Source organism: Amblyomma mixtum, chromosome 2, assembly GCF_055824585.1.
Source record: "Amblyomma mixtum isolate Tamu chromosome 2, ASM5582458v1, whole genome shotgun sequence".
NCBI lineage: Eukaryota > Metazoa > Arthropoda > Arachnida > Ixodida > Ixodidae > Amblyomma > Amblyomma mixtum.
This window is the reverse complement of record NC_143013.1, coordinates 80845101-80967096: the sequence shown is the minus strand read 5'-3', so window position 1 is coordinate 80967096 and position 121996 is coordinate 80845101. Positions and strand designations below refer to the sequence as shown.

At 47.9% G+C, this 121996-nt stretch overlaps 8 protein-coding genes and 1 non-coding gene across 14 annotated transcripts in view; 4 read left to right on the top strand and 5 right to left on the bottom strand.

The window, feature by feature from the left end:
• Positions 1-406: 406 nt before the first annotated feature.
• LOC149359873 (pre-mRNA splicing factor CWF19L1) lies at positions 407-2207 on the bottom strand. The gene has a single exon (XM_089571979.1). The coding sequence runs from the start codon at positions 1990-1992 to the stop codon at positions 451-453; it is 1542 nt and encodes a 513-aa protein (XP_089428105.1). The 5' UTR covers positions 1993-2207; the 3' UTR covers positions 407-450.
• Positions 2208-2829: 622 nt separating this feature from the next.
• On the top strand, positions 2830-13320 carry LOC149359872 (ADP-ribosylation factor-like protein 13B). 2 transcript variants are annotated; one of them, XM_089571981.1, is made up of 6 exons: positions 2830-2895; positions 5704-5956; positions 7203-7308; positions 7392-7600; positions 8711-8813; positions 10942-13320. In XM_089571981.1, the coding sequence occupies exons 1-6, from the start codon at positions 2841-2843 to the stop codon at positions 11233-11235; spliced, it is 1020 nt and encodes a 339-aa protein (XP_089428107.1). In that variant the 5' UTR covers positions 2830-2840; the 3' UTR covers positions 11236-13320. The 2 variants fall into 2 exon arrangements, with proteins under 2 accessions (XP_089428107.1, XP_089428106.1); XM_089571980.1 differs by having other exon boundaries at positions 8711-8837.
• On the bottom strand, positions 8429-14552 carry LOC149359871 (uncharacterized). 2 transcript variants are annotated; one of them, XM_089571986.1, is made up of 4 exons: positions 14283-14552; positions 14036-14193; positions 13583-13688; positions 8429-12293 (listed from the first exon to the last, which is right to left on the bottom strand). In XM_089571986.1, the coding sequence occupies exons 1-3, from the start codon at positions 14438-14440 to the stop codon at positions 13585-13587; spliced, it is 420 nt and encodes a 139-aa protein (XP_089428112.1). In that variant the 5' UTR covers positions 14441-14552; the 3' UTR covers positions 8429-12293; positions 13583-13584. The 2 variants fall into 2 exon arrangements, with proteins under 2 accessions (XP_089428112.1, XP_089428111.1); XM_089571985.1 differs by lacking the exon at positions 8429-12293 and having other exon boundaries at positions 12379-13688.
• A 234-nt stretch (positions 14553-14786) lies between these two features.
• IscU (Iron-sulfur cluster assembly enzyme) lies at positions 14787-20578 on the top strand. Its single transcript, XM_089571978.1, has 5 exons — positions 14787-14987; positions 15525-15638; positions 17463-17573; positions 17958-18036; positions 20344-20578. The coding sequence occupies exons 1-5, from the start codon at positions 14901-14903 to the stop codon at positions 20451-20453; spliced, it is 501 nt and encodes a 166-aa protein (XP_089428104.1). The 5' UTR covers positions 14787-14900; the 3' UTR covers positions 20454-20578.
• A 3616-nt stretch (positions 20579-24194) lies between these two features.
• Positions 24195-24267, bottom strand: TRNAR-ACG (transfer RNA arginine (anticodon ACG)). The gene has a single exon. It is a non-coding gene; the product is annotated as a tRNA-Arg (tRNA).
• An 18970-nt stretch (positions 24268-43237) lies between these two features.
• LOC149359867 (uncharacterized) lies at positions 43238-54439 on the top strand. The gene is made up of 6 exons (XM_089569155.1): positions 43238-43453; positions 45039-45157; positions 45732-45876; positions 48478-48645; positions 52198-52317; positions 54116-54439. The coding sequence occupies exons 1-6, from the start codon at positions 43238-43240 to the stop codon at positions 54275-54277; spliced, it is 930 nt and encodes a 309-aa protein (XP_089425281.1). The 3' UTR covers positions 54278-54439.
• Positions 49743-50973, bottom strand: LOC149359868 (uncharacterized). Its single transcript, XM_089575295.1, has one exon. The coding sequence runs from the start codon at positions 50971-50973 to the stop codon at positions 49762-49764; it is 1212 nt and encodes a 403-aa protein (XP_089431421.1). The 3' UTR covers positions 49743-49761.
• Positions 54440-57762: 3323 nt separating the features above from the next.
• Positions 57763-58737, top strand: LOC149359866 (testicular acid phosphatase-like). The gene has a single exon (XM_089567753.1). It carries the CDS (start codon positions 57763-57765, stop codon positions 58735-58737), a length of 975 nt encoding a protein of 324 aa, XP_089423879.1.
• Positions 58738-107106: 48369 nt separating this feature from the next.
• LOC149359864 (metabotropic glutamate receptor 5-like) overlaps positions 107107-121996 on the bottom strand; it is a 469646-nt gene continuing 454756 nt past the window's right edge. For all 4 annotated transcript variants that reach the window (XM_089571977.1, XM_089571976.1, XM_089571974.1 and 1 more), the window contains one exon: positions 107107-113969. In XM_089571977.1, coding sequence (XP_089428103.1) covers positions 113009-113969 — 961 coding nt within the window. In that variant the 3' untranslated portion in view covers positions 107107-113008. The remainder of the gene's footprint in view (positions 113970-121996) is intronic.

Here is a 121996-nt window from a genome sequence, read left to right as displayed (position 1 = left end):
GCACAATACGATGAAGGGGTGCGATGATCTCACTTCCTTTTTGCTCGGATTTCTTGCACTGCATACTGCACCTTGTTCAACCAACAAGCCCAAAATCTTGTTTTAATAATTGGCACTTGGATTGTATTTTTTCAAAACCAGTTGGACACTGGAAGTTTTACCGTGTGGTTACATGCTACTGCAATGACTCATCCGAGAAGGCAATGAAAAAAGAAGGGGCACTTAGGGGGGCCCACTCCCAGCGGTGGGCCTTGTACTTGTCCCGTGTGTTTCTTCTGCTTCTAAGCAGTAAGTGCCGTTATTTTTAGATTGGATTTAAAGGCTACTATGAGTACTACTGTATGCATGTAGCATCATTCAAAGTATATATTTGTCAGCACTGAAGGGTTTAAACAGAGCACGTAAAGAAACAGCACTTCATTGGTGTGTATTTGCATGATGGACAATGCGTTACAATGTGAAGTCGTAAGGTTCAAACTGCTTTCTAAATTGAGCCACCATAGACACTTCCTCCTCCCGAGACAGTTTGCAGTCCTTCCAGTCTGCCTTGTCAGGCACATTGAGAACTTCCTCACAGGCAAGCACCTCCCTCCCAAATTGAAGAGGGAAGTTTCTGTTAATCCTGTGCAGCAATTTAGTGTCGTCAAATTCCATATAGAAGTACGGTCGTCCAGGGTCCACAATCTGCCGCAGGTTCGAGTTACGGGGAATTTCGTCGAGGTCGACACCAACTGACTGCCCATAGTCAACCAGCACCGACTGAAGACCTGGCATCAGTGACTCGGGTACAGGCACAACCTGGATCTGGAGGTGAGAACTCTTGTAGTTTCTTTCAAAGTAGACAGGTCGCTTTCCTTTATCTTTGAAGAGCCGTTTAAGGCTTTCCTTGAATTTGACCACGTCCTCGAGGGTTTCTTCGTCCAGTTCTACGGTGCTCTGATGATGACCAATTGGCAGGATCAACACATGGTCAGGTGTGAGAGCGCCCTTGGCCAGTGCCAGGTAACAAGTGTCGCCAACGCTGATGACAAGGTGCTTCTCCACCTCAGGGCTCGCTAGACAGAACCAGCAGGGACCCTTAGGGGCCGGTGGAGGGCGCTTCTTGCGTTGCTGCTCGCCGGCGTCGTCGCGGTTTCGTTTCTTGCTCTTCTCCGCAGCTGGCGTGAGATCGTAGAAAAACTGTTGCGACTTCGACAACGTGTCTTTCAAGTCCGCCTCCGTGAACTCGTAGGGGCACTCAGTCACGTCGGTTGGCTGCTTCACGAGTTCCGCATTCGGCAGGTCCGACATGGGCACAATAGAGAACGCGTACAACCACTTTGCTTTCGCCGAGTTGCCGACAGAGGCCAGTGAAATGAATCGTGTGGCGTGGCGAGCTTGTTCACGGAGCACCTTGTGGTTTCTGTACGGCGTCCTCTCGTAATAGCAGTCGCCGGAGGATGTGAAGTGATACCTGGGCCGCAAAAAGTAGGCGAGAAGTGAGATGATGTCCGAGCCCTTGTCCTCTTCCGCGGACGCAGTGTGGGCATATTTGCAGACATTCTTCGGCCACTGGGAAGTGATGAACAGATCTACGCCCTTGTGGCTCGTGCTCTCGGCGATTGGGGACAGGAACTCCAGAGCTTGCTTTTTGGCAAACTCGCCTCGCGAAAGTTTCTCACTACTGGCCTCGTTTCCGCAGAAGTAGGCAATCTTGAGTCCCGAAGCACCGGTGAACATGCCCCGGGAACCTAAGTGCACGACGTTGTCGGTGAGATCCGACTCCGAAAACGAGTCCGGAGTGACACCCACAGCATAGGTCTGCAGCGGTACCTTGCGATTGCTTAGTTTGTACTCCAACCATCGCGAAGTGTCGGGTCCGAAGAAGTCGCCCACACAAAGCAGCATCTCGAAAGGACCATTCTTTTTGTTGACGGTGGACACGCGATCGAAGAGTTTGTCAAACTGGCCCTTTACATCCCCGCACACGAGGAGTTTCAAGGGGGACGCCATCACAAGTGGCGGCAAGCGCTCACGTCGGTAAGCCGAAACAGTGCGAACGCTCAAATTATGGTGCACACTGAACACTCAGCTATGAAAGAGGTGTGGCACCTGAAACGCAGGTATGCACCGCAACGACACGAAGACGAAAATATTGGCGCCTATCGCACATTTTCAACGTGCTATAAAAACAAAACAAAGACGAGCTATGTTGCCTGGCTGAGATGCGTTTGTGCCGCGACTCGCTATTAGGCACAACCCATACAGCCCAATTAGGCGTAAGTTTTTCGCTTACGCTTACTTGTCTTGCATGAAATAATATAAGTTTGAAATAACCAAAATTCGCGGAACTACAATTCAAATAATACAAAAGCTTGAAAGTGTTCGTGCTACCAGTTTCGGTTTCGGAACGTTTGCCGTTCGGTCTCAGCGCAGTTTCCTTGGTAACGCGTGTTTCAGCTGGCTTTCTCCTTTTCAAAGGAAAGACAGTAATGAGATGGGGGCATGTGTTTCCAGGAAGAACAAGCGGTGAGCTCTATGCACTTCTTGGTATATAGCAATTACAAAATTGTCGAGATTTTGTTACTTCACTTCACATTCTTGAACCCGCTTTTTACGCATCTCATATAGTCCGCATATTTCACTCTCTATACATCACAACAGAGTAACCAGTAGTGGCACTTTGCCTCCAGCTGACATGTTAATGTCACGTGTTTTATTCTGCATATTCTTCCAACAGCGTGCAAAGCGTACTGAGCACTGCATATAGCACAGATTTGACACATTGGATTCCTTGTTAATGTTTTACCGACCAGAGAAAAACGTTACACATGCGTTGTCGCAGGCATATCACACTTCTCATGATTGGCCTTGACAACGCTGGAAAGACATCGACAACAAAGCATCTTTTAAAAGGTATGTACCAGATGCGTTTCATATATCCTGGCGCGAATGGGAATTACTGTAATTAATGTACTTGTCATGTTGACAGAAGTACATATTAATTCTGGGCACGAAATTGCGAAATGGCTGGTGCTGTGTCTTAATGTTGCTTTGGCAAAGCTTTATGAATGGCATTTGGCGTGAACAGGTGCTGGCAATTGACTACCCTGAAAACCTTTTCGCATGTGGCCTTTCTAAAATTAAGGAAGGATGGAATACATATAGTTCAAGATTAAGGAAGTATGGAATGCATGTAGTTTGAGAAAGCATGACCAACCAACGCGACGTGGTCGCACGGTGAGAAGGCAGTCGCGGACACAGGCGAAATAACTTGTATATTTTTAAAGTTTACAGCTGCTGTGGGAAATTCAAGCGACCGTAAGCTGCACGAAGTGTATCTGGTTTATTGGTTTGGTTTATTAGGGTTTAACGTCCCGAAGCAACTCAGGCTATGAGGGACGCCGTAGTGAAGGGCTCCGGAAATTTCGGCCACCTGGGGTTCTTTAACGTGCACTGACATCGCACAGCACACGGGCCTCTAGAATTTCGCCTTCATCGAAATTCAGCCGCAGCGGCTGGGATCGAACCCACGTCTTTTGGGTCAGCAGCCGAGCGCCATAACCACTGAGCCACCACGGCGGGGCCTGGTTTATTGGTGCAGCTTGATATGCGACTTGATGTGAAACAGCAGTGCGCTGCGCGCGGATAGCCACGTCCGCTCAGTCTCTAGCTAACTGCAGTCGAACCTCGTTATAACGAAACGGTTTATAGCAAAATAACAGATATAACGAAGGAACGACAATTCCCCTTGGAAGCTCGGTCAACACACTTCGTTATGACGAGGTTCTACTGTATTTGGACTAATGCTAACCCTAATGCTGAGAGGGAGAGTGCTGCAGCCTACCCACTCCTTCTGGATTCCAGGCCGGAGCGTCTGCGCTGTATGGTTAATTTTGTGCCTCGTGCTGACTATAGTCGGATACAACTCAAGAGCGAAGCGGCAAATGCCCCTCAAAAGAGGCCCTCCAGCCAATGGTGTCGACCGATTGTCATGACGTTGTGGTTAATAAGGTTAATGCATGGTTAATCCCTTTCCACTTCCCGGCCCCGTGCGATGCTGCGCTAGCAGGTGCAAATAGATGGCCAACACTTTTCTTTGCTCTGTCGCTCTCAAAAATAGCTGCCACGCAGTTGGCGACGTCTCCTTTTCCTTGCACGAAGCGGCGCAAGCAACGGTTGCCAGGTGGAGAGCGGCAAATCCCCCTAAAAACCGCTTTGAAGGTGAAAGCCTCGGACAGACGCCTACGCCGCCGGACAGTTTTTGCCTTCATGGCCCTCCTAAAGCTATGGCATTAAATGAGCATAGACACCTAATTTCTGGGTGACTGTGCATAGGGCATTAGAATACATGGGATTACCACGTGCTATTCGCCCACGACTGCTAAATAATTTATAATTGAATTTCTTCATCATGTTGTTTCAGTTTAAACAGCCGAACGATGGCTGTGACGTCAAAGTTGCGTATAAGTCACGAGAAAGCATGAAAGAACTGTGATATAATCTGTGTTTGGCCATTTTAATACATTACAACGCTAAAGCCAGCCTGCCTCAAGAGTTGTTGTTGTTATCCTCAAAATAATGGCGCGTACCCACTGCGGGGGATTGGCCATGACGCAGGCGGCGACTGACAGGTGTTGTGACAGGTGACTGTGATATCGGTGACTGAAAGAGAGAACGGGGAGAGAAAGGGGCTAAACTTGCCATGTTTAGATAAATTTTGAAAATGAGAAAGAGCTTAGGACGGCAGCCGTTTCGTGTCCGAAAGGAGAGTTTGAATGGCGGAGAGCACATTCCAGTTACTGCGCCCAAGGGAGGAAGCACCAAGAGACAGTATACAACCCCAGTTGATAGACCAAGCTGTAGTAACGGGTGCTCTAGCAAGCGCCGCCGTAAAGAGGAGTAACGGCGACAGGTCAAGAAGAAGTGATCTATAGTTTCGGGTTCAGCGCAGAGCGGGCACAATGGGGAGACCGCCAGACCAGATCTATGAAGGTAGAAGTTTAATTGAGGCACGTGACAACGTAGACGCGTGAAGGAAACCTCAAGCTTGCGCGATCGCCATCCTTTACCGCATCGCGGATAGAGGAGATACCGGAAGTCGGGAGAGGACGTCATTGCTGATGCTGCAAATTCTTTCAAGAAACTAGCTGGCCTCAGTAATAGTTGGAATGACAACAAATGAAGAAGCAGCAAAAGAGGTCACCTTATGTGACCTCTGCGTCTCTCGGGACAACATTCCCCTATGCTTTCTTTGGTTTCGATGACTGCTGGCTTCCTTCACATGTATTTTTAGGAATGTTTAAAAAAGTGTTCGCTGAAACGCCCGGTATATCGCGCCGTCCCCATGATTCCATAAGTGCACAAACTAGGGCTACCCAGATCGCATGAACACAAATGGCACCATCTCCATAGAAATATTCTTCTGCCTTAAATTAATGGCACAGAAAGTTACTCGATCCTATGTCTCCCTTTTACCTTTCTGCGTTTTTTTTAAACTTTTTTTCTCTCTTTTTGGCCCCTTAGAGTAACAAAACCGGGCCTCATTCCGGTTGACATCTTGTCACGATTAACGTAATGCGCGCATTATACGTCCTACACTCAGTGTCACGGTACTAAGCAACCTTTTATCTATTTTTCTTTATCTACGCGGTATCTTGCATGGGAGAACCGCATTCGCCGAAGAAAGGTCACGATACATTCATGATGAAAACTGTTCCGCAGACGGCGACCCCGCGGACGTGGTTCCGACTGTGGGTTACTCCAGCGTCGAGACGGAGCGCTGCGGTTTCCGCGTGACGTTGTGTGACCTGGGCGGTGGCTCCCGGATCCGCGCCATCTGGGAGCGCTACTACGCACTCGCCCACGGCCTGGTGCTCGTCGTGGACGCCTCGGCGGCGCACCGCGCTCCGGAGTGCCGAAGGACCATCGCGCAAGTGCTGGCCGATCCGCGCGTAAGCGGAAAGCCATTGCTCGTGTGAGTACACATGTAATGGGTGTACGAATAAGCTTTGGCCACCAGTGGAGTCTCGTTAATTCGAACTTCCGGTTTATTCGAACTTACGCTTTGGTCCTGACAACAGCGAGTGTATTTTAGAGCCCCATTCCTGGCTTGCGCGACGTCGGCGTAACCGGCATAGCTATAGCAAAGCGAAGGGTGAAAGTAGGGCGATAACGAAGGGAGGAAGAAAATGAAAAGGCGGAGGAGAGAGAAGCGGTGGAAAAGAGAAAGGCGGAAGCGTAAGGTGGAAAGTGTAGGAGAAGGAAGGTACGGCGGAGGTCATGCTCACTTTACGCCGGCTGTTGCGTAACGGCTTCTTAAAAGCGTTTACAGATAGCCATATCTAGTGAAGCAGCGCAACGGCACAAGGCCAAGGGAAGAAGAGGACAAACACAGCGCTGAACTGACAACAAATGTTTATTCCGGATGCAATCAGCATATATATACTTCAGCACCTTCGAAAAAAACAAAAGAAAGAGAGGGGGAGGGGGAGCGGATGTTTTTTTCGAAGGTGCTGAAGTATATATATGCTGATTGCATCCGGAATAAACATTTGTTGTCAGTTCAGCGCTGTGTTTGTCCTCTTCTTCCCTTGGCCTTGTGCCGTTGCGCTGCTTCACTAGATATGTCAGACCAACTTGCCCACCAGTTCATGTTGTACAGATAGCCAACCCGTAGTTATGCTCCTTACAGCTGCACCCCAGCTTTCTGCACTTCCGAATCATTTTGGACACAGATGGAAGACATATTTTAAGCTCATTTTGTAGCCTGTAGGCCGTAGCCAGCAGAGTTTACAGAGCACTCAATTGGAATAATAAAACCTGGTCGCAGTCTAATCCGTTATATAATAGCTTTCAAAAGCGTTTCATTTGTTCACTGAACCTCATGCCCTCGGCTCAGCAATGTGTTTGCGCAGAGATGAAGCTAGATCTGATCTTGTTATTCTCCGTCAATAATCCAGCCTAGCCACGAAGCCCGTTTTTGCTCTTGCGCCACTGCCCATGCAGAGACGACGAGACGTCTGCGCGCACGAGCTTTTGCGTTCCTACGGGGCCCGTACTCGGACCGAATTATCGGTGCGTGATAAACTCTCCAATAACTCTCTAAATATCGTGTCCCATTCACGCCTCTGCCGTCTAGATTTTAGCACTTTTCTCTATCGGCGCATTCCCGCAGAGCCACGAACTGCAAATATTTTTTTTTCCCGCCTCCACTCACGCAGGCTGCTCAACAAGCAGGATCTCGAAACAGCCGTTGATGAAACAGAGATGTGCTCCCTGCTGGACCTGGAGAATGTGGTCAACCAATACAAGTGCCCCACGAGGGTGGTACGCGGCAGAACCTTGCTCTCTTTCCCCAAGCCTTTTTACTCCCCGCAAAAAGGAGTAAAGAAAGGAGTTTTTTGGCGCAGGAGAACTGCTGCGCCATCCGTTTCGGCGGTCGCAAGCGGAAGAGAGACCCGGGCATCGACGGGGGCTTCCAGTGGCTCCTGGGCCACATTTCCAGCAATCTGGACGAGCTCAGGGACAGGGTGGAGCGCGACACGGCGCTACAGCACGCGCAGGAGGAGCGGGACAAAGAAGAGCGCCTGGCCAGGGTCCAGAAGGCGCGGGAACAAAGGTATTTATGAGCGCATTTCCCTCGCTCTACACAGGTCCTGGACAGGGCTTCAAGCCAAGAAAGAGACTCACAAACTTTAGACCACGGAGGACATACATATTTACATTATGTGGGCAATTAAACTGGCGGCCCTAGTTACAGGCTGAGAAGGAGGTAGCCCATGGTCACTGTGGGTAGCATTGGAGCCTCTTCATTCCAACTCACTCAATTCGAATGCGGTTCCGAGCGCGCCGATCTTATGTAGACTAGTTCGCGGCGTCGCCACATCATTGCATCGATTTCGTGAAAATTGCCAGTTCGTCTCTTAAGCACGGTAGTCACGGAGAACGCCCAGGGCAGCCTATGTAATACGTTAGGTACAACAATTATGACTTATAATAATGTGCAGAACCGACAAACGGTAACCTATATGCTGTGTGTAAGTGGATGCCTAGGGAAGAAAAATGCAGTAGGGGGCAGACAGCAATCACCTGGACTCTTGCGAAATTCGCTGCAGTGACGTGGCCGCAGGTGGCACAGAACAGGTCACTGGTAGAAGCTGTGGATTTGCAGAGCTAGCTCACCTTGGCTGATGATGATGATGATGCATTTATAATGCGACAGCATAACTTCCTAGCTTGCGATTTCGCGTCCTGCGTCCGTCGAAAAAGTCGCTGATTGATTGATAAAGGTCACGTGACCTTGTGATGCAACCACAAAGTCCCCCCCCCCTTTTTGGAAGGTGGAAATCAAATTTAATTAAATCAAACTGCCACCTTCCCACAGTAGCACTGCACATCATGCATTTTCGCGTCCTGCGTTAGTCACAAATGTCGCTGATTGGCCGCTAGGGCGATGACGTCACAATGTCTCGTGACCACGGCGCGAGAAGTCAAAACTGAAACACAAGGGGGAACCGCACAACCGGGAAAGGGAGGGAGAGACAAGCGAATTGGAACAGGTTCCTGGCGGGCTCGCTCAGCGCATGACTGTGTGTGTGCAAATAAAGATACGATGACAGCGACAACATTGTGTATGTGGTGCAAGAACTTACGCAGACACATAAACATGTTGCAGCAACGTTACATTCCTGTTAAATATATATTTCTTGCTTTCCCTCTGTTCGGACAGGGCAAAGGCACGCAAACAAGTCGACAGCATACCTGAAGATGAAGGCGACAAGAACGGAAACAAAATCACCAGTTTCGAGTGCGAGCCGGAAAAAGTCGTCACGGTGAGGCAGGGCTCATGCTCACTGGTGAGCGCGCTTCACAAATTTGTCATTAGCGGGGTGCACAAGCGTGCTTCGCTCTTCTTTTCAACGGCTGTTTTCTCGTGCAGCGCCAAGGTCGCAGGTTCGATGTCACACGCAGCGGCCGTATTTCTGTGCATGAGAAATACAAAAACGCCCGTGTGCTGCGTATGACGTCCGCATAGCCCGTATGTTCCGCTTTGGGACGCTTAAACCCACAATTTACAATTATCGTGCAGCGATCGCACCTGATGCATATCATAAACGACGAACTAGTGTTCTTTCACAATTAATAACGTGGTAAAGAAAATTGTTATGTCTCATTTTGGTGGTTCATTTTTACTTGCATCTCTAAAAATGTCGCATGTTGTAATGCCGGGTGTTTCGCCTAAGACTGTTAGTAATTTTTAAAAACAGACTTGAATTAGAAGAGTTCTCTTTCTTCGGCGGTAGAGGTGTGCATCAGAACACAGCTAAGACGTGTTAAGTACCTGACTGGTTAACTAATATTAAACAGTTAACTTTTTAAATATTACAGTTAGGCTCCTCACTTATTGAGAGGCTTGTAGTTCACCGTAAGAACATCCACATCAGTTTCTATATTTTAGAAAATGCCATTCTTGTAGCCGCTTAAGTGCAAGTAATTTTGGGGCCGTACACGGGCGAAACCGAAACCACGCGACCGGAAAGAGTGCTATCCACGCCTAGCTACGAGCGCGCGATATTACGTACTGTGCTTACTGTGGGCTACGAGCCTCTCAACAGATGAGTATAACTGTAACAGCTAAAAGTTCATTATTACTTAACCAGCTTGTAAGTTAAAGGGACCCTGCAATGACTGATGGTCATATTTTAAAGCAACCAATCTGCGAGTATTCGAGCCAAATTCGACAGCGCTGCGTGGACCCTACAATTTACAAATAAGTTTTTGACTTCTTGCAACAGATTACGGCGACACCTCGCCGCATGTTTTCAGCCGCCCCTACACAGATGACGTAAAGTTGGCAGTCTGGGCGAAATTGGCCGACCCAAATAACACATGTGAGATGGGGCGCGGCGGGGTGCAGTCCCGAACTTTTTTTTTTTTCTCTGGCGTGTACAAGTTGAGGAGGGAGTAGAGAAGCGTCATTTTTAATCGCCGATATATTCCGTGGTTATGAAGCTATAGTAGGATACAACTTAAAAAAAAAACAGCAGCTGCTAACACTGGGCCACGGCGTTCTGTATTACTCCGCTGGCCAATCGCAACAGTAAGCGAAATGAGCTTCTTAATGTTTAACTATATCAAACAATCCAGGTGTCAAAATTGTAGAGCTGATAATCTTTTTCTTGTGGTAAGCTTCTTATTTACGTGACAAGAAACGTTTAACCAGCGGACTATTTTTTCGTTGTGGAGGAATTCTGTGCACGGAGGCTGAATGTGGGAGGAGCTTCACTGCAGACTTAAGTTGTACTACAGTGCTGTAGAACAGGGGTTCTCAAACTGGGTTCCGCGGGCTGTCTTCTTGTGTTCCGCGAGAACCCTCACCGGCCCTGACCCGGCAGCTGATATGAGACTGGCTCTGAGTGCTACTGAGCCACGCTTTGACTTGTCTCAAAAAGGAAGCAGTACCACCCATCACATTAGTATTTGTATTAATCTGTGCAATAAACATTTAACTTTTGCAACTCTCTCTTTGCAAAAATGCACTCGACAACATTGCTGGTAAGTGAAAGCAGGGGGGGGGGTTCCCTGGAACTTATTGAAGGCTTTTGGGGTTCCTCCAAGCAAAAAAGTTTGAGAACCCCTGCTGTAGAATATCCCAATATTCTAGGGCACTGTAGTTGTACCACGGCCGGTCTCGACACGCGCGCTTTCTCCGAGCGAGCACGTCGAGACCGGCTGTGGTTGTACCCGAATATAGCTTAAAAATTTTTTTCCGCGCGGTCATCAGTGATGGAATACTGATCACTCAAGTGCTTTTCCTAACCTCAGAAAATATCATTTCAAGGTCCCTTGAAAATACCTCAGTTGTATTCTGATGCACATATCTGCTGAGAATGATATGCCAAAGAGAGCGCTTTTCAATTAAACACGGCCACTGCTTTAACAGCACGCTCAACTTTCCAGGCGGAAGGCCGCAGCGGAGAGCAACCGTCCGATGAAAGAGAGATGCAGACGCCCGACGGAGCACGCGTGATTGTTGTTAGTCCTGTACGGCGCACACCGGTGGATGAAGACGGCTATGAACTGTGCGACAATGCATCCGGCGAGCAGCCCTCAAATGACCACGAGCAAGCATCAAGAGAGCACGAGCACCGGTCACGTGACAAGCGGCCGGCCACGCCCACCAACAAGACACTGGGACTGTCTCTCTACATGCCGCAGGCGTCCTGCCCACCCCTTACTGAAATAGAAATGTGACACTGTCAAAGATGTACAGGGCATGCTACACATACAAGAAACACCAGAACGGGTGGGTATGCAAGCGACGATGACTATCACATTTCAGCTGATCTCTTGAGCAAAAGTTCAGCCTACAGGTTTTCGTATGCAACCTGATCTGTACTGGAACACTTGAGTTCCCTCTAAATGTAACACACCCCATTTAAGGGTCACTTTTATACTTTGAACTTTCATGTACGCACACTCTATTTGTATGCATAAATGGTTGGTTGGTTTATTGGGGTTTAACGTCCCAAAGCGACTCAGGCTATGAAGGACGCCGTAGTGAAGGGCTCTGGAAATTTCGACCCCCTGGGGTTCTTTAACGTGCACTGACATCGCACAGAAGGGAAGATAGTAAGACTTTTTTTCAGGAACTAGTGCGCATATTTGGTGTGAATTTACTCACACTTAATATTACAGTGAAAGCAAAATGACAGTGATGGGCACAAACAGATTCTTGAAAAATTTAAATTTTTATCCCCATAAGATTTGTGAGCTCCCGCGGTGGCTCAGTAGTTATGGTGCTGGCTGCATACCCGAAAGACACATGTTCGATCCTGGCCACAGTGGTCACACTTTGATGGAGACGAAATGCTAGAGGCCTGTGTACAGTGCGACGTCAGTGCATGTTAAAAAACCCCATGTGGTCAAAACTATCCAGAGCCCTCCACTACAGAGTCCCTGACAGCCTGAGTCGCTTTGGGACTTTAAACTCCATAAAACCATCTTTCCAAAAGCTTATTCCCCCAGGACTGCTGGGCCTTTGAAGGCGTACAAAACTGATATACAGACTATATTCTACCCAAAGCTATCACACATATCACTCTATGTAGCCAGTGTCACTCATCAGTTCTGTTTGTCTTAGTGCTCCAATAGCTGTTACAGCTGAAGTTTTGATGTGTTTAGGTTGCAGAGGAAATTCAAGCCAGCAAAGTTATCCTTTTGGAAACTTTTGTCTTTTTCAAGGGGATATCTTGTTTTCTTGGGGTGCAAGTCAAGGTTCTGCTCTTGTCATGGGTAGGATTTCAATCCAGCTGTTTATAATAAAAATATTCCAATGATAACACTACTACACTGAAATGCAGCAGGTTGCAGCATATCTGTGCAGCAGATGCCAAAAAAAAAAAAAAAGCCTTTATGCACTGTCATATACAGTATCATCAATACACCACAAGCTCTATGCAAAACTTGTATTTTTGAAAATCTTTTTCTACCCTTCCTTACACATCTAAAAAGTAAGCAACTTTCACTAGATTGTGCAGTATGCAACTGAGTGTGCAAGGGTCTCTAAAGACTATGCTCATATAGCATTCAGGTAGAATTTCTGGTAGAAATGCTCGCTCTTATAGAGCATCTCGGCACAAATCACAGCCAGTTTTTAAAGTTTTCATCGAATTCCTTTTTCCAGATTATGCAATATAGTGCATTGATTATGCTCACTCATATTTATCAGTGTAACAGACAATAGTCTGTTATTTTTTGGGCCACAGTTGTAGGCACATTAAAAGAAAGGCTAAGCTTACAATCACACATGAGAAGCTTGTTCTTGTTCCACACTGGGAAAGTATACATAAACTCATCGCAAAAAATAGCATCTGCTACATCATTTGAATGGTTTCTCTTTCAACTTTCCAAGTGTTTATGGCATATGCTGCTCCTGTGTTTCAACACTACATGAATTTGATCAGAACAAGGGGATCAGGGTTAGTGTGTATAAAAACTGCTTTTCACATGTGCATGGAAGCAAAACAAAATCAACTCCCTAGTATGCAAAACAATCTCGTCACAACTTGTAAGAGTGTACAAGAGAGAGAAGCAAGTGCGTGCTTTCCTCATGTGTTGTTTTGCTTGAAGGTTTTTGTCTTGCTATCTCATTATTGTCTTAAGCTACAACCAAGGCTTTCTCATCTTCTACGAATTCACAATTGTGCAGAAAAGCAAGAAAAAGAAAATAAATCACCTCCACTTCTGACTGAAATGAGATGAAGTATAATTTTTTCAATGTGACATGAACAGTAACTGCACAGGGGCACAGTGTAAGAGGTCAACCTGAAGCTCACACACACATTGTATTCCCAGCAAAAGTTTGAACAAAACACAGAGGAAATGCATATTACAAGGTTGTTACATCACAACTGGTGTATGTTTGCAATCACGTACAACGTGCAAAATTTTGCATTCCAGTAAAAAAGAAATTCATGTTCAACATTTCGAATGCTGGTCCCTTTGCATATAGGTCGAGGCAGATGTAGTTCTTTGACTAGCACAAACACACTGTCGTCATGCATGTTGTTGGATGTGTCCTTTCATTAACGGAACTCACAGTCACAGCTGTGCCTTAGTCTCTTGAAGACCGAGCTGGAACTCCTTGTTGTCTGGTTCCATGGAAACAGCCTTTTCCATGTCGGGTAAAGCAACATCAAAGCAACCTGGAAAAGACGCATGTAAAGCTAATTAACATATGACAATGAAGCATGCAGCTTTAAAGGCTATTGTGTAGGCAAAGTAACTAGTATTTATGAAATACAGTGGAAAAACAACAAAAAAGAAGTGATTGTGACAACCGGTTTACATGCGAATGATACTGAGGCATATAGAAGTACTGCTATTCCTGATGTCCCCAAGTGTAGGGTAGCCTACCATCGCCTAGTTAACCTCCCTGCCTTTCCGGCCATGTCTCTCTCTCTCTGACGTCAAGTAAAGGTTACTTGTATCGGACCATATTCCACAGTATAAGCACTCGCGACAAGTTGTTAAACACGACAAGATGTTTTACCCATTCTGTAACGTATTGTCCCACGGTTGAAGTAGGCTGCAGCCAGCTTGTCGCAGTAGTGGATAGCTTCAGTGTAGTCTTCCACGGCTTTGTCGAATTCTATCATCCGGTAGTGCATTTGACCACGCTCGTTGTATGCTAGCGCTAGTTCGTATTTCCTGAAACAGTCAATGAACGAAGTATGTGCAATTTGGTAATCACTCGACCCTACACTGGAAATTTTCAAGGGCCATCCGTAGTCATTCACCTGTTGTCAAGGTTTTCTGCGTTTCCTGACTCGGTTTCCTGGCTCCTTTGCTCATTTTGGAGGAGGCGCAAATACTCACTCTTCTTCTTTTCGATCAGATTGTCAAGCTCGACCTTCTTCTCGAGTTTCGTAGGAACATCTCCTGTCTCAGGACCCATACCGACTGCTGTGAGATGGCTCCGTGCGAAAGCACGCAGGAATTGCGACACGAAATGCCCACCTAACTTCAGTAACCGCAGCGCATCAGCTGTCAGGAGAGACGTGCTCGTGCCGGCTGCTACAAACAACGGCTTGAATTTGGATTGGATTAGGTGCAAAAAAAATAGCCATGAATGCGTGTTAAAATTGTTTAAACATTTACTATCTTTTATTACTCACTAGAACTCAAAAATAAAATTATTGCACACTTTTGAAGGTATTGAAGGTTGAATTTTAGTTTTGAAATCGAAACATGAAATCAGCGTGCCATCATCATCATGAAGCACGCATGCGCGCTTTGCTCGTTTTGGGTGTGCGTCTTGGATCGTGTGTACGACGACGGAGCCGTAAGGAAGTATTGGGTACATTTGGAGTAAGGGAAATAAAAATTACCGTTAAGACGATCGCGGTCTGAGCCGCATGATGCTTCTGCGAACGCTTCATAGGTCCCTGTCGCCGGCAAGGAAGACTTTAGCCGTTGTCCCCTCCGCAAGCTACCACGAGAAGGCAAGTACCCGTACATACGCGTACCCGTGTGCATTCCTTAACTACGCATTCCGGTGTAAATTTTGTATTTTAACTGTCCGAGCAGATACCACTGCTTGTGAATGGCCGCATCAATGTTGGAAGCTAAACGCAACCCTTTTTCAGTCTTTTGAGAGCTAGGTTGTCAAGCAAATTCGCACACTTTCACCAGAGAAATATCGCATACACGATCAGGCTAGAAGGTTGTTGAGACCATGACCGACTTTGATCTGCTTGTCTAGTTAAACATAAAAGACGCAGATGATCGGTCGACTTCCAACGACAGAGGTGCGCGTGTGTTGTCGGGCGGACGTTTACTAATATTTCTTGTTGCTTTGATTCGCTGACTGCCGAATAAACTGCGCCGATATGAGCCGGTGAAGTTCCTTTACTTAGTACCAGTATGTGCGCGTGTGGTCCCTTTGCCAGAATAAAAGAATGACATTGATTCCCTCGACCTATTGTTGCGCTCGTGATACCTTACGGCGCTCCGACTCATCAGCTGTCTTTGGTTGACAGGTTATCGACCACTATGAAAATCCCCGCAACGTTGGTTCGCTGAATAAGGACGATAAGAACGTCGGCACTGGTCTTGTCGGCGCTCCGGCCTGCGGCGACGTCATGAAATTGCAGGTGAGCTGCTGGCACGTTTGTACTTTCTGGGCGAAAAATATGCTAAAGCATTTGCGTGTGATTTTTTTTTTGTTGTGTTGTGGGCGGTTTGTGACGCGTTTAGAGAATTTACATGTATTAGAAGGATCTGAGCTTTTGGTGACATGTCATGTGTTTCATTACATGACATGTTAATGTCACGTGGTAGGGACATTGAACACATTTTTATTAACTCAATGTGAACATGAAAAAAAAGAAAATCTAGCTCAGCTGAAGACAAAAGACTAAGGTGAAAGGTAAAGTGACATGAACATTGGGAAAGTTCTTCAACAATTCAGTATTATAAGCATTTGAAGTCTGATAAATTTCATCAAGATGGAGCGCATAAACTACACTACCTATGGGAATGCCCCCAACCCATGGCAGTTCCCCCCATACCCAACCCATCCCCCTCCTCATGGGAGGCCGCTCTGTGGGCTGCTCAACCAGCTGGCTGAATGAACATAGCTAGTGGACAGCGCTCTCCATGAGGTGTAGACCCCATAGACTCTTGGACAAGTAGAGGCCACCCTTGAAGACATTTTTTTTTCTTTTTAAATTAAGTTGTTCCTCCTCCTCCTCCTTTTGAGCACAGGTTATGATCCAATGGAGGGACAATTTTCATAACTTCAGATTTTGTAAGGAGCATGCCAGGATTATGCAAAAAAAAAAAAAAAAATTCCAGCCTTCCTCAGTCATTAATCATGCAGTATCTGTTGGGTCCTCTCATATCCAAATCGTAACTCGACACGATTTTCGAAGTCTCATTCGATGCAAAGTCTCATTCAACACCACAAATTAAATAAATAAATAAATAAATAAAAAAATCCCCTGTGCCCCTTGGTTTCTGTGGCTGTTGGCTTCTGTCGTATTTATAACGAGCCCCTCATTCCCCTTCCCTTGTTTGCTTAATTGCTTAGCGAGGGTCTCGGTTCTGGCAGCCTTGACGCCATAGGAAGCATAAGAGGGTTCTCACGCAGCTTCCATCCTCTTCGTTCGATGACGTTCTACGTCACACCTGCGGTAACTCAGGACGTTCCACGTCCGCCGCCTATGAACGTGGGTGGCGCTGATGAACACTCTCAAGGTTAGGTTACTTGTAAACATAAATACCCCCGAAAGCAGAAGATTTGACAGCCGTCGCCGTAGCTCAGAGGTAGAGCACCGGACGCGTAATTCGGAGGCCGTGGGTTCGGATCCCACCGGCGGCATGTGGTTGTTTTTTCTTCTGCTTTTCTAATCAATTAGCATTAAGCGATAACATGTTCAGTAATATTCTAAATTGATCAACACCACAAATTAAATAAATAAATTAAAAAAAAAATCCCCTGTGCCCCTTGGTTTCTGTGGCTGTTGGCTTCTGTCGTATTCGATGTAATAGGTAGTTATGTAAACAAATCAACACATCTTAGGCACTTTTGAGGCATTTATGTGGGAAAAACAGTCTAATGAAAATTGACACTTTCTGGAGCCATACCAGGCCTATCGTAAAACAGAACCATTCATTTAAGAAAGGAAAAGGATCTCTGCATTTGTTTTGGATGCCTGACTCAGTGTCTTTCTTGAGACTTCAGCATTTTATTTTGTCTACATTTGTGAAAATTGTGGCTTGTATAGGCAAGGTTTGATAATTTCCAGGTCATATCCACACATGCGGACATAGTGCCGGAAAGGGTTATACACAATTAAAAGGTAATGACACTAGCTTAAAAATTGTTGAAGAAAATTTAGCAAACATGTTGAATCCTTTGGCTTTCATAAGCTGTCTAAATTTACATGTGTGCATCACTTTCTAATTTGCTCTAGATCAAGGTGGATGAAAGTGGCAAAATTGTTGATGCCAAGTTCAAGACATTTGGCTGTGGGTCAGCCATTGCATCCAGCTCCCTTGCGACGGAATGGATAAAGGGGAAGAATGTAAGTGATTTATTTATTTATTTATTTATTGGTTGATTGATTGATTGGTTGATTGATTGATAGTCATTCTTTTGCCGGGTTCTTGACAGTGTTGTGTTAGCGTTGTACTGTTGAATGATTAGCAGCACAGCAAGGTCTAAAGTCTTTGTATCTGGGCTATGAATTTGTCCACAATAAAATGAAGAGTGGGATTAGTGGTTTAATCATGCTATTATATTATTAAAAGGTGAGCAAGGCACTGTCGATGTTATTCATACTTTGTCACGTTCCTCACAGTACTCACAAATTTTATGCTACACTTCGAGTTACCGAGCACAGTGCGACGGTTCTGTGTAGGAATTTGGCCGTTACATTGCCTTATTGTGCTCGTGTTGTTTATTCCAGGTGAGTGAGGCAATGAAGATAAAGAATACAGATATTGCCAAAGAGCTGAGCCTCCCGCCTGTCAAGCTGCACTGCTCAAGTAAGTAAAAAGAGTTTGTTTTTTGTGTGCAGCACACATTCTCACTCTGTTGCACCCTAGATCCTGACACAGCCATATTTTAACATTTTTAAAGGGGCAGTGAGGTTCAAAAATTGGTCATGCTAGAGGAGCACTTGTCTGTTTCCACATTGGCAGCAAGTTGAGGGGCATGAAAAGATTGCCTGAAGTGAGAGTCATTTTGCACTGAAATGGGAATTGTATTTGACAGTTGCTCTTATTAGTCCGTAAACACTAATCTGATGGCTACCACCTTGAGCAAAATCGTCCATTCTCTGTTCGCATTGGCACTGCCCGCTCTTCGTCGTTTTCTGCGTGGCACTAAGCTGGTCGTTCTGACCCGAGCAAAATTGTTTCCTGCGTGCCTGCAGCTGGCCTAGCGAGAGCGCTTCGTCTTGTGGCTCTGCCCACTCGTCGTATTCTACTTATCAAAAATCCATGCTTTCGCACTGATTTTAATCTAGTAAACATTCTCTGCAATTATTTTTCAGTTTTGTGTTTATGAGCATATCGTTGAAATGTTTACAGAGGCCCACATTGCTACAAGACAGGCAAGTTTAGTTTGTTGTATGTTGGCGATGCACCATGCCCTGAAAGTCAACCAGATCTGTCAGCATTTGTCGTCTGTTTGCTTTACACTGATACGGATATGATATGATATATGATATGATGATATGAACAAAAAGATATGATATTTTAGTTTAAGTTTTTAGTGCACTGATACTTATGTGTGTTCTATATATGGGAACAAAATATAAGATATTTTAAATGGTAGAAACAAATATTAATTAACGCTTTAACCGGCAATAAGAGTAAATTTATTGAAAATATGATTTCAGTAGAGCATCAAGTCATCGATGATAATCAGGGGTTTCATCGTATAAAAGAATGACGGTTGGTAGTGCCTGAACACAGCACTTTGTATCGATGACTGCTTGACAGCAGCAAGACATAAATTCCAAATAGCTGTCGATGACCCTCCGGACTATGTTTGCCAACACTTGGAGAAGGTTGTCGAATTTCTCACCGATGCTGTAGGCCTTTACGTGCCTCAGACAACAGGCCTGGTGCTGTCAAACATGTTGAATTGAATTAAAGTGGGGAGTCTGTTTCAGACACTCCAGAAGGTCTGTGGTCCTGATGTTGAATAATTTTTTTCTCAAGTGTAGAAGAATGCTTCATGTCATAGTCCTGCTGAAACATACAGCCGAACCCAAAATTGTAGCATGCTGACGGACGCAAAACCTTCTGGGCACCTCGCTTATAAACTTGTTTGTCGTGGTACCTTGAATTTGGCGTCAGGGATCAATTCCATGAGTGGAGAAACACCCTCTTAACCTTTAAGTTTCTGCCTTTAATTTTTAAAGTGGAAAGTTCGTAACAAGAATCATGTCTAGTGCATCTCATCTCCTCTGAATCTCGTTGCTTTCAAACAACATAAGCTTGGATTCGTCTGATTAAATCACTCTTATAAGTTGGACACCTGTCCACCCTACGTATTTGTTTGCCCACGTCATCTTGGCAGCCTCATTCTTCTTACTAGTACATGGCTTTTGGGCTGTCCTCTTGGCTTTTAGTCCAGCAGATCTGAGACAACCTCTCAGAGCCACTGGCGCCACTTTATAACAGGATACCAGGGCCAGATCCTCAGAAATATTGACAGCATACAGTCGAGGGTTCTCTTGGTCTGCACAAACAATGGCAATAAAGGATCCACCAACCATGTTTTCAACAACTTGCTTGATCGATTTGGAGCAACCATGCCTCCCGTGAATCATTATCTATTCAAACCTACTGTGAACTGTGTGAAAGGCTGCTGCTGTTCCATCTTAGACTGATGGCCATGGACGATTGCTATTTGAACAGTCTGCTAAGTTATGTCCGCATTGTGCTGTGCCCATTGCTTATAAAAATATGCAGTAATGCAGATCATTGCACCATACGTCCGTGAAAAATGACAAGCAGTCGAAAATGGCTATGAAAGGATGAATGTGTAAAACTGGCTGAAAACATGCAGTTGTGCCCCTGATAATGCCTGGTGGAAGAAAAGTGTATTGTTAGGCCAAAATATATTAAGTCAAATGGAATTGATAGTTATTTGCTGTGTGCTTTGAATTTAGCCAAAAGAAACTAAAAATGTCATATCTCTTTGACCTCTGCTGTATATGTGCAGGTTATTTATTCATAAATTACAGCATCACTTTACAGGCGATGTGTTTCGCTTCTTGGGTGACCTTGTTGTGGAGCAAACATTAAAACTCTGAGGGATCGTGTGTGCTGTCTTTTCAGTGCTTGCTGAAGATGCCATTAAAGCGGCTCTCAATGACTACAAGCGGAAGCGCGGTGAGCAAGAGGCACCCAAGGCAACTGCAGAAGTCTCTACAAGTAGCAATGGCTGAAGGTCCTCACTTTTGCTTAGCTTGTAGAAAAATCCAGTCTTGTCAGATGTACCGGCTGCATGTAGCTGTATATGTGATAAAATAGAATAAAGGCCTATTTGCTGAGGTGAACTTCGCTCCTGAAATCTGTTGTGTGTGTGTTTCACTGAGCAGCAAAATATGGTTATGTACAGCAGTTTCACAACAGTTATGTACAGCAGTTTCAAAGTGCAGGTGAGATTTAGGTTGAATGAGGAGCTTGGGAAATTTGGTGGAATAATATAGCCACAATTTAGACGAAAAAGTTAATAATTTATTTGTTTATTTATTCGTTGTGTTAGTACCCTTGATGCTATGGCATTAGAGAGGACAGTGGGAAAAATCACAAAAGTGACAAAATTGCATTGTAATGAACAATAGCGGCTTTAGAAAGAAGACAAATCTGAAGAGAGGGAGGTAAATAACAAGAACAATGCAAGCAAAAAGTACAAAATAAACTTCATTAAAGCTTTGCGCAGACATTACCACGACAGATTTGCTGCCTAGGACATCGAAAAATTGGGGAAGAAAGCAGTAAGGTATCGATATTATTGCAGCATATTTAGAAGCCACTCTAGAAAGGCTGTGTAGTTAGGTGTACAAGCTATGGCTATGGGAGAGGTCACTGAAGGTCATTGGGAGAGGACTTTGTCCTGTGGTAGGCTCAGTTTGCCTGACAATGACAATTTACGTAGCATGTTTCAGTTTAGTAACAAAGTACCAGAAATTGGGATAATCTGGTACTGTAAGTCTACCTTTATAGGTCACCATTTGCAGTGTAGAACTTGTGCTGGCATAGTAAACAAATGGTTGCTTCTGTGTGAAATGGGCTTGCAAATATCAACATTATAGTGCTGTATTTTATGCAGCAGAGCAATGAATGCATTTACCTTTTTCTGGCTCAGCAAAAGTTGCCAGAGTGCTTTAATGATGGCCTGAACTAGGTAGCTTCATAGGAAAATTTTAAAGGTACTTTGAAGCATTGCTTGCATGTCTTGCTTTATTTTTTTTTTTCCAGAATGAAATGGTAAGCACCTCTTCATAGTCCCATCTTCTTTTGCATGTCGTGCAATGAGTACTGCATGCAATAGAGTGGATTTTGCAGAGCCAGCTTGTTGGATCAAATGAGGTCAGGCCTTCACATAAGTGCCAGAAATTGCATATACCTGCAGCTGTAGATGTACTTCATATGACAACTGCAGAATTTGTTAGAAGTAAGTGTACTATAGCAGCAAAACATTGGGTAAGGCTGTTCACTGCTGATAGAAGTTGATAATAACATTCTTAGCTAGTTCATTCGAAGCAAAGTGTGCGGAATGAGTACTCAGATTTTGCAAGTGCTGAACCTTTAGTGTGTACGTGTGACTAATATATAAGTATTCTTGCATAGTGATTGGTGGCAGCCTCCAAATTTAATTTCTTGGCTTTAACTATAAATGGGCTTTCTGTATCATTTCTTGCGAAAGTTTCATTTCTTTGCTGGTTCAAGCACGATGCCACAATTGCTTTCTGTTTGCTCATTTTGTTCAAATGTACCATCACCCGTGCACCTTTGTTGCTCTTTCACACTAGTAGTTATGACCTTGGCAGTGAACATTCAACCATTTATTTTAGTTGCTGACCTGGTACTTATTTAGGTGCTTTTTGACACAACACAGTTCTTACAGTGGTGCATGTGGCATAAGGAGGGGTGGATGCAAAGATGATGCTGTCTCTAGTGCCTGGAATCCTTTGTTTTCATCATCACTGTATTTTGGAAGAATGACGCTCTTATGAGTTGTCATGGCATTGCATTGGCATCTTGATACAGTTTGCAACCACGGTATATTTTCAGTGCAAAAAAAAGCTACAAATGATTGGTCAGATGTTTAGGGGAATCCCTCAAGGTGGAGTAGATTTGTTATAAGGGAGCGATTACTCATTGGCATCCACCCAAGTGCAGCCATATGGCTACAAAGGAAAGCTATACAGCTTTCTCAGAAACATCGTAGTTAAAGAAAAATTTGTCCTGGTCCGGTATTCGGACTCAGGACCACCGCTTCACTGGAGTAGTCGCTCTACCAATTGAGCTAACTGAGACGGCAAGCTTATGGTAGGGCGAGAGTGAATTGATCAGTGACTCGGAGTGAGAATAGTGTTGGTCAAATATTTAGGGGAATCCCCCAAGTGCCACGTGGCTGCACTTGGGTGGATGTCAATGAGTAATTACTGCCTTAGCTACAAATGATACATGCTGCTGCCAACCACGAGCTTCTTGGGCTTGCACTTAAAAAATTCCATTTATTACGCTCAAGAGTGCACGTTACTGGGCAAGTTGGCCGTGCATTGTTAAGCAAAGGACTGTGCAACACAAACATCTACGTGAAGGGCACAAGGACAGGCCACCTTGTGCTTTTCTGATCTATGTTTTTGTCGCTTAACAATCCATTTACTACTTTGTTCCACTGCATTCAGTCTACTAATTATTTGCAGTGTGAGCTGTGCCATCACATAGCAAGTGAGAACAATGGCTTCCAACAGGAGTAATAATCATTGCGCGTTCAGTAGGCCTGTTCTGCTGTTTTGTGAAGAAACCAATTAAACCTCATTGCTTTCTCTGATGTCATCATTAGTCGGGCGACCTCAATTACTTGACTGGTCATGTAAAAAAATCACTCGCTTACATGTTTTAACTAGAATAAATGATGTAACAAATAGAAGTTGCATAGGAAGAAGACAGTCACATCTTTTCCACCAAGAAAAGGCTCTGAATATCTGTGATATTGCATGTGACCTTCTAACGAATGGAGGATTTACATTCACTCGACTTGTTTAGCTCCATTACTTAAAGAGATATGATAGCATTTTTGTTTGACCTTCCCTTTCTCATCAAGTCTGTGAATCCAAGTTGGCACCTGCCGGTGAATGTGTCGACTTTGCAAATAAAGCCTTTCAATGCTGAAAGTACCCACACGATCCTTTCTTGCCACCTGTCCTGTAGGCTTTTTAACAGCGACAATAATTACATCTGAACAGGGTTTTTAACACAATATGCCCATGATTGTTGCATGCAGTGTTGAATGCCAGTACAACGGAGGATGTTTTGCAAAACTTTACCTGCAGTGAATATATCTTTCCCCTCTATGTCAGTGTCGTCTACTGCTTATAGGATATTGCAAAACTAAGATTTTTTAAATCGCTTCTAAATTTTCGTGCAGGGTTGACACATTCACAGCTGTTTGTTTTCATTAGTGCTCTTCTATGGGCACTGGCGTGGCTCTGGAACGTATGAGTTTCGGTTTGTTTCTTTTACATGCATCAGTTTTTTCAGAAGTTCTAAAAAAGGCCGAATTGTTTACATAATGACTACTTGTACAAATGAGTCTAGTGCAATTCAACTGACATCCTGAAACAGTGTATAGCCACAACGTGGAGATTTAAAAACCCGATAAAAATCGCCTATATAGTCGGGCAAGGTTGAATTTTTATGTGTGCTATATGAATGCATATTGCTTGCAAAAATGTGAAAATCTGAAAGCTTTCCTCTGACAGGATCATGATTAGTGACTGCAGGGGTTACTAAACACCAAATTACATCTTTAGAGTTGTTGCGCTTGGAGTGTAGCGTTGTTGCGGCTTATGCTCTGAGCCTACATTCATTTGCCACGATCTTGGATGTCCGCACAACACGTGGCCAGCCCTGCATGCAGCCGTATGGGAGAAAAAAGAAGCAAAAAAAAAAGACGAGCCTGCCAGGATTCGAACCTGGAATCTTCTGATCCGTAGTCAGACGCGTTATCCGTTGCGCCACAGGCCCAGACGCACACTGCCGTGCAAGTTTACACCATGCTATCTAATGCGGGAAACAGCTACCCTGTGCGCGCTGGTGGCTCTTAGTTTATGGATTTTAACGTCCCAAAGCGACTCAGGCTATGAGAGGCGCCGTTGTGAAGGGCTCCGAAAATTTCGACCACCTGAGGTTCTTCAACGTGAACTGACGTCGCACAGTACATGGGCATCTAGGATTTCGCCTCCATCGAAATTCGACCGGCGCGGCCGGGATTGAACCCTCGTCTTTCGGGTCAGCAGCCGAGCACCATAAACACTGAGCCACCGCGGCGGCTGGTGACACTTCACACTTGATTCAAAGCATAGCATGAATCACGTGAACAACTCAGGAACGAAGCGGCAGACGGTAATCAAAGGAGGCCCTCCAGCCAATGGCGTCGACCGATTCTCATGGCGTTGTGGTAGGGTCCCTTGTGGTTAATCCATCGCAGGGGATGGTGGATGGAAGGGCATTGACCACAGCTTAATCTGATTAACCTCGCCGATAAGATAATCTCTCGGCGTTATTGGCTGGAGGACCTCCTTTGGGGGGTATTCGCTGCTTCCTTCTTGAATTGTATCCAATTGAGCGGCGCGCCTATGCAGGCAACCATGGCGCGCAACAAGATGGCGGTCGCATCGCGTTGCGGCCGCACTGCAGTAGCCACACAAGTAGAGTGTAAGACCCTTCTAGGACACTCTAACACAAGCGAGACAGCCCTGTTGTCCGGCATATCCGATAATGACCCCCCACCCCAAGACGTGGCCGGAGGTAACATGTCAGCGCCCTTTGACGCACCTTTCAAATAAGCTGGGTGCGCTCAGGTGCGCTGCCTCCTCCCCACCTCCCACTGACTGGGCAGCGTCTTTTGGGCCCTCAGTTGGAGATCTGAGTTTCGAACTTCGCAACAATATGGCGGTTGGGGGATTCAGGGTACAAGGGGGGGGGGGGGGGGGGGGTTACAATATTTTGGGTGCCGTGCAAGTTGCTGTCCATTGCCCAAATCTGGTGGTGACCCTTTACACCAAAAGGAACAACGGAAAGCGCGGTGCGATACGCTGCCCGGTATGAGCAGAATGCGCGGCATGTCCAACGCAAAGCCTGTACGTCCTGCATGCCAGCTTGCTGGATGTAATCCGACGGAAGCCTGACACTGTCACGCAAGTGCTGGCTGATGACTGCATAGACCGGCAGAAGAGACTTGCAGTCTGCTGTATCCCCGAAATTGCTGCAAGAGAGGGAGAAGTTTGCGCTGCCGCCATCCCTGCCAGTGCCATGTTAAAGCGATGGTGCAAGAAAAACCGGCACCGGTTGATCTGAGCAAAGGGTGGAGCCCTGGGATGCTGGACAGGGATGGACGGCATTACAGCCTCGAAGGTGCCCGCTTTGTGGCGGAAAAAAAGTCAGGCCACTGAGCCTTTTTTAGACCAGGCACCCCGACAACAGCTCCAGGGGAGGATACAGAAGCCAGTGCAGCCGCCAGTAACCGTCGCTGTCTGCACGTCAGGCAGGACAGCACCCACGCACGGGAGACACAGCGAACATGAATCCGCGCAACAGCACACGAGTGGCCAACCAAACCCGATTCCGCCAGCCCCCTCGTCTACCTTGTCGTCGGTGGCCCCGCTGTGGTCAAACCCAAGGCTCGGATCAGTACAGCCCCTGAGTGCGCCGCAGCAGCAGGCCACACCCTAGCTTATTATGTACCCGACGCAGCCACCGGGTCTGCAAAGGCCAGGTGCCGGCCAAAACCTGTACCACTTTGTGGGCGACCTTCTTCTCCAGTTATTGGCTCCAACGGAGCCCCAGTGAGGTGAGCAGAGGCCAGAGGCCGGGTGGGCAGCGCTCGGAGCTACGCGATGCCAGCTGCTGGGGGCGTCGCCTTCAGCTGGTGCAGACGGTGCCGGACAGCATACAGAACGCCATTACCACGGCCCATCTCGTCGCCGCCATGCCCAAAGCAACCTGAGGTGAATGTTGGGTTCATAAATATGCAGGGCGCCAGAAAGCAGATCCAGTGGGAAGAACTGTACAGGCTCCTAGTCGCCGAGAAGGTCTCACTTTTCGCTGTTACTGAGAAACCTACGCGGCCTAAAGACGTGGAGTGGACGTGGAGTGCCTAAATCGAGCGTAAGCATGCTATGCAAGCAATTGCCTAGCGCAAGATCGCCCAGTACGACCACGAACAGCTCAGGGCCATCCCGACCTCAGGTCGCAGTAGTGCCAAAAAGTTGTGGTCGTATGTGGCAACGCTTGACAAAAGGGACCCCTCCTGGGAGATTCGAAATGAAAGCACCGGAGAACCGGTCAGGGACACGTCGCAACGCCTTACACTGCACATGTCACAGGTATAGAGCTCCCCGCTTACGGAAACTGAGGTGACCACCCGTATCCACGTCCCATCGCGCTTCCGGTCCTCGGGAGGATCTCAATGCGAATGGCAAATCTCACGAAGATCTCTGAACTGCGCTTTACGCCTGCTTTTCAACCGCATGTCTGACCTTGAAATGCCGTCAGAGTGGATAGACTTGCTGTATCGACTCTACAGTGACAGCACAGTTGCCGCCTGCTTTAGTGGCGCCTGCTCAGAGCCCGCGTTCGCGGACAGAGGCTTCAAACAGGCCACCTGCTCTCTCCACTGCTCTATGCGGTGCTGACCGTCTGGGGCTCCAATTCAACGCCAAGAAGTCCGCCGTGCTGCAGATCTCGGGCCCACACGACTGTATTCAGGTGACCACATCTAAAGGTGACGCCATACCTCAGGCTACCGATTGCCGGTACTTTGATGTCATCGCTGCCTATGTGGCTGGAACGGGTACATGCCAGTCCACGAAATCTAGAAACCCGTACATGTGCCTGTCTTAACGTTCACAAACATCGTGCTCTGCTTATCGCCCAAAACACGATCCTGGTAAACGCACCCAGCGGGAAGTGGACAGAGTGGCTCTGGGCTGCCATGGACGAGTGGCCGTCGAAGCCATATAAAGTGACCTTGGCTGGCCCTCGCGAGACGCACTCGAGACACGCAGCAAACTGGCCTTCGAAGGTCGCCTGGGGACATGTGAACGACAAAATTTAAATTTGAAGAAAAGAAAATGCATCACCAACTAGCACCCACAACGTGTTTTACGAAGACAACAGATGGACTTGCCTAGATTATCGGTGCCTGTGCCTCAAAGGTATTAGGACGACGTGAATCTCGCGCCTACACATGTTGAGTCGCAACTTCGGCCTGTTCGAGCAGCCACTGCAGGAGGACAGCCAGAAGAAGTGGTCCAAAGCTGTGCAGAAGCGGGTGCGGGACGCGAAGAATCATTCGTAAGCGAAGAACCTGATTACGCCAACGGAAACTGGCTCCATTAAGGTCGTAGCATCCTTGAGCTCGACACACAAGTCCTCTTGTCAGTTTCTGTAAGGCAGATAAAAGAAAGCAAAGAAGAATAAAAATGGTTCATTGTGTTAAGTTTGTCTTAGGATAAGATTTGCTGGGGAGAGGGGGTGAAGAAGCAAAATCTACAAGAGGGTGATTGAGTAAACGTTTACTGAGAGCACGGTGGCTGGAGCGCATGTGGGTGGGCCCTCAGTCAGTCCGGGGCTCTGGAGGCTTCTGTCGATCTGGCGATTAAAAGGAGCGCTGGCTGGTCGTTGAGGCGTACACTGGTTAGCTTCACGTCCCACAGCTCCAGGGCCGCATTATGCGGCTTTAGATGGCGGGGTTTTTGGGGACATGTCCATGTGATATGTGTTAGGGTTGGTGGCTCACCGCACCATGGACGTTTGTCTTCGTTAGGTGTTGGGTGTAGGCGATGTAAGTTGTGCATTTTGCGGTAGGTGTTTGTATGAAGACACCGTAGGAGGCAGGAGTCTTCAGAGGAGAGGGAGGGATGAGGGAGAGGGTAGAGGCCTCTACTAAGGCGTTTGGTTTCGAGCCGGGGTGGCGAAGTGGGAGGATAGCGGCTACAGGGCAGAAGGGGATGGTCCCGCTGTGAGAAATTTTCTAAGAGAAAACCGCTTTTACTTCAATTTTTTTTCCAGGAAGAAAGTTCAAGACATGCATTGAGCAAATACCCCCACCCCCCCCCCATCTCACACACACACGCACATAGCTAAGAGCTGCCCACAAATTTGTCCCTGTCTGACGTCAATGAATGGCACAGGGGCGCAGCAGCAGGTTTCAGAGCTCTTCACTGAATAAAATGTTTATCATCGTCACCATCTTACATACAAGGCCGGGCAGAATTAGAGTAGTTTAGCTTAGAATTCGCATATGCCTTTCTGTTGTGTCCCCTTATTGCTTTTGTGTGTGTGCGCCCCCTCCTAACGACCACTCGCATTCCCCTCCTAACGACAGTTCGCATCCTCCTCCTAACGACCACTCAATCCTCCTCCTAACGACCGCTTGCCCTTCGTCGCACGCTGTCGCCAGAGGCCCCCCCACGGTGCGCCCCCGCACCCTCCTCCTGTTCTGGGAAGCCACTCCCTCCCGTGGACGCTTCTCCACTCCCTCCTTTCTTCGGGCGGCCAGTTCGGCTCCTGCCTCGGTCGACGCTGGTCGCACCCTCATCGGCTTTAAATAAACGAAGTCTTAAAGTACCGTGTGCGTCTTTCGCTGCATTCAACACAGCGACCGGCCACGACAGTGGCGACGAGAAAGTGGATTCGACCCGCGCTACGCAACGCTATTGACAAGCCATGGCTACGCAAGGGTTTCCCAATCAGATACCAGAGTTCAACGGCTCATCGTGGTCATCGTGGGTTGGACGCCTTCAGTTCTACTTTGAAGCTAACAACATCACAGACCCAGCCTTGAAGAGGGCCAACCTGCTGACGCTGTGCGGGGAGCAGACCTACGATACTGTCTGCGCCCTTATTCAGCCAAGCACACCAGCGGCAGTGTCTTACGACGACATCGTAAAAGCGCTGCAAAAGCACTTCGACCCAAGGCCATCCGAGGTCTACAGCCGGGCTCGCTTCCAACGACGAGATCAACTGGGAGGAGAAACTGTGAGCGCCTACGTAGCCGCGCTCAAGAAGCTCGCTGCCGACTGCAATTTTGGAACGCTGTCGACAACAGCTACCGGGCAGGAGGGAGACGCAGCTTCTTCTGCTAACACCACCATGCTTCCCTTGGACGTGATGTTACGCGACAGATTTGTGTGCGGACTGAGTGACGAGTCACTGCAGCAGCGCCTGTTCGCTGAGAAGGACCTCACATTCAGCAAAGCTTACGACATCGCCGTTCGAGCGGAGAGCGCCGGTCACCAGCAGAGAGGGATTCGCCGGAACACCGAGCCGGTACACCAGACAAGCAACCAGGTGCGCAAGCCTTCTGTTGTTGTAAAATCGGTCAAAAAGGCACAACGCTGCTGGCGGTGTGACGACCAACACAACCCCCAGGGATGTCGATTCCAGTCAGCCACGTGTAATTTTTGCCACAAGCGAGGGCATATCGAAAGAGCATGCATTACGAAACGGAGACTTGCCAAGATAAAGTCACCTTCCCAGCCTAATCACAGCGTCAACGCCTCAGAGAATACGCCGCTATCTGATCTCCATGGAACAACATCAGCAACACCATCTGTGTTGTACGACCTGAACACCATGAATCTCGGCACGCGACCGAAGATTTTTACAGAAGTAAGCGTACATCACCAGCTGATTAAGTTCGAGGTAGACTCCGGCGCAGCCTGTACTCTGATCAGTGAGGACACGTTCCGAACTTCATGGCCATCTGACGCACCCGCCCTGCAACAAGACGACACGCACCTGCGAACGTGGTCAGGACAGAATCTGCCACTATTGGGCTCTGCCAACGTGCAGGTTAACTACAACGGCCAGACCCATACGCTACCTCTGCTTGTTGTGAAGGGCACAGGATCAAGCCTTCTAGGGAGAAACTGGTTTTCTCCACTAGGCGTGATGATATGCGGCATACACCAGACGCCGAGCCAGAACATGGTTGAGCAACTGCAAGAGAAATACGAAAGAGTATTCTCGGAAGAGATTCCAGGAAACGAAGGGCCCCCGGTCACACTGGAGTTGTTGGACAACGCGCAACCCAAATTTCTGAAGGCCAGGCCGGTGCCGTTTGCTCTCCGAGATTCAGTTGAAAAAGAGTTGGACAAACTGGAGCAGCAAGGTGTCATCGAGCCGACGCAGCATTCAGAATGGGCCACACCACTTGTCGTAGTTCGCAAGAAGAACGGAACCATACGCCTCTGCGGAGACTACCGGAGCACCGTCAATCTTGCGACTAAAGCGTCCTCTTACCCGCTACCGACACCTGAAGAAGTATTCAGTGTACTACGTGGCGCAAGAGTCTTCAGCACATTGGACCTCACCCAGGCGTATCAGCAGCTGAAGGTGAGCGAGTTAACTGCTGAATTATTGGCAATTAACACACTGAAAGTCAAGCGACTGCCTTTTGGCGTAGCTGCAGCCCCGGCCATATTTCAAAAATTCATGGAGACAGTGCTTCAGGGCATCCCAGGAGTTTGTGTCTACCTTGACGATGTCATCATCAGTGGCACTTCCACTGAAGAGCATGCAGTGCGCCTAGAGCTCGTTCTCGAAAGGCTAGCAAACGCTAATTTGTGCATAAGCAAATCGAAGTGCTGTTTTGCGGTGCCAGAGGTGCAATTTCTGGGACACCGAATTGATGCGGAAGGCATTCACCCTACCGAGGACAAAGTGCGAGCGATCACAGAAGCACGAGCTCCAACAAACAAGCAGGAGCTACAGGCTTTTCTCGGACTCTTGACGTTCTACGACCGGTTCTTGGAACAAAGAGCTACCGTGGCCAACGACTTATACCAACTCCTTCGGAAAGATGTGACATGGACATGGTCGCCACGCCATCAGCAGTCATTCGATGCCCTGAAAGACCTGATTCGAAGATGTACAGTCCTCCGCCACTACGACGAAAGGAAGCCTCTGCTTTTGGCTTGCGACGCATCACCGTACGGAGTCGGCGCGGTTCTATCGCAAACTGACGAGCAAGGAAGGGAAGCTCCCATCGCCTTCGCCTCACGTACGTTGTCGCAAGCAGAACGCAACTACGCGCAACTTGACAAAGAAGGGCTAGCCATCGTCTACGCGGCGACACATTTTCACCAGTACATTGCCGGCCGGAAGGTGACCTTTATAACCGATCACCGACCGCTATTGGGCATTCTGGGACCACAAAGGCCTATGCCACCAACTTTGTCTCCGCGAATGACACGTTGGTGCATCAAACTCTCAGCGTACGACTACGCTCTTGTCTACCGCAATGGGAGTAAACATCAAAACGCCGATGCGCTAAGCCGTCTGCCACTAGACGCAACTGTTGACGAACCATTTCCACCAGGAGACGTTCTGATGTTCGAAGCACTGCCAGAACCTCCGCTTACAGCAGGCACAGTTGCAGCATCTACGCAGAAGTGCGCAGCTCTCCGGCTAGTTTACACAGCTGTTCAACAAGGCAACGTGCACAAACTCAAAGGGGACAACTTCGACGCTTACCGCAGGCGAGCTACAGAGTTGAGCACCCATCGCGGCTGTATCATATTTGGGTCCCGAGTTGTGATTCCGAGAGAACTACGCGCACAAGCTATGTCTCTCATCCACGCCGGACATCGGGGCATCGTTGCAATGAAAAAGTGTGCCAGAAGCTACATGTGGTGGCCTGGCATTGACAACGACATCGAAACAGTGGTGCGAGAATGCAAGCCTTGCCAGAGCAGCCGGAGCGCCCCGCCGAAAGCTCCTGTCCCAGAATGGGAAAAGCCAGACACACCATGGCACACACTGCACATTGATTTTGCAGGACCAATTGAGGGCTGCACTTTCCTTGTGGTCGTAGATGCCTACACAAAGTGGCTTGAGATAAGGCAAATGGGACAGACGACTTCGGCAGCAGTCATTGACAACCTCCGATCACTATTTGCAACGTTCGGCCTGCCGCGCAAGGTAGTGTCGGACAACGGAACACCGTTTGTGTCTGCGGAGATCCTCAAGTTTTATCGCGACAACGGGATCTCATCAGTTACATCGGCCCCCTACCACCCAGCGACAAACGGACAAGCCGAGCGCTACGTAGCCGAGCTAAAACGCGCCCTTGAAAGAGATCAGACCGGCTCGCTGCAGCGCCGCCTTGCGCGCTTTCTCTTCAAGCAGCACACGACGGTTCAGAGCACAACAGGCGAGACCCCCTCGAAAATGATGTTCGAGCGTGAAATGCGAACCCAGCTCACAGCCATCCTCCCCGAGCCAAAGGCAGAGACGTTCCGGGAAGAAAAAGCAATTCCGCGCTGCGGCACGCTTAATGAGGGGCAGCGCGTCCTCGCCCGACAGTTTCTGAAAAAGCCACGCTGGGAGGAAGCTACAATTGTCAGACGCATAGGCCTGCGCTCTTGGCTCGTCAACATACATGGCACAGTAGCACGCCGACATCTCAACCAGCTGCGTAGATTTACGACGCCGTCTGAGAGCTGTCAGCCAGCGGAGAGAACACGTGCACCATCTTCCCACATAGCCTGGCACCTCTTCCCGGAAGAAGAGACTTCGCCCAGGACAGACCTAGGAGACACAGCGAACAACAGCCAGCCTACAAGTGTTTCTCCCCCGAGCGCACAAAGCCAGCGCGCCTCCACGCGTGAGCGCCGACCCCCTGCACGATACCAGGCAACTTTCTAAGGGGGAAGGAAGTGTTGTGTCCCCTTATTGCTTTTGTGTGTGTGCGCCCCCTCCTAACGACCACTCGCATTCCCCTCCTAACGACAGTTCGCATCCTCCTCCTAACGACCACTCAATCCTCCTCCTAACGACCGCTTGCCCTTCGTCGCACGCTGTCGCCAGAGGCCCCCCCACGGTGCGCCCCCGCACCCTCCTCCTGTTCTGGGAAGCCACTCCCTCCCGTGGACGCTTCTCCACTCCCTCCTTTCTTCGGGCGGCCAGTTCGGCTCCTGCCTCGGTCGACGCTGGTCGCACCCTCATCGGCTTTAAATAAACGAAGTCTTAAAGTACCGTGTGCGTCTTTCGCTGCATTCAACACAGCGACCGGACACGACACTTTCTTACTATATAGCACTAATAATTAAGTTACCTTTGACACGTACAACTAACTTGGCCGGATACGAAACTGCATTTCAGGCAGATTATTTCATCCATGTAAGACGCGCGCGGAGATCCAAGAAGAAGTTGAAGTTCCGGCCAACTAGGCAGTCATGGAAGGTTGGTCTGCATTTAATCTTTTTTTTCGCTGCTGTAATCGCTCACGCAGTGTGCACGTATGTTGCGTTGGGTTGAGAGATAAGGATCATATACGCCGTAGACACCATATATAAAAATAACAGAATGGAAGACTCACTAGCTTTGCTTGATGTACAGCCGGCCAACATCCACCACTCGCTTAGAGGTCATCAAGTCATAACATAACCAGCAAAGTAAACCTTCGTTTTTGTGCAGGAGACACAGAAGCCTGTTAAGTCGAAGGTTCATATTTTGTATTTCTTGTACTGGTCAGCGTTGTGCTCGTTTCTTACACCTAAGGGTATGAGCGGTAAGGCAGACTTTACGTAGAAGGCATGCTACATCATTGCATGTTTTCAGGCCGACACTGACTCCTGGGAGAAAAAGGCCCTCAGTATTCTTTAAGAACGTCGTTACATATGCGAAGACTGGATACACAGGCTCATTGTTGTGACGCGCGTGCAGACGTGCTCATTCCCCGCTCCTCGCCAGCCTTCGAGTGTCGCCAACACAGGGCCCGCCACAAAAGGCACCACTTTTCGGACGATGACCCCGGTAAGCGGAACCGCGTGTTCCCGTTCTGACTTTGTGGGCGTGTTTTGTTAAGGTTGCAGGGTGAAAGGTTGTTGTGTGGAAACTTAGTTCGTTTTGTGTGCTACAGTGACTCCGAATGTCAGACGAGACCATCAGGTGATAACGCTTGTGGTCGCTTGATTAGGCTGCGAGGGAGGCAAAATTAGCCATTTTTGTGCATGGGAGCTCAAGAATACAGTGGATGTAACATCCGCTGTATAAATAATAAATAAATATTAGAGAAAACAATAATTTCATTTCCGTTGAGTGCTTTGAAATTAAAAATATTTGACATTGTCGCCTTCCATGAACTTTTGACAGCGGTTGTACTGTTCTTATATAAAGGCGAAGCATTTATGCGGCCAACCTTAGCACTCTTCTGATGTCCGCTGCAGCCTCGATAGGATACAATGTTTGCCAGATGAGCATGGAAGACGTAGAATATGCCTTTCGTCTGGGACTGGAAGAACAATAGGAAAATATGGGATATGACGTTATTCAGGTGGACCTCGGTGAAGTAGACAAATAAGAATTGGGAGTTACAAGTTCTTCAAGAGGAAAAATGAGTTGATGGAGTAGAAGATAGCGATGAACTATACAGAATTCATAGACTTCTGCAGAAGATCTCGTTATAACTTACGTATAGGATCGTGTATATGGCCATAATACGTATATTTTTGTGGGTTAATTTCCATCCAACGGCTGCCCTTATGGGTGCAGCTCTCGGGCGCCCTGTAAATGTTAAGCGCATAGATCGCATTTCGAACATTCCTTGAGGACAGCCAGTGTTTTTTACTTTGTTTGCTATTGGTAGATGCGTTTGGTTCTCTGTAATATTTTTTTTTATGCCGGTGAGACGCGCTGCTACACGTAGCGCAGCTTGTAAGAAACTGTGTCTGTGATTAGAGCTGTATTAAGAAATATTGGCACTGAAGGAAAAGCATGGGGCAGGCAAGAAACATCTGATTAGCTTCCCGATTAATGCTGAAGCTGGAGTTTTGTTTTTCTAAACTATCTCATATAGGGCTAACTTGATTTCACTTTGATTAAATGAGATAATAAAAAAGGGAGGAGGGTGGGAGAGGGGCTTCCTTAGCGCGAAAGCGTGCCTCTCACCGTCTCCTATGTCAGCTTTCGCCAGATATCTGATATGTGCCGCTGAACAAGTCGTGTTTTTTATGTATTGTTAAACCTCACAGAAAACGTGGCTGCAATTTTGTGTATGCATTTTGCGCATGTGATTTTCTCCATCTTTTCCTCCTTCTATCGTCTGCCATTTAAGAAAAGTAAGTAGAAGCGACCTCGAGGCTATTTTGTTTTCTTTTCCTTGCTGGTCTTCCGCAAACTATTTGCTGCTCTTCTGCTCCTACTTATCAAACAATAATCAGAAGTTCAATTAACTGGTTATACATTTTTTTTCGAATTCTGATCCGCATAGTAAGGATGCTTTTTACCATACGTGTGACCCTACAGCCTGTTGTATACTTCATAATTAATAAAGCCTGTATAATTAATAAAGCCTGTTGTATACTTCTGTGCGCCAGAATCCCGAAAAGCTTATGTATGTGCCGTATTACGAAATAATTAGTGGAATTCCTGGTTCTTACTTCGTATATGCGTAGGTAATAAGGATAAAAGATGAATCTAATGAAGAATCGCAATGCGTACAGGGCTATAGTCAGCAGGTTCCGCAACACACGGAATCTTGGTATCATTTCCTTGTTTGTTTGCGTATTTTCTGCTTGTGTTTTTTCTTGATGCAGCGCTATTTAGTTCCGCTCGAATAATGCCAGTTTTAGTGTTCAGCGCTTGTCTTGTCGTTTCTTGTCTCCTTCTGCCGCGCTGTTTGATTCTCAAATACAAATCTGAATGGTCAGCCAGAAAGTGGGCTTTGCCCCACAAACGAACTGCTGTTGGTGAAGGCAGCTTTCAGTTTTCTCGTGCTTAAAGGGAAGCTGAAACGGTTTTTTGAGAATTCGAGGTTATTCAAGAATTAGAATTTATGAAGCCTCTAGATAAAGCATGCAAAGTATTTTTGCACTGGCATTCGAAATGGTGTCATAATCGTCGATTAAAACCACGACGATGTTCAGGCTTCTCCTCACTACGTTGGAGGAGTGCGAGGAAACTCGGCGGTGACGTCATTATCGCCGAAACTTCAGATGTCCACTGCTTACGCCTACATGCTACTGTGCGTCGTCAGATGGCGCCAAACAATGCATTGTGAGCTTCACCTTCGATGACGTCGGTTTTCTTCCATGGAATAACCCTTTCTTCGCTGGAAACGTAGTGCCGTCATACGTGACGTCATTATCGGGGCCTCTGCGCGTCGCTGTGCACTTCAGAGAAGCCTGAACGCCGATGACGACTTTATTCGGCGATTACGCCATCATTTCAAATGCTAGAGCAAAACGATTTCGCAGGCTTTACCAGCACATTTCGCACATTCGGCAACCTTAAACTCACGGAATTCTAAAACCGCTTCAGTTGCCCTTTAAGCTTTACAGGGGAAAGAAATAACTAAAAATAGATTACGTGCCCTAAACTTAATCATACTGAAAGGTTCTAGATAAACTTTCGGCCACATCCGGATTTTTAAGTAGGCTGTATGTAGTAAGGATTTTACATTTCGTCCGGAACGAAATTCGGTTGCCGCAGCCCAGGATTGAGCGGGCGACCTTGTATATTGCCATAAACGCTGAACCACTAGATTTTGAACAAGATAATTTCTTGACGTTATTTAGTTTAGTGTACGCTGTGATCTGAATTAATATTAATTTGCATGTTACAAGGTGGTGCTTTTCCTGTTCATATATGTATATTCGCAGGTCTCGGTGGCTGTGGTTAATCTTCATGACATTTGTTATTCTGATTGTTGGCTTCCTCCTGCTGTTCTTCTTTAACAACGGGAGATCAGGCAAGTTGCTATAGTCTTTTAATAATGTGACTTGCGCAGTGACCTTATCGTATGCTTATCTTATTCACAATGCGGGAACAACGCGTTTCTGTCCGCAAGTTATTCGCGGCTGGGTATTTTATTTGGTCCCGCCATGTACTACGTACTGGGGCGCTTTTAAATATGACCGGAAGCCTGTCACTGTAACTGATGATTGGTAACCGCATTGGTTCCTCAGAGCTGTATAACACTGAATGCCATCGGTTACGATTATAATTTCTTGAGCTACAAACAGGCACCGCTTTTCTGTTGTTTTTTATTTATTTAATTTACTTGATATTCCAGACATATGGTCCAAGCAGGACGGGGGAGAAATGATTGGCGTTGTTTCACCTTTATGTTGCACAAATGCATAACCAGGGAGATTTTTGATGGGAACAGTTCCCCATATTTTACTCCTTTTATGATTTGTTGTTATAGAGTACCGCTTTAGCCGAAACTGAAACAGTCTTTAAGAACAAGCTATTTGGAGTGTATATATTAAGCGTATTCTTTTTTGTTTCTGCTTTTTACAACTTATAATAGGGTGGTAGACGGTCCGGTGGGTGATACGATTAAGCTGGCAGGATAGGTTCAATTCAATTCAATTCAATTTATTCACCAGGCATTTCTGGATGGTTTCCTGGATAAAAGCTACTAAAGCAGCTTGAGGAGGTCCAGGAAACCAATTCAAGGCAAAGCGTTCAGCATGCGACAACTAATTTGAAACCACCAGTAACTATAAAGCATATTATAACAATAAATGGTAAAAACACAAAGTATATAACAGACGCAGTGATACAGTACAAAAGTCATAAAATCCCTAGCTGTACAGAGAGAGAAAAAAAAAGAATAAAGAGAGAACTAAAGATGACACGCTTTCAAACAACGAAGCAAACGCAAGTGGGACATTGAGCTAAACAACACAGCAAATAATAATAGCAAGGATATTAAAAGTATACAAGTATTCACAGTGTTACAAAGTAGTTCCGTAGTTCCTTTCTTTTATAGCCAGTAGTGTTTTGAAATGCGCTTGAGGTCTGACCCATACATCCTGATTTCATGTGGGCATTAAAGCCTGGCGTAACTCTAAGGAGGCCAAAGTTGATAATTTTTGACGCAGAACGAAGTTAACTGGTTTAAATTTGTCGTGTAGTTGGCGTATACTGGCTGCTGATTATGATGATGATGGCTGGAAGGAAAATCACTGCTGCGTATCTTTGATTCAAGGCCGGCTGACTCTGTTCACTTATCCTATCTTTCATTTTTTTTCTCACTTTCAATAGACAGATACGGTAAGTCTACTTAGATTTGCTGGTCTACGTTTGCGCGTATGGAGCCGACTTCCTTCAACAGGACTCAGACGCAAGCCCAAGTATTTGTATATTATTTGTTTAGTTTGGTCCTTAAGGGTAACGGAGTGGATTCCAAGAGAAAGCAAACGTAGCAGGGGACAGCAGAAAGTTAGGTGGGCGGATGAGATTAAGAAGTTTGCGGGGATACTGTGGCGGCAACTGACAAAGGACAGGGTTAATTGGAGAGATATGGGAGAGGCCTCTGCCCTGCAGTGGGTGTAGTCAGGCTGATGATGATGATGATGATGATTTGTTTAGTTATTTATTTATTTTTATTTCTATGTTTATTTATTGAAATACCCTCAGGGCCAGAGGCATTATAGAGGGGAGTGGTTAAAATATACAACAATGAACAAGAAATGCAAGTAAATGTTATATAAAAAGTATCTCCTAATCATACAGTGTTAGCTAAACAGTTTCGAAACAGTTCGTAATTATTGATAGACACAATTTCAGCATGAAGGTGGTCCCATTCGAAAAATGTACGTGGAATACGACTGAAAAAAGTTTGTGTTACAACGACCCAGACCAGCTTTGTGAATGGGATCAGTGCGATGGGAGCGACATAGAGGTTCAAGAATCAGTTCAGTATGCATTATGAGATGGTGGAAAAGTTTATGAAATAATGCTAAGCGAGAAGTTTTACTGCAAGACGTTAAAGACGATAGCTCAACGCTACTTTTCATGGTTGATGTGCCGGCTGTTCGATTGTAATTAGAAAGGAAGAAGTGAGTAGAATTATTTTGAACAAATTGAAGAGAATGGGTTCTCGTGATTACGTCAGGATAAAACAGAGGAAAATGCTAACGTTGAACGGTATTTCTCCTTGCAGTTTAATTGCGGAAAGAAGACAGATAACTGGAGCCAAGGTTACAAGTGTCCAGTGTACTCGCATAACTGTTCACTGTGATTTACTTTTTTTTTGTCTTTAATGCCTACACGAAGACTTGTTACTTTCAAAGCCGTTAGTGTACCAACCAAGCTACCTTGCAGCTTGGTTCATGTGCCTGAAGAAAGCTTCTGCTGTGATTCGTTCATGTCAACTGTTTTCTGTCTATTTCAGTCGTTTTTGAACATGTATCTGAAGTCCGTGGGCTCACCATGGCATCTCTTCGCGGTACTTTCTTCTCTATAATTGAGCATTACTCTTTGCGTCATCTGAGAGAACACCACTGTCAATAGTTCAAAATCTAAGCCAAATTACTGAGGGGCTGTTGAAAAGCGCTTTCAGTATTTCGCTTGTTGTTCTGCGATGCCGTTATCTTTCCCCTGTCTTTGTAGTTAAGTAGCGTCGTTTACCTTCTCTTTGCGCACTTGACCACTGAGCCGCCAGGCACTAAATCGGCATCGCCATCTTTCATACCGTAGACAAATGGCACCACTCCTTTTCTTCCTCTGTTTCTTTTCTCCTCATGAAAAGGAGTCTACCGCGAGCTAATTATCATCAACGCCTCCGAAACGAAGGCTCCGCCGTCTCAGCTTACCTCTAAATTGACGAAGCGTGCGGATACCACTAGCACCAGCCAAGCTGCAGAAGTGACAACCACGCAGGAAAGGTCTGCTGACGGTGAGAAAATTTATTACACGACTTTGCAGCTTGTTTGCTTTGAAGTCACTTTTTGGGTGGCAGTGTGCAGTCTTTCGCTTCCTGCGTCTTCGCATGACAGCAGTGAACGAAGTGAACGAAGCTGACAGAATGCCTGACGTTCCTTTTGAAGTTTTTTGAAGTTTTATTAGATGATAACTTCAACAATTACGAAAAAAGTAAGTACTCCCAGCGTGCTTGGTAGCATTATCGCACTTTTACAGTTAGCTTGGTGGAACCCTCGGCTTCGAATTCTGTTGGCTTGAGCAGCAGTGGTTCGCAATTTTTTTTGGCACTCTGATTGGCGGCTTTTTTGTTATGTTTGCTGAGATTCCTGCTTTTCTTTATATCACGACAACTTAGATTAGAAAACGAGAGGCGTCCTTGTTTTTTATAAAAATGTCGGTGCTCCTCGTTGCAGCCGAGGAGAAGAGGAAGATTATGAGCACAACAACAACAACAACGACAAAGGCAGCAATAGCGACTGCGACGACCGGCTCCGGACAGAAGGACTCGCCGGCCCCGGCCGATTTAACGCGGCATAATGACAGTACGTTCATCCCCCCCCCTCAAATTTTTTCCCATTAACTTCATCTGTCGTTGCGCTGCTTCGGCGGAAACTCCAAGCGCAAAGCACGCAGCGACTGGAATATACTTTCAAGTTTGTTCAACGTGCAGGTTTCCTCAATGCTTAAGCCTGTAATGGGCTTCCGCCACTTATTCCTCTCAATTCTCTCTTTTTCGTATTGATGCTGACACTACCCTGTACGCTCCAATTAAGGTGTGCTTCGCTTTTAACCCTGTAATGCGTAAGCAATGAAAACAACAGGAAAAAGTGGTTAATTTACAAAACTTCACCCTTGATGGCTTTTGCGCTAAATAAATATAAAAAACCTGAAGGTTTTTAAAGGATAATTATGCACTGCATAATTAAAATAGAAAATTGACGTCTAAGCATTTGGGAGCAATGGTACAGAGCGAACATATTTAGACGAATGCAATATATCAATGGAAGAATTCGGCCTGCTCCTTCACCTGCTGCTGTAGCACTACGCTTGTTGCAATTTATGGTATTTCTTTAAGTAGGGTTAGGATTTTTCCATGAGTGACGTTACTGCAAGTCGGCCTGCGTTTCTTGCAGTTCGTTACTTCAACTTTTCTATGATAAATGCATTGTAAATGCAGTTTCATTAATGACTTGAATATTTGACATACTTTTTGGAGCGTAAGCGAAAAGTATTCTTGTGTTTATAATCTGTATCGTAGGCGATGTGCCGCACATTACAGGATTAAAGACGTGAACACATAATTACTATGTCCTTTTCTTTCTTGGCAGGGGCTCTTTTTCGAAGCGTGTCGTGCTTTTTGTGCTAAGCACTGCGATGATCGCACACGCAGTGGGCTGAGTATTTAATACCGCGCAAAATTTCTACCTCGGCCCATTACAGGGCATCGCGGCGTTACCCGTTGCTGGGAGTACTCGTTGTTCACACTGAAACACATTCACACGTAGAGCGCGCAAGTGTGTCTTCTCCTTGTCCACCCCCCCCCCCCCCCCCCCTTTTTTTTTGTCGCTCGCGGCATCCCTTATTACTGACAGCAGATTAACATGGGACAATTCCGGTTTCAACATTATACGGCAACACCCGGTAACCTCGGAGAAAGTCCCCTGCACAACCATCATTGTTGAAGGCATAGACTGATGGATATAACGCACTTTACAACGGCTGTTTTCGACGTTGGCTGCCGAGGAAATGACGACGTTGTTTCATGCTCCTGTTGGTCAGTTCGTATCTAGCTCTCGGGAGATGCACGTGCACCTCAGCAAGCGTGTATTATGTATATTTCTTAAGTACAAATAACAGTCACAAAGCTACCAAACGCCTGTTCTATTTCCTGCCGTTTTGCTCCTCTGAATTCACAGAGCTGTTCTGCGTGTTTGCGGGTGGACGCAAGAGCGAGATCGTTCTTCCTGATGACGGCGTCTGCAAATACGTCGTTTTCGACAGCGTCATCCCAGTCAAGTATACGGCGAAGTTCACCTCCCTGAACAGCGGCAAGTATTCGTGGCCTGGTGCCGTTCTCTTGCCGACGCTCGGCCGATCCAGGAAAAGCAGCCACGTTTAGAAGCATCTTCGAAGAAGTCATGCACCGTCATCAACTTGTGAATAACGTTGCAGATATCGTAGATACTATTTTTGGAATGGGTTCTGTATACTGCACTCTAGTTTTATCAAAATTTTGGTCTCACTTTCATTCTGCATTCACAGAGGCGTGAATTCACCGTTCAGGCCTGTGGCAGGAGCTCTTTGACCTTAATTGCCCTGGCGCCGTAAAAACAGATAACGGTCATCAACACCATACTCAGGCCATTTTTATTACAGAAAACAGTTGGGAAAAGTGAACCATTTATAGTAAGCAAGGTGGAGTGGGATGGAGCGCCTGATACACGCTCTTTTTATGAATGAATTAGGAGAGGAGTTATAAGGAATGCGGCGGTGTTAGGTCTATTTATGGCAGGCACTGCACAAATCAGCTTGTCCCCTCTGAACGCGGCATCCATTTTTGCATCCTTAAGGTCCTGACCATAATATCTTTAGCTGCAAAACTCATGTTTATACTCATCAAGGCCCCAGATTCTGATGAACGAGCACTGTCAGTTTTGCAAGAACCTCGTCCATAGACTGTGTGTCAAAGTGTTACAGAGATGCCAGAACGATGCTGTAAAAAGTTGGCTGGACACTGACATACTCAACTTGTTTAGATGTTTAATTTTTTTCCCGTGAGGTTAATGCCGAATCATTTTTTTTCTGCTGTTCGAATACTAAAAAAATGCTTTATTACCAAGAACCACTTGAAGAGGGCTGAGTGGGTGAAGGAACAAACACGGGTAAATGACATCCTAGTCGAAATCAGGAGGAAGAAATTGGCTTGGGCAGGGCATGTAATGCGAAGGGAAGATGAACTGGTGGTCCTTAAGGGTAACGGAGTGGATTCCAAGCGAAAGCAAACGTAGCAGGGGACGGCAGAAAGTTAGGTGGGTGAGTGAGACTAAGAAGTTTGTGGGGATACTGTGGCCGCAACTGGCAAATGACAGGGTCAATTGGAGAGACATGGGAGAGGCCTTTGCCCTGCAGTGGGCGTAGTGAGACTGATGATGATGAGGATGACTATTTTATTTTATTATGCTCTTTACCTGCTGCATTTATACAGGCCCATTGAATATACGTGCGCACCTCTTTTCCCCGCGCACCTGCAGGGGATTCCTTCGACGTCTTCATGCGCGACATTGGCAAGTTCCAGAGAAGCGTGCCACTGCTCTCCATCGCCAAGCACGCGTGGGACGAGATGGCCTCGAAGGATGAGCGCGACGCCAACTCTAGCGTCTTGGAGGCGTACGCGAGACGGGGAATCGTCGGCTTCGGCTGCGCCCTCTACTACCACACTATCCGCTACGTGCCCGACAGCGGGACGCACTTGGCGCTGCTCAGTGAGGTGCGGTGCACTTTGCAACAGCTTCAGGGCTCTAGAGAGAGAGAGAGACAGAAAGAGAGAGAGGGGGGCAGCAAGCAGAGGAGGAGAGATAAGCACTTCACAAGGTGTAGAAAGAATTGCTGCTGGTATAGCCTGTACAGTTACGGACAAAAGTTTGCTAGATGTGGGTTCGTGGAAAAAAAAAATAAATTGGTAGTGTGGTTTAACATAGTTAAACCGAGTAGACGTGCGAAAGTAGGCGTTTGTTCTTCAATTGGAGGGGCTTTTAAGCTCCGCCTTAAGGGTATGACGTCATGCATTTAGGGGGTTATTGCCCATATATGCAGAATTGTTCTTTCTCTACGTAACATTCGTAGATGGCGGCGAGTCCTCGGACCACTACCAGCACAGTGGGGCAGCGGTTAAGAGATGCACTACTGCACTGCCAGGTGGCTGTTTCTATCACAGCCACCGGTAGGGATTGTGCGACCCATGCTGCTCTTCACGATCAACCTCCCGTGCAGCTGGGGCGACGCTCTTTCTTACTTACCTGAGCTTATCCGAGTAACTCGGGTTTCTAGGCAACGGTACAAGATCGTACGTACGTACAGTTCCTGTCAAAAGCATACAGCCCAAGGGGTTCGCTTCTAAGCTCTTTAGCAGGGCTCCCTAGAACATCTAGCAATACAGAGCTTGAGAAGATTGAGGACGCAAAGACATTTATTGAATACAGCCCCTAGGGCTGTATACTTTTGACGGGGGTTGCACGTACGGTGACAAGATTCTTCGTCAGTGTTGGTGAACGTAGGATAGCTTTCGCGCTAAAATTTATTTCCATACGATCGAGTAAAGGAGGTCAACAAAAAGCAATGGAGAACAAGGGGTCAAGTCGGCTCCATGGAAACACATATATAATCCCCCCCCCCCCCCCCCATAAATCCGCATCCTGCAAACTTTTGTCCATGACTGTACGTGCTTGTCTCGACAATATGCGCTCATAAAAACGTCGCAGAAAAAGACGTCTTTCTATTTGCGTCTTGTGTGCAGGAATCATTTAGCAGAACTTAGCAGTGTTTCGTGCCTGGCTTGTCGGGCAGCTACCGAGTGGTTTCTGGGAAGTTGCGTCAGGTGACATGACAGGTGTTATTGCGTGCGGTAAAGTCTGTAGAGCGTTTCAGGGCCCTTACTTTGGAGAGTTAAAGGAGACGTAGTAGCGGGTCGCTGCGATCCAGCTTTGTCAACGCGAATGTGGCGCTCTGGAACGTAGACAGCTGGACTAGTTGGTAATGTTTCATGGCGTTATTATACGGCGGCAAAATGGACACAGGGAAAAAAGAAGGCAACACAAACACGGTGGCCTGCACCGCGTTTGCGTCGCCTTTATTTTGCCCTTGATTGGTCCTTTTTGCGCAGTACACCAGTGTGTATTGTGCTGCTATCACTGATGGATTTTACAGAACCGGGCAAGTAATCCGTTCTAATTTCGCTACACAGTATGGCTATGAGTATTGTGTAGCTCCGACAGCGTTGGCTGCCATGACGTATCGCAGACCCCGCATCTGATTCCTGTGGTCGTCGCTTCATCGTCGGTCTTCGTGCTGCGCAGAATTTCCGCAAGATGGTGCGTCCTCCGCTGCTGTCTTTTCTCGGCCTGGCCGTGGTGAGCTCGGGCCGCAGGGAGAGAACCCGCAGAGCCATTCTCGAGCTGTCCAGGAACGTCGTCGAGTCAGTATTGTTTAGACTTTTGTGCGTAGTATGTGTATTGTTTTTATATAGAGTGTGTACCCGCCGAATTGTTTTGTCTATGACGTACGGCTGTCGAGTTCTATAGGTCGCGGGATGGAATCCCGGCCGCGTCGGCCGCATTTCGATGGAGGTGAAGTGCAAAACAGCTCTTATGCTGTGCGATCACAGGGCACGCTGAAGAACCCCACGGGGCATAAGTCAATCCGGAGCCTTCCATTACGGCGTCCCTTTTAACCCGGATGTAGCTTCGGAACGTCAAACCCCGAATATCACGCCTTATTAATACGTATCTCAACACGACTGCGTCGAAGTACCAATAATCGGATTCAACTCAAGTAGATGCATCTCAAAGGAGGCCCTCTAGCTAGTGGCGTCGGCGCAGCTGCCTCCGTACTGTTGATAAAAGCTCCATTTTTTTTTTACCTTCTCAGGATATGTTGAATGAATGAATATTCAACACACCCCGCATGTGCTCTCCCGCCATCCAGGAACCGTGCCGATTTTCTACAGAGTGTGAACTGGTGGCAGTGTGTCTTCCTTTCCTTTCGGGCAGGCATGTGGATCTTTTGGTGGTGGTCAGCCACGTTCCGGCCGACCAGGACTTCCTGCAAGAGACCGAGGGCCTGCGCCAGTGCCTGGTCACAGCCGCGTCTGCGTGGAGCGCTGACCAGCTGGGCAACAAGGACCTGATATCCATCGTGAGCTGATCTGCTCACTCTGTCGTGTTCAGGCTTCACCACTTCACAGAGAAAGATCTGTTACTACTAACCGATTTAGCCGCTCTTGCTGATAATGACGACGACTTCTTTCTGGCGTCTTTGTCCAGTAGTTCTCCCAGCCCCACGTCTTTGTTGTCGTGGTATGCCAGAACAGATGACACACTCTTGCCGGTTTCGTTCTTAGCGAACGCGCTGGAAGACGTTTCTACAGGTTTATTTCTTTTGCTTTCGTTGTCTCGGAAAAATGAGTGAAGTTGAGAGAAAGAGAGGAAATCTCTAACGGGAAACCAAGTGCGTCTTTAAGAATCCGGTATTGCTCTGACGTGCCTATTAGAGCTTCGTATTTTCTCCTTCACCTGTGGAAGCTATCATGGAAAGCGAAGGCAATGGGGAGCACGACACAGCGACAAACGACGCGCCTCCTTTCATAAGTGTTTCCCCCAGTCACCACTGCTGCTACCGCCGCAGCCATTAGCAGAGCATTATGACATGAGCGCCTGGGAACCGCATGCTCCCATGCTTCTAACGCGCTAGCGTTAACGGTCCCGCTCAGCTGAAAACCTGGCGTCGTCGGCGGCGGCGTGAGCGAGAAATCCCCAGAGAAGCAACCTAGGTGGGTGTTCCAGGTCACGTGACCTTGTGACGTCATCGCTACCTGCCCATCAGCTTGTGAGAAAACAGCCCACCATGGGAGGTGGCAATTAATGATTGGTCGCGAGAGGTTGCTCGGGAAGAGCAACATGGGTCTCACAAACCCTACCGCCACCTGCCGGGGAGGCGCTTCGCTTAACCGCTGCACCACTGCGCCAGGAATGGTATATGAGGACTCCGTGCGGCGATCTGTGAATGTAAACTTGAGAATGAACAATTACGCATATATGGGCAATATAACCCATTAACGCTATTGCGTCATACTCTTAAGGCGGAGCTCAAGTGTGTCCTCCACTTTTCGCTTGAGCGCAGCCTTTTGTCCGCAGAAAGAAAGCATTCAGCCCATCGAAATCTGTGTGGCCTGAGGAGGAACTCGTACTAATGCATTCCTCGAAACAATAGCATCGCCTGCAAACTGCAGGTCAATCAATCCATATACTAAACCACAGACAGACTGGAACGGCCTTGGTGAAGCGGAAGCTCGCGCCGCCGCAGCTTCCAGTTCGGCCGTGACCAAATAAGCGAATACTAGTAATAGCTAAGAGTAAGTAAATAGTACTAAGCTGATAATAGTAATACACTAACAGTAGGTTAATGCTCGTCGAGGGTGACGCGTGGACGAATTGATCGGCATCTCGAAGCAGAACCGGTGCTTTTTTAATTCATTTAACTGGAAGTAGTACATGCTAACGTATTTAATCGATTCTGTATAAGCACCGCTTTTTTTTTTCACGATCGTAATGCACGAAGTTCGGGGAATGCTTCGATTTGGAAAATGTAAGCCATCGAAGATCGAAATGATCGTAGCTTTCGGCCGCGCTCTCTTTAACGGTGACTAAGAACTTTTAGATAAGGAGCCCAGAACACCGAGAACAGTCGTGGACATTGTAGATGCTGTCCCATGGGATCTTGATAGTCCCAGAGGAATCTTGTCACGTCTCGCGTAACAAACTAAGTCATAAAGCCGCCTGTCAGCGGCGATAAAGCACATAGAAAAGAAAGATAACAAAGCTCTTTGCGGCGATGTGTTTCGCTCTTGCGTTGTTAAGTTTATTTTTTTTTTCTGTCGATCTGATTAGTGTAAGCTGTTAAAAAGAGGGATTCAGCAACTAGTCTCGTTCCCGTGGGTGGCCATTATTTACGCCGTTACGCGATTATTTACTAGCTCAAGCCACTGCCCACAGACGACGCATGCATCTTCGATGGCTCCTAAAAACGGACCGCAGGAGTTGGCTGGGTCTTGTCGGACTCGTATAGATTAAAGAACCTTGGTACTGAGAATAGAGGCAGCCCAAATCACGGCCAGAGTAAAGAAGAGAGCGTCTGGTTCGCCATCGCGTCTATCATCATCATCATCATCACCATCATCATCACCACCACCACCATCACCATCACCACCACCACTACCACCATCATCATCATCAGCCTGACTACACCCACTGCAGGGCAAAGGTCTCTCCCATGTCTCTCCAATTAACCCTGTCCTTTGCCAGTTGCGGCCACTGTATCCCCGAAAACTTCTTAATCTCATCCGCCCAAATATTCTGCCCGAGCAAAGTGACGCTGGCAGTCGACGCTTTCTGCTTCGCCCCTCTAAGCCTTCCCTGTTGCAGAGTGCTGGCGCCACGCATTTTTCCTATCTTGTAAAATAATGCAAAATTCACACCGTATCATGCTAATCGCTTTTTGCAAATCCATATATCGCAACGCATTTGCAGTATTAGTTGCCGCACGAACGAAATGCAAGGCAAAATACATGCTGCGAGACTCTTTACTGACGCTTTTCTCTTGCAGCTAAACAACCCACAATTTCGATAAGTGACTTCTGAATCTGTAGATGGCGGAACAATTCTGGTATTTGACGTCAGTTTTTACCAAGTTATGTGAAGTTTATACCGGTGCCGTAAGTTTTATTTTCACGTCTTCCAGCAAGAAGCTGTCGCGATCATCGTGAATATGGAGGACGCCAAGGCCCGCTTGTTCATGTCGACGACGCTGGGAGTCTGGAAGTATGCGGTGTCAGCGCACAGCGCCCAGTTTATACCGACTCTGCACAACATGACCTGCGACTTCCGAGAGCTGGTGCCTTACGCAGAGGTCAGATCATCAGGTTGCTTTTTTTTTTAGAGTGCTTCAGACGACATTGGAGCAGATTTTTGGCATTCGTATGGCCGCGATTGACGGCGAAAGCTCGGGTGCGATATGGAGGCTTTTTTTGTAATTGCAGGGCAATCTTGGACTTGACTGCCACACATGCGCAATTTACAGGTTTCCCGTCGAAGGGATGCTTTTCACACAATAAAATAACATGCGTGTACCTCCCAACTTGTGCATCAACTCCTAGCCGGAGCAGGAAACGCAATCACAATAGACTGACAGGACGTGTCAGAGTTGATCGCATAACAATGACCACCTTCGCAACAGCGTGATTCCTACAGCGTGAGCTTGTAGTTCGCTGTTCACCAAGAAGTTCGAGGGGGTAGAAGTTAATTTTTTGTCATAGGGTTAAACGTCCCAAAGCGACTTGGGCTATGAGGGATGCCGTAGTGGAGGGCTCCGGATTATTTCGACTACCTAGGGTTCTTAAATGTGCACCGACATCGCGAGGCATACACGGGCCTCCAGCATTTCCCTATTGAAACGCGACCGCCGCGGCCGGAATAGAACCCGCGCCTTTCGGGTCAGCAGCCGAGCATAATAACCACCGAGACACCGCGATGGCGGGTGAAAGTGAATCCGGAGCCGTCCACTACGGCGCAACTACACTGTACAGCTGCAGCGTGTGAAATTTCTTTAGATGTAGACAAAGCTCAGGCAAGATTGGAAGCATGCTGCTGCAAACGACATGTCCTGGGGAAGGAAATACAAAACACCTCAAGCAGCTCCGTTCAATGTTAAAGTGTATTTTAATGTCTGCTAAAAAAAGTAAAAGAAACGAAAGTCACTGAAATATCGTTGCCCATCTTCGGCTCGCATTTACAGCGGTGCGAAATGTGTGCCGCTGCTGATGCGCATTTTCATGTCTACACATTCATTATCTGATGTCCTCGTAAGGTAACCGTCTAAAAGAAGTGTCCTGTCTGAGGCGTGTGCTGCGACAGCAGCACGTGCTTAGGAAAGAGCCCTTATCCACAGCAAAGCACACACGATCTCGAAACACGCTTGGTAGCAGCGCGGCAACGACGTCTGTGTAGATAACGCGCACTTCAGGTCTTAGATGCTTTCAAGCTGCTGCAAGACACCCATGTAGTCCTGTTCATTAAGAAAGACGACAGACTGGGATACGCAGAGCTTCTTGGTGGCTTGGTCGTACCTCCAGAAGTGGATGGCGTGCCCGCTCTTAGCGCCGATGTAGTGGCCCTTGCCGTCGGCCAGGAAGAACTGGCCGCTTTCGAAGCTGAGCTGGTCGACGCGCAGTGCGTTGATCATCACGTCGGTGGTTAACGGCAGGTACAGGGTGCTTCCTCGGGGCTTCCACTCCTCGGTCTGGTACACGGAAGTGCTGTGCCGAATGGCCAGGAAACCGCGACCATACCGTGGGCAACGCTGCGTCTCCGGCGGGCACGTCCTTCCGGCCGGGACAAGTGTCGGTCCCAGGAGGCCTACGTAGCGCTGGAGCATCTCAGCGGAGTGAGGCGTCGGCGGTGCTGGGACGGCCTGTTCCGACAGCTTGCCTCCCTGCCCGGCCTGTGGACTTTTGTTGAGGGCGGCGTCGCAGACCTCGGCGACGGGGGCGCGAGTTTGTTGGACACCGTCCGCTGCTTGATTGCCCGCACCAATCTTGACGGTGGTGCATTGCGCCTTACGGGTATCCTTGTCGACGCTCATTAGGACAGCGTCCGGCGTAGCCGCCTGGTTGTCGATTGCCTTTGCCTTGCGAGCGTTCGCAGTCCTGGAGTTGGCTGCGACGCGGGACGATGTCTGGTGCCTCAGGAAGTACCGCTCCAGTGGGAACCTGGCAGCCAGGAAAGGAAGGAATACGACCCCCATGGCGTCCAGGGGATTCTTGGTCGAACCTCGGTACGAGGCTGCCGCGAGCAAACGTTTGCAATGTTCGAAGAACACCGAGAACCCGTAGTCCCCGGTGCGCCTCCTGGTTCCGCCGCTGTTCAGCGGTCTGGCCACCGCCAGTCTTGAGGACGGACCGAAACTGTGGCCGGCCGGTTTCCGCATATGATGAGGTTGCTGGCGGTGCCTAACGGTCGTCTTCGTTGCCTTCTTCTTGGGGGCGTCGCCTTCGTCTTCTCTGGCGGCGCCTTTGGCAACGGGAGGTTGCTTCTCAGCATCCTTCGCACTCGGTTTGCTGTCGTTCGCCAGCTGGCCTTCCTGACAAGCGGCTCCTCCGGCCTGCATCTTCGCAGGTTCAGCGGTGGTCTCGACAGCAGCTTCTGCGTTAGGAGATACAACTTCGTGCGGTTCGGGCATTGCTTTAGTCGGCCTGCAACAAGGCACAGTGGGCGCTATGCAAACGTATCACGGCCTGCAAGAAACAGAGAGCAGAGCTGTAGTTACTACCAACCTTTCGCAAATGATGTCCCGCTCCCGGTCCCAGACTTAAGCAGGTTCGCCGGGATGAGTAGCTAACAGCCCGCAGGGACAGTTGTCTGCAGACCTTGAAAAATCGCCCTCAGCAATACAAAAAGCTCGTCGCAAGCATTGGTTTTACACCCGGCATATCGTCTCTGGTCTGAGCATGTGACAAAAAAAGAGGCGGATATAACGGAGAGAATTTCTGCTGACGTATGTTGTCTATGGCATATTTCATCTTTTAGCGGATAAGAGTACTCTCTGCAGATAAGTAGAAAAATACAAGACACTCGGAAAGATAAAAATAAAAAAAATATGAGGTGATCACACGTTTTGAGGCGAGAAATGTGGGTTAGCATAACTGGTTGCACATTTCGCTTTTGCACTGATCGCCTTCCCGGTGAACTTGATTTGTGGTCGCTTTTTCTTTCCACTGCTGCGAGTGGGTGGGGGCTTCTGGAGGGCTCGTGTGGGTGATCTCCGCTGTTTCTGGAGCGGGTGTGTGGCAGGCAGGAGGTTCGTAGGTACAAGATGCATTTTTAGCAAGGGTGCACCGGAGGTTGCTCCGGAGGAAAAGGGGGGCTAGGACTTCTCTCCCTGTCTTTTACATACACGCACGTACGCGCATGCACGCACACGTCCGTCCCGAAAAAAAAAAAAACAGCGGAAAAGTCCGCCGAATTTGGAAAATATACAAACCGAAAAATCCAATTCCTGAAAGCAGTCCACGTTCATGGACTACAAATAACGAATATCTAGCGGTGCAGACCGCATTTAGTATTTATTTTGCAGTTCTCTAACCGAAGGGCTTCCTCCAGGGTTAGGCACAGAGGTGTTAGAAACCCAATATGCAGAGAACTGCACTTTTTTTTTTAAATTTAAAAGATGGGCGATGAGGAATAAATATAAAGCGCACGGTTGGTTTAACTTGTGCCACTACTCAGTTCATGCACATGTATGGCGACAGCTGTGTCTAGCAAAATCTAGCTAGAAAAATGCAGGTTTCATCTACAGACGACAAGCAGCGCCGTCTCTTCTTCCCTAATGAAAACAAATGTCGCTGCCCGACGTTTCGTGTTCATACCGGACGTTTGTGCTGGAAACTGTATCGTTCTCTCGCAGGTGTGTCGGACGAATCTCATTCGTGGTGATGGAGACAGGAAAACGGGGGTCGCCTACGACTACGATTCTCAGAAATCTTTGTGGCGCTCGTATGAGACGCCAGAAACCATATATTTCAAGGTGGGCGAAGTATATGAAGTATACGCGCGGTTTTGTTTCAACCTTCATGTGCGAGCATTTCTCAAGCTTCTAGCCGTGCCTTGTCCGCCTTGCAGTAGTTTGTCTGAATCAACGATAGATGGCACCACAAGTACTGTCGGAGAAAAGCGGGAGTAGAACGAAATGTTGAGCGGCGTTACTAGAACTAGTAGTAACGTAGCTCGACGACGGCCTTGTGCTGGAGCGTCAGCCTCGCATTCGGGACGTGCTAGGTTCTATCCCCCGTGTCCAGTATCCCCGTGTACCCACCAGTTTTTTAATTACAAGATTTCCCCCTGCCTGGTGCTTGGCTTTTCTGGGGAGAAATGCTTGGGAAAAGGGGCTTAGTCCGAACATTTTCTAGTAACTAGTAACGTTGACGTCGGGTCAAAATTTGACCATCACGAGTGGCCAGCATCCGGAGGTTAGTGCGTTAGCGCCGCCTATCAGCTGCGCGGGCAACTATAATATACGCCCTGCAACTTATTTTTATCCGTTTTAGAGAGGCGCTGAGCAGTTCCTCTGAATTCCGCAGGTGTCGCGACAGGCGCGTATCGACGCCTGCGCGCGAAATGTGAATCCAGAACACGGCCAGATTGTGGCCTACGCATTCGCTGCGCGCAGCATAATGAACTGTTTCGTTGCTCATTCCATTTGTTTGCTGAAACACGAGAGGTTGATATTTTTACTTCATTCTATGCTAACTTTGTGTCAGTTGGTGTTTGCTCGGTCAGCACAGCTCGACACCCACCACTACATGGTACAGTCGCGGGTAAAAAAGATTAGCACACATGACGGTGCACCAGAGCGCCGGAATGACAACACGTGGCGCTGCGAGTGGCGAAGAGGCTGATAACGAGAGTGCCGGGCCGTTCCCATTCCACAGTATTAGGGGGGTTCAGTGGACCACCACGGACAGCAAAATTATTGGCTAAAAGCAGCGCTATAATCTATTGTTCCCGCGAGTTCCTTTTGAGAAACCATCGCGGACATAAAAAACAGTAATAAAAAGAGGCCATCTTTGCTCATGATAAATAAATGCCGCAAGCACAATCACGTAGGAACGTTCGGGTGGTGCACGCTTGATAAAGCTTACTTCATGCCCCCCCCCCACACGCTGCAAACATGGAAATGGCCCGTTAGGCAGATCTGCGTACCGCAGCGCCGCGTGGTGAGATATACAAATTCTGATCACCAATGATCTGTGCTAATATTTTTTGCTCGCGACTCTACTCAGCTTACGGAACGTTACCGTTCTGCGGCACGAGGTAACCAATGGACACCTTTAGTATACCGTTTATCGTTAGCGGAGTACCGGGAGCGTGCGCGTCGTTAGTGCGTATCCGCAGATCGCTGTGAAGGCACCAGATGGCGCGAGGTACCTGGCAGCTGCGCGCGCGCCCTCTGCATCGGGACCAATGAGCGCGTGAGCATTACCGGTGGACGGGCTGCCGATATTCCGGTAACACGGTGCACTGCACGCTTAACGTGTCTAATACCGCAACTGTAGTTTACCATGCGATCACAGCGTTTTTTCTATGCTGTGATGCAGAACAGAATGCGGACCAGAGCATGTCTTTGCTGTAATCGTTCTTTAACGCTCTAAACACTAGAGGCTCTTATTAACTCGACAAAATGTCTTAGCAAACACACGCTAGGATCACAGTTTATGCAATGTTTACCACCAAACAAACACTCCACTAAACAGCAGCGCAAGGATAAGAATAAGGCTCGCTGTAACGCTAAATTTGGTGACCGTGATCTACGTCAACCATTGCAGGTTCAGCGTGCATTCCAGGCCCTACACGATGCGCATGCGACAGACAGAGCGGGGCTCTGGGCTGTTTACGACGTCGAAATGGACGACTGGGACGGCGACTGTCGCAGCGGCCCCAAGCGAAAGCCTGCGAGACTGTATAGATTTTCGGACCTTACGAAATAATCCTGTCTATGAATGCAGTTTGATCCGAGACGTACAAGAGGACCTGCTGATGTCCGATGTAATGAGCTTGAACGTTGGCGAAGAACCATTTTCCGGTCCTATCTTTCTATCGCTGTCCTTTTTCTTTTCCCCTCCCTGTAATCTTCGTTTTAATTCCGCTAGCCGCAGGCTTCTGGTGCATTTTCCCTCCGTTTTTTTTTTGCATTGAATAAAACGACTAACAACGGAACAAACTTGGGGCCTTGTGCAAGCATTCTCGCTCGGACAATTTGTGATAAGAATTGCAAGAATTGCTTTAGTGTTGTAAAAACCAATCAGTGAAGGCGGAGCATGTTGCGCTGACTTGTGGCGAATGTCCTGTATGCGCGAGCTTGCCTGTTTATTAAAAGGAACAGGCTGAGTCTGCTATTTACAGCTGCACTTGTGCTCATTCACATCATTCACCAACTTTCTTTTCCCTATAGCCTTTATTTTACTTCCTTATCTTCTAGCAGGCGAGGCGTACATGAATCAGGCTGTCCTCTACAATTTTCGTTATATTTTTTTTTCCAAAATGACGCGACGCTACAATCTAGGACTTCACGAGCGGAATCGACAGCTGTCGGGAACCTCGAGAGGTGGCGCTAGTGCGCTGTACCGAAGGGTATGGCCTCAAGTATCTGTCTAAACGCGAGTCAGGGCACCCCGATGAGGACAGAGGCGGAGTCAAGGAGTGGCCGCGGTTGTTTGCTGTCTCTTCTCAGCCTTTTGACATCTGTGTGAGACTTTTTTGTTGAAGGAGTATCTTTTGGCGTCCCCAAAAAGTAGTGTTCAAGTGACGTGCAGTAGATCTCAGTTTATGAACAGGCTGCATGTCTGTTACTTAGCAGGTTGGCGTCTGCGGGGTAATGTTACCAGAGAAGCCAGTAAAGAAGTAACTGAAAATAAACAACATTCGTTAGGTTAGAGACATTTATTGAGCATCGGCGGATGTACTACTACTGCACTGACAAAAAAAAATTACGCACGACTTGCGTAGTTAGGCCAAATGCGAATAAGGTGCGCTAGCACAGTGTGGCCACTGTTTTGCATGGTTTAGCGTGGTTATGCTTTGTTATGCATGATATTGCAATGTGATTAAAGATGTATATTGAGTGTACTCTGTGCGTTGTGTGTGTGCGCATAGCATGGATGGAGCACACAATAGATACATAATACGATGTTTACTGCAGTCGTTCTGTGCATGCATATCCGTCACGGTCACACTAAAAGTTACACATAGAAACGCCGGCGTGCGCGGCAGCGTGGGTAGCGCCAGACACGCTCAAGGTGCTAGGATCGTCCGAGCTCTTTCCAAACGGTGAAGCCGGGGATAGCATGAAACGTGATAAATTGGGCCCCATGGTAGGCAGCATGGTTGTGCCATTATTTGATATTGTAAGAGAGGGCCGTCTTGCCGCCGGTACAAGCGGGTTTGTTTCTTTGATCGTTTCCTTTGATTCGGTGGAGGGAGGTACACCGCCCGCTTTTTGAGGAAATCCGAAACGTAATAGCGATTTCCTCAGCAGCGGATTTCCTCAGCAGCGCACTCACCTTTTCGCTTTGGAATGTCTAAGGGCTCCCGAAGCATAATCTGTCATTCTAGCGTAGCTTCTTTTTGTGCGATGTCACAAGGAGCCCGTTGAGAGGCGTTTTTCCGACGCTGCTGTGTCGCTGTAGCAGTCGGTGAGGCGGCGGTTTCTAAGGAAAAGATTGTGACCCCCCCCAATGCGTTCGAATTGATTGATTGCGTGCGGGATTGATTGCGTTCGAATCTGTGTGAGATGTAGAACAGAACTGCTACTCGCAACGCGCCGGCCATTGTTCAGGAGTCTAAAGGCCAACCAGCACATGCAAGAGAGAGAGGGAGACTTTAATGAATAAAGGAAAGGTCTGCCTGGTTATGCACATGCAAGGGTGTCTATGGGACGGGTCACACTGTGGGTGTCTATGTTGTTTTTGTTGTTGTTGTGACTGAGAGAAGGATGAAAAGGAAATTGCACGGGCCTGCTACTGGCTCGAGCCAAGCCACCACCGCTGCCACGTGCAGATAGAGGAGAGTTAAAAGATCAGAGGAATGAGAGAGAGGAAAGGAAAGACGCGCGTCGCAGCAACAACTGCGTCCGCCGGAGCGGACGCTGCTCAAAAAACAGATAAGCGGCCGAAGCCGCCCTCGCCGAAGCGAGAACAGATACTCCCAGTCTATGGGGAGCAGCTATGCTATTACTTTGTTGCGTGTAATCAGCGATTAAATGACCCTCTTTAAAGGTGATTTTTCGGCTATAGTGCCCTGTAGTGCCGGTATGCGACTGATTATTCCCAAGAAAGCAAATGGTAAAAAACAGCCGAGGTTCTGAGATTTCAGTGCACGTTGAAAAACTGGATGGTCAAAGCTAATCAGAGCTTCCTTGCTCAGAGCACGGCTTTGGCGAGCAAAAAATCATTTATTTAAGAGGCATTTTAGTTATAAATGCCTGAAGATTACGAATATCTTACTTCTGCCAAGCATTATTAGCACATGCACTAACAGTTCTGACAGACATTCTAAATAAAAAAATTAAACAAAGCGATTTTCACTGAGGCTCTTTTAATGAGCTTTGCAGCTGTCGCATAGTAAGATGAAAAACGAACTGTGAGGAAACATCCCACTTGCCGTCCTACAGCTGTACCCCTGTCGTTTGTCAGATTCGTTCTTATCAGAGTTTCCCTTGCCTGTCTCCCCCTTTCCATTTGATTCTCGCCGGCAGCAGCTAGGGAGACAGTGAACGGCAATTGTCGCGACGGTTACCATCTTTACCTTCTGTTTTATTTTATTTCCTTCCTCTATTAAACTTCTACTACTACTATCAGTGCTATTACTACAACTACCGCTACCAACACATAAGGGCCGCCGCGGTGGCTCAGTGGTTATGGTGCTCAGCTGCTGACCCGAAAGACGCGGGTTCGATCCCGGCCGCGGTGGTTGAATTTCTTTGGAGGAGAAATTCTAGAGGCCCGTGTATTGTGCGATGTCAGTGCACGTTAAAGAACTCCACGTGGTCGAAATTTCCGGAGCCCTCCACTACGGCGTCTCTCATAGCCTTAGTCGCTTTGGGACGTTAAACCCCGTAAACCAACCAACCAAACATAAGGGACAGCTGGAGACCGAGACTGAAGAAAGGCACGATACGAGAACAGAAGGCTTGGTAGCTCTTTTTTCGTTATCCTTTAAGCAAATGACAAAGCGGAGAGGAACGTGACAAATAGAAGCGAGGATGGAAGAAAATCAAGTGGCACAAATGAAACGTCTTTGTTAGTAAGGCTTTAGCCGTGCCCAGCTGGCAGCAAAAATCATAGGAGCAAAAACCACAGGACACCTTCTTTTGAGCTAATAATTATTTTTCACCCCCACCGCTAGAACGATTAACTACTAGGCCAAGAAGAAAACGAAGATCACGAATTTCGTGACTGTTGATTCGGGCGAGCAGATGGCGTCGGTTCTGAACTCTCCCGCGTCCAAAGGCTTGCAACCGCCTGACAAGCTGCTGTACGCCTTCGTTATAAGCCGACATGGCCAGCGGACTTCCATCTTGTGCTGCAAAAACCTGCCAAAGAACGTCCCGGAGGACCACGGTCAGCTCACCAAGGCAGGCCACGAGCAGACTTTCAAGCTGGGCCAGTTCCTGCGACGTCGGTACCAGGGCTTTCTAGAGGCCGACAAACCAGGGCAACTACTGGCCACCCACGCCCGCTTAGACCGCTGTCGCGAGAGCCTGGCCGAAACCATACAAGGTCTGGGCATCCCTGGAAGTCCCGAGGTCGATCCCAAGCGGTACGACCTGCTATTTCATGCCAGCCTGATCGAAAACTTCGATGATCTTCAGCGAGAACCGGGTCCAGGCCAGTTCATGACCATCGGGAATCTGCTCGCCTTCGTTATAGAGAAGACCGAGGCGCCCTCGCGGGATAAGAGAGAGAAGTTCCTCGCTATGGACAGCCTGACGACGTACGTGAACAACGGGAACCCGGTCCCCAGCTGGGCTCAGCCGTACTGGGACGACTTCATCTGGGCCGATCACAAGATGTTCGGGTTGGCGCTTTCGGGCCACGAGCTCTGGTACGCCAGCAACGTGCTGAGGCGGGTAATGGAGACCCTTTCGCTTAAGTTTGAGGAGGGAGTCCAGCGGCCTGACAGGATCCACCTCTTCTCGATGTCCGACTCGAGCCTGTATTCGGTGCTAAAGCTCTTCAGCCAGTCCTACGGCAATCACCCGCCCTTCGGCTGCAGCGTGCTCATCGAGGTGTTCGAGGATAACTCGAAGAAGTACGTGCAGATTCTCATCTTGGTAGATGATGATCCACGGTTGCCACCCCTAGACAGTCTGAAGAACCCGTGCGAACTGAACGATTTCTTGGACTTCTTGCGCGGTGTCCTGAAAGATGAGAAGCTCGTGCCGAGTTGAGAGTGATCGACGTCGCGGAGTGGATGACAAGCTTTCCTTGGATGAGAAGCTTTCTCATAATATCTCTACTAAAAAATAAAGTATTCCTCTCACGTCAAAACAAGTAACAGTTATCAAAAGCAGGTGGGTACCCGGGGGCACTGGACACAGGGGATCGAACCCAGCACGTCCCGAATGCGAGGCTGATGTTCTAGCACAAGGGCCATCGTCGAGCAACGTTACTAACGTTACTAGTTCTAGTAACGTTGCTCGACGTTTCGTTCTACTCCCGCTTTTCTCCGACATAACTCCGACAGTACTAGTGGCGTCATCTATCGTTGATTCAGACAAACTACCGCAAGGGGGACAAGGCACGGCTAGAAGCTTGAGAAATGCTCGCGCATGAAGGCTGTAACAAAACCACGCATATACTTTATATATTTTGCCCACCTTGAAATATATGGTTTCTGGCGTCTCATACGAGCGCCACAAAAATTTCTTACAAGAAACAAGCAACAAGCAACAGAAACATGCAAAGTTTACTTTAATGAGCACATATTGCCACAGTTAACTACCGGGCTCTGATGGGCAGTTTCATACCTTATTTTGCCCAATACTTTTACCTATCCTCATTTCTCTGTACCTTGGACGCGAGAGCAAATTTTTTAATGGGAAATTGTTTATGACCGCAGTTTTTTGCGCATATCGTAAAAGTGCGCCATACCATTTAATATATACGTAGATCTCTGCTCGGGATGCTTGTAGTTTCTGCTATTTTCGCAAACGCACCCCGCTGGCATTTTAAGGGGGTGCTGAAAACATTTATTAGGCTATACGTATATTTATTATATTTCCGCGAATCTTTGTAGTGTTTGTTTGTTCATTCTTCAAAGCTGCTGGCACGCCGCTTTATCGCTTTGTTTGCGATGCGAGACGCGACCAGATTTATTTTGATTGACCGCATCCAGGCGAAGCCAATTATACGTTGTTCCACAATCTTCTAGTAACTTTGCACGCTTTATCTCGAATGTTTGCTATCAGCTTTAAAAAGAGCCCGGCCGAGAGCGGCGGGCATTCTGTTCGACGACCGCCGAGCACGCTTGTTGCTACGCCGCCGCCGAGTGATTCAGTTCTTTGCGGGCGCAAGTCAGCCCAAATAAAGAATTTTGTTCAGAAGCCATTTCCGCTGTATTCCTGCTCTCCGGCGCTGCAGTCACCACTACGTGGCACTATTTATGGCAGTTTCAACTACTCATTACGAGCACAGGACAAACTCAAGAAACGGGATTTTACTACGCGTTGGAAGATGATACCGTTCCCATCGATATGTTTTTAACAGTACCTTACAATATTCCACAGTTACCTCACAATTAAAAGAAATGTCTAATAAAGCTAGACTTTGTTTAAATGCTCTTTTCAAAATGTTTTTAGGTCATGAAATTGAAAAGACCTAGTCCCGTAGAAAGAAATCACATCAGCAAGCTCATTTTTCCAGCTTTCGTGTTGCACTGGCCCTCTTTTGCTGCCAGCTTAGTTTGAAAAAGAAAATGTGATATAACAAAATGTGATTTCCTCACTGCTTCTTTTGTTACCAGCGAAGGCCACTATAAGTCAACAGTGTCGGACGTTTGTCATTCAGGCGGGCCGTGTCCAAGAGAGAGCGTAAATAAAATGTCCCTTTCCCCACTCCTCCATATTTCTTCTCCGCGGACGGATCCATTTTAGTTCATTTGCATTTTTCATGGCTCCCACTCGCCGCACACGTCTTCTTCTTATTTTTTTTTTAGGTTTAGAGGGAAGCTTGCGTTATCGGCATTTATCAAGAGCCGGATGCATGCTAGGCGTACAATGGAGGAGCTCTCGCCTCCCGTCGCCTTGACGGGTCGCTGAGCAGATTTGTTAAGCCTGTCTTCGTGACAGAACCCGGCAAATCGCGACACTGCACAACAGCGCTTCATGGATGTAGCCGCGCTACCCATGAGGCAAATGTGTTTCAGCGTTTTCGAGGTCTCAGGAAAAAAGAAAGGGGACGGGATAAGTATGAGGAGGAAGGGTTGTACTTGGCTTTCCTCTTTCTAGCCTACAGTCGACCGCACATTTTATACGAACGCGCCTCAAGTGCCTTTACTTACCACGCCAGTGCGTATATGGTCGGCAGCAAAGGTTTGATGCATGCGGCTACGATGAAAAAAGTTTCAACACGATAGCTAAGCGGGCGAATTGTTGATACATTTTCAAAAATAACAGCGCGAAAAATGGGGACGAAGGGTAGAAAAACGCAGGACAAGCGCTGACTCTCAACTGAAGTTTAATCACACGAAACAGCCGGGAATAAAAGGGAACAGTCAACAACCCAACAACAAAACCAGAAGGCACATGGTACTACGTTGGGTAAAGATAGGCAACTTCACTATCACGCAGGAGCAGGGATATTTTTTGCTGACGCACAATCTAGGTTTGTTTTCCATTTGGTGGGCTTCGACGATTTCACTGGTCAATTGGTCGGGGTGTTTACACAATATACTATAGTGACATATTGTGTAAACACTCCGACCAATTGACCAGGGAAATCGTCGAAGCCCACCAAATAGGAAACAAACCTAGATTGTGCGTCAGCAAATCATCCCTGCTCCTGCGTGACAGTGAGGTTGCCTATCTTGACCCAACGTAGTAGCACGTGCCTTGTGGTTTTGTGGTTCGGTTGTTGCCTGTCCCCTCATATTTGCCGGTTTCCGGTTTCCTGTGATTAAACTTTAGTTGAGAGTCAGCGCTTGTCCTATATTTTTCTACCCTTCGTCCTCGTTTTTCGCGCTGTTATTTTTGAAAAAAGTTTATCTTGGTCTGAAGGGATTTGCGAGCTTTATCCGCTGTTTCAACTCCAGCAGAAGACGGGAAGGAGAGATGATGGTAAATCACTGCTCTGCGGAGTCTCGCATCTCAGCGGTGTCGGTATTACCGCACATGTGCGATAAGCCCGGGAACCATGGCTGCTCCCTGCGCGTGCTGCCTGCCCCTGCTCGTTAGTTCTTAAGTATTCAAGTTACGAGCGGACTATCGTGTATCTTCAGTCACTACCGCCATCTCATGCCGTTTGTGCTAAGGAAATCAAGTGCCATCGTAGCGATCCCAGCTTGGTCTGTGCATCGGATGGAACATAATTATCGGCTCATGTAAGTTTGAGAAATGTTTACGCCATTGCATTATGCTGGAACACACTGCATCTATTTCTTCAATTAAACTATCAGCGAAATTTTCAGGGTATCGTATTCTAGCTTTGTATGAAAGAAAACAGTTGCTTTTGCAGCTTTTAATTGTAGCGGAAAAACCTTACATACACAAGTTTCTCGCCGAACTTGGTTATAAAGTAGCAACATTTGTCCAGACCTGCTACACGTGTCAAGTTTTACCGTGGACAGGGTTTGAGTTGTTGCGCTTAGTCACCCCCTTCTCCCCCCCCCCCCCCCCCCCCCCCCAAAAAAGAAACAACCAAGCATATCAACAGCTCCACCTCCTGGTAATATCTACCAGTGCGTAGCCATGGAGATAGCAGGTAAGCTACGAAGCTTTTGCCTCGCACTTGAACCAAACTCATCCCGGCCTCGGCCTGAAGAGCCGTTCCTGCCGGAAGAGTGACCGTTGTAGTGCGAAAACAGTTTTCGCAAGGATTACTAGGAAAACTAAAGATATTTGACCTTTTGATTATGAGTTAGACGGGAAGTCTATAGCACTTGTGAGTAACTTTAAATATCTAGGCGTAACCATATGCGACGATTTGAATTGGAAACTGCACGTAAATAATACATGCGCGTCAGCCGAGCGAAAACTTTCGTATTTGAAACGCAAACTAACACTTGCACCTGCGAATGTCGGGTTTACTGCCTGTATGACCCTAGTGCGCCCGAAGCTAGAGTACGGAAGCGTCGTATGGGATCCATTCAGGAAAAACCAAATAGAAAAAATTGAGAAGGTCCAGAGACGTGCAGCGAGGTTTATACTGTCAAAATACAGATCAACAGACTCGGTCACAGAACTTCTTGCCAAACTAAATTTAGCGCTACTTTCACAGCGACGACAATTGGCCAGGTTAAAGTTTATATATTTAATGAAAATAGGCCAGTACACTTCTACACAGAACGATATATTCAAATAAGGTTCTCGCGTCCATTACGAGGTAGTCACCATGGACAGTTCCTTCCTATACTGGTAAGAACAGATGCGGTTAAATATTACTTTTTTCCAAGAATGATTGAAGAATGGAACTAGTTACCGCGCGAGATGATAGAAATTAATTTCCTGGACTTATTCGAAGAATCTATACACCATCACTACGATATTACATGTACCTGATAGCTAGCTATGTAGGAAAAATTTGTGAGAGACATGTGTGTTCCTTGCTATTTCTTGCTATTCCTTGCTCGCTATTTATTTTCTGTGTGTAAGGAGTGATTATCGCACATGCTGTGGAGTTGGCAGCATGAGTTTGAGTTTAGTTGTGGTGCATAGGGTTCGTCGTAGAAGGCTATTTCTCGTGAGTGTACTTATTTTTGAGCGTTGCTAGGGTCTGCTGTGTATTGTGTACTTATGTTCTTGTTGCCATGAGGTCGTGCGGAAAACAAATCTCATTTGAGTGCCACCCTGTATCGGCCCAAAAAGGGCTAACAGTATGATTAAATAAAATAATAACATAGGTTTGTAACGCCTAGCGTATTACGTACAGGAACGACTACAGATGTTAGTTGTTAAAAAATAATGAAATCCTGCAAACCATATACTAACTGTATTTGTTAAATTTTCGTTTTCAAAGAAAAAATAATCGATCCCAAATTATAGATGCGGAAAATCTACTGTAGTGTCACTGACTGCCAAAGCTGGATGAACCGGCAAAATAACCGAAAATTGCAACGGACGTGTTTGTAATCAGCCTGTGGTCTAATGAGTATCCTAGTTTGCTAATATGAAATATACGCATACAATAGATTTCTCAACAAATAAATATATAGTTTTTGGCCCTCCTGCAATGTTGGGCCCAGTGAGGACAAACTGCTGTAAGTTCAGAACTTATATCCCACAATGTCACTTAGTGCGACTTGGCAGAAGTCCTAAGCTTCCGCTTCGAGGTATTGCGAATCATACGAAGGAGAATAACGAGGCGCTTCGAGAATAACTTCACAGAAGCGATGTGTTTATATTTTTGCAGGTCTAGGGTAGAGAAGAAAGTGTGCTTGGGGGTTATGAAGAAAGAAAGGGTTCGTAAACTGTCTCCCTTATAGCGGGCACGGAAATTGCGCCGTGGTGAAAGAGACGAACAAGGAGGCGAGAGAATTTGGGAGGGAAGAGAGAGGGGCCGTAGTCGTAGAAATATGAAAATTACGATAAACAGAAACGCTATATTGATCTCGTCACCCAGCGCTGTATCAGATCGCTCGTAAAATCGTGACCTCAGGCTTAACGGTGTCAGCCTGACCACTAACGTCACAAATCAATGAACTCGTTTACTCAAATGCGAGCTCCTCTAGTAAAAAGACAAACCAGAAATAAGAAACAGCTTTGTGCACCGAGCATATGGGGTGTGATTGAGAGAGTGAAATTAACCGTCATCCCGAAATCGTACCAATGAGCCGCCGCGGTGGCTCAGTGGTTATGGTGCTCGGCTGCTGACCCGAAAGACGCGGGTTCGATCCCGGCCGCGGCGGTCGAATTACGATGAAGGCGAAATTCTAGAGGCCCGTGTACTGTGCGATGTCAGTTCACGTTAAAGAACCCCAGGTGGTCGCAATTTCCGGAGCCCTCCACTACGGCGTCTCTCATAGCCTGAGTCGCTTTGGTACGTCAAACCCCATAAACCAAACCAAACCAAACCAAACCAATCGCGCCAAACATTCCATAACACAATTCGCCTTTATGACAGAAGAAATTGCGAAGAAATTAATAATCACTTAATGGCGTTCTTTCCAATCTTTGATATAGGTTTCGATGATCGATCAATTGAGGAAAACTGGCTTACTTCCAAAACTAAAATTACCGAACTCACAGCGAAGTTTTTTTCCCACCATCACATTTCGCGCCAATCACAACAAACCATGCTTTTCAAGAACATGGTTTTCAAAGCTCTTGAAAACATTCGAAAACAAAAAGAAGAGACTTTTCCATGCAGCAAAACGCAACCTGAGCGCATGCGCATGGAACAAATATTACGCAGCCGAGTCAACATACCTGCAGGATGCCAAACGCGCATTTTTCCAAACTGACCTGCACAAGATCCTAACAAATGACCCGAGGAAGCTCTGGAAAGTACTAAATCCTCAACATGCGCCGGTCATCACACATGCTAACCCACTTGGCGAGATGACCAGCGGCATTGAATGTGCAAATATTTTTAACACCGCTTTCTCATCCGTTTTTACACACGTAACTGTTATGCCACTTTCTATCGCAACTGACAACCTGAGTTTGCATACGCCTTCAGTCATGTTTTCTGTGGACAGCATTATATGTATTATTGAAAACAGCAAGATGTCATCTTCTGCGGGTGCTGATGATATCACCCCCAAGTTCCTAAAAAATACTTGCCATACTTCCGCAGTGCATCTATCAAAACTGTTTGCACAATCACTTTCCACAGGTAGCATACCCAGCGATTGGAAGGTGGGGAAGGTTGTTCCGGTCTTCAAATCAGGTAACAAAGAATCACCCTTTAATTACCGTCCCATCTCTTTAACAAGTGTGCCATGCAAAGTCATAGAACATGTCATTTATTCTCACATAATAAACTTTCCTGACTCTATAATTCTTTTTCATCCTGCTCAACACGGCTTCCATAAGAACCTATCCTGCGATACACAACTGGCTATTTTCGTCCATGACCTGCACGTGAACCTTGACTGTAACCTTCACACTGACGCAATATTCCTGGACTTCGCGAAAGCATTTGACAAAGTACCTCACAAACGCTTACTACTAAAACTTTCCTGGTTGAACCTTCATCCTAACATATTGCAGTAGATACGCGAATTCCTGGCTAACTGCATCCATTTTGTTTACGTTAATAATCAAGCCTCTAGTTCTCTTCCCGTAACATCAGGTGTCCGGCAAGAATCAGTCTTTGGCCCACTGTTATTTTTAACATACACTAACGACCTACCAACACAAGTCTCTTGTAACGTCCGTATTTTTGTAGATTATTGTGTTATCTATCGCACAACTAATAACGCCTCTGATCAGTTCGCCCTCCAGAATGACTTAATCAGCGTACAGGACTGGCGTAACAAATGGGTCATGGAACTAAACTCCAATAAATGCAAACTCGTGTCATTAAACTGAAAACATAATCGTCTCCTCTTCTCGTATAAAATCTCACACGTCACGGTAGAAGTAACACAGACTTATAAATATCTCGGCGTAACATTGTCCAACGATCTAACCTGGAATGCGCATGTCACAAAAGTAATACCATCCGCTAACAGAAGCCTTGGATTCTTAAAACGACATCTACGTCATGCTCCACAAAACCTAAAATTACCTGCCTACAAATCACTTCTCCGTTCTAAATTAAAATACGTCTCTGCTATTTAGAGCGCTAACCAAAATTATCTAAAAAATTCTCTAGAATCAGTACAAAATCGATCCACAAGATTCATACATTCGTGCTATTCATATAACGTCAGTACATCATCACTAATATCAGAGGCAGGCTTAAATCCATGACTTGTAAGCGTCGTATTACTTGTGCGTGCTTGTTTCACAAATTTTATTTCAGCTCACTTCGTCATCCGCCCTACATCAATCCGCCGGCACGCATTTCCCTCCGCATTGGTCATCCCCTTCAAGTAGCCCCGCCTCGTGCGCGCACAACTACAATTGCATCGTCATTCTTTCCATGCTCAGCCACGGACTGGAACAGCCTTCCACACGGCATCGCCGCAATCACCTGCCCATCAACATTTACGAAATGTTAGCTACCATCTTTAACAGCGAAATAATTTATGTACCTTACATATTTTCTTTGTTTATTTAATCTTCTTTATACATTGTCGTGTCCGGTCGCTGTGTTGAATGCAGCGAAAGACGCACACGGTACTTTAAGACTTCGTTTATTTAAAGCCGATGAGGGTGCGACCAGCGTCGACCGAGGCAGGAGCCGAACTGGCCGCCCGAAGAAAGGAGGGAGCGGAGAAGCGTCCACGGGAGGGAGTGGCTTCCCAAAACAGGAGGAGGATGCGGGGGCGCACCATGGGGGGGCATCTGGCGACAGCGTGCGACGAGGGGCAAGTGGTCGTTAGGAGGAGGATGCGAGTGGTCGTTAGGAGGAGGATGCGAGTGGTCGTTAGGAGGAGGATGCGGGGGCGCACACACACAAAAGCAATAAGGGGACACAACACTTCCTTCCCCCTTAGAAAGTTGCCTGGTATCGTGCAGGGGGTCGGCGCTCACGCGTGGAGGCGCGCTGGCTTTGTGCGCTCGGGGGAGAAACACTTGTAGGCTGGCTGTTGTTCGCTGTGTCTCCTAGGTCTGTCCTGGGCGAAGTCTCTTCTTCCGGGAAGAGGTGCCAGGCTATGTGGGAAGATGGAACACGTGCACCATCTTCCCACATAGCCTGGCACCTCTTCCCGGAAGAAGAGACTTCGCCCAGGACAGACCTAGGAGACACAGCGAACAACAGCCAGCCTACAAGTGTTTCTCCCCCGAGCGCACAAAGCCAGCGCGCCTCCACGCGTGAGCGCCGACCCCCTGCACGATACCAGGCAACTTTCTAAGGGGGAAGGAAGTGTTGTGTACCCTTATTGCTTTTGTGTGTGTGCGCCCCCGCATCCTCCTCCTAACGACCACTCGCATCCTCCTCCTAACGACCACTTGCCCCTCGTCGCACGCTGTCGCCAGATGCCCCCCCATGGTGCGCCCCCGCATCCTCCTCCTGTTTTGGGAAGCCACTCCCTCCCGTGGACGCTTCTCCGCTCCCTCCTTTCTTCGGGCGGCCAGTTCGGCTCCTGCCTCGGTCGACGCTGGTCGCACCCTCATCGGCTTTAAATAAACGAAGTCTTAAAGTACCGTGTGCGTCTTTCGCTGCATTCAACACAGCGACCGGACACGACAGTGGCGACGAGAAAGTGGATTCGACCCGCGCTTCGCAACGCTATTGACAAGCCATGGCTACGCGAGGGTTTCCCAATCAGATACCAGAGTTCAACGGCTCATCGTGGTCATCGTGGGTTGGACGCCTTCAGTTCTACTTTGAAGCTAACAACATCACAGACCCAGCCTTGAAGAGGGCCAACCTGCTGACGCTGTGCGGGGAGCAGACCTACGATACTGTCTGCGCCCTTATTCAGCCAAGCACACCAGCGGCAGTGTCTTACGACGACATCGTAAAAGCGCTGCAAAAGCACTACGACCCAAGGCCATCCGAGGTCTACAGCCGGGCTCGCTTCCAACGACGAGATCAACTGGGAGGAGAAACTGTGAGCGCCTACGTAGCCGCGCTCAAGAAGCTCGCTGCCGACTGCAATTTTGGAACGCTGTCGACAACAGCTACCGGGCAGGAGGGAGACGCAGCTTCTTCTGCTAACACCACCATGCTTCCCTTGGACGTGATGTTACGCGACAGATTTGTGTGCGGACTGAGTGACGAGTCACTGCAGCAGCGCCTGTTCGCTGAGAAGGACCTCACATTCAGCAAAGCTTACGACATCGCCGTTCGAGCGGAGAGCGCCGGTCACCAGCAGAGAGGGATTCGCCGGAACACCGAGCCGGTACACCAGACAAGCAACCAGGTGCGCAAGCCTTCTGTTGTTGTAAAATCGGTCAAAAAGGCACAACGCTGCTGGCGGTGTGACGACCAACACAACCCCCAGGGATGTCGATTCCAGTCAGCCACGTGTAATTTTTGCCACAAGCGAGGGCATATCGAAAGAGCATGCATTACGAAACGGAGACTTGCCAAGATAAAGTCACCTTCCCAGCCTAATCACAGCGTCAACGCCTCAGAGAATACGCCGCTATCTGATCTCCATGGAACAACATCAGCAACACCATCTGTGTTGTACGACCTGAACACCATGAATCTCGGCACGCGACCGAAGATTTTTACAGAAGTAAGCGTACATCACCAGCTGATTAAGTTCGAGGTGGACTCCGGCGCAGCCTGTACTCTGATCAGTGAGGACACGTTCCGAACTTCATGGCCATCTGACGCACCCGCCCTGCAACAAGACGACACGCACCTGCGAACGTGGTCAGGACAGAATCTGCCACTATTGGGCTCTGCCAACGTGCAGGTTAACTACAACGGCCAGACCCATACGCTACCTCTGCTTGTTGTGAAGGGCACAGGATCAAGCCTTCTAGGGAGAAACTGGTTTTCTCCACTAGGCGTGATGATATGCGGCATACACCAGACGCCGAGCCAGAACATGGTTGAGCAACTGCAAGAGAAATACGAAAGAGTATTCTCGGAAGAGATTCCAGGAAACGAAGGGCCCCCGGTCACACTGGAGTTGTTGGACAACGCGCAACCCAAATTTCTGAAGGCCAGGCCGGTGCCGTTTGCTCTCCGAGATTCAGTTGAAAAAGAGTTGGACAAACTGGAGCAGCAAGGTGTCATCGAGCCGACGCAGCATTCAGAATGGGCCACACCACTTGTCGTAGTTCGCAAGAAGAACGGAACCATACTAAAGCGTCCTCTTACCCGCTACCGACACCTGAAGAAGTATTCAGTGTACTGCGTGGCGCAAGAGTCTTCAGCACATTGGACCTCACCCAGGCGTATCAGCAGCTGAAGGTGAGCGAGTCAACTGCTGAATTATTGGCAATTAACACACTGAAAGGCTTGTACAAAGTCAAGCGACTGCCTTTTGGCGTAGCTGCAGCCCCGGCCATATTTCAAAAATTCATGGAGACAGTGCTTCAGGGCATCCCAGGAGTTTGTGTCTACCTTGACGATGTCATCATCAGTGGCACTTCCACTGAAGAGCATGCAGTGCGCCTAGAGCTCGTTCTCGAAAGGCTAGCAAACGCTAATTTGTGCATAAGCAAATCGAAGTGCTGTTTTGCGGTGCCAGAGGTGCAATTTCTGGGACACCGAATTGATGCGGAAGGCATTCACCCTACCGAGGACAAAGTGCGAGCGATCACAGAAGCACGAGCTCCAACAAACAAGCAGGAGCTACAGGCTTTTCTCGGACTCTTGACGTTCTACGACCGGTTCTTGGAACAAAGAGCTACCGTGGCCAACGACTTATACCAACTCCTTCGGAAAGATGTGACATGGACATGGTCGCCACGCCATCAGCAGTCATTCGATGCCCTGAAAGACCTGATTCGAAGATGTACAGTCCTCCGCCACTACGACGAAAGGAAGCCTCTGCTTTTGGCTTGCGACGCATCACCGTACGGAGTCGGCGCGGTTCTATCGCAAACTGACGAGCAAGGAAGGGAAGCTCCCATCGTCTTCGCCTCACGTACGTTGTCGCAAGCAGAACGCAACTACGCGCAACTTGACAAAGAAGGGCTAGCCATCGTCTACGCGGCGACACATTTTCACCAGTACATTGCCGGCCGGAAGGTGACCTTTATAACCGATCACCGACCGCTATTGGGCATTCTGGGACCACAAAGGCCTATGCCACCAACTTTGTCTCCGCGAATGACACGTTGGTGCATCAAACTCTCAGCGTACGACTACGCTCTTGTCTACCGCAATGGGAGTAAACATCAAAACGCCGATGCGCTAAGCCGTCTGCCACTAGACGCAACTGTTGACGAACCATTTCCACCAGGAGACGTTCTGATGTTCGAAGCACTGCCAGAACCTCCGCTTACAGCAGGCACAGTTGCAGCATCTACGCAGAAGTGCGCAGCTCTCCGGCTAGTTTACACAGCTGTTCAACAAGGCAACGTGCATAAACTCAAAGGGGACAACTTCGACGCTTACCGCAGGCGAGCTACAGAGTGTAGCACCCATCGCGGCTGCATCATATTTGGGTCCCGAGTTGTGATGCCGAGAGAACTACGCGCACAAGCTATGTCTCTCATCCACGCCGGACATCGGGGCATCGTTGCAATGAAAAAGTGTGCCAGAAGCTACATGTGGTGGCCTGGCATTGACAACGACATCGAAACAGTGGTGCGAGAATGCAAGCCTTGCCAGAGCAGCCGGAGCGCCCCGCCGAAAGCTCCTGTCCCAGAATGGGAAAAGCCAGACACACCATGGCACACACTGCACATTGATTTTGCAGGACCAATTGAGGGCTGCACTTTCCTTGTGGTCGTAGATGCCTACACAAAGTGGCTTGAGATAAGGCAAATGGGACAGACGACTTCGGCAGCAGTCATTGACAACCTCCGATCACTATTTGCAACGTTCGGCCTGCCGCGCAAGGTAGTGTCGGACAACGGAACACCGTTTGTGTCTGCGGAGATCCTCAAGTTTTATCGCGACAACGGGATCTCATCAGTTACATCGGCCCCCTACCACCCAGCGACAAACGGACAAGCCGAGCGCTACGTAGCCGAGCTAAAACGCGCCCTTGAAAGAGATCAGACAGGCTCGCTGCAGCGCCGCCTTGCGCGCTTTCTCTTCAAGCAGCACACGACGGTTCAGAGCACAACAGGCGAGACCCCCTCGAAAATGATGTTCGAGCGTGAAATGCGAACCCAGCTCACAGCCATCCTCCCCGAGCCAAAGGCAGAGACGTTCCGGGAAGAAAAAGCAATTCCGCGCTGCGGCACGCTTAATGAGGGGCAGCGCGTCCTCGCCCGACAGTTTCTGAAAAAGCCACGCTGGGAGGAAGCTACAATTGTCAGACGCATAGGCCTGCGCTCTTGGCTCGTCAACATACATGGCACAGTAGCACGCCGACATCTCAACCAGCTGCGTAGATTTACGACGCCGTCTGAGAGCTGTCCGCCAGCGGAGAGAACACGTGCACCATCTTCCCACATAGCCTGGCACCTCTTCCCGGAAGAAGAGACTTCGCCCAGGACAGACCTAGGAGACACAGCGAACAACAGCCAGCCTACAAGTGTTTCTCCCCCGAGCGCACAAAGCCAGCGCGCCTCCACGCGTGAGCGCCGACCCCCTGCACGATACCAGGCAACTTTCTAAGGGGGAAGGAAGTGTTGTGTCCCCTTATTGCTTTTGTGTGTGTGCGCCCCCGCATCCTCCTCCTAACGACCACTCGCATCCTCCTCCTAACGACCACTCGCATCCTCCTCCTAACGACCACTTGCCCCTCGTCGCACGCTGTCGCCAGATGCCCCCCCATGGTGCGCCCCCGCATCCTCCTCCTGTTTTGGGAAGCCACTCCCTCCCGTGGACGCTTCTCCGCTCCCTCCTTTCTTCGGGCGGCCAGTTCGGCTCCTGCCTCGGTCGACGCTGGTCGCACCCTCATCGGCTTTAAATAAACGAAGTCTTAAAGTACCGTGTGCGTCTTTCGCTGCATTCAACACAGCGACCGGACACGACATACATGTAACCCACCCCTTATGTAATACCCCCAATCCTGGGGGTCTTTAAGGTAATAAAGTGAAGTGAAGTAGTCGTTTGAAATAAAGGAGTGAACTGTACAGGAGCTGAATTTATGGTGCTCTTAATATGCTTCGTTTTCGTCTCAGTTTTGATGTGAAAAATATGTAGCAGCGCTGTGAAGACGGGACATAAGAGAACCAGACAGTCTTGCGTTTTCTCATGTCCCGTCTTCGTTGCGCTATTACATCCTTTTGCATCAACGTCAACCAACCAGCCCGTATTAGCCCTCTTATAAATTTTTCTCCATTCCGGTGTCTCCTACTCAGTCAATTCTTGTCCTACCGCTTGCCTTGCTCAGTATGTTTTGCTTTCTACACGCGTCTAGAGGCTTTTCTACCCGACAAAAGAAACTACTTAGGGAAGATTTATCACCGTAATATTGTTCCATTCTACAGCTCTTCCTTACTTACTGTTCCGGTGCGCTACGAACCCTGCATAACTGTTCCATAAGACTTGCCATCTGTTAAGCCGAGTGAAGAATACGTACATCCTTAGAACTATTTTATTCTTTACTTGCTTTTTGCCAGCGATGACGCACAACGTCATCGATGACATTACAGTGGAAGCCAGGGAATGAGGGCAAGAGGAAAAGAAGGGGACACTTAAGGTTGCTTTCGCGTGTCAATGCACCCCTGGGTGCATTGACACCCACCCAGCCACACACGCGCGCGTATGACAACACCCGGAACGCTGTAAGACGAACGGTTGCATCACAATTTTGATATAAAAATTGGTTTTTGAGGAAACGCAATGGCCCCAGTAACTGTCCCGCCTCTCGATGGACACCTCAACCACGTCTTATGTGAAGAGGAAAAGAGTCCAGGAAGGCAGCCAATTGAAGGTGCATATGTCACTGGCTCGAATCCCTGTCGTAAGCTAGCCTCCAAATTGACTAGCACATGTAAGCTATATGCAACGAGAAATCGTATGACACCACCCGGAATGCTGTACGACAAATGGCTGCGTCACAGTTTTGGTACGAATGTTGTCGGGAAAACTGGCGCCACATTGAGGTCGGCCAGGAGGGAAGACATATAGACGAACGACATGTATAGCATTCTGAAGCGGAGGCGCTCAGCTTGCTGTGTGAGTCATACGGCTGCTTGATGACGTCACTCTATTATTCGTGCCATCGCAGGGATTTCCTGTACCGTCTGCGCGTACACACACACTAACCCACCCACGCCGCCGGCTTTTCTCGTAATGGGGCTAGTAATGATTTCGCATTGAAATACAAGAAATATTCTGCGGCCAACGCAAAGTAAACCAAAACCAAAAGTAAACCAAAGTAAACGGTACCTACCACATCGGCCGCATGCGACGCAACACAAAACGTTCTAAAACAAACGTTGGCATAATTAGACCTCGAGTTATCGCGCACCTACGACCACGAAGTTAAGTACTGCGCGCGAAAAAGAGCTGCACCTATTATCAGCTTCGTTTTTCTTAGTTCCGTATACTTCAACTATTCTAACTAGATCCCGCTATCTGATCCGCTGCCTCCATTTTGTACATATCTAACGAGGTACTTCATTCTGGCCCCATTAAGAGCACCAGGGACCGTTCGAGTGCTCGTCTCCACTGCATCACGGACGTGCAAGACGGAGAAGCTCGTACTCATCTACAGGTCCCTCTGCACGGAGCAGCTCTCATCAGCATCCCACGAATTTCCGAAAGACGGAAGGGTCCGGAGAACTCTATAACTTGTGCAAACAGAAAATGAACAGCGAATACGTTCCTCACTCAGCGTGGAGGTCGCGCGTCGGCCACCTCGGGCCCCTAAGTGCCCGCATGAGGTTTCCGGGGGCGGCTCCTCGAATTCGGCTTCGCCCGCAAGCGGCTCTCGAGCCCGTCCACGGAGCATTGGCGCTGTACGGAGCGGGGAGGAGCTGGGACGACTAATTGGATTTGTCATTAGCAGAAGACCCTTGAATTATATTCCCGACTAATTACGGTATCCGCAAACCCATCGGAGCCCGATGAGAAAGAATACCTTCGACGCCAATTCTCTCAACTCGAGCTACGCTATATCTTTTTTTTTTGCTTTCCGTTTATTACCGCAGAAGGCTGCGGAAGAAGCCTAATTTTAGATCGGCGCTAAGGTCAGTTCGCGTTAAAAACTTGCCTTTCTATATTTCTCCATTTCTGTCTCTTTACCTGGCCCTTTTTGAACCAGTCATCCATTTTTTAATGTTTCGATGACTTTCTTCGCTCATGATGAACAGAAAGTACGAGAGTATAGAACCGAAAAGGGGGGTGGGGTAATACTTATTATGCAAGGTATGTTGTCTTCGAGTATACAAATTATCACTGCTGGAACCTCTGACCAATGCGCAGATGACTGGGGCTTCAGTTGTGGCGGCACCTTTTCTGAGTTTACGTAACAATAGACGCAGGACAGAGCTCTCCCCCCCCCCCGTATTTCTTTCGCACTCTCATGTATTCTTCTATGTGCACTCCTATGTATTTCTCTCACCATAGTATTCGATAGCGTTATCATCTTTCCAGGGTTTGCAGATGCTGCTCTCAAAGCATTTTCGGCCGTTCCTTCATTTCTTTTTTGCCAGACTCCGAGCAGTATCGGCCGTTAAGATTCGAACCTCGCGAAAGGAAGATTCAGGAAAGAAGGGAGCACGAAATCTGGTGCGGAGTTCCTATACCGAGTCTCTGTACTGCAACAGGCCACGTGTCTCAATTTTCTGAAACGAATATATCTCTCGGGAAAAAAAGAACAAATTAAAGGAGACAGCGTTGCGAGCTGCCTGCTATTTGTGAAGCAATAAGACCGCGTTGTCAGCGATATCTACTGAATCTTCAAACTCAAGAAACCGAAGGTCCGCACTTCGTATGTATTAGGTAAAAGCTGCGTTATGTAACCCGTGGCTGGCATCGGTCCGAACCCCGAAAAGAACGTGTCTGCTCGTCGTCTCGAGCAGTGGGAGCGTCGTTTCGGTACTTATAACTTTCATTTCCATCCTTCTCGTCTTCTTTCTTTCCTCTCCCTCTCTCTATCCACGCGCTTGTTTCGCTCTTGAACAACGACCCGAGGCAACTAGACCGAAAACTTTTGGCAAAGTTAGCGGCAACCGCGGCGCGCCTCATCATTATATATCCACCCCACCCCACACACGCACACACCGAAGCACACGCACAGAGTACACACGCAGAGGCGTGTTAGCCGAGTATGAGCGTGCGGGCGTGCCCAGGAATATACATGTAATCCTATCGGTCCCTGTAATCCCCTCTCGCTTGCCCGCTCCGTATGACTTGATTAGGGGGAAGGCCGCCGCCTCCGCTTTCGAGGGAAGCGGTCGCCTGCGCACGGCCTCTTGAAAGTGCGTCGCGGTCTCAAACTCGAGCAGCCGCGTCGCATGGTCAGCAGCGCTCGTTAGAGTAACGTTCATGAGTTGGGACGTGTCTTCGGGACGTCGCAAAGGCTCAGATAACGAACACACCAGGACTAAGACGTCTTTGCGATCGGAAGCTCTCGGCCACTATATGCGAACTTGAATCGAGAGAGCTGTAAGTTTAGACGTAGATGCCGCGCACGTGGCTTGAACGTCGTGTTCGGGCCGGGTAAGAAACAGCGCGCGATTGGGCTCAGGCCTGGTGTTTAATGTTGGAGTGGGCGCCGGACCATGCCGAAGACCACGAGATTTGGCACCAGAATACTCTTGTAATTGCGAGCCGCGGTGACTGGGGCGCGTAGTTGCACTGTCTGCCCTTGGCTTTCGAAGGAAGAGTTTGCAACCATGAAAACATGACGCGTGGTCTTGAAAAGAAAACTATGAGCGACATGGCACCTGCACTCATTGAAGATTATACGAACTGCACAGTACGACAGAATGGACACTCTTTCAGAACATTTCCATCATACGTTTAGTGTTTCAGAAGCTAATGGGGGTCTAACTTGGACTATATAGGTTGACTATCGCGTTATAATCACAAAGAGGTAGCTTTCACTAAAGACGGAGCTTTTACGATTTTTGAAAGTTCCAGAGCTTAAATCCAGGTATCCCCGCCACCGGCCTTTTTCAAAAGCAAACTGCGATGACTTCCTTACTTTTTATCTCTATACGGATCTCTGAGGCTAGACTCACCACCACCCACTGGGACTGGTGATCACGGAGCCCATAGTCTCAAAATGCACGTCATCAATTGTTGCAGCTGTGGCACGGGCACCGTGAGGTCGAGCATTGTCATGCTGCAGTGAGCAGTAAGTACACTGCTGTCCATGCCGTAGTGACTTTGGATCGAGTGACGAGAAAAAAATTATGGGGACGCTGAAGTCACCTTAAGAGTGGAATGCGATAAGATTGCGACGAATGTAAAATCTAGCTTCCGTTGCATCTTCTGAGTGTGTCTGCGTCAGTTTATTTGCAACCGTAGGTCCATCAACCGCCATATAGCTGCAGTAGCAGGTTACCTCCATTCTGTGACGGTGCCGACATTTACATACAGCACAATTTTTTTTCTGATTTTTGATTTCGATTCTGTATCTAGGCTGCTGTCTAGAAAGTAGGTTGCCACCTGCCACAGCGGGAAGGTTGTGGTGACGCCACTTAGTCACATGACCTCTTTCGACCAGTCAGCGAGTTTTGTGACACCGGACATCAGCTAGGTTTCGGTGTGGCGACAACCCTAACTCTATCGCATTAAAAATATTCAATTTTCAATTCCAAATTTTACTGCAAAAGCAGTACCAGTGGTACCTGGCGAAAATGCCGGCTTTGCATGAAGTCTCGGAGAATGAGACAAATCAACGAGAAGCACTAGCAGTTTTCATGCATCTACTGTATGAGGGTAACAAATATGATTAAAAAAAATAACTTCAGCAGACTACAACCTACTCCACATACACTACGAAATATGCTAACTTCGTACCAACCACGGCTGCCAAAAATTACTTTACTAAACACTGCATGTATTAAATACTTTCCCATATATACTTACACTATACCAGATAGTGCCCCGCCGCGGTGGCTCAGTGGTTACGGCGCTCGGCTGCTGACCCGAAAGACGCGGGTTCGATCCCGGCCGCGGCAGCCGAATTTCGATGGAGGCGAAATTCTAGAGGCCCGTGTGCTGTGCGATGTGAGTGCACGTCAAAGAACCCCAGGTGGTGGAAATTTCCGGAGCCCTTCACTACGGCGTCCCTCATAGCCTGAGTCGCTTTGGGACGTTAAACCCCAATAAATCAATAAATCAAATAAATCAAAATGCCAGATAGTGTAAACACTATGCCATATTTCAACAACAAGGTAGGGAGCTGGACGCGTCACCGTGCCACTAGAGAAGAGAGAGAGAAAGAACTTTATTTCAACGCAGTGTTGACCGTGGATGATGTACTGGACTGGGGTCACCCAAACGAACTAGTCCGTCAGCTGGTCCGAGGCTAGCCAAGCACGCCATGTCGGGGGAGATGGGTATGAAAAATGACGGGGCTGAATTCTAACAGGGCACGCAAAAAGGAAATGTTCTAAATTAGCGTAGGGTCCGAGACAACTGGGGCATGCAGATACTTCGGATGCGGTAGAGAAAACAGGCGGGAGTAAGGAGTGTACTTAGGTGTATGCGCCGAAGAATGCGCAGTTGCGTGATGGTGAGAGGTTTGTCCGGAACATGAAGTGTGCGAAGAGTTTTCTTATCTTATCATAATGAAGATTTATTTCTTTTTTGTAGTGTCGAGTGGTATCCCACGTGGATGGATATAAGACCACCCACGTCTCAGGCTACGGGTGTTGAAGTTCGCGGGCGAAGTGGTGCACCACCTTACTGCCTGGAATCCAGCGTGACCAGTTGTCCACCTCAGTGTGACAGTGTGGGGACGTAGTTTGGTGAGGGCTTCTTGTAGTTCGCCCCGCAGTGGTGCAGTCTTGTTCTTAAATTATGTATTCTGTTTATTGACTTGCGGTAGCTGATGCTCTTATAGAATTTTATTTAGTTGTATGCCCTTCCTGCTTGAGCCAACTCTGGCTTGCAGTATACTGAAATAAATAAATAAATAAATAAATAAATAAATAAATAAATAAATAAATAAATAAATAAATAAATAAATAAATAAATAAATAAATAAATAAATAAATAAATAAATAAATAAATAAATAAATAAATAAATAAATAAATAAATAAATGCGGATACTTCAGCAAGCTGATTGAAGAACAAGACTCCTTCTATGTCAGATACATTTCTTCTCGTGTTCCTGTTTAGTTATTCTGCGCCCTTTTCTTGGAACAACCGCAGTGTTTTTGTATAACTTAACTTTTGTTGCAACGCGTACTGTAGCAGTTTTCTTCTTTACTGTTTGTAAAGAAATTAATAGAAATAAACCTAATTTCACTTCATTACTCATGACGTGTGGTTACCGGGGACATTGCAGCTAAACTGCTTTCGTTTCTTTATGCGCAGATTTGTCCCTTTCTTTCTATTGCGCAGCTTCTTGCCTTTCTGTGTTTTCTTCTCTCTTATTATAGTAGATGAAGGCAAGCTGTTCGATGGTTGCGGTCAGCGTCTCCCCCAAAAAACTGTGGGACCGCTGTACTGTCAGACTTCACTTCCATCTCACCGCAGCTCCCAACTTGTTAGCTCGACGCGACAACCATAACTGGGTCTGCACACTTTGGTGAAAGGTCTTGCTGCACTGGCGTGGTTTTTTCACTTATATAATCTACTCTTTGCAATTACGATGAACGTGCTTTGCTGTTTTTTTTTTTGCTACCAAAGAAACTCTGCTACCAAAGAAACTCTTTAAAAACAAAGCAACAGTTTTGTTTTTCGCCGACCAGGCAGTTGTGACAGTTATCGAAATCGTAATAAACAGCTGACAGGCATTTCTCGGCGCCTGTGCGAGGGTCGTTAAAAAGAATGCCCCGTTCGTTCATTTAGAGTAACGAAATAAATATCTCCATATCCTTCACGAACACCCCGCAACAAAAAACCACAAATAAGCCATGCACGCACGCACAAGCACACACGTTTTTGGAGAGGACCCGATCCCCTTTCACCGTGCCTGAACTTCCGAAAAGTGCTGGACGCGGGCGCTTATTTCAGTCGGCAGCCATGGAATATGTGGAGACACGAACGTGACTTTAGCCCCTTCTGTGGCAGCACACAGCGGAGATGAACCGGTGGTCTAGCGCAGTTTTATAAAGGCACGTAAGAAGAGAATAAAGGACGCAGCCAGCATGAATTCTTGCCTTTTATTGGTGTTTTCTTTTTTCGCTTAGCTTCGATATTCCAAGGTCGTTTTCTGTTACGCAGAGGGAGAGAGTGAAGGATGCAGCATTGTGAAATCCCTGTAAGCGCAAATATTGGTTCTCAACTTTAATTCAGCCTTTTATTTTTTGTTGCTTTGCAGGTGAGGTGCGAGAAAGAGATTGCCTCGCGACATCGCCTGCTAAATAAAAGAAATTAGAAAAGCGCTCGCCATGGAATGAGATTTTCATATTATTTATTTGTCCCTTAAACGCCCGAATGCGTTACATAATTTCGGGGAGAGTTGCAGATGATCGGATTTTCAAAAGAGAGTCGTCGACGACGTTGAAGCTAACAAGCAGCGGTTATGAGCAGTCCTAAAGCGTGGGCCAGAAACTAGTTAGGTTATTACGGAAATTGTGGCAGTCAGATCAGGTGAACAACACGCATTAGCTCTTGGCAATCGTGCGGGAGTAAAGCTGCAAAGCGCCTTGCTCTTGTCGCCATGCACGTTCTCGGCGAGTTTCATCCAGAGAAGAGGGACGTACAATCGCACTTTCATGCATCCTGGGAAGCAACGTGTCTCCATACGTGGATATGTGCTGTTGTGATCGTCCTACGAGCAATGCGGGCCAGAGCGCGCGGCGCCCGTAAGCTGACAGTAACGCCGTCATCCTCGCGACGGCGCGGTGCCGACGACTGGCAGTGGCATCGTCCCCATTGTTAAGGGAAGGAAGGGGTTCCGAAAGCTCCTTAGCTGGAGAGTGTAGCTGTTTGACAAGAAATGTTGGTCGCTGCACACTTAACGGCGGGTAAAACTCGCCGTGTTATACTGCGACAGCTCGCTCGTTCATTGAGGTGCTTTGCTGCTGAGGAAGTCTACTTAATTCTCCAGATGGAATATCAACAGGACCGCAAAGCCGTAAAAGCGAAATCTAAACATCCTGGGACGAATTTAAATGCAGGAGAGGGGCGCACGCGATTCCACTTTGAGCGTCACGCGGGCGCTGCCGAGAGATGGCGACACGCTACGTACCGCCATCTATGAGCCGTCCGATATGCGCTACGCCTTTTCTGCAACACATTTCTTGCTTGAACTCACCCGCCGCGGTGGCTCATTGGTTTGGAAGCTCGGCTACTGAGTCGGAAGATCCGGAAGGCAAAACTCGGAGGACCCGGAGGCGAAACGCAAAAGGCGCCCGGGTGCTGTGCGATGTCAGTGCACGTTAAAGAGCCCCAGGTAGCTGGAATTATTCCTGAGCTCTCCACTGCACCACCTTTCCACTGCGGGACCTCTTTCTCTTTTCCTTCGTTCACTCTCTCCTCCATCTATCCCCCCCCCCCCCCCCCCGCGCCTTGGTTGAGGCGTTGTCAAAACCAGTCTTTCTCGACAAGGAGATGAACTACAATTTTTTTTGGAAATTTGACATGTACGAGTTGCGAAAATTCGCCGATGATGTCTTAGCGAAGAGCTATAGAAATCGGCAGCAATGTGATTGGATAAAGAACGCCAGACAGGGCATCGCTATGCGACGTCGCAGCGGGAGCCCGCCACTGGGAAATCAAAGTAGCTCGGTTCAAAAAATCTGAAAGTAAAAACGTCCACAGCGCGTCCAGAGTTTAGGAATTGCATTTATTAGCTGCAGCATTTCTGTCATCTTAAAGTGAAAATCAAAACGAATTCCGCAATCAGAGAATCGGTCTCCTTATTAACGTTTCTATACTATAGTTAGCCACCGCTGACGCTTCGTCTTAATGCATTAATCGCTTGCCTGCAATAAAGATTCGAGCTGAAGTTTTTTTTTTTTAAATAGCATTCTGAGCGTACAACTCTGGTATGAAATATGGTTTCTGACACAACGTCTTTTATAAAGGCGAATTTAAAATAAACCGTATCGATGCTACTTTACTCGCGTTCTGCCGGTGGGGTAAACTTAATGGGCTATTTCATCGAAGTTTAATCAATCTCGTTCTCTGCATATTTATACCAAAACTAGAATTTTCTCTGAATATGGCAGCCTTAAAAATACACCATGCTCCCATTCTGAAGTGAACTTGAGCAGCAATGTGATGATAGATACTGCTGCTCACTGTCCACCTCAGTATTAATCTGACCGGGTGAGGCGTTTCATAACGAAGCCACGTGCGCCCCCCCCACCCTTCCCGCCCGCTGCCCTGTCTGTTGAAATCCTTTGCTGCAATTCTATTGGTTGATGCCGCCTTTGAAGTCCCGACTTGTAGCTAGCAAAGCGAAGCACTTCGCCAGCTCTTGATCAAAAACTACGATGACGATCACGACGCAACGAAATGAACCGAAAAAAATGATCCATTGTTTTTCGTGTGCGATGTCAGTGCACGTTAAAGAACCCCAGGTGGTCGAAATTTCCGGAGCCCTTCACTACGGCGTCTCTCATAGCCTGAGTTGCTTTGGGACGTTAAACCCCACCAAACAAACAAACAAACAAACAAACAAACAAACAAACAAACAAACAAACAAACAAACAAACAAACAAACAAACAAACAAACAAACAAACAAACAAACAAACAAACAAACAAACAAACAAACAAACAAACAAACAAACAAACAAACAAACAAACAAACAAAGAAACAAACAAACCATTGTTTTTTCTGTTGATCATTGGTAGCTACCGCCTATGACATCCTTCTATAATGTCAGCAGCATTCTCCAGCGGCAGCGTCAACGCAGACTCACCAAGAAGGAAGTGGCAGATAAATAAAGCAAAAAAAGAAAGATTTGCTAAATCTTGAGATACTTGGCTTTTCTTGATAATGAATTAAGTTTCGTTTTCATTAGGAACGAAACAAGATAAATAACGCTCCTAAAATTTGATCTTTAGGTAAGTGATTTTAGAAGCAGTCCATGATAAGAAACACGGCAGCTAGTTTCTTAGCTCTAATTGACAAGGTATTAGACCTGCTCCAGTAGTAAAAGCTATCGGACTGCATGCGCGCTCTTTCTTCCCGGCTAATCCTGGCTGGTTCTCATTAGTGCATTCCAATTACGCGCTAATTCTGTTGCTCCGATTATGAGAACTTACGTTAAGTTTGCCGCTGAATTTACCTTTATAGGTCTTCTAACAGGATACCCTTCGGTCTTTCAATTTCCGAGCCTCTTAAGACGAACTTTCTGTACGAAATATATTGGCCGCTCTCAGGGTAGCTGTGAATTCTTTTTCCGCACTGCGACGACTCCACAACTTAAAGTTACATTGGATGACGAACCTTCATCTAACTGGGTTTGCTTAAGCTTGTTGTAAGATCCATATGCTCAAAGCTGAGCGCCTCAGGATGTCAGCGCTTAAGCCAATCTTCAGATACGTCATTATCACGTGCCTAGGGCACCCGAAATTGCGCAGTTTTAGGCCTAAAAAAAAGGGAGAGGTCTTAATCTATATAAACGAAAGGCGTTTGAAGCGTAACTGGGCGGGGAACGGCGCAAAACCAGGACTAGGAGTTTTTGCACCAGGTAGATGTAGGCAGGCGTCGAGCTTCAAGGAGGACGTGTGCCGCCGCGGTGGCTCAGTGGTTATGGTGCTCGGCTGCTCACCCGAAAGACGCGGGTTCGATCCCGGCCGCGGCGGTTGAATTTCTTTGGAGGAGAAATTCTAGAGGCCCGTGTACTGTGCGATGTCAGTGCACGTTAAAGAACCCCAGGTGGTCGAAATTTCCGGAGCCCTCCACTGCGGCGTCTCTCATAGCCTCAGTCGCTTTGGGACGTTAAACCCCATAAACCAAACCAATCAAGGAGGACGTGTAGGAGTATAAAAAGAAAATACCGTTTACAAAGATAGAGATGATTATAGACGTCATAAACGGATGATGATATGATTTAGTTGAGCACAAACTAGAGTTCCTTGTCTGTTAAGCGCCTCTGTTATCTCGTTCATGCACTGGTTCTTATATCTTCTTGTGATGCTCCCACGAGAAAGGGCAGATGCCGAGCAGTGCGTTCCACACCGTGACCCTGTTTCTGCACGTGGGGATGGTGCTTCAGCGTGAGGCAGGCAGTAATTTGGCAACACAACGACTAGATGACGAGGGACACCTTTGAGCTGCTTTGAATCGATAACGAGAAAGACTACGCAATCGTGCTCCCCGTAGGCTTATCAGATAAAGGAATCATGTCTTTTGTAACTTTTGTTCTCGTTTAATCTGTTCTGTACATTTTCCGCGGGCGGAATAAACCATACCTGAGCTTCGCTCCTGTTCTCTCAGTTTACTTCGTCCAAACAATTATTGTCCTGTCTCCGCGCTTTTCTGCACTTAGTTATGAAAATATCACACTAGACAACCTTGAAACCTTTCAAAAGAAGTTATCTTCTGCAAAAATTTGAACTGAAAATAGTGAAGAAAGGAACTCAACCGATCGGCTGAGGAAGCTGAAAAACGTATGCTCCCTGTGCCAGGTTCGCAGCATTCGGAAGCATTTTGTGACGGAGCTTTACCGGCATAACATAAGAGAAAAGGAACGTATTCGAGTTACTACACAAAATTATCTCTGCAGGAGTGCAGAGACGCATGCTGCAGTCATCCGCATAATCCTTCAGCGATGGCGGCATCACTCCACCGGACCAGACAGTCAGGCACAGGCCAATAAGAAAGGTCTGTTGTTTACTATGTAACCTTCTCGCATTCGCTTTAACCTCCGTGTAGTTAGGGAGACCGCCCGACTATCGGTCTCGCGGCCAGGCAGGTACCGCTCAGGCATATCTCTGCTGCCACTGTGTGTCGTACAGGCGTCGTGCCATCAACTGAAAGCTCCGCCTGACTCCTTCCTCCATCATCTGAAAGTTTAAACGAACACTCTAGAGCACTCCGGAGTATCTAGTTTGAAAAGATTTAGTTGCAAAAGCAACACTACACGAGTCGTCGAGCCATTTCGCGGAGCTGACGAAAGGCCATACTGCGCATGCGCGAGGAGCCGTGACGTCACACGGCGCACAGCTGGCGCGCCGCCGCCGTCGCTGCGCGGGTGACTCAGAGGTAAATGGGAAATTGGTTTTTGAGGAAAGGAAATGGCGCAGTATCTGTCTCATCTATCTCGGCGGACACCTGAACCGCGCCATAAGGGAAGGGAGGAAGGTGGCGGCGAAACGCAAGAGGCGCCCGTGTGCTGTGCGATGTCAGTGCAGGTTAAAGATCCCCAGGTGGTCGAAATTATTCCGGAGACCTCCACTACGGCACCTCCTTCTCTCTTTCTTCTTTCACTCGGTTCCGCCGCCGCGCTCGCCAGTTGCGCATGCGCAGTAGCGGCGCATAGCTAGCGTGCCGGGGCCGCCGCCGCTGCCGTGCGCTCTCCATCGCCTCTCTCTCTCTCCTCGTTGCTTTCGCAATTCTCCAGGTTTAACCACAGCTAAACCACTGCCAATTTTTTCCAACCGCTACCGGCGTTTCAGCTGCGACGCAAAAAAAAGGAAGCAAGGGAAGAAGAAAGTACAGTTTAGGTAAAAAGTCTTCAGGTCATATAGTTTACTTTTCAGGGCTATACCGGGACACTTAAGGCACCCTAGAGCTCAGAATCTTAATGAGATGAGAAGAATCGTCCTCCTCACCTTTTAAAGCCATTTGGTTTTTCGGGTTGTCGGTATGTTACCAGTTATCACGAGATCGGCGCCGCGCTGCGGTAGCGTCGATCCCTGAATGTATTCTGACTGAAACAATGGTATCATACCTGCCTTACATTCATTACATGCTTCACATCCCCTTCCCACGAACCAATTGGGAGTTCAAGGCAGGTTTAACTGCTTCGAGAAGACTTATGCGCTCATAAAGGTGACCTCATTGTTCTCGCCTTCTACCTTGGCACACGGTCATGATTCTATATACATATTTAACGTAGCACGTGGTTAACAAAATCTGTTGGCGCGAGAGAACGAAAAACGATACTTCTTTATCTACTGAAACTCTGGCCACCGTGACTGACAATTTCTTCCAGCTGGTTTTAGCAGCACGCCAAGTTGGCATTCGCTAGGTCTCTCTTACCTGTAGGGTTAAATGCAAAAAATTACACGTCTAGGAAAGTCATTCACTCGTGGTTACATTAGCCTTCATCGTAGGCGTCACTGATTTTATATCCTTTCCAAAAGTATTTTCGACCGTCTACCGCTGCGCTTTCACGCTGGCCGTTTTCAATCGCCAGACAGCGGTTCCCTCCTTTATTCTCGTTTATTAATTTTCATGCTGTTGCTGCTGAACTGCTTAACTGCTTCATCATGACCGCCTGTGCCCTCCGCTGCTCTATTTGTCGCTATTGCCGTGCGTCATGCCCGCCTTTCTTTATCCTCCCTTTGGCTATAAACTACCAACCCACTCGGTTAACCTCGTTTTTGCGCCAGCCACTTGTCTCGGTCGGTTATGGCTCAGCTCTGACGCTGTCCGGTTTGTAACAGCTGTGACGATGCGCTGCGCGTCTCCGGAGGGCCGCTATCTCCTGCGACATTGTCCCTTTGTGGGATCCCGGAGGTGCTTGAGCAAGAGACTGTATGGCACCAGGAGTCGTCGGGTGTGCGGGGGTCAACGCTCTTTAGGGGTCCAAATGCCGACAACCTGGCCGTCATCTTTACTCGCACGCTGACAAGCATTCAACTGGTAACGCACACCCCGCTAGAGTGACAAGGGTGCCAGCAGGAGGGGAAAAGACCCAAGCCAGCGGGAGGTCCCTGAAGACTGGGAAGACTGGAAATGCCGCAGGAGCCGGCGCTGACAGGAGGTCGAGGTAAGCGCTCCAGCTTGGAAAGAATTGCCCAAGTGGACGAGAAAAAAAAAAAAAACGAGGAAAGCTAGTCAGTGGGGTGACGAGCAAGGCCAGAGACGACATCGCTGGGCAATCGGTTCTCCAGCGCCCCAAGCCCAAGCCGTCGGGGAGAAGACGAGACTGAGCGAACGAAAGTGGTCAACTCCGCAGCCACTCCGTTCCTCCTGGCGAAGACTCCGGTGCCAACGCAGCTGCATGTAATCTTGGGCACCTCAGTATGTACTCTGCAATCATGTATTCTGTAATATGTAATTTTGAATACGTCTATTTTGTGCACACTGAGTCTAGCGCGGTGTCTCTTTGCCTCTCGGTTCCGTGTGGACCCGCGTAGATTGTGGGGTCGTCACACAGCCAGCGTCGACCGTCCTCCGCTGCGCTTTCACGCGGGCCGTTTTCAAAGCGCCAGACAGCGATTCAACCTTCCTTTTCTGTCGTTTATTAATTTTCATTTTCGAGAAAAGCGACTGTTTGGCTCGCACCAGGTTGCGTGGGCGGACCGTGAAATGTAAAACAAGTGCGATTCCATCCAGGCTGACCACGGAAGCAGTCCTCGTAATGCCGCCATATTTGATCAATTGAGGCGTCCCCTATAGGCCATGAAAATCGCCAATAACACACGCCTCCAAAACCAGACCATTTGGCCCGATGGTTATTATTAATCAAGGCCGTACTCTAATTCGGAGACAAAAGTCTCTAGACCATGTAATCCAAAAACAAAGTTTATAGGTCTATTACTATCCGCAGGCTGGAAAGAGGTGAAAGAACAAAATTTTGACTTTTACCTGCGCAAGTGTGGTCCCCAGTTGCTATCTAATACTACTTGTAGCTAGAGCTATCAGCTTTGTTTGCGGAACACGTGGTCCAGATACTTTTGTCCCCGACTGCACATGCACAGGTTCTTTCATCAGAAAGTGTGACTGCCTCTGGCGATACGTATACCCGCACAGTTTCAACACAGCGTTTTAGCACAGTGTAAACCCTCAACTGCACCAATTACCGCTAGCACTAGCCGGCAGTGCGCACGCGCAAAGCGGTGCCCGTAGACGATACACGCTATGCCAAACGTCTCTAATGACACTTTTCGCATCAGTTTGCTGCGAGCGTAATCAGGGTCGTGAAGCTGAGAATCTTCAAACAGTCCGGTAAATGCGTGCGAACGTGTATGAGAAAGGAAGGATTTACCACACAGAAGGGGAAGATAGTGAGAGAAGGACTCTGACAGGAGGGGATCTAGGAGTAAGGGGGTGCAGGACGGAGCTCCGGATATGCCCGGACCACACCGTGCGCCATGATTTACGACTGGCCAGAGTCGACGCCGGTCGCTCACCGCTGTCACCGGTGGCGGCTGAATAGAGAGAGACGAGCGAGAGAGAGCAACAAACCCACGCACACGCACAGAGAACGGGCCAAAATGCGCGCTCTGTGTTACGGCGGCTAGCCGCGCTCACGAACTCACTGAAGGCAGGCCGGCCAGGCGCCGTCTATAAATCTTCCAGGGCACAACCTCCGCGCAATGGCGCGAAACAATGGAGGTCACAGCGCGTCGCGGGCTACGCGAGCCGCCGGCGTCGTTAGCGCAAAGAAACGAACGACAACTCCAGAGAGAAAGAGCGAGATGCCGCTGGTTCTTTCCTTCCTTTGTATACACTTACATTTATAGCCTCGACGTGTCCCGTTATCCCCTCCCTCATTCCCCCGCCCTAGTTCCCGTCTCCACCGCCGTCGGCGCGCTCGCTTGCAAAACGGTCAGTACGGCCGCGTTTTTGCGGCCCTCCTGTGGGCCTGCCTCTGCCAGCGAGGCGAGTCTGTGCTGTCTCACTCTCCGCTTCATCCGCATTGTTGTGTCTAGTGGAGCAGGCAAAGAAAAATGACCGGAAAGTGGCCGCCGGCCGTCCGGGCGAGCTTGTAAGTCGTAAAGTGCGGGATGCACTTCAACGCACGCGTTAGCTCGAGCGCGTTGTCGCCACCAGGCTTATTTGCATCCCAGATTCCTCCCCTATTGCTGCTTCTTTCGTTCTCTTGCGACTCTTCTTAGCCGGTATATGCGGGCAAAGGGTCCTCGCCCGCTCGGTTTTGTTCGGCCGCGCTTAACTGTTTTGCGCAAGCGGGCGCGATGCCCTCTGATGCAGTCGGTGCGTGGAGGGTAATCGCCCGCAGGAGATGCTCTATGGGCTCTGGGGAGGGCTCTTTTTGTTTCTTCGGTGCCCTTTTATGTGGGAGCAGCGCCGCAGTGTCTGAATAGCCCGTGTGTGAGAGGCGTGGTAAGCTACGTTGAGCCGACAATGACCTGCTCAGGTCATTGCATATCGCCGCTTATAAACGGTTACTTCCAAAACCACATAAAACCCGCTACCTGTAGAAATCCGCTGGTTGCAAAAACTCGCTCAGAATGTGCGTTTTAGTGATTTAGCATTAAAGCCCCACTGTGAAGAAAAAGCGTCCGGTGGCGTAGTGTTGAGTACTTTCCAGCCAACACCACCTTGCATGGTTGGCAGGCGGAAAAAGGGAGAGATAAAAATTCCCCTCTCCACTCATAGGGGAGAGCAGGGAGAGGCTGGCAGGTGACTGCCACGGGATGAGCTACGAATGACTCAGCGAAGAGCACAGCAAAGTTGCTCATCAGTGTGCTCAGCGAGGTTGAGCAAGAAACCTTTAATGAGCTGAGGACTACTTGTGAAGAGAAGAAGTCGAAAAGAAGCAATGCAAAGCAAGGAGAAGACCTAATGCTAACGCACTGTAATCGCATAATGCTGATTAGGCGCCACCGTAATTTCTTATTCCAAATGTCACAACTGTGACTGCCGCAAAATATTTTCAAGCCGGACGAATTGTTTTTTTTTTAACGTATCTGTGCTTACCCGAGCTGTCTCTTTATATAAGTTGTTTGTCCAAAACGGTCTGTGCCTCTGTACGAGCTGTATTTTGTTCATAAGTCATATTATCATTCACTTTATGCCTGAGTTATCCCTGCTGCCTGCAATATATGAAGACGCGCTAGCCACGAAAAGCCCCCTTCCTCCTGCGGGGACATCTGTGCACACGTCATCATTCCCTCTTCGAACTGCAAAGAGAATCCGATCCGCCAGCATTCAGAGAGAACCAGCCCTCGCTGACCAGACAGACGGACGGACGGACGGACGGACGGACGGACGGACGGACGGACGGACGGACGGACGGACGGACGGACGGACGGACGGACGGACGGACGGACGGACGGACAGACAGACAGACAGACAGACAGACAGACGGACGGACGGACTGACTGACTGACTGACTGACTGACTGACTGACTGACTGACTGACTGACTGACTGACTGACTGACTGACTGAAGGACGGACGGACGGACGGACGGACGGACGGACGGACTGACTGACTGACTGACTGACTGACTGACGGACTGACGGACTGACTGACTGACGGACTGACTGACGGACTGACGGACTGACGGACTGACTGACTGACTGACTGACTGACTGACTGACGGACTGACGGACTGACGGACTGACGGACTGACACGGACGGACACGGACGGACAGACACGGACAGACGGTACAAGTATTACTGTGATGTGTGGAGCTGCCGTGAATCTCTTGTCGCTGAGAGCAGACGTGTGGCATGTTATTTTCCCGCCTTGCGGGAAGCCACCCTTAGCCGTGTAGTTCAGAACATGGAGGACCTGCCATTTGTGTGTGCGCACGTGCGTGCGTCTCTACGGGATTGCTATAAAGTATCCGACTCACGTTTTCCTATACAAAAAACTCCCCCAGAAACTGTGCCGGTGAATTGCTTGTCCTCACACAGACAATTCAGCTTGTTGGTACTTAATAAAAAAGAAAAAAAAACAGGGCTGAGACGACGACGAAGAGAGAACAGGCACAACAAGCGCTTGTCTCTCTGGTGTGTTCTTTCTGCTGTTTTTTTTTCACTGTCCTCACTTTCCTGGCCTCTTGGATACACTCCTTTGCGGACTTCGGCGCCGAATTGGCCGAACGAGGAGTGTTCAATCGGATTATACCACAGAAAAAAAAAATAACTACACGAGAGAGAGGGGCGAGGGGGGCTCATTCTCCAACCTAATCGTTACATCGCAAGAAGCTTAGAACTCGGTAAGCCCTGTTCCGGGTGTGTTTCAATTTTCGAGACGAGCAGAGCTGAGCCCGACGCCCGCGAGGCAAAGGCTTAACTGAGGAGCTCGTAGAAGAGCGAGCGGGAAAAGCCAGTGGAGATTACCGGAAAGACGACTCAATGGCAGTGGGCGAAGCGGTGTCTACCCAGGCGAGAGGTTCAAGCAATCTTCGATGGTTGGCCGAATTTAAGTTGTCTAAACATGTCGGCTCCTAACAGAACCGGATATTTAATTACTCGAGTGAAGCGGCTGAGCACGTTTACTTATCCTCCCGGTAAATTCTTGGTACTGGTGTCACTGCAGAAATTAATTGGCGGAGGGCTGAACAATGTTCTCTTGGGACCTGTCAAGCTGCCTCGAGCAGCTTTTTGCCCAAGAGCTCCTACAATGCATATGGTGAAATAAACGAATTGAATTGAATTGAATGTGCTCTACAAATTCTTGAAAATCTTTCTGCTTTATCGTGCCGAGACAGAACTGGTTACGTGAATTGAAAACGAAGTAGCTTCTAAGATGCAAAGAAAAAAAATGGTAGGGTTTTAGCGTAGTTCAACATAGTAGACGTGCGAAAGCATGTGTTGATCCTGGTTGGCTCATTGTTTTGCTTTGCTGGGTCGTCGGCACGTCTGGCGACGATATGACACCCAGGTTAAGCTCTGATGGATGTTATGCTGATCTGATCTGTTCGCGCCGCGCATGGAGGTTGATGAAGAGGACGGTGTGCAATGCACTGTAAGAGAGTGTGTCGAAGTTTAACACGAGGTGTAATCGGCTGCTGAGATAGCATAGTGCTCTCGTGCGCGAAACAGAGTCTGTACACGGATTTGGTAACAATGCTCTTTCCACCGCCATTGAATCGCTCTGTGTACTTTGTCCTCAAGGGTCATGATGAGATAACGCGAGTGTGCAAGATGCCGATTCCTCCTTGCTTCAAAACGTTATTCTACAAATTACACACCGAAGCTGTACCTGTTTACACCTGGCCCCATAAGAAAAACATTTCTGTGCCTTTTATTATCTGCCGTCTGTGCAGTGTACCTGAAACTGTTGAACACTGTTTTATTTACTACAAGGATGCGATTTTGTTTTGGGATGTGTTGCAGAGGACGCTAAAGAAAGACTTTGTTTTGAATTCCTACAGTGTTCGTTACCTTGAGGCTACTCAACCTGATTACGAACCATATGACACGTTCTTCCTCATTGGACTTCACAGCCTGTGGAAAACGCGCATGCTGGACCGCAACGCTGAGCCTCTTGTTTCAGCCAGAAGCCATTTCAGTCGAATGATGCTCCAACTCAGGGAAATTTATTATGAGAGGGACTTTCTACCAGACTGGTTTCCGCTGTTGATGCGGTGTCTATTTTTGCCGCTCTTTTAGCTGTGCTGTTTTCTGTCTAGCTAGTGCAGTGCCGTCACTAGCTGCGTGCTTTGTAAATAATATCTATATATCCCCTTTCTGTGCATACATAACCTCATGTAGTGAATACCGCGTTGAGATAAAAAAAAGCATAGTGCTCTCGTGCAGTGGCTAGCCAAGCTAGTTCGCACCGCCACGGTTTCGAAACCCATTTTTTCTGCATGTGCTGTTGCTATGCTATGTTTGGCCAAGGTCACCCTCAAGGTCATCTTCCCGTTGGCTGAGCTTGCGCGACGCTCCTCCGGACCCAAGCTTACCCGAGTTACTCCGAAGCTTCACACAGGATTCTTAGTTGGGACCGCGTTAAGTAGCGTTTTCGCACTAAAAAAGGTGCAACCTTCAAATATAATCTTTGTAACGATGATGCGAGGTCAGAAACTGAGAAGGAGCATGAAAAGAGCCTAAAGGAGTCTCGTTAGTAAGAGCAACAGGCGCAACGGCACATCCCAAGGAAATAACAAAATTGTCTGCATTTGACTAGACGTGTGCTCATGTAGTATGAAACAAAGGCGAATATAATGACTTATGTTTAAACTGACGACGTGCAGGAAGCTTTTGGAAACGGAAACGTTAGGGGCCTTTTACCTAATTCTAACCTAACCGTAAATCAGCTGGGCTTGTCTAAGTAAGCAGCGCATGCAGCAAAGGATAAAAAAAAATTCCTAGTTCTTTCTTTCTTTCTTTCCTTCTTTCTTTCTTTCTTTCTTTCTTTCTTTCTTTCTTTCTTTCTTTCTTTCTTTCTTTCTTTCTTTCTTTCTTTCTTTCTTTCTTTCTTTCTTTCTTTCTTTCTTTCTTTCTTTCTTTCTTTCTTCTTTCTTTCTTTCTTTCTTTCTTTCCTTCCTTCTTCCTTTCTTTCTTTCTTTCTTTCTTTCTTTCTTTCTTTCCTTCCTTCTTTCTTTCTTCCTTTCTTTCTTTATTTATTTGAGACAATTTGCTACAAATTGGCTCAGGAGGCAATAGCAAAAGGCCCGGATGGGGCCTGACTAGGCATAGCCCCCCTGACAGCACAGGCAGCACAAGTGTACAGTGGTGAGCAGCCTTGTCTAGAGTGCTTGAGCAGTGCGCACTTGGTAACAAAAACCGAAATTAGAGAGCAGCCCCTCGTTACAGGGCAAAGTTTTCGTGCCTGCTTTGTTTACGAGGCTATCTGGCGCTACTTCCGTGCAAGCGTTGCAGCTGGACCCTAGAGGCTGCCACAAAATCTGGATTTGTTTGCAAGGAAGTGCACCGCCCGAGCGCTCTAGACAAGGCTGCTCACCACTGTACATATGATTATACATCATAAGCAGACCGAAGTACAACACATCAATGCAGAATACAGAAAGATATACACCGTCTTGGGTTACACTCTAATCTCTCTGTAGAACGAAAAGGAAAGTAACTTATTTGAACTGTAGTAATACAAAAACAATTTCTTACGTACTGCATCAGGTTTGTCAGTAAACAAAGATGTTTCACCAAACAAAAATTGATAATGTGAAATGCAATCCAGTGTACATAAGTAATGGAATATGATCTATAGTGCACGATGGTGGTACAACATAATACAGATTAATAGCACCAAGAGTTTGCTCAGGAGTTTAACCCATGCACCTTGAGGATTCTAACCTGCGGCCGATGATTTCCTGCGTGGCACATGGACGTACGGTCGCGCATTGCCGTTAGCAGTGCTGCAAAGCATGAAGCAACAGACTTCCTCGCCTTTTCTAGGATTTTTTTCGTTTTTTTTAACAGCGTATTCAGAAACAAGCCCTATTTATTCACACACCTATTTGCATATAGCGTCGCAGCCTTCTCTGGAGACCTCGTCCGACCACAGAATCTTGCGGTTTAAGATACGGCGCTTGCGCGTAAGAACAGTAACGTCGGCATACCGCGTGGCCTAACGCTATAATCGCATTATTACTGGAGCTGCTTCTGTTATCAGTCACCTCTTTCGAGTTTTTTGTTGCCACTCAAATGAGGTCAAATGACGGCGAAATAGTTCTCTCGAATTATATTAATCAACTATATTGCTGCTCCTCGAAAAAAATTGGTGCAAATAGAAGAGCCATAATGCGCGTGACTGAACGAGTGAGCGAGTAAGAGAGAGGCAGGTAGGGGAGCTCGACCGCGCAGGCAAGGAAGGCGAGATAGAGAGAGAAATCTCAAAATAGGCGCAGGAAGCCCAGAGTGCCTTAACGATCCACCACGCCTCTGTGTGCATTCGTGCGAGCGAGGCCCTGAGGGAGAGGAGGAAGACCGGAGAGCAGGAGAGGTGAGGAGGGAAGCTCACGAGCCAAGTAAGAGACACCGGGCCGCGAAGAAGCAGCCATCAAACTAAGCTCCCCTGTGAGGTATTGATGAGAATTCTTCGCCTCGCTTCGAGGGGTCATAAAATGCGAATTCCTGGTCGGCGGGACTGGAATAAAGGGAAGAAAGAAGCAGACAAGTAGAAATTCATCTTTTTTTCTTTTGTTTAGATGATTTGTCTCGAATCCCGCTTCGCTTTTAACTTACCGCCCGAGCTCTTCTTTCTTCATACAGCGAAGTACTTTTGGCGCTGTCTTTTTCCTCTTTAAGCGCCCGCTAGCGCCCAAGCGGCAGCTTTACGCACCGGAAAGAGCATTAAGGTCGCCGGGTTTCGGCGTGCATCGGAAAGCTTCGCGGGAAAGGAGTATTATCGAACCCTCCGCTCCCCTCCGCAGTGTCTACCCTCTCCACCGTTTTGTACCTTTCTGAATTTTGTTTTCTGGCTTTAAAGCGTTTGAAATCCACGGAACTGGTCGCTGGTCCCCCCTTTCTCCCCGTCTCCACTATAGCATCGGCGCTGCCTTTTGGGTCCACTGTACAGAGCCAGATAACCCTTTATGGCTCGATCGCATTCTTCACTCCTTACACGCGACCAGATCGGCTCACTTGGGCCGCTTTGGAAGGAAGTATTTAAGAGCACCGCAATCGAGATAAACAAAGTAGATTGAGAAAGAAAGAACGAATGCGGCGAATAGTGGTTTTCTTTTTTCTTTCAACAGGCGGCGCCACAGCCGACGCCGTTTTGCAAGTCCCCGGAGAGCGATCATCGCATCGAAGAGCGAGGAAGCTTTTGGCTCCCTCTATTGGCGAAGAAGGAACCGCCCCTCCTCCCTTGAGCGGCGATATTCTCTCTTGCTGGCCTAGAGTACCGCTTTCGACTGACTTTCTTGGAAAAGTCCGCGCGCGCTCTGTATATACGCCTCCCCCCCCCCCCCCCCCCCCCCCACACACACACACACACACACACCCTTTATGCCTGAAAAAGTGTTGAGGGTATAATGGATCTACCATAGAGAAACTCTGTTATTCATTCGACCCATGCTCAGCGCGCAGTCTTTTGTCCGCGAACTCATTTTGGTGAGTAGAGAGAGAGGGAGAGAGCCTTTAGTCGAGTAAGTGTGCCAAAAAGTACATGTACCGACATGTACATGCGTAGGGGGGCCCAGACAGCTACCTCCGGAGAAGCAGCCTAGGTCACATCACTTTGTGGAGTTATCACAACGTACCACCTGATGGTCAGCAAACTAACCACCCTGGAAGGTGTCACTTAAATTAATGACTGTTCGCGAGAGGTCGCTCGGGAAGAGCAACTTGGGTTGCACAAGATCCACCGGTGGCCGCAGCACTGCAGGGCAGTGGCGCATCGCTTAACCGCTGCACCACTGCGCCATGAGGGGTATGAGGACTCCCGGGGATCTGTGAATGGAAAGTGTAGAATGACCTTCTGCATATGTGGGAATTGACGCGTTACGCTATTGCGTCATACCTTAAAGGCGGAGCCATAGTGTTCCCTCCAATTATTTTAACTGGTCACACTAATTTATGTACTCGTACGGATAGCTTAGGCGTTTTCCAAGTTTTCTGCCTCAGTATACAGCAAAATCAGGATGCGCTCAAATTTTGCATCAGGGAGAATCGTAATCGTCGGCCGATTTTTTCCGTGTTGCCCTCGTGGAACGCTAACTAAAATGATGGGCGATCAACTATCTCAAACTATCGCTTTGCCAGCACTTGAGCTTTCCGTATTTCCCACTGACCATGCCTGGACAACGGCTTAGCTTACACCTCAGCTACAAATTACAGCGTATCTCTAGCACAGAGGCCAGTTTCAAGGGAGCCGACCTGAAGAGAATGTGCCGTGCAGCACCTGTACGCACACGTAGCCAGAAAGGAGCCACAGACGGCCCTGCAGACTTCGCGGGGGTGGGTATACGCTCAAGTGGTCAGATCGAAAGCGACAGGACGACGGCTCGCGCGCTCGCTCGGCGCGGTAAAGACATCGGGCATTAGCTGCTCGGGTCGTCAAGCCCACGGAAGGGAGCAACGAGTGTCCAGTTGGTTGTTGCGATCGGCTGGCCGGGGAGCCCTCAGCCACCGCCGTCGTCAGTCTTCCTACTCATCCCCTTCGTCATCCTTACACGCTGGCCCGAGAAGAGTGGCTTCATGGGGCCTGCTGAGGAGCCGGCGCATCGTCGTCCTCGTAAATGGGCGAGGGGACTAGACGGGTGAGAAGGACAAGGGAGCCGCTACAAAGGGCGCATCGATCGGCGTGCGGCGACTCGTGCGCGTAATGGATGCCCTAATGCGCCCTAATGAATCAGCTGGCCTGACATAACGCGCAGGCCCAGCGCAGCGCCGGTGTAGTAGTAACGCAGCCGCGAGGGACACTTCATCAAGTGACCGGGAAAAGCGCTCGCTCGCATGCCGCGGCGGGTTTACGCCAGACGAAGGCGGCTGCTTCCCCCCCCCCCCCCCCCCCCGTCCTCCTTTCTATCTCATCCTCCTCCTCGTCGATGCTAGTGGTGGTGCAGCAGAAAATATTTCTCACCATCTATGTTTTTTAAAACCTTACCTTTATGGGAGACTACGAGAGTGAACAATGTCGGCACTGGCGTCGCCGAAGCTGTAACCCCAAAACTCCCGAATGCACAGCTTTGGTCTAAAGTAATCAGGACACAGTGTGTGCTTCTCAGCCATGGAGTAAGGAGCTCGTGGAACCTCTGAAGCTCTGACTGCTGGTTGAGATGAACCCTGGCATTCTTCACCTTTCAAGGCCTTTTGGTCTTCGAGAGAGCCGAAGGGCTCCACTATGCGGTTGAGAAGCAAATCATGCGGCCCGAAGACGTTTCCCTATGGCTGTACCCTCTAGTCAATGCGAGCGTCATCCTAGTTGCGGGCGATGGGTGACGCACTCCACAACATGCTCCTGACCAACGTGGGCTTAGAATGGTGCATTGACGAGCATACATGAGGAAGGAGGGTGGGTGGCAGGGAGCAGTCGTTTTTGTTGAAAACTGCGACTGTTTGGTTCATTTCTATCGTTTTAGTGGTCTATCGTCCTAAAGCAGTCCATGCCAAAGCGAAATTTTTCTCATCTAAGAAAGAAAAGGAACGGCGACCTCTCGATGACACATGGGCCGAAGACTTCGAGAGGCGGCAGAGTTTTTCCCTCTTTAAGGAAAGCTCTGCTTGAAGTCACATGGCGAGTGAGTGGATATGAGCGCAACAAAACGACTTTATTCGTGCGCACTCTAATGCCAGGTTTCAGTTCCAGCCGCTTCTGTTCCTGGAACTCGAATAGAATATTGTTTAACTGAATTACGCCAAATGCAAAAATAAATCTCTGGACAACTAACTCTCTTCGGAAACAACTTGCAAGCTCTCGACAGGATGCCGATGGGGACCTGTTAGCTGCGTTTATTTATTTATTTCAAATACTGCAGACCATGTATGGTCCTATCAGGAGGGCCATATTCAGTCACTTAACAAGAAATGACTAGCAAATACAGGTAATAATAGCAGAGAAAAACAAAATAAAACGAAAGCAAATAAACAAAGACGGGCACATTCATACAGCACTAAAAATTCTTGAAACAAGGAGGTGACATTTCAGTGCTGCTGCGATATTACACGACTGAAAAATGTCAGTAGGTAAGGCATACTATTGGGGTACAGTTCGGGGGAAGAAGCTATTTTTTAATGTCTGTATGCGGGCGAAAATTGCTGCCAGGGAGTGTTCCTGCGTGTGTCTGGTACTCCTAGTGCAATGAGCTTTGACTCGGTTAGGTACGAATGCGCCGGAATCCGACACTAACGCATCATCTCTCGCGTGAAGGTGACGGCAGGTCGAGTCGCCTGTCGAAAACGTGGCCGCAGGCGAGGGCACTGGTGTGAGGAGAGAACATGTGCCCGCTTCGGCGGACGCGGTTGTTGCTGTGACGCGCCTTTTCTTTTCTTTTCTTTTCTTTTCTTTTCTTTTCTTTTCTTTTCTTTTCTTTTCTTTTCTTTTCTTTTCTTTTCTTTTCTTCTCTTTTCTTTTCTTTTCTTTTCTTTTTCTCTTTCCTCTGATCTTTTACTTCTCCTCTATCTGCCCGCGGCAGCGGTGGTGGCTCGGCTCGAGCCAGTAGTCAGGCCCCTGCAATTTCTCTTTCATCGTTCTCCCAGTCACAACAATACAACAATAACATGTGCCAGCAGTAGTACAATCCCTCACTTCTCGTTGATGCGATGTGTCAGACCTGGCATGTACTGCGAAAGTCCACTTACCCTTATCGATGTACACTGCTTGCAGCATTAATTCTATAAACTTTTTGAGTGCATAACCCTACCAGTTTCGCATGGATCTCTAGAAAGTCGATGTGATGTGACGCCATGACACACTTATCGCATTCATGCGATGGCGGCTGCTGACTTTCAGCTGAAAGTGGGTTAATTTTCTCAATTTTCTTCTCCTAATTTCATTAGGCCGTCGCGGTGGCTCAGTGGTTATGGCGCTCGACTGCTGACCCGAAAGACGCGGGTTCGATCCCGGCCGCGGCGGTTGAATTTCTATGGAGGCGAAATTCTAGAGGCCCGTGTGCTGTGCGATGTCAGTGCACGTTAAAGAACCCCAGGTGGTCGAAATTTCCGGAGCCCTTCACTACGGTGTCTCTCATAGCCTCAGTTGCTTTGGGACGTTAAACCCCATAAACCAAACCATAAACCAAACCATCTTCTTCTAATTTCGTCACGAGACTCGTTTCCGTCTTTGCCTCTGTGTACATCGTTACTTCTTTTTTTTTTATTCGAGAAGTGTGTCATGAGGCAAAAGTTGAGAAAGGGGGAGTAAAATGTAAGACATAGAAAGTTAAAAAGATCAGTTTCGCTGAGGTAGTCGCATAGGCTGCTGGTGAACTGATTGTTCATAGTCCACTTGATCAGTTCAGAGCTCAAATATCTTCTTGACGCTTGCCTTATAGTTTAGTAATCATCACGTTACATAAATGGCCCATTGTTAAGCCTGCATTCGGCAGTTTTACTCATTGAAAGCGTTCCAACGATAACGGGGTTGCGTGACACGCCTATGGCTCACTATTGCTGTATTAAACGTTTTCTATCAGTATGCATGGGCTTTCGTGTCGACCTGGTTCAAGTTGGTAGTAGCGCCTGTAAGCGTTGTCCTTTAGTTGTCGCACTTTGTCCAGTGAATGTTGCAGTAAGTTTTTCCCACTAACTTCTTCAACTTCTCACAAGGAACGCTACGTTTTAATGGCAGGCTATTATAGTTAGGACGCAGTTTGAGTGAACGATCGGCTCAGTATTGGCCTTGTTTGCCAAGAATAAGGGTACGTGGTGAGAGCGTCTTATAGAATCGTACCATAAATAGGTGAAGAAGCGTCTTCGAGGCGAAACATTCACTAGGACACCTACTTTCTAAGTGTTGGCAGTGCGACGGCATTTGGAGCTGTTAATGCCTTTACCGAAAGTGATGTAACTAACGGTCTAGTGACGTCATTTCCCTCTAGCCAATGGGATAAATTTATGACCGACTACGCATTTTGGCCCCATGGGGCTTCTAATGCAGTCGAATTAGAGCAAAGAGAGAGACAGACACTTTTTTTTTCAGTCGTATAAACAAACGTTCCCTTTTCCGCCTTTATTGTGGTCTGTAAGATGTGCACAAAACGACAGTCACTTTTCGGGAGAAATAATCGCAAAATAGGGACAAGCGGCGGGAGACAGGGGGAATCAAACCTGTTCCACGAGGTACCGACAACAACAGCGAACAGTCGCCCTTCTCTCAACTACGTATGTACAGACCAAGCACGAACGTTTTTTTTTTGTTTAACACCTAGATCGAGTATATTGCAGCTCAGAAAACAAGTAAATGGTGTTGGTGGTGACACGGCTTTCCGTTTGAGGGCCGCGTTCTCAGCCTGGATCTCGGAGGCGCAGCCATACGAGTAGGGCGCCGAGATGCCGAGATGCATGTTCGCAACGACCAACGCTAGGGCGCGAGACAGGTACAACGTCGTTACAACTTCCCCACACAGTCGAGAGACAGTGAATGATATCACGAACAGATGAGATGAACAGCTGACACAGTGGAGTTAAGAAGAAGACAATGAAAGCTTTTCGCTTTTCACTTTCACCAATTTGTAAGCGTACATTCTTTGTTGAGCGATGACCCCATATGCCTGCTTTTTCTTTGAGACCAAATGTGCAGCACAACAGCATACCGAATGAGCAAAAAGAACAAAATCCGTGATTTTTTTTTGCATACAATAAATCTGTGATCTACAACAATTGTTCATACACGACGGAGCTCTAAGGGCAGCTTAACAATGGTAGAAATAAAATACAAGGCAAACTGACTAGAACAGTACTGTTGTTGCAGAATTGATAAGCCGGAAGCAGATTCTTGATATAACGTTAACTCTAAACACCGCAGAAATATGTAATCGTATGGATCTGAAAGGAACTTAGACGCCGTCGTATGATCTTTCTGTAGCTGAACTCTACTCCATGTGAGGATTCGTGACCGACACCAAATCTCTCTCTCACAAACCGGCTTTACTTTGCACAAAGCTGAACCATTCACCATTTTTCGTCAACTCTGCTTTTTAAAGCACGTTTGCTAGCCTCCTTACCGTGGTCCAAGTCAAGCTCTGCCGTTTACGTCACAAACCTGCAACCGCTTTAAAACCAAAAAGTGCTGGCTCTCTCTACCAGCCGTTGGCGCCTATTACAGGAGCTAAACATTCACGCAGGTTTAAAAATAAAGCCATTAGCTCCTTCAGGTCACCCACAAGACAAGGGACAATGCGGCAAGAGTAATGACAGTGCCTTTTACAGGACATGCAGTTTATAATGCTCAGCGCGCAGGCGTGTTCGGAGAGCTTGCGCTTCCTGACTTGTACTGGCTTTGGTAAATCTCAAAACCATGCCAGTCAGTATTCAAAAAGCAATCGTGTTCTGTTAGAAAACCGTCAGTGCGGACGTGCCGTGTGTTTTTGATTGTTCAGTGGAACAATTACCAGCCAGCCAAACAACGGCTAATACGAAAGAGCAATGCTTTTTTTTTGTGTGTGTGAGCTGAATGTTATTTTGCCTTGAAATAACCGTGAAATCAGGAAAATATACATGTGGCTTCTGCTCGAAACAGTGGAAAAGGTCAATCCAAGTCGAATTTAATGGAAAATACGCGAACGCTTGCCTCAACATTTCTCCGTAAATAGCGAGCGCTGTGAGCAGTATTGAAAATTATTATGACCGCGATGAGGATTTACCCGAAACCTACGCCAGACTTCAGGCTGAACAAGATGGAAAATGGGGAAACTGACTCAGTGCACAATAATCAACGCGGTAAAGGACTGTAAACGTTTTGTAACCGCTGGCCTATATGTTCTAACCCACCGGAAATTTTTACAGTTTTCTTTGCACGATACGAAAAACGACTAAGGACAAAGGATCTGTTGACGTCGGATGACGTTCCGTTATCTGTAGCGAAAAGCAAGAAGAAGAATAAAAGAAGAGTGGATGATCGCCAGTGCGCTTGCTACAAAGCCCTAAAAGCAATGCTGAGTAAATGGTGTTGATAAGAGTGGCGCCCATTAATACTGCGCTTAAGAAACCAGCTAGTGTTTACCCAAGCGAGCGGACAAGCTCAGCGAATGTTGAGATAATTTTTTTTTCTACCTATAGCTCGCGTTCGAGGGACTCTGAGTACCCTCCTATCCTCTTGCATCGTTGAGAGACCCACGGAAGGTGCAACGCGTGAGAATCGCCCACAAATCGTTCGTGTCCGCATGCGTCGTTCTCCTACAGGGAAATTCCGAATGTCCCAGCGAGCCCGCCTCGATACTGAAATATCCTAAGCTCTGCATATATCGTGGACGACTCGTTTGATTCTGAAAGGACACTGAGGACATGCAGAAGTTGGCCTATATATTTTGATTGCAGAGTTAAAATGACAAAAACACAATTTTCACTAAAGCGCAACTGCTGTAACGTAAAAAAATAAAACAAAATACAGGTATCGCCGCCACTGGCCGTTTTTGCTAGGAAACTGCAGTGACGTCAACGCTATTTTTTTTGTGCGGATCTCTGAGCCTAAGCCACACCGTCACTCACTTCCATAGGGTGATCACGGAGTCTTTTTCGTCATTCACGTCACGAGTTACAGTCGAATGAGGGGGGGAAAAAGAAATGTTTCGTAATTAATTCCAATTTTCTCGCCAGATATGCAGCTTCTGTTAGAGGAAAAGGTCATAATTTGTTAGCCAGAAAAAGCCAAATAATGAATTGGTTACAAAAAAGAAACATGGGATGTTGTTATCCTGAGTGTCCCTTTCAGATTCTAGACCAACGAGTGATGAATGGCTCACGACCTGCTGAAGAAAAAAAAAAATTACGCGCTGCTTCAGCTGGTTCCTTCGCCTGTGTAGATCCTCGCGGACTCAACTTTGTACCCTTTCCAGGTGCGTCTTTGGACTGCGGTAATATGACAGGTTGCTTGCGGGAAAGAGTGTGCGGACGATACGAGAACAACATGAACCCTCTCCTTCGTCTTCTACCCGGGGAAAGGGAGAGAAGCGGTAGAGTAAGAATGAGAAAAAAGTGGGAGGAAAAATAAAAAAGATGTCACCATAGCAACTCGCAAACGAAATACCGAAGATAAACACTCGCGCTTGACAAACGTTCGCGCGTAGCTATATTATGAAAGTGAAATGCGAACCAGCGGAAGATTCTGCAACTCGTCGACGTCAGCTGATGTCCTGAAGTCTCTGCGTGTCATTTTTTGTCGTAACAAATATCCGTCCATGGCCAATGAGCATTTCAGGTCGTGCCTTTTGAAAATAGCGATATGTCCACGCAAGAATTCGTTTTCTGCATTTCGATTCGTTCAATGCAGGCAGGACTGACTGGGAGCTGGAAAGAGCGGTTAGCGTTACATACGAAGAGAAAACACACGACAGCTCAGCGAGCGAGATAAATATAAGCTTAAATACGGGCCCTATACAGGGTGTTTTTTTTAGAAGGTCCAAAATTTTTAAAGAAAGGTAAATTCATTTAGATTTATTTTAACCCTGGAGCTATACTGAGGGCTACGGCGGACACCAGGTAAGAGGCAAACTACTTTAATTAGTTCGCTAATTAACTAAATACGTTAATTAACTTTTATAATTTTTATTTTAGGGGATATGTTGTATTAGCAGAATTGGAGATCGTCTTCCAAGCAGTCCAGCCAAGAAAAAAGATTTTCATGAAAAAATTTTTTGCGCGCGTAACGAAGCGAGAAAAAGTCACCCTGGTAGGCAGCTTCACACTGTAACACAGCGTCTGTGAGCGCCTGTGACGTAGCTCGCTCCACCCTGCACTTTGTGTCAATGCGTTTTTGTTCCAACGCGGCATTCCGTGAGGCCGCGGAGCGAAGCGAGATGAGCAGCGATAGCGCAGGCCGCCAGTCCGGGACGCGTGACGCAAAGCGCACGGCGGAGTGAACTACGTCAGAGGCGCTCCCGCCGCTGCGTTACGATGTGAAGATGCCTACCAGGGTGAATTTTTCGCGCCTCGTAACGTGCGTGAAAAATTTTTAATTAAAATTGTTTTTTCTCACTTGGGCTATTTAGAGGACGATCTCCAATTCTGCGAACACAACATATCCCCTAAAACAAAAATTAGAAAAGTTAATTAACATATTTAGTTAATCAGCGAACTAATTAAAGCAGTTTTCCTCTTGCCTGCCGCCCCCCGTAGCCTCCAGTATAGCCCCAGTGCTAAAATAAATCTAAAGCAATTTACCTTTTTTTAAAAATTTTGGACCTTCTAAAAAAAAACACCCGTATAGTTCCTATAGAAGCGGTCACAGACGCCATAGTGGCCCTGTTGCTGTTTAAGTTCACAGTAATTAACGGTAGGTGTTTGCTGCACACGTAGCTGCAACGGTTTCAACCACGAGAAAGCAGGCATGTCGCGGACATTAGGTACCAAATGATAAGAAATACTTGAAAATCTGCGGCATACTTTTACGAACGCTTGCGACATTTCTGAAGCGGCCGTCGCATTTTTTTAACTGACCATTCTTCAACTGACTGGGGAGAAGAAAATTGATCAATGAAAAGATATGCCATTTCTTATTTCGTAGAGCAAGAACTCGCCTGCCCTGACACCACTAGTGGTCCGCATATTGAAAGCCCGCGGATTATGCCGATCCTTGTGATGTTTAGTGTCGGGCGTGGCACGGACTTTACTGTATCAGCCGAAGTAGCGTATTTGGGAAACAATTACTCTGCCTGTGCTGTAAAAATTACATCAAATGCTTTGGTTTTGCAACATCTTCAGCGATTCGCCTTATTTTATTGCCATTATCCAAGTTTTCTGCAGTATTTTGTAGGCGCACAAAAACTTTACTCATTGGCATTACAGGGAGAACACATGAGGGAAGCGGTATGCACACTGAAGAGGAAACATAACTAAACCTAAGAAATGAAGATATGCTGAAGAAAAAGGGTTGCTGACGGCTGAATACGCAGTGAGCTGTGAAAGGTGATTGTGCCCGCTCGTACTTTTTTTTCCTGCCTTCATTTCATCCAACGTACAAACGAATGCACTCGTAGACAGAGGCTTAAACCAACGGAAAAATAATCGTATTAATGCCTAATTTTCTTACGTGTTGTCTATGCGATGGCATTAGAAGCTGTTGATTTCTTCACCGGAAGGGACATCACTTCGTAATGGGATTGCTCCGATCTCATGACATCTTTTTCATCCAGCCAATGGGAATGCTCTAACCTGGCGACGTCACTTCCCTCCAGCCAATGGGAATGCTCTAATCTGGCGACGTCACTAACCTCCAGCCAATGGGAATGCTCTAATCTGCCGACGTAACCACCCTCCAGCCAATGGGAATGCTCTAATCTGGTGACGTCACTTCCCTCCAGCCAATGGGCGAAGTTTATGACTGACGACCCTTTCTGGCCCCTTGGGGCTTCTAATGCTATCGTATTAATATGCAAAACTGAGAAGGAAGAAGGTGTAGAAAAACGTGCGAGTGAATGTACAGATGTCGATGACGTGGAAGATGGATGGCGCGCGCACGGTAACGCGTTACCTCACCGCGTGTTTCATGATGACTTGGGCTTAGTGTCGCCATTTGCACACCTACAGCGCAACGAGAGCAATCGCACACGCGGCGAACAGCAGCATGCCGAGGTGTATACACACATATAGATATATACTACGACGTTTCTGAGCATGCAAAGGAATGGGAATGCGGGTGTCTCTCCCTACACGCGCTACCAAAGACGAGACGAGCTCTCGGATACGACGATGACAACGAGGAATGTCTTTGTGAGTGACACTTTTTCAAAAGACAAGGCTGAAGAGGAGGATTCAGAGTGCGTGGCATATGGGTGAAAGCATAACAGTGTATGTAGTACGTAGCACATGTGTAGAACGCGGGTACACGCGACATCTTTTGTGTTCTGTACATAAAAAGGTGACGCATAACGCCAATAAAAATTTGCAGAGACGATTATGAGTGTCTACACTATTTGTCCAGCCTCAGACTGACTCTCAGTACCTGTTTCCTAGAGACATTTTCAAGCTCGTGCCTCCGACTTGACCTTAGATTAAGAGGTGCGCTGGGAATGTGTTGCTGCAGGTCACGCGGGAAGGTTTCTTAACTGAGCAGGCGTTGAACAGGAAACCACACGAGCTATGGGATGTGCCAGCAGCAATGAGTTATTATCTGATGCAGCTGCCGTTAAACGGTCGGCAAAGCCGCGGTGCTTATGTAAAACAGTGCAATAGTAGCGCCTGCGTCGAACTCTGATGAATGATTGAGGTATGAACTCTCGCATAAGGACTAACGCTTCGAGAGCCGTTTCAAGAGAAAACCCATGTATTTACAGTGAACAGAGGTACGTTGTTTGAGGTAAGAGGTAAGTAAATTATGCTGGGCATATATTAGCAGGCCTTTAACGCCAAGAAGAAAGCTAACGAAAACGAAACAGAGCTTTCAGCGAGATTAGCTAACTGTTAAACGCAGTACCGACGTCGGGTCCACTCTGCCGTCCGATGGATAAATGTGTGTCCTAGTCGAAAGTGAGAGCCTGAATCGGAAAGAGAACCTCATGGCCTCGGCAATGAATGACGTGGCCTGTCACACTAGGGGAAGATAAGGACAGGAAAGTAGATGCTTATGACGTCGCGAACTATAGTACCTGGCTAGCCAGGTTGGCATAGTCTTAGAATAGGGGCGGTGACTAGCTGTGCCTTACTTAGCAATATGATTTTAAACTGTCTTTTTCTGGCTCTTTGCCATTGTAAGTTGTTTTCTACATTATAAGCTATATTATCTATATGTATTTGACGCTTCGTCCGGGATTTTATTTCGTTTTTACGCCATCCGAACCCTTGTCTTCTCTTGCACTTCCCTACGCCCCCATGCGGATCTTACGTGAACTAAACGGCGCCACGATGAAGCGGGCAGTGCCTTTATGATGCGGTCTGCATCATTACAAAGATTTTTGTTGCATTTCAAGGAACACCAGATATCAGTCCATTGGAAGTTTTGAATAATCTACACCATACAAATGAGCGGCATAGAAAAGAAACGCGCGCCATTGTCGAACTATCCACCTGTGCGGCTGGTTCTGAGACGGTGAGACCACGGATTTCGGGGGCCATGACACTAAAAGTTTCCCCTCCGACAGCTCTTCCTAAAAACGCGCTCGAAACGTTTACGAGGCTGACTAGCACACTTTCTGATAAAAGCTAATCTTCTTTTTGGGAAACCTGGCGATGTAAATGCATACTTCTGAGCTCATTGACGGGTTTGATTTGTGCATCTACATAGCGCTGCCGTATCATGCTCACGATAGCGTTCAGAGGCGACAACATTCCTTCCACACATTTACCTTAAACCGCCTTAGCTCTGAATTTTGGTACTCAACGAGCACTGCTTGCAATGCCGGAGTAGAAGTGCCGCCATGCAATTAAAAAAAAGAGGGCGCTGAACATCTCTGTTCACTAGAGTAAGTAGAAAAAAGTGCTCTCCCCCCCCCCCCCCCCTTTTTTTTTCTGAGTGACTCTACTATTTCTCGAGAATTGCGCTGACACAGGCTGTGACATAAATAGGGATGAGACAGCTGAACGAACTAGCGCTGATAACACGAACTGTTGCCTGCTCACGAGGGGCTGCACGAAACGTTATGGCTCTTGCCAACCGCGCAACAACCGTAACGTTTCGTGCATTATCCGGGCATGTTTCGCACAAATTTACAATGGTTTGCCTTGTTTTCGATCTACTGCGATGAGGAATGACTTGCCTGTCGTTTGGTAGGCATGGTTCAGTACGCAAAAAGTTAACCACTGTATGTGGACTATGATGGCGGCGTTCCTTTTGTTATTTTTTTTTTAAATTTGGGTACATTGACTGCAGATTTCTGTTTACGCTAAGGCGTTCGTTTCAGCGACAAAATTCGGCACTTTTTTGCAGAATAGTTGTTCCTTGTCCTGTGCGTTGGAGCTGCTGACTTTTGCATCGGAGCTCATTGTGAACGATTCATACAATTCGGTAAATACTTGCAGGCTTAACGTTTCTCGAAAAATATCCAACTGCAGGTGCAACAAGAAATGATTTTACTCAAGAGATCAGAGACTAGGTCGTTATTACTACCATTTTTGTTAAACTCTATTCAAGCGCAGACGTTAAAACTGAACGACATTAGAGCACTTCAGCACTGAACACGATAAATGCTTGGCACAAAACGACAGTCATAGTTGCAATAACAACATATCCCAAATTCCCGAAAACAATTTGCTGGAAAGTGCTAAAACTGTTGCTGCCGTTTAAAAAAAGTGTGTAAAGTCATCCTGTCGCTACTAGGCTGCGACGAGACTTCGTCAAACACATCGCTCGCGCTATTACAGTTGGCTTAGGAGGCCAGCAGTAAATGTTAAGTTCAGGCAGGGTCATCGCTCATTTACACATTATCGAGTTGAACATTAAAGAGAGTTTAAATGAATAAATGTATTTTGTTCAACACAAAATATTAAACAAGTGTCAGGAAACAGCGGCAAGACGACATATGTGCACAATCAGCAGTACCTGAAGTTCACAGGCTGAGAAGTTTCTCGTTTAAATTCGAGATTCTTCTCACTGTTAAGCAGGTCAGCATAGGGTAGACCAAAAACATTGTCAGTGTCCAATACACGATTCAGACGTTCTATAGCCATAATCTCAATCATTATGCCAACAAATAAATTGCACCAGTTTTTTCTTCGCTTCCAAAACAGCTCAAAACACGAAACAAACAATTATTGGAGGATCACACGAAAATATTTGGCACAAAGGTAAACACACTCTTGAGCGATATACATTTCTAAATGTGTTCCAAACAAATGATGACGCCGACCTTTTTTTCTTTTCATGATATCTTAAAACACATACTTTTATATAATCATCTACTATTTACAGAGCAAGGTGATCTTGTTTTTCTTCTTAAATAGGTTATGTACAAAACATATATATACATCCCTTCTCTCTTACAACACTTTGACACGAACTTCACACATCTGAAATATGTCGAGAAACATGCAAAGTGAAAGTCGTCGTCAACGCTGGCATGCGCTCCAGCGGTTTTTATAAATGCATTGCGGGTAGTAGGCTGTTCGCCTGGAATACATACACAATGTGGGGTCGGCGGTCTCAGTTTTTACTTTATTCTTTGCACGAGGAAAAACAATCTTGAAGCTGTTGCTTATGAAAACAGACTAGGTCCTGGACAGTCACCATGTATAAAATGTTACGGACGTTTTAAACCGTTCGGAGGATTAATTACCGATGTAATCCGTTTATAAATCCATATCATGTGCGTACATTTGAGTAAATATATTTCCCAATGGAGGGTCCTCGCCGAGCTTCGCGTTTTTCGAGGTGCGTGGGTAGATCAGAACGCATCATGGAATGCCCGATTAGGGGCTCGTGTCCTTTACAACGTTCGCACTAAGCACTTAACAAAAGACTTCATCTCTCTCAGACAGGTTCAATATCTTGACGCAGTTTCATACTTTATTTTATAAGCCAGAAAAAGACATTATTCGAATTTTTTTCACTTTTCTTTTGTCAGCGTTTCGTATGCTACAGCTATCTTAGCTGACGCTTTTTCAAACTTGCACGTAAAAGGCCGGAGACTAGATGGAATCCCAATGGGACGGGTATATGCGGGGAGGTACATGGGGAGGAGGGCCGTGTTTTTAATTGACTACCGAGGTGTCTATACATACATAGTTTATCACGCAGTTCTCTGATATAAAACGCCGTCGTATTTCCGAACCCTAGACCCTGTACACATTGCGTAAAATACGAGCCTTACCGTGCACACTTCACAGGTGACTTCACATATGTCAGGATAAACAGTGACGCTTCTGAAAACAGTGGCCAAAACTTTGGTGGGAGATAACGAACATGAAAGGAGCAGATAACACTAACCCTACAAGTTGTGTCAGCATGCGAAATACAACCCCTCACTCCGCTGTAAAAAAAAACAAAAAAAAAAAAACATGTCACAATAGTAGTAACAACAGCAGAGCAGGAGTTTCAGTAAGAACATTCCATCTCACAGCAGCGCGGGCAATTCAATAAAGCTCAAGGAATAATTTAGCTACGCGCTGTATCTCGACGAACAGCATGCTCACTCATACATTCTGTTTGACCCAAGCTTGAGCTGCATTAAAGCGCGCCTGAAGCCGGCGAACTTTCGGAACAAGAGCGAATAAAGCACGCCGAAGTGGGACTGAAAGCTCAATCTGTCGACCCAAATCCTTGCTGGAAACGGAAATCGTCTGTCTTGTCTGTAGCTAGAACAAGAGATTTTGGCATAGCGTACGAACCTGTTTGGAACTCTACTCCATACTTTCTTCCTTCTTCCAACGCCTTTGGCGAGTAACCAGTCATATTACATCTCAGGATTCTCCTTGTGCAATTTGTTCAGGTGTTGACGACTTTCTCTCTATTGCAATGGAGCTAAGCAAAGCTAAACAAAAGCTCGGAAACAAAGCTTCCTGGGTTCTAGCCGCATGATATACAAAATCTTGCACATTCTTCTGGCACCTGAAATTGCTACAGGGCTGCATACCTCTCATTCACGTTAAGTTCGTATCAAAGAAAAAAAAAATCGACAACGGCAACGTAAACGCGACTAGGCCTACGGAAGGTACAGCTTCGCCAAAGCGACGGGTTCTTCCGACCCGCCGGTTTGTGTACGCAGTATAATGTCTCAAGGTGAGCACCACTCGAGCCGCTTTCGCAATGCGGCAACATTTTTGGCGCAAGCACATCCACACGAACTCCGGGTGGGTGTGGGAGTGGGTAAACGTCGCATAATTAATTGAGGATTGCTTCGCGTTGCGTATTTACAGGTGCTAAAACTCACGACACCAACACGTATGCACACACGTCGAACTTCGGCACGGAGAAACAAACAAAATAAAAAGCCGGAAAAGCGACCTAAAATAACAAAAAGACCCCACTGAACTTACCTAAAGTTTTCTTACAAGGAACAAGAGCAGGTGCGATATCATCAAAAAGAAAGAAATAAAAAGACCTTCATTAATGGAGCGGGAATGGCAACCCGCCTTTTTCACAAGGGGCGCCCTCTGGGTAGTGGCAAAAATTCGTCTGCTACGGGTTGAAAACAAACGCACGTAGAATACGCAGGTGTTTGCTTGACAGCTTCCGCCATCTCTCGCGTGCGCCGATCACTAACACGAACTGCGCGTGCGCATTAGGAGCTGGCGGTTTCCTTTTCAACCAGTGGAGCTAGAGGCGAAGCGCGCATGCGCAGAGCAGCAGTGTGAAAAAAGGCGGTTTCTATGCGTTTCTTGGTGCACTAAAAGGGCCGGGGGTAGCACTGATAAAAACTAAAATTGAAGCGTGGTGCCACTGAATCAACGAGGTGACAACGTTCCGACAAGAGGAGGGCCTGTCCACAAGTAAATGGATGCACGGTATAACTCCGCACGTCCGGAATATATGACACGCGGAGGACCCTGGCCCTGTCAGCCCTTATTATACTATTCACCCAGGCCCCAATCTAGCTGAGCTACAAGAAACAAATAAATGATTCCACGTCCACGATATCACAAGCACACGGTATACGGTCTTTGGTATAAAGCAGGCCAAGCACTGGCGACGGCATGTCAGCTTTTTGAAACTGTGGCACAGGACCAAGGCAGAACCACCATTGCCAATACTTGATAGTTATCAGCCCTTTGCAATAGAGCATGGTGCAAACACAATCTGTGCAGGATTCTTCTACGTCCACGTGAGAACATGCTTACCAGCAGTCATGCTTAGTTCACAACAAGCAAGCTGTTGCTCGTGGACATCTCACCACAGCGCCGAGTGATAACGCTTCAAAGCTATAACCTTAAATATTCACCCGTTACCATTCCAGCGTATGCAGGTAGCACGTGACAGAGGCAAGCATTACTTCCAAGCAACCTTTTTTTATAGCTTGATATTGTCATCGATATGCACTTTTGGAACCAATAGTATTCCATGCAGTCAGAACCAATAAAAAACAAACTATTTCAATGACGGGGAGTCATAATTTTTGTAGCGCATTTTAGTGTTCGTTTTATGCCCATTAACAATCTCGGCTGTATTGCATGGGTGTTTTTCGTCCCCACGGACACCGCCACTAAGTCGTGACTGGTGCGAAATGACAGTGGGTGTTAAGTTCGAGCCTTTTGCAATTTGTTTTGCTAGCGCACGTTTTTAAGCCTACAATTCTTTTTCGCCACGACCCTTGACACCTTACTACACTCATAAAAACAATGAGAATAAATAAATTGAAATGTTTGATGAACCTCTATTTGTGGAAATAACGAATAGAGCCACACCACACTCAAGCGGTTGCATATATACTTTTAAGTGCGTCAACTGAAAGCAATGTTGAGATGCATATGGTAGCTACAATGCGTCAACGATAATATGTAAAGTTCGGGAATGTTGTAAGGAGCGAGAAGGTAGGAATTCACAGCTGTTGCGCCTACAAGTGGCGACAAAGAAATGGGATGGTCATTGTTCATTCCGCTCATGAAACGTACAAGAGAAGGAATGTTGATAGAAAATCAGGCCAAACGTAAACACAGCGTGTCCGTATTGGCATTCGACATCAATCTCAAAGGTAGAAAGCAAAAGACGAAAGCTGACATTCTCGTTTCGAACTCACGATGGCTTGATTTCATTAACGCTACGGAGCACAATGCTAACAATAAGGTTGGAACCGCCTGAGCTTATACGCGTCTGTGCATGATGGGTTTGTATCGGGGTCATGAGAACTCCGCAATCCTAGCCTACATGTTACAACAGGTGACTAACAGGTGCAGTTCTTTCAGTCGAAGTACACTGTCCAAGGAATGAACGAAGCAAAGTGAAAACATTGTTTCGCATAGAGGACGTTGCGAAAGGGACAAGACAACACTCATCACTGCTTCCCCGATGCGGTAGATACCGGCAGACACCTTTGCCACAGAAGTCAGCATGCTGGCTAGAAAATAGAAGTCGTGAAGCGGCCAGGGATTAAGGGAAGCTTCAAACTTCACTCGGAGCATTCACAGAAACAGGAAGACAGGCCTGGGAGCTGAACATCTCGCGGGACGAAGACGACGCTGCGACTACTCAATTACAAAGCCGTGCAACATGAGGCTTTTGCGCGTCCTTCCCACGTCACTTGTAAACACATCGGCAGTGGTAACAGCGCCACCTGTCCACAGCCGCAGTGACTAACGCGCGGGCTCTTTGGAAGAAACTTGGCCGCCCGACAAGTAGAGAGACACAGAGAGGTGGTTATACAAAGCCTCGCCACGTAGTTCGAAGGGAGCGGGTTAGGAGGGGAGTGAAGTAGAAACACACTCAGCACGACAACGTCTAGATGGTAGGAGGCGGGCGGGAGGGCGGTGGCGAGGCTCACTTGCCGAAGCGTTCTTGGTCTGAGCATCCTGACGACGGGCCGGCCCAGTACACGGGCTGCTGGCCGGTCCCTTGAGCATTGCCGTTGTACGACCTGAGCAGAAGTTGGGCCGACACCTCGGCCCACGGGGACGACGAAGAGGAGGCCACAGCGGTGATGTCTTCGCCGCTGCTCCTGCGATGAGGCGTCATCACGGGCGAGGCGGGAGTCTGACGCACGCGCACCGCGTCCGGACTACCGAGGCTGATGATGATGTTCTTGTAGACGGCGGCGTCCTCGCTGCCGCTGCTGGCGCTCTCTTCCACGATCGAGGAGGCGCCTTCCAGAAGGGACTCGTCGCTCTTGAAGGCCGCCGTCGCGCCACCGGAAGCGGCGGCTACGGGGCGGCCGTACCTGGCCGCCGCACCGGGCAGATGCTGCTGCTGCAAACTGCCACCGCGAAACACGACGTCCAGCACCTCGTCGTCGCTGACGGTTGGCACGTGGCGGCAGAGCTTTCGGTGCCGCAGTCCCGGCGCCGACTCGTAGTCCTCGTCGTCGGGCGACAGCGTGGACATGAGCGTCTCGGAGCGCGCGATGCGCCTGCGCAGACAGGGCATCCACATCTCGACCAGGTCGTCGGTCGTCTGGCACGACACCTCGCGGCTGGAGGCTGAGGCCGCGCCGTACGCGGCCTGCTGGAGCGCTCCCCCGACCAGGCGCTTGCGCTCGTGGGCGCCGGGCGGAGAGTCCGAGGTGGTGCGCACCGCGGGCACCTTGTTGGGCCCGAAGAGCGGCTCGACCGAGTGGCGCAGCTGGGTGCGTCGGTCCAGGGCCTCGGCGGCGCGCACCGCGCGGATGTGCTGCGCCACGCTGGCTGCGATGCGGTCCTGCTTGCTCGCCCGGAACCTTTCCAGCAGGTTCAGGCTCTTGGTGCGCGTCGGCGGCGGCTTGATCACCGTCTCCCCGGAGTGGTTCCTGCGTCCGCAGTCACGCGGCAGTGGGGGCAAGAGAAGAATTAGCCGTGGGCACGCACTGGACCATTTTAGCTCGGTCTGTTTGCACTGAGAATGTTAAATAATCCCATGGCTATAGCTACCACAGAAGACATGGTCAGTTCATAAAGGAAATACACACAAGGACACACACCCTGCTGTCCTCGAGTGTCTTTCCTTTAAATGCAAGTCAAAAGTAGCGCTGTTTCTTTCTGAAATGGCGTACCGACTCATCCAATAATGAGTCCCAATAAACCTGTTCAGGTCTTACCGAATTTGTTGTGCCACGTATAATTGTAGTGTTTGTTCGTTCACGCTCAAGGCTGCAGGAAAGGGCTGTTATCATTTTTGTTCGTGACGCGAGAAGCGACCAGTCTAATCTCGATTGATCGCAGCCATGAAAGGCTGCATCTAGGTTTTTCCAGATTACTCTAGATGATGTTGTCCTGCTATCTGGAAATTTCCTTGCCGGCTTTAAATTGAGCGATGCTGCAGCCGACATTCGTAGATCCACGATTGACGAACACGCTTGTTGCTTACGCCGCTATCGAGTGATTCAGTTCTTTTCCGGGCGCAAGTCAGCCCAAATAAAGAGCTTCGTTTGCAAGTATTTCTGGTGTCTTCCTGACCCCTGGACTGCCGTCACTACAACGTGACATCTGGTGGAGGTGCTGGGTAGCCTTCCAGGTACCGGACAACCCCTGCAAGTCGTGACGACAGCCCTTTGAGTTATTCGCCGGAAGACCTGACTCCAGTCTACAACGCAGCCTCTGGAGCCTCCAGCCATGACTTACGCCGCAGCAGTGCGCCATCCTGTACCTCGACGACGGGACCCAAGCCCCTATCGCCCTTAGCCAGCTGCGCTGGAGCGCCGCCCTCTCGCCTCAACTCGCCCGTCCTACGAGCGTCGTACACGGCTGAGGAAATGCGTCGAGTGGAGAACACCCGACCAGCGCCGCCCACGATGCTTCCACTGCGGAGAAGCCGGTCACATTCTCCGGTACTGCCCATACAGGAGAATGGGCATCCGAGGGTTCCCTTACGACGCCCCACGACCCCGACCCGGCCAGCGACCAGCCGAAATCGAGGATTTTTTGCGTCGGGAAGGATACTCATCGCCGAGCTGCCTATCGCGTTCTGCGTCGACATCGTCACCGCGCTAAGTATCTCCTAGCCGAGGCTACGCAGTGCGTGGACGCTTCCCCAGCCCCGAAGGTTAAACTGAATCAAGCAGCCTCTGGAGGTGAGGTTGCTTCTGAGCGCAAGAACTAAGATCCTCCACCGACGAAAACAGAAGACCATGCCCCCTACGACGACGACGAACCCTACGACAACGACGAACCCTACGACAACGACGAACCCTACGACAACGACGAACCCTACGACAACGACGAACCCTACGACAACGACGAACCCTACGACAACGACGACCCCTCCGACGACGACGACCCCTCCGACGACGACGACCCCTCCGACGACGACGACCCCTACGACGACGACGACCCCTACGACGACGACGATCCCTACGACGACGACGATCCCTACGACGACGACGATCCCTACGACGACGATGACTACTACGACGACGATGACTACTACGACGACGACAAATACGACGACAAAAATACGACGACAACACCGACGACACGGCCAGACTTGAAGCTTTTACCGCGGCCCTTACACCTTATTAGGAACGCTAAAGGACTCTTAAGTTCTCGAAGCATTCTCCGTGTTTAATTTCATTTTAAAGCATCGAGGCGATGCTTCTTTGGAAGGGGGGTAATGCCACGTATCATTGTAGTGTTTGTTCGTTCACGCTCAAGGCTGCAGGAAAGGGCTGTTATCATTTTTGTTCGTGACGCGAGAAAGAACCAGTCTAATCTCGATTGATCGCAGCCATGAAAGGCTGCATCTGGATTTTTCCAGATTACTCTAGATGATGTTGTCCTGCTATCTGGAAGTTTCCTTGCCGGCTTTAAATTGAGCGATGCTGCGAGCAGCCGACATTCGTAGATCCACGATTGACGAACACGCTTGTTGCTTACGCCGCTATCGAGTGATTCAGTTCTTTTCCGGGCGCAAGTCAGCCCAAATAAAGAGCTTCGTTTGCAAGTATTTCTGGTGTCTTCCTGACCCCTGGACTGCCGTCACTACAACGTGACAGTTGGAAGCCGGGATGCCGAATAGAAATCCGCATAACTTTTACTTAGATCAATAGGGCGAGGAGCCACACTAAATGCAGCGTAAATCAGGCCTCCTGACCCCCTGAGAATGGATTCATGGCCACAAATAAAGAGACCGGCGCAGCGGAGAAGGCCAATGCAATGCGAACAAGGTAACAGTTTCTCGCCTTCACTAAACGCCGCCGTCTTTGGCCGCATTAGCTATGGCGGGTGTTAATGAAGTACCTTACTGTTTTACAGGGCCTTCTATACACCAGGGCTACGACTCGTTTTTTTGAAAAAAAAACAAAAAAACTATCGGTTCTCGGCTGCACCTTTTGTGTATTGTAGGACCTGGAAAGGCTGTCGTCGATGGTGGTGCTGCCAAAATGACTTTCGTAACTTAAAAGAGTTGATACTAGCCCTGGGCTGTCATGTCTGACACCTTGGTCGTAGGCTATAAGTCTCTCCTCTATGTATCCCCACAGAGTGTGCCTTGCTTTAAAGCGAAGCTGTACTGTAAGTGCCTCTTCCCGATCGATGGAACCCGATGACGTTCGTAAGCAAAAAATCACATTATACTGCGTGATCTTACTACACTACCGTCCCACTATCGCTATCTCCCCATTGCTGTCGCCCTTCGCTAAATCCAGGGATCCATGGCAAGAGACGCTGTCTCCTACGAACTTCCGGTTTTGCGCCGCTATGCAACCTCCGGCACCGCCGCTATCAGCTCCATCAATTCGGACACCGTTTTCTGCCGTATGAGAGACCTGGAAGGTTCTGTGGCTCTTGTGACGGTCTTTCCTCGCGAGGCATGGCCATAGCACTCAAGCTTCACGCTAAGCATGATGAAAATTTTAAACGTTCGCCTTCCCCAAAAATTTCTGAGCTGAAAGAAAAGAAAGTCCTGAAAGAAAATGAAAGATAAAACAATAAGAAGGACCCCAGTGTATACGTTTGAACTTAGCAACAGCATCTGAAAAGCGGCACTCAGCCTTAGTCAGAGTGCGGAGGTACTAACAAAAAAATCAAAGCCTTGAGAAGCTTCGCGATCATGTTATCTCGGCTTCAAAGTTTAAACAGCCTCGAGGCACTTTTACCTCATAATGAGAAACTTTTCTAGCCGCTCTCGCGGTTCAGCGATGGCGACGAAAGCTACTAGGACAGCCTCTTGATGTTACGGTGTTGTTCTCTATGTTTGGTCACAACAACTCCAACGCACTCTGTTCAAACAAAAGGCTTTACTTGACTTAAAAGTACTAGCCACGGAATTTCCCTCACTTTGCTGATCCCGCTGTGATTTCGATAATAACAAATATAAGACCACTATATTGTTCGCTGCTCCCGAGAGCCTATGGCCCCGAGAGGATTATAGAACGCTCCGCTCGCAAAGCTTGGCGCTGAAGCTAGTTATACCGCACCCACAACTGGCGCTCGATATGTGTACTGCATACACGACACTCTATGCCCACATTGCTTGCCAGCTTGACGCCACTCTCGTATTTGACTTAAGCACCCTGCTTAAAGTGTGCAAAAAAATGCTCAAAAGCGCGCTTGCGTGGCTTGACACAATTTAATACAGCTTGGATGCAGCATGCGCAGGCCCTATTGTACCACCCGACGCTATTTTTGCTTCCAGACGCACTGCGGCGCTGCAAGCTGTTTACAGAGGGCAGGGCGAGCAGCCTGGCATCATGAATCAAGCTCGTTCGTTTGGTGGCTGCTTGTTGAGGAAGTTTGCCATTTAACAGGAAGGAGCCCGCATCGCTGTCAGTTCCTTGCGCCACCACTATGCTATACCCATCCCAACGGGTCGGGGAAACAAATCCTTTCATCTCACTTTCGAGCTTCCTCTCCACGAAACGGCGGTGTCGCTTTGAGCTCGGCTAGCTTTATACGTTGGTTTAGTTGGCTGACGCCGGACGGCGAGTGCGCGTCGGCTCGCTACAAACAATGGTGGACCTCCTCCCAATTCGGCTCGGGCGAGGCCGGGCGGGTTGAGAGGCGAAGCGGCAGCGGATGGTAGCTAAACGCCTCTATGCACACGGAGCGGTGCCGTACGTCGTTGCCTGTGCGGTTATGGGGCTCTCGGAAATTCTACGAGTGCATTACTGTACAGATGACGATTAGTGTACATTTGACGATTAGGGTATAGATGACGAGAAAGATTATTGTTCGACATTAAGCCCCAACTCCAACGACACTTCCTGGTCGTACGCGCTCAGCGTCGGCGCTCTTGGCGTACGCCGGAACGGGCGTCGAAAAGCGGCATGCATCTCCATGTCCCTGGTGCTGGCTCGCTCCCCCTCACGGGTTGAGGGAAAGAATTTCAAGCCGTGAAGAAAAGAGGTTGGGGAGCGCTGAAAGGACCAATTAAACCGCAAAGACAACTTCGGGGAACCCGAAAGAGGTTCAAGCCATGAAGAAAAGAGTCACCGAGACACCCGCGGTCCTCCGATTGCTGTAAACTGGACCCGGCTTCGGGCGCGTACGCGAGCGCCCGTGCGATGGCGCCGATATCTAGCACGGACAGATATCGGCGCCTCGCCAAGGTTCGCTGGCGTCTCCTGCAGTGCGCATGCGCAGACCGGTTCTGGCGTACGCCAAGACATGGCCAAGAGCGCCGACGCTGAGCGCGTACGGCCAGGAAGGGCCCTTGGAGTTGGGGCTTTAGGTGTCAGATTTCAGAGAGCGCAAATAAAGAGTTCATGACGGGCAGGTCTATAGACAGTCTATAGACTTCTTATAGACTCTATTGTCTTCCTATAGATATTTTTTTTTCTATTAGTAGTCTATAGACTGTCTACAGACAAAAGCCGACTAAACGTCTATGGCCATAAATCCACAGATTGTCTATAGACTGTTCTCTAGGTTTTGTCTATAGAGAGTGCGTAGACTTCACAGTCAAGTCTATGGACAGTCTATAGACTGTATAAAATTTTTTCTTAAGGGGTGTCTGGGCCTGTAAGGTGTCGGGCATTGTAATTAAAAAGTGGAGATCGAGTTCGGGATGAAAGATGTGCCAGCCTGGTTTTGTCCGGTATTGGGACAGAGGCGTCTAACTTGAACTGAATATGACTAAAAGTTGGTCATTTTGTGCAGTTTTTAACTCCACGCAATGTAACACATTATGAGCGACCCGTTTTTGAGCGTAACCTTTTCCCGACATCACTTACGTGTGACAGTGGCGTTAGTGGGCAGATGTGATTGTTCTTACATTGGTCATATCGGCAATAACTTCGCCTATGTGTCTTAATAAAATCGAAAAGCTTTCTCAAAACTGGCCCAGAAGGCCGGTGTCCGGTCGCTGCTACTTTTCCTTATTAACCACTCTCAGCTGATGCATGCCGCATCTCGCATCGGATGCGACATTACCTTTCCCACGTAGTACAGAACTGCCCTGATGCGCCACCTGAATAAATAAAATAGGACAATTTTTTTCAGAACGAGTAACAACACAATTAAAACCACTTCTTACCATTGACCTCTAATTGCTCTTTTGAACGCATTAAACAGCAGTTCGAACCCCTTTCTGAGAAGTGAACTTTTTCTTGTGTTTTTGTCTTTCAAATAGTTAAGAATTGTCATTAAATAAATAAATAGCGGATGAGTTAGATTTTATGCTGAATTCTGAGAAGCTTTGGAGCCTAAATCAGCGTTTAAACACTACACACGAAATTAATTATTTCTCCTCTTTTTATTTTAAATTAACGACTGCTAGCATGCAAGTTTTCTGCCATTCCTCCTGGTTCTGAATAGCTTTTAGATAGCTTACTGAGACGCTTTGCAGCCAAAATCATGTCATGTGACCGCGCTTCTAGGCGTCGTCTGCTCTCATACGTCTGCACTGGGTGTGATTTGGAAGTACGCGTCCCAGGTATATCTATCTCCATATTGCAGTGTCGGTAGCAAAAACGTAGTAAAATTAAGGCTCACCAGAGGACTCGTTATTCACTGCAACATGTTATAGACAAGGGTAACAGATTATGGTTTAAGGAAGGCGTAATGGCACAGGATATCTGTAGAAGTCGCAGGCGTTTATATAGTTATTGCTTCGTTCATCGAACCTGAATGCGCGAATTTAGCGCCCGTGCTTCACACTAAAGCGGAGAACGCCGCTCCAGGGCCGGACACTACGCATGCATCCCGGTGCGCTCAAACAAACAGCTCGACGCACGACACGGTTTCCAGCGATTGGAGACGCCGCGAGACCGAGGCAGGCGACAGCGACCGAGGCTCATTAATTATGCGCGACTTCTCTCGGACAAGGCGGAAGAAAAAAAAGCTGCTCGAAGACAACAAGAAAGGGCACCCCGGGGGGGGGGGGGGTGGTGGGGGGTAGAGAAGGAGAGTTGGGTTCTCCTGTCAAGGACCATTAGCCTCGGCCAGGATCGATGAGATCCAGAGGGAAGGAAGGGGTGGAAGGATGGCTGTGTTCACCGCCCGAAGACGACGAGCCACGGAGTTGCTCGCGGCAGCTGTAGCTACGTATAGCTCGCGGACAGTGGAGAGAGCGCGGAGGCAGGCAGCACAGCGGTGGCGCTAAAGACGCCACCGCCAGCGCCTCCGCTAGCACACTACTGAAGAACAGGATGAAGCTTCTTCTCCTCTGCTTCTACTAGCGATCTGCTTCCTTCGAGGCAGCTCGCGACGCGTCCCCCGCTCTGCCTCCTCGGCAATGCTCCCGGGAAATCTGCGCGACGAAGCTGTCGCAGAAGGCGCCGGGAGCCTGCCTCGGCCGCGCGAGGCTTCGGAAGTTGCCGGCAGGCGTCGCTGCTCCGCGACTACTCGTCTGCGAGTAGCATACAGTTTCTTACTATTACCTAGAGGGAAAGCTGGCGGCGTTGCACTTCAGCCACCATGGACGCTCAAAGCGTCATGGGCCGGTGGGCTACTTGGTGCGGGGCAGTTGAGGTTTTTTGGGAACACGGGAGTGTCATTACTAAGACGTTTCATTCCGAAAACACTGTTCGTGTGTGCGCAGACGACTCTGGCGCGAACGCAGTGTGCAGAAGCCATAGTAGCGAAACCGCAACAACACATGTCGCCAACAAAAGGTTTCTTTTTTCCGAAATGTCATTGAAAAAACCTTCTAAAGTGTTTAAGCAATAATATATTTTTCTGAAAACATATTGTCTTTTAAGAGTGCAGCTCTTAATTACGAAATATTAGTTTTTGTAGTCTTCAATACTTCGCCAATAGGAGAGCGAGACATCTCTTAATTAATTCGTTTTTTTTTTGCATTCACATGCATTCACATGCTTGCATTCATGCTTTTCTGCTCATTTGTTGCAATCATTAGACAGGGTATTGAATGTTAGGTCATTCTTTATTACCGAACAACGTTTATTTTTGCATTATCTTTTGGTAAAAAGTTATAGTTCTGCAGTCGGTAGCTAACCGGCCCATGATGCTCTGAGCGCCCATGGTGGCTGAAGTCGTCTTGATGGGGCTCCACGCAAACTCCCATAGAAGGGGCTCCAGCTTTCCCTCTAGGTAACAGTCATAGAGTTTCTTACTATTACCTAGAGGGAAAGCTGACAGCCTGTCTATGCGAGTTTGCATGGCGACCCCTCGAGACCACTTCAGCCACCATGGGCGCTCAAAGCATCATGGGGCGGTGAGCTACTTGTTGCGGAACTGCAACTTTTTGCCAAAAAATAATAGAAAAATTAAGCTGTTTGATAACTACGAACGTCCTAATATTCAATATCTTGTCTAATGATTGCAACAAACGAGCAGAAAAGCATTTAAGTGCAAAGATTGCCCAAAATAAGAGACGACTCGCTCTCCTATTGGCCAAGTAATGAACACTATAAAAACTAATATTTCGTTATTAACAGGC

Bases quoted from the DNA above. Each gene is read 5' to 3' on its own strand.
- LOC149359872 (XM_089571980.1), top strand. From the start codon at position 2,841: ATGATTGGCCTTGACAACGCTGGAAAGACATCGACAACAAAGCATCTT. The intron at 7,601-8,710 runs GTATTTATGAGC...CTGTTCGGACAG, and splicing joins CAGAAGGCGCGGGAACAAAG to GGCAAAGGCACGCAAACAAG. The intron at 8,838-10,941 runs GTGAGCGCGCTT...TCAACTTTCCAG, and splicing joins GGCAGGGCTCATGCTCACTG to GCGGAAGGCCGCAGCGGAGA.
- LOC149359868 (XM_089575295.1), bottom strand. From the start codon at position 50,973: ATGCCCGAACCGCACGAAGTTGTATCTCCTAACGCAGAAGCTGCTGTC.
- LOC149359871 (XM_089571986.1), bottom strand. From the start codon at position 14,440: ATGGGTCCTGAGACAGGAGATGTTCCTACGAAACTCGAGAAGAAGGTC. The intron at 14,194-14,282 runs GTGAATGACTAC...TGACTGTTTCAG, and splicing joins GCAGAAAACCTTGACAACAG to GAAATACGAACTAGCGCTAG. The intron at 13,689-14,035 runs GTAAAACATCTT...CGTCTTTTCCAG, and splicing joins GACAATACGTTACAGAATGG to GTTGCTTTGATGTTGCTTTA.
- IscU (XM_089571978.1), top strand. From the start codon at position 14,901: ATGATGCTTCTGCGAACGCTTCATAGGTCCCTGTCGCCGGCAAGGAAG. The intron at 17,574-17,957 runs GTAAGTGATTTA...TGTTTATTCCAG, and splicing joins AATGGATAAAGGGGAAGAAT to GTGAGTGAGGCAATGAAGAT. The intron at 18,037-20,343 runs GTAAGTAAAAAG...CTGTCTTTTCAG, and splicing joins TGTCAAGCTGCACTGCTCAA to TGCTTGCTGAAGATGCCATT.
- LOC149359873 (XM_089571979.1), bottom strand. From the start codon at position 1,992: ATGGCGTCCCCCTTGAAACTCCTCGTGTGCGGGGATGTAAAGGGCCAG.
- LOC149359866 (XM_089567753.1), top strand. From the start codon at position 57,763: ATGGCGTCGGTTCTGAACTCTCCCGCGTCCAAAGGCTTGCAACCGCCT.
- LOC149359867 (XM_089569155.1), top strand. From the start codon at position 43,238: ATGCGCGACATTGGCAAGTTCCAGAGAAGCGTGCCACTGCTCTCCATC. The intron at 48,646-52,197 runs GTCAGATCATCA...GTTCTCTCGCAG, and splicing joins AGCTGGTGCCTTACGCAGAG to GTGTGTCGGACGAATCTCAT. The intron at 52,318-54,115 runs GTGGGCGAAGTA...CAACCATTGCAG, and splicing joins CAGAAACCATATATTTCAAG to GTTCAGCGTGCATTCCAGGC.